This window comes from Psittacula echo, assembly GCF_963264785.1.
Source record: "Psittacula echo genome assembly, chromosome: 1".
Lineage (NCBI taxonomy): Eukaryota > Metazoa > Chordata > Aves > Psittaciformes > Psittacidae > Psittacula > Psittacula echo.
The window spans coordinates 9165526-9281370 of record NC_137735.1 but is presented as its reverse complement, the minus strand read 5'-3'; the positions used below and the strand labels follow the sequence as shown (position 1 = coordinate 9281370).

The 115845-nt window shown below is 38.4% G+C and overlaps 1 protein-coding gene across 1 annotated transcript; it reads left to right on the top strand.

The window, feature by feature from the left end:
• Window positions 1-497: 497 nt before the first annotated feature.
• Window positions 498-93034, top strand: POLN (DNA polymerase nu; the record flags this gene model as incomplete). Its single annotated transcript, XM_080638377.1, has 24 exons — window positions 498-627; window positions 3871-3932; window positions 7157-7642; window positions 8101-8291; window positions 10056-10168; window positions 11028-11185; window positions 14603-14671; window positions 15204-15264; window positions 15478-15542; window positions 16327-16410; window positions 16816-16905; window positions 19025-19081; window positions 19873-19926; window positions 20168-20233; window positions 36153-36210; window positions 37731-37808; window positions 38228-38342; window positions 60311-60393; window positions 64538-64669; window positions 67575-67685; window positions 71569-71647; window positions 81223-81290; window positions 90114-90175; window positions 92966-93034. The coding sequence occupies 24 exons, from the start codon at window positions 498-500 to the stop codon at window positions 93032-93034; spliced, it is 2541 nt and encodes an 846-aa protein (XP_080494503.1).
• Between the last annotated feature and the right edge of the window lie 22811 nt (window positions 93035-115845).

The window sequence follows — 115845 nt, the reverse complement described above, 5'->3', positions numbered from 1 at the left end:
CTGAAACAACTCATCAGTAATGTTTATATATTGTGATAGGAAGACCTGTTTCTTTCATCCTGTATTGGCTCTAGTTTTGGCAGTTACTTGAAAGAGTTTTTTTCTTGATAAAATCTGAGCAGCAATAACAGTAAATGTATTTACACGCTACATAAAACTAGTTTAAAGATGCTGAGAATGGGAGGTGGTTCAGGCATAAATAACAATTGTTTTATTTGTCAGAGTTTTTGTATTAGAAATCAGCTGAACTTAATAGGACTGATTTTATAAATGTATTAAAACTTTCAAAGTAGTGTTTGTAAATCATTGCAGTTTGATCATTTTTATTTACAATACATAACTGATAGGCATGTCGGAGGAGCATGCGTTCTCAATAGAAAGTGACATGTTCAGTGTATTTTGTCTTTAATTTCAAAAGAATTGAAGTGCGGATTGTTCTGTGGCTCTGATATAATCCATTATTTGCATGTGTTTTCTGTTTAGGTTTAATCTTAAAAATGGAACAGTACACATCATACATAGGATGTGAGGTTTCTAAAGTGCCTTTATCTGATACCGCTCAGAGAATTATGGCAGCTTTGCAGTCTATTCCTGTAGAAGTTCAGACTAGCAGAAAAAAGCACCAGAGTGAGTAAATTTCAGCCTATTTAAGCATTTCCATTTTCAGTTGAAAAATTGAAACCCAAACAAATAAACCAGTATCAAATCTCTGGTCCCTATTTAAAAGGAAGAGAAAGGTGAGAGTTTAGATTTCCAGGGTTAGAAAGGGAGCTAAGCTGTAACTGTGACATTTGCTGGGTCTTTTCTGATTGAACAATACTATACAAGTGCAAAGAACTGGGATATTACCAGTATCCTCAACTTCATTGTTCTTTCTTCCTGTCCCTGCTAAGTGGTATAGAATTAGATGAGAATTTCAAACTGTCAGTTAACTAATAGTGTAAATTCAGTGTATACAGTAACTTGACTCTGGACTAGATATTTAAAGATGACTAGAAGTACTGAGAACTTGCCAGAAGGCCTGTAAACTCTCCAGACTCATGTTTGTCCTTTAAACACATGTTCATTAGCAACTCGCTCCTTGCGAAATTCTAGGGAGAAGAGTGAATAGAAGTCCCAGAGGTAGAGTGAATTAGCTAATGTTAGAAATGCCTCAGCAGATCTCTGACTTAACAAATCTTAGTTAGAATGTTGTGGATGCTATGGAGGTTTTGCAAGATGGAATTTTTATTCTCAGTTCTGTGCATTTCACAGAATGTAGCTCTGGAAAGAAGTAGGTAGAGGTTTGCTTAATTTCAGTTGTCTGTTTTCCCCTGAGGACTAGATCTTGGCACATGTAGTCAAGGCGATTTAGATCTAGCACTTGTTGTGTACATGGTGTTTGTTGCAGCCTCTGGTTTATTAAATAACAGACCAGGTGGTTCTTTCAGTGGCAAAGTATTGGATGAGTGGAGCCTGATGGTGTAGCACTGAAAAGGGTAGTTCATTGCTGCGAAAATCGATGACACTTGAAATATAGAATGTGGGTTCATTTTAAAATGGTACATTTGGACCAAACCCCACATTATTTTAGAGAAAATCTGATCCTTCTTCTGCCTCAGTTTAATTACTGTTTCACTTTTTTTGCTACTGTGTCCTTTTCCTTTCCTTAATTTTTGTGTGTGATGTTTTTGTCATAGACTGTAGAACTCTGCTGTGTGATATCTCTTATCATGTGACCTTGGCCTCTCTTGATCCATTCATTCCATGTCAAGCTGTAAAAAGCACCATGAAGGTGTCTGGTATCTTTAGTCAAATGAGCTTGCTGTCTTTGTAGTGCTGTGAAATCCTTATTCCCTAGGGAGTGTAAGAACAGGATAAGCATTTAGTGGCGGCAGATCATGTGACTGGCTTTTCTTGCTCTTGTTTTCCATGTAGTGATTGTGTTTGTTTCTAGTGCTTTAAGAGCAGACTTTATTTGAATTGTTTTAAAGGAATTATTTGTGTGTATATACATATATATATATCTGGATCAACATGAATCTGGAGAGAAGGAAAGGTTTGCTTCCCTTTAAAGTAAAATAAAAATCAAAACCCAGCTAAAACTCTGTCATGTTAATTGGTCTGTTTCAAACTTTGATGAACTCTATTTGATTGATATATCTTTAAAGATTAAATTCTGCTTACTGGAAAATCTCTCTTTGGAAGGTAAATACTGGGTTCAATAGGGACAAATAATTGCAATGTTGAGCTAGTGGGTGAAATTCTCTGGTTACCTTAACAGTAGAGCTTGTAATGTTCCATGTAGTGTCAAGGAGTTAGGAGGCAAGGATGGGTTTCTACTGCCATCTGGTGATACTTTTTCATAAACTAGCAATTTGAGGTTGCATAGCTCTTTAGATAGCTGTCACACTGAATACTGAGTACTGAAAGAGAGAAATGTAGTCATCATCTTCTCTGTAGGATGAATTTGTCAAGAAAAAATGTCTAGCTATGAAACAATGAAAAGTATTGAATGTAAACTCAGTCACTGTCATTCTTTAATTATAATTTTATTGTTGTAGGAAATGTTAAGAAAAACAAACCTAAAATGAAGCTACAATTACAGCCAGATTCATTATTGTAACAGCTCAGGTTAGAAGTCTGAGCTGGAGTTAAGTAACTGATTATACACATAGACCAATATGAACCTGCATTTAATACTATAGTAAGCTTCATTTCTTGTGGAGGCTAAGCTAATTAGTCTTTGAAAATGCTTTTTTGAGTGTTTTAACTACAGGGTCCTGATTTGCCTAGGTATCTTTTTTTTTTTTTTTTTTCTTTTTAAACAGCTTCAGTAAATAGTAAATAGAGATAGATCACCTTATGATCAGTTTGACATTGGTCATCACCACATTAGGTTCAAGTGTCTTACTGCTGGCAATACAAATTTCATAGCTGAAAAGAGTAGTGAAGTATTTGACTTGGACCAGAAGTTAGAAGGAGACACAATGCATATTCTACCCATGAGGTGTCTTTGGGCTGGACAGTAAAAGAATCTGGAGATAAAGGAATCCTAACTAATTGCAAAGTCTGGAGAGACCCCCTAATATTGCTGGCCTGTTGCTCCTTGTTTTATTCCAGTCTTCACTTCTCCTCTTCTTGGGCCTGCTGAGCAGTGTTGACGGCAGAAAAGAGAAGGCATGTCCTGACTCATTTAGCAAGGTGCAGAGACCTGAGGTGCATTTGCAAAGCCGCCTTTATGCTATACCATCTCTGCTTTCGGTGCTGTGTGGTAAATGTCACTGATGGCTTAGTGGTGGGCCAGGCTTGCAGCTGTACTGGGGCACAGTTTGGCAGCTCTGAATTCTTGTTCTTGTCTGGTCCTATGATACCTGTTCACTGCAAGGATGAGGAATGGGAAAAAAAATTATCCTTTACAGATGAAGCATGGTCAGTTCTCTGTAGGGTATGGTATGCTAAAGATGTATAAGCAAATAGTGTTTTGCTGAAGAAAAGTATTGTGCCTGATTCCAAGAAAGCAGGTAAACTGCTTAACAGACCAAGATGGATCTGTTTCTTTAAGGAAGGAAAGATGAGTATTTATGGTATTACCATAATGCCTTTTAATACTGTGGAAAATGTTTGTCTGCTTTATAGCAAATTTGAATTAGTTTTTTCTTAATGGGGGCAGAGCATGCTTTTGCATATGCATATTTAGGAACCTGCAGGGCCCTTTTAAGCACAAATGGTATTAATTTGTGGAAAATGGTTGTCATGGAAAATTTTATTGCAATTAGTTTAGGTTTGGTCACATTGTCAGTAATATAACTTGGGATACACATACAGTGTTACATGTGCTGCTCTCAGATTCACCTGTAATGTAAAATATTTCCCATTCTTTTTTTAAAGGTATAGAGAAGACAAAGGACAATAAACTAGGTGATAAGGATGCACAGCTGAAAAATGAAAAGGCAAGCATTTTATAAGCTTGAAGACCACTAAAAGCAGTCTTTCTATAGCAGGTTCTAAGTTGGTATAGACTGGCACTTCCATAACAAGCTTTATCACAATATAATGTATGCACTCATAACTAACTTTCCCCTGCCTTATTTTGCACTTGACATCTATTTACCTATGAAAGTCTTGTCCCCACTTCTGTTACCTTTTTTATAGCAAGTTATTTTTTGACAGATTGGTTAGAAATAAATGAGGTTGCCATGTTTATGTAGTTCTGGGTTTAAAAACGTTCTCAAACATTTGTCACTGAGCAATCACTAACAAATAATCATAAAGTGAGCTGATTTATATGTAAAGTAAAAGTAATTTTTTACTTTGCATTAGGAAGCTTAGTTTTTGATTTAATCATCTCTGAATTTGGTTTAATATACCTGTGAGTGAGAGTCAGTGTAGGAATGGGAATGGAGGCTCAATTCAGGCTGCAATTTTAAGATCTGTTGAGTTGATCAATGAGTTACAGATACTGTAAGTGTACTACTGCTGTCCCAGATGGTAATTTCACAGCCTTCCTTACTCTGACTGGTGCATGTTGCACATTTCAAGTCCATTCAGGTTGCTCAAGATGCAGAAAACCAGTTTGCTTTGTGGGATTGAGGTGGTTTCCTACAAATTAAATTGGCTTGTAGGTAGACATGCAGCTGTGAATGCACATGGATAGTAATGGAAGCTCTTTTCCTGAGGATGGGGTGCTAATTTTGACTCACTGTATCTAATGAAATTTTCCTAGATCCACATAAATTGTGAAACTACATCCTGGGAGTTGTTTTCTCCATTTCCAGCCATGTCATTATTTCTAGTAGAAGATCAGTTCTTCCTAGAAGCTGCTGCTTCTCTCTGTGGTTAATTGTAGTTCCAACTGTATTATTCTGACTTGATAATTAAATTGCTATGTTCTTATTTTTGAACCTCTAAAAAAGAAACATTTATTCCTGATTCTATAATTACTTGAGCATCCCAATTCTAATTCTACTGTGTTAAATGATACAACTACTTGCAGTTTGACTAGAGAATACAGCTGAGTGAATTAGTTGTCTTTCTACAACTCTTTAGCATTTGGTCTTTCTGTCATACTATTTCTCCACTTACGGTAACTTCTCACAGTGTGCAGTTTTTGATTAACGTCGCCTAAATCCAAGTAATTTGTGTTCAGAACAACCACTATTCATTTTGGTAATAGCAAAAGCCTTATTAGCTCCCCTTTTATATTTACTTGGAACCTGCTAATTGTATTTCTGCTGTAGAGTTAATCCTGTAAAATATGATCTCAAGCAATATAAGTAAGCCTTTTTCATCTTTTGACTCTGTAGTTCTGAGGTTTAGGAATGCAGGAACTGGGTTGAGGAATATTGCAAAACCAGAACACCCCCCCAGCAACTTACTGGCTTTGTCATTCTGGTTTGCTCAGTTGATACAGATGGAGTAGAAATGGACAATACCCTTTGATCAGTGAAGATTGTCATTGTGGGGAATGGATGGGAGCCTTGCACAACAGTAACTTGTGGTTCCTTTGAAGTGAGAAGGCCCTGGTTTTAGGAATGGTAATGGCAGCAGAGGTACTGAAGGAGACTGTGCTCCAAGAGCAAAAAATAGTCATTATTAGAGGCTTCGGTTACTTTTCAGTGGAGTGGGTGAATATTAAGTTTATGCATGATGCTGAGACTAAGAATTAGGAGGCAACTACTTTGTGTAACAGTTGGAGAACTCATGAGAGAAATTGTGTTGTATTTGATTCTGTGTGAAATCAGGTTCAAAATCTTCATGTTCAAAGATACTCTGTCAGGGACTGTAATCTTTCTGAAGATTAAAAGATAAGTCATTATAGGAATGTGTAATTTCAAAAAATGAAGGAGCTTTTAAAAGGAAATAAATGGAATTTCCCCTCCAAAGCCAAAACATTTGTAGGTAGTACAGGGATTTATTCAGAACAGAATACTGGAGACTTAAAACGAATACTAAAATCTGTCCAGGAAAAAGGAAGTATGGCTGAATGACCGCGTGAAGGAGACCACTAAGAACATCATCATGCAAAATGCTGAACTTGGCGGTATTTGTATTCTTTTATAGTTACCTCATTTGAGTAAGTTAAATGTAAATAGTCTAGTCCAAGTAAACTTTGAGAAGCAGCTTGCAAATGCATCCCTAATCATCATCTTTCCAAATGCTCAGGAGTCAAAAGCTTGCCAGCTCCTGTAAGACCTGTTAATGATCAAGGCTTAAGAGGAGTATTGAGGGAAGATACAACTCTATATATCTGTAAATAGTTAAACACAGATTTACCTTGGGGGATCTTGGAAAGGTTGACCGGGTGCCATTCCGGAGTTCCTTGTTTATGAAATGAAGACACAGGATATATCTTAGCTGAAGAGATTGTAAAAGAAACTAATAAAATAAACACTAAGATAATATTAGGACCAGTGGCATAGTGAGGAAATTTCTGAAGGAAATCCAGGATGAAGGAGTAAAATCACAACATTAATATGCAACTTCTTACTTAATGCTCTTTAATAGCATGCTGCTATAAAGGGATCCAGGGACTGTCTGAAGTAGGAAAGCTTTTCTGGGCATAGTGGGTTAAGTGGAATAAAATAAAATAATCATACTCGTGATAATACATCTTCAGTGCAACTTTCATATACATTTTACTTACATCTTAGTCTTGCAAGTTGTTTGAAGAAATTGGTGGAGTATCAGTTGACTCGGTATACTTGAATTTCCAAAGCAGCCATTATGGTCCCTTGCCAAAACGCTTCAGTAAATGAAGCTGTCATGAAAAATGCTCTGAATATTGAGTTAAAGATGGAGATGAATGGTCTTTTCTCTCTTCAAAGGTCACCAGTAACCTATTCACCATGGAGGGCTGGCTCCTGGACTAGATGCGTCTTACTGTTGTTTATATGCCATTTTTAGTGTTGGACTAATATTATATTAAAACCCAAGCAAACAGTGGTGGGTTTGGATATAAGCAATATAAATCAATAAAATAATCTTACTGATAAATATGTGATTTTTGGTTTATGTAATGTGCTTCCCCTAAACTAACTATTTTGTTAGTATCAACATTTTTTTCAAGGAATATCACTTCCTTCAAAGCTCATATAAATGAACTCATGTGAGTTTATTTGTATTTCTCCTAATAAGTTGAATAATTGGTTTACTAAATAAATCCCCATTTTTCCAGGAGCTTCATGAGTCCACAATTGCCGTTTTAAAAACATCTGCCAGCCCTGAAATAAATAACACTGTTCAGATAGTCAGGACATTACACACCAGTGAAATGCTTTGCTGTCAAGATACCAAAAGAGCGAGCTGTTACCAGGATATAAACTTGCCAACATGGGGATATCAAGAAAGAAATCTTGCAGTAAAAGCCAAAAACCAGGAGTGTGAAGAGATTGTAACTGCTCCCGTTAAAAGAAAGCAAGATGTGCCTTTATCTTGTTCAGAGAAAACAAGGAGATTACCTATAAGGACCTACACTTCCTCACATGAAAGAAGATACGACTGTACTTCTGGACAATCAGAGTCTTCTGAAAATTGCCCTTTTGATGTTAGGAATTTAGGATGTGAAGAAAAAAGAAAATTACTGACAACTATAAACCAGGCAGCAGCTTTTGTAACTACTATGATATTTCAAGATGGTTCTTCACAGCTGAACTCGGAGCAGGTTAGTGAGAGATGTGTTTTGTTTAGAGTCAGGTTTGTAGAAACATTTGAACTGTGTGTGTGACTCCCATGTTCATCAGGAGCCTGCAATCTAGACCAGTTCAAATACCAAATATTCAAATGTAAAATGAAGTAAACGTTAATACTTCTGATTACATTTTATTTTTAGTTACCAAGTAAAACCTAAAATAAAAAAGGAAGGAAACTGCTCGGGCTAAACAGGCATTTGTGTACTTGAAGTGAGACTGAATTGGAGTATTTTTTCCTACTTTTTACTGTTTCTGTGACTGGATTTTTATTTCAAGGCTGAAACACTTGCATGCTCTTCTACTGTGTCATTGTTGGATGCAGTAACTCTCATGTACATAAATAGGTTTCATATTGCAAAATTGGGACTTTTTTTTTGCAGGCTCACATAAAATCTGTCAGAGGAAACACTATTGTCATTGCCCTTAACAGGTCTTAACCTCATCAGTAAAAGGATTTGTTGTATTAGTGAAGAAGCAGACTGGTCAGCCTTGCCCTCCCAGTTACTCTTCAACTGACTGTAGTTGGAATGCTGCTAATGAAAATGATAAATTAATTTATTTAAGACTTGAATGGCCATCTCTTTGGGAACAAGCACAGCAGGCTCACGAGAGATTCGCTTGGTGAGAATGTGTAGGAAAAAAGTACTGTTTTGCTTTACATATACTTTTAGCAACAGTTATGTAGGTTACATGGCACAGGCTTCATGAGTGTAAGGAGACGAATTAGCTGAATGAATCCTGTGGCAAGCCTGGGCTAATATAAACCAAACAAGAATAGACTATTCTTTTGGGCTCAGCATATCTCTAACTGCAGCCTGCAGCCCTAGGTTGGGATTCTGGTAGAAGCTGTTTATATTCACCAGGTAATCCTTTATGAACAGCCTCTAGCTATATGGCACCACAAAATATGTTTCATCCAGGTTTCTCTTTCTTGTAGCTAATTTTCCATTTTCTGAACTGCATTTCTTACCTGGTACATTTCTGATGGACATTATTACAATAAATATCCTTTTTGAGCTCTGCTGATATTTTAAGTTTTTTGAACACAATAAGGCCTTTTTACTGGCTTTTGAGATCCCAAATGAAGTTTTCCTAATATTCAGTAGTAATGTTACATCAGAATTGCAAGATAATTTTTTAAAGTAAATGCTTTATGTAGCTATGTAATAAACTTCCAGTTAATATAAGCAAAATCCATTTTTATTCTTACTATTAACTTTGAAATAGCATCCCATAAAGGGAGAAATGAGAACTGAATCCAATTCTTAGATATAATAGCCACATGTTAAAACTTCATTAGAATATATTATGATTTTCAGTAATAACTGCTTTATTGTAAACTGCTGAATTGGGGTTATTAAATTACAAAGCATTCATTTTCAAGATGTTGAACTCAGTTGTTAATTTCATCTCTGCCACTGGCTCCACTGTGACTTGAACCAAATAATTTCCCTATACTTCTTTAGCTGTAATACTGGAGTTATATGACAACGAGTTTAATAACTTGTTAGTTTGAATAGAGGTTGTTCTGAATTGAGAATAACATATCAATAAAGCAGGTACATATGAAGAGTGGAAATTCAATAATAAGTTAATAAGTGTATTAGCATTTAGATGAAACCCATAGGTAATTATTAGTTGTTGGAATAGTGTGGTTGTATAGTAGTGGCTCTACACTGTATACAGTAATATCTTATGAGCTACACAACTTGTGAGTACCAAACACTTGGTACTGTGGTTTCTTACCACCAAAGAAATATGAAAGCTCCATAAAAAATTGCTATTTTTCTATATTGCCCCCAAAGCCTTGTGAAAGTAACAGAAATAATGAGTAAATCTATATACTGATAGATATAATTAGTAAGATTGATTTAAAATAGTGTGGGAACTATCGACATTTTCAAAAGGAATGGAAAAATGTGACATAGATGAAGTATTCTGGATTTAAATAGTATATTAACACTAGGCAATTATGGCAATTTATATTGTCTAATCATGATTTAAAGTAATCTTTAAATCATGATTTTATACCACTAAATTAATTCAGAAGCCTCTGTGATTTTATTTGCATATATTAAAGTATTACAGGGATGCCAGTTGCTGTTTAGGATTAAGATTGCATTTAATGTTGAGTATCAAATAGGATTTGTTTTCTTTATGAATGCATGTTAAGGCATATCTGCTATAGTGTTTGGTTTATTATAGAATGAAGTCTATTAATGAACTGAGAATTTAATATTCAAATACAGTGTACTATTCTTGCAGGAATAAAGAAATATCTTGTGTTAACTGTTTAGTAAGAGGTGCTAATTAAATGTATAAAGTAAATAGATTCACTAAATCTAGTAGTGATATAGTGTGCATTAATAAGCTGCTTCTGTGCAGGCAAGTGTTGTTTCAAATGCTGCATTGCAAAGTTCCAATTATTTGTTTCAATGCAAAAGATTTCCTGAGGACTTTACTTCAAGTTTATGGTAATGAAATTAGCTGGAAACAAGGTAACTACCTAATCTATTATCTAATTCTGTCATCTCTGTGCTTTTGATGTTTCTGTTAAAATCACCAGGTGTAGAAGTAACTAGATTAGTGGTTAAGTAATGTATGGAAAAACAGTTTTAGTACAATGGAAAGGAGAAACCTTCTTGGGGGAGGTTGTGACCAGAGGCTTGGCATGTCAAGATGATGTATTTCTTCTCAGAGTAGGAATCAAATTATTGAATAATTTAGGCATAGCTTCTAGTGGTAACAAAAGCTCTCAACACAGTCCTGACTAGAGCTGAAAAGGTCAAACTGCTTCATATTTCACGTTCCCTAGAAAAACTTTCTCTGCTCAAGAGGAAAGGCTAAAATAAATTCCAGAGGTGTTCATAGTTGTCAGAATTGGGAATTACTTGAAGGGGTACTTGTTTTTTTTGACAGGAACAAATTAAGACTTTCTTGTATGGATTTAAAAGCAACTACACACAGAAGAGATAATGTTTATGTTTGCCTTTTTTTTTTTTTTTTTCCCCTTAGAATCATAAAATCCAATAGGTTGAAAAGACCTTTAAGAACATCAAGTCCAACCTTTACCTCAGGACTGCCAAGTCCACTACTAAACCGTGTCACTAAGGGCCCTATATACATGGTTTGTGAACACTTCTGGACGGTGATTTCACCACTGCCCTGGGCTATTCCTATGTAGTCATGACACTGATTGTTACAGATGCAAATTTGGTGTTTAGCATTTTCATAGTGTAAATGCTTGTCTATTTATGTTGGGTGTCTACAGGAAAGATGGGCAACACTTTAGAGGTATTTCTCAGCATGGGATGTAGCCAAAGTATTTTGATTGACAAAAATAACTTTTTTTTGTAGTTGCTGATAGTGTCGTGTTAGATCCCAGGATTGCAGCATGGCTGATAAACCCCAGCGACACAGTTCCCTCTTTTGAATGTTTAATCCAGAAGTATTTTGAAAAGCCTTGTTCTATGGGAGCAGTAAATACAGATACAGGCACTTTGAGAGATGCATCAGTAAGTAGTTTGTTTTCAGTTGCTTGTGGTTGGGTAAAAAGGGGACGGAAATGATGAAAGAATTGCTTTTTCTTGCAAAATACTGCAGAAAGGAAATCATATAATGCTTTTGTTCTGATGGAAGAAAATTGCTATATTAATACTACTTGTTGGAAATTTAGTTTTAAAGAAAGGGGAGAAGGGAAGGAGGGTTCACTGCATTCTGCCAAAATGGCATCATATTTTCCAGAACAGCTGTAAAATTCTCCTTCAAAACCTGAAAGTTCAGTACCAATGTGAATTAACGTGTAATCTCATCCTTTTACTTTCCACCTCCCTGCAAACTGATTTCCGGCTTTCCTTTCCAAAATGTCTAATGCCTTGTCCTGTAACTCCTGTGAACTTGTAGCCTGTATGTAGTTAATTGTTATTAACAATTTTGCTGAACTTCACAGCTGGTAAAGGCGCCACATCATAGGCTGAGGAACAGTAGGGACTCAAATGTGAACCTTCAAGCATGTGTATGAAAAAACAGTGCATTTTTATTCTCAACAAGAGAGAATGTGCTTTCTGGGAGGTTATTCTCAGCACTGTGAAGATATCTTACTGTCTGTTGAAACTTATTCACTGAATAGTGTAAAATTTTGGTGTTTGTATTTTGTATTTCATATCTACTCTGACCACATTGGCCTAATGATAAAAATAGATGTGCAATGTGTCAGTGGTGGTTTTTGAAACTGGTCACTTCAGAGGCCTTGCTTGTTCAGACTCAGGTATTGTAATGCAATCATAGGGCTTCTAGGTCACAAATCCAGATGTCAAGTGGGCTTACAGCACGCACAGAGGTCAGTTGTATCAGCATATACCTATCAGTACAGATATTTCTGAGAGACCAAAGCTATTTACTTTAAAACAATAGCTTTAAACTGCAGTTGTTTAGAAGTTTATGGGCTAAACTATTAGTGTAGGGAATGGACAGGCAAGCTGGCAGAAGCTATGAACTTGGTTATTTCTGTATGTGATGTCCCCTTCTGAGAGTCAGCATCCTTAAACTTGTCTCTTTCCTTAGTTTGACTCAGTCTCGTGTTCTTCATATATCACATCTATTCTTAGTTAAAATTTCTCAACTTTGTCATGCTGATTCCCAGCTCTGAGTTAAATATTGAATTCTTATTTGCTTCCTGTCCCACTTCAGGTCTAGTTTGTTTCCTTTCCCCAACCATCTCCAGTGCCTTATGCTGACTTGTTCACCCAAGTCCCAGTTAATGCCTCCTTCTAACATCCTGTGATTATTCCCTCCTCTGTCCTTATGCAATTAATTTGTTCCCTGGACTTTGCCACTTTCTGTTTGGCTTCTCTGTTTGCTCAGTGAGTCCCAGTTCTTCCATGAATGCTAGCTCTTTGCCAGATTTTTCTCTTCAGCCTCCTTGCTCTGACTTTAGTGGTAGGTTCCTAACAGTTGCTTGTACTCCAAGAGGGATCTGTGTCAGGTGATGTATCATGTCTTGTGCACCACTCTTTCAATTAAGCTCCCTCTGTATTGTGCTAGTCCTGTTCACCCACATAGTATTTGAAATGGCTGCTATTTTATCCTGTAGCCTACTACTCATCCACACACCTCTGCAGCATAGAATATGTGCTATTTGCTGCTTGTCTTTATATCTGCTGTGGTGCCAAAAAGTCTCAGCTAAAGGGGTCATAGTCCATATACCTTGAAACTTTTGCTGAAACAGGTGCTACACATCATTCGGCTCTTGTCATTACTGCATTTGCTGATAAGGAATCTTGGTGTCAACTGAAGCCTGTCATTGGTCTTACTTCCACCTCCAGAATGGGATCAGGCAAGCTGTCTGTTGCTCAAACCATAATATTTCACAGGCAGCTCTTTTGTTCCAGAACCAGTGGGTATGGGCAAGGTTTCTTGGAGAGAGCTTGATGGCTTTTCACTGCAATGTAGGCCTGCTTATATTAATCTATCTGAAGTGGAGAGAAGTCCTAACTGGTAGGACAGGACTAGACTGTTCTAAAACAAGGATGACCACTGGTGGATGTCGATATTTCATCTTTGGAGAGCTCTGTCTGCATCGTACCTTCAAGTGTCTACTTTTTCTCAGTCTTGCAGTGTTCAAGCCTGCTGTAGGCTGAAGGGAAGCCTGTACCAGTAGGTGTCCATATTGTCTACTCACAAATGACCAACACAACCAGTGCTGAAGTTGTATAGACTAATAGCCCTTGAGCAGATGGGGAACCTGCATGGACTGTCAGGGGAATTCATTACCCCTTTTTAACTCTTTCCTGCTGCTGGGGCTCTGCTGGGACATGCTTCCCACTAACAGACATCTGTTTAGTTTTATCTGCTGTTATCTTGAGTTATATGGTCATTACAAGATAAAATAAACTACGGTCTAGGCTTGAGCGCATTCTGAATGACTGCAACGCTAGTGCCCCTTTGTTATATTGTATGTGGTAGGAAAATGTCTGTAGCAAAGATTGCTTCAAAACTTGAGTAATTCTTGTTTTAGCATGAAATAGAAGTTCTTGTAGCTGGTCGGTGTCTCCCACTCTTCTGTTACAATTGGCACTTCTAAAAATCTGTTGGACCAATATGATAGAGTTCCTGTGATGGCTCTTCCCCAGCTATGCACTGGAATGCATGTCTCTGTTACAGTAATGTGTTATAATTTGCCCTAAAATAAACTAATTTTCAGTCAGTTCGGGTTCTGTTGTGTTTGTGCAGCAACAAGTAATTTGGATTCCTTCTGCATTCTGTTTGGTTCGAATAATGGATGAAGCATTGCTCTTGTCATTCTGCATCTGCTGTAATGCTTTGGTTCCAGACTTTTGTCTTTCTTACAATAATGGGGCAGTTTTGCAAATACTAGGCCAAAATTGTGAGGTTTGTGTATGAGGCAGATTTTCACATGCTGTTTGGAGGATGGATTATGTTTATCTCTTCATGTACAGCTGACTCTTGCACCAGAGGGCATGGGATCAAGTGATTAGATGGACTGGTGTCTCAGTCCATGCTGACTGTCACTCCTTAGGAACACAACCATGAGGTTCTGAGAGTCATCCTGAAGATGACGAGGATTGCAAGAAGAAATTTGCAAAGAAGTTTTCCTCATTTAATAATAAGAAAATTTATTTTCATTTCATAGCAATTGAATTCTGCCTTCAATGTCAAAGGCAAGGTAGTAGCACTATTTCTCCATACACGGTCTGTGCAAAATGTAAATCAAGGAACAGGTAAAATCTTGATTATTCATGTTCTGTTCTACTCTGTTCATAAATTGTGTTTGTCAGAGGTCTAAGAACATTAATAAAATATTAAATATAAGAGGAAACATGCAGAAAAATATATAGTTTAATCACGTTCAAAATAGATAGTGTTCTAGATATTTATGTTAGCATTAAAACTATTGATTTATTTTTTATCAGTATCGAAACTTAGATGTGAACTTGCAGAAGCTTTATAATGTAATGATGGACCTTGCTCGTGACTTACAGGTAAGATATAAAAAGTAGTTATTCAGCTATAACTTCAGAGGCACTGTCATGAAGTAAGGAGAGTTAGTGGTGTGCTTCTCATTCAAATCAGAATGAATGAATTCTACTTACTAGAATTAAGTAGGAGCCTTCAATCCTTATTGGTTTACACTGCTGGTCAACATTAAAAATAAAGTTTCCCATCAAATCTGCCATCTTTTCCAGAAGGAGGAAATGGTTAAGTCTAAAGATTAATCTCAGAAGAAACTTTTCCTCTTATTATTATTTTTTTCTTATTACTATTCCTGTACAAAATGATTACTATTACAAAATGTATTCCCACTAAACTGAAGTGATAATGGGCTACAGTATTTAGACTTTAATTCACACTAAGTAGTATTTAATTGCATAAATAGTTTTGCCATATAAAAAGGGATTATACAGAAAGTGAAATATTGCTTGCTGGAAAATAGACCCACATAATGACACTACTATACGTTTTAAGATTAAAATTGGCTGTTACTGAAGATTATATTTGTATCTTGCTTTACAGGTTCAAGGTTTGTGGCAATTATTTTGCACATTAGAGCTTCCACTTCTCAAAATTCTGGCAGGTATGAAAGTTCAATTCAAAATATGAATCTCCACTATTTTCACACAGCTGCTGACTATGCTCAAGTAGGATGTTATACCTCAGGGTACTAAATGGTATGTCAGCCTCATGGCACCTGTGTGTGTTTCACTTCCCATTTTACAGTCTAAGAAGCATGTAAAATCAAAATTGTCAATTGTAAATGTTCTCAGTATATATATAATTGTATTTACAGTGATGGAAACACACAAAATACATGTGAACAAACATGAACTGAAAAAAACATCAGAGATTCTGGGGGTAAATTTTGCCTTTATTTTTTCATTTGGAAATTTTATAGCATCATCTTGCTGCTTTCACTGAGGATAACTGATTAAAAAGAGGAGGAGTCTGTTTTGTCACATTTTATATAGCAGTTTAGGGTTTCTGGTATTTTTATTATACTCTTATTATTGTAAGTATAACTAATTAGATTTGCACTTTAGGATAATTCCAAGAGATATTTGCTTCATTAGCCTTGCCCCAGAACTGGGATTGCTTTGCAAAATGAACAGTTCCTTTTGGGTTATGTGTTGTAGAGTAAAAATTGTAATGACTTTTTCTGAACCCACAATTTTCAGTAAATATCTTCTTCAGAAGTAATAGATATTTCCATCTTTGTAAATAAAACACTTTTTACAGCTTAGGTGTTCTGAGAGATCTGAGTTTGCCATTTCCCCATTGATTAAGAATAGATACAAGAGAATCCTATTTTGTAGCATAAAATCTGACTAGGTAATCATAGTGGTCTGACAGATTATTAATTTACCAGAATAATTCCCATAGCTCTGTTTCTGAGAGATCACTATAGTCTTTGTTTTCCCACAAGTTTTGGTACTTTTTACTATGATAAATCCCCTTCCCAGATCATGAAGACATACAGATTAAAGAGGGTTTAAGAAATCAAGCCAAATGTTGATAGCCAGCAATGTTTACACATTACCAAGTGCCCTATTTGTAAATAGAAGTCTGATCTACTCAACCTAGGAAGTAGCAGAAGAAAGTAAGAATGGGAACAGAATAATTCTCATGTACTAATTTGTAGTTGCGACTCAAAGAACTTGAACAGGAAGCTCATCAAGTTGCTGGAGAACGATTCCTTGTGACCAGCAGTAGTCAGCTCAGAGAGGTAGTATTTATACTACTTTTATTTTGTAGCTTGTAAATGCAGAAGTGTTCTAAAGCATATAAAATTGTCCTTCCAGTTTCAGAATTCTTTCTTTTATATTATTTATATGATTTTCTGATTTTAATGGATGACATCAGTTTGTCATAAATCTGTCAGTGTTGGATACCCTGTATTTGCATGTATTTGCATCAATTATGTATGTGAATTTTGTAAATACACTGCTTTTTCATAGCTCAAAAATAAACATTTTGGGTTTTTTCAATTCTGTCACAGCTCTCGTTGCTACAGTATGCTTTATTTTCCTCCAAGACTGTTTTCGAGGCTTAAACTCAGTAACCAAATAATTTTCCTGTTTCAGCACTTGAAACACTGAAACATTTCTCTTCTGTGTTTTTCTCACTGTAGGTACTATTTGAGAAGTTAAAACTGCATACACTGTGTGAGAAAGTTCACAGAACTGAAATACAACAACTTGTGTCCACCTCGGAAGTTGTGGTGAGATGGGGAGGGATTTTAAAACCACCTGCATGATTTAGCAAAACTTCTAAGTTCTATTCCAGTGAAATTGTCATTTGTCTGAGATTTTCCTAACAATCTTGATTTATTTTTGTATTGTGCTAATCACACTTCATTTACTCATGCCAGAAATGAAAGCTGCATTCCATGATGGGGAAAACCAAACTAGCTACTGATGTTAAACATTAGTTATAAACTGGAGTTAAAAACCTTAGTACCATCATGACCATCTCCCTCAAAGGAGGGAGACTTTGTGGCTGGCCAGGTTTTGGTAGCTTGGTATAACTGACTGATTGGGTGCAAAGACTACTGGTGAAAGAAAAGAACATTAATGTAAAATCTGCTGGTGAAAGAACTACCAACCCAGACTTTCTCTTTGCTGTCAGAAGATTTGGGCTAAAACTATGTCGTCATCTTTTTATGGAGCCTTATCTCACTTGTTCATGTTAGGTAAAGAGCTCTGTAGGAAATTATTTAATACCTGTGGTTTGAATCCAGAGTTGTCACCTTCTTTGTATGGTCCAGTGTTATTCTTGTTGTCTTCCTCAAGCTTTGTTTTCCTCCATGGAGTTGCTTGTCTTCAGGAAGAATGGTTGCATTTGGAGTCAAATCTGCAGGGCACTGACAGAATCTTGCTCCCTTCAAGCAATAATGGCTAAACAGTTTAGATATTTTGATACGCCTGTACAAGAGATTCAGTGCAATAAATTGCCGACATGAAGCTTTTCCTGTTCTGTTAGTGTTGGAGCAGATAATGGTCAGCAATGCAGATATTCATGTGTGATTCCACCCAAGTGCAGAAACCTGACAAAAACATTTGTCTAAAAATGAAGTCAAGGCCAAACTGCAGACTTCTTGGTAACTTGAGGCAAGTGGAGCCTTTATGCAGCTGTACCTGTTTCTGATTTGGTGCTGCAGTTGTATTGTTCTAGTTTACATGGGAGTCAAATAAAAGTACTCAACTCATTGCTGAGAATTGACACCTCTGGAGAAGGTAGAAAGGTAGTATTTGTTCTTATGTGTGAAAGAGAAAATTCAACTTTTGGGCCAAGTGTCTGAGCTACCATATACGATCTCAGAGGTAATGTCAACAGTGTAACTGTAAAAACCACATGCTACTCAAGGAGAATGAGGTTTCATAGATCAAATATATAATTTTGGAGGGTGACAGAGAGCCTTGGGAGGTGAGGTGGGAGAGATCAATGAAATACAATGCATGTCGTGTTTTTCTGGGGATATAAGATGTGTTGCAGTTATCAAAGCAAGGCTTTTATCAAGTTCAGTACCCTTTCCAACAGCTGCTAAGGCCGGGTTATTCAGATAAAGTTGGGCTGAAACCTTCCAATAGAGAAATACTAGAGAGTTAATATGTTGTCTCTCCCTGGGAGCAAGGAAAAAATATTGCCTTTAGATCTCCATTCTGGTATGGTTCCATTTATTTTTCACCTTGAACTGTTCTAGTTCCAGATATTTTTGTTGTACTTATAAATATCCAGTCTCTATTTTAATAATTTCATTCTTTTCGTTTTCAGAATTTTACAGCATTTTACAATCAAAGTAATGTCAGAAATATGCTTTATCTCATTGCTTTTGGATTTGACAATTTCTGTTTTTCTTCTGGAACTTGTATTAGGGGATGAAAAGAAGTTCTGTTGGATTTTGTGTGCATGTAAATATGTATGTGTCTATATATGTATTATTTTGTATACTTTTATTGTATCCTCTCTTGCATTGATGTTGTCTATCACAAAAAATAAACCAAGGACCATAAGGAACACCCCACCTCACCCCCACCAATGCTCCGGTGTTTTCAAATATGTTGTGGAGAATTCTTTATGTCTGTATGTCTTTTTGTCTTTGTCTGGGACAGGAAGGTAAATGAAACAGGAAGGGGTAAGCTCCAGCCCTCCTACTGAAGGCAGGAAAGAATGGAGGCTTCCTGGGCCTAGACTGAGGTTGCTTGAAGGACATTCTTTAGAATGTATTTATTTCAGCTTGTCAAGAATATTTCTTCCTCCAAAACTTATTTTGTTAAGATTGTTAAATAACATAACTTCATAGAAAAGTATGCTAGTAATTTACATGCTTTATTTTGCAGCTAAAGCAGTTGCAAGATCTTCATCCTTTGCCTAAGATAATCTTAGAATACCGTCAGGTGAGCTGATATTTGTCATATAATTTAGTTGCACTGAAGCAAATTTAGCAAGAAAGAGAACATATTCACATCTAAATACATACAAAAAAATTGCCTCTAATGTAAGTTCAGTCAAATATTCATTTAAATTTTGAATTTGTAGGTATTCTTAACAGTTTTTAAATTTAATGATTATATTTCTGGTTTGCAAGATACTAGATTGTAGCCAGCAAACAACTGTTGCAAAAACAATCACAAAACTTCACTGCTAAATTTGTGTAGTGCTATAAAACACATTCTTAGTGCAAAACATTTACTTTTTGAGTTCTGAGGAAATCCTTCACTGAAAGTGAAGGAGAGAAGTAGTTATGGGGGGAATTTTTGGTAAAAATTTAAAGTAACATCGTTAGTCTGCTCTCACACTTCACGTTTGGCTTTTCAGTGGGTATGTTTCTAAGACGAAAAACCAAAACCAACCCCCAAAAAGGTGTGGGTGGTACTTTTGTGTGTATGTGTGCCCTTTTTTTTGTAGTTTATTGACCTGAGAATAGAAGATGTAAAGTAATAAATTCCAGTAATTCATTTAATATTGCAAAAACCTGGCTTTAAGGTATAACCAAGCACTTACCTAAATTACGCTGATAAGTCAAGCTATCAGTGAGTATACATCCATTATTTACGAAGATAAAACTATCATTTTACGAAAGTCTACTAAACAAGTTAATATGCATTTGGAAATTAAGATCTTAAACTTGAAAAATCTCTCATTTTTATAAATTAGCACTTATCTGAACTTTTGTGTAACAATTTAGGTTCATAAGATGAAATCAACTTATGTGGATGGACTCCGAACGTGCATGAGAAAGGTAGAAACAGAAAAAGTAGCCTGTAAAATACGGTATTTCAAATAAATGGTAAAAGGATGTGAAATGATTGCGGTGGTTACAGTTTAAGAACTTTTAAATACAGAAAATTATGAATATTTCTTTTTGATTTATTTAGTCCTGATTGCAGTAAGTTTTTATTACTGATACTTATGTTAAATACCATTTAAATATATGTCTTCACTCTTTTTTTTTTCGGGATTTTTCCTTTACTTGACTACAGGGATTTATTTCCTCTACATGGAATCAGACAGGAACTGCTACTGGCAGACTTTCAGCCAAACATCCAGTAAGTGAGCCCATTAGAAGACTTACATTTTAATTAGAATTAAAAATTATTTATGTAAAATACGTAATTTTTTTTGCACATGAAATTTTCATTTTCATCTTAGTCTAGCAGTTGCTCTATTGTATGCAAATAGTGGACAGGAAAAGCTTATTAAATAGATGTTTTACTCTAGAACATTTATTCTTACAAGAATTTTCTATTACCTGTGGATCAGAATTTAATACTATTTCTTGAGGTAGATGGGTAGAATTGTGAGCTGTACATGCACCCTCTAGATTTACTCTGAATCCTTCTCTCTAACCTGGTGTTCATGAAGTATTCCTTATAAAGGATCAGTGAGCCTTGGAAGGTGCCCTGGGGACTGCAGAAGTTGGGGAAAGAGGCCATCTGGAATTTGGCTTCAAGTCTCATAGCAGTGAAGGGCTAAACTCTCTATGCTGTTGCTCTGGAAGTCTTGGAAATGCTTATACAGCTGTGACACCTGGGCCTTTTGTGCTTCCTCCCCTGTCATTGGCTGTAATGATCTCCAAGTACATACTTGTGGCTGGAATGTGTTTTATTTGACTGTCTGCACTGCTAGAGGCTTGGGTGAGTTTTTGTTTTCCCAAAATGGCCTTTTTAAGGGCACATTTGAATATATTTTATTATACCATCTTATTTGGATTTAGGAAGCATACCGACCTTTGACTGTAGGGACTGGTGGGGTCTTTTGTGTTCCACTTCTATCGTAGTCATAGCTGCATGGATGAGTGTGCAGGGGCTGAACTGGGAGGAAACAGGGTTGCGGACTGCTTCAGGGGCTCAAGTCAAGGCATTAGGTGGGGGAATAGCAGTAAAAAAACTAGTGTTTGGTTGAATCATGGCCTGTCTTAGCAAAGACCTAACTCTGGCCCTGTGGGAGGAGAGGAATAGATGCAGAAGGGGGACTTGGCTCATGAAGACTGGAAGGAATCCACAAAGCTGTTGTCCTTTTACTTGTGGACAAAAGCATTGTCAGTTCTTAGCCATGCAGGTTTGAGTACTGCTTATCTGTCTCTGCAGGTACTAGCCATAAGCTTAATGGGTACAAATGGCATTAGAATCTTTCTGCAGTATTGGGAGAAAGGCCATAGTCTTCCACAGTTCTATCTGGGAGTAGAGATGTTGGATATAATGCTTATGTTGTGACCATTTTGCATGGGTGGGTTCATGTGGCTCCATGCAAGTCCTGGCCGCTATGGTGATGTTTGATGTTGCGGCAGAAACCCGTCCTGGGAGGTTCTCATTCTCACAATACTGGTGATTTCCTTAGCTCCTTTATCTATCTTTACAGTTCAGATTTCACGTATATCTTCCTACTCTCATAGTACCTATTTCCATACAATTTGTCATCAAAGAGATAGCAAAACATCCAATTTATAGAAAGTGGTATTTTGTGCTTTTTGCTGAGTGAAAACAGTGGCTAGGATTCTGAGTTAACAAGGGAATACTGTTAATGCTGTTCCTGCTTCTCATGTGCCCAGATGGGGGGAAATGATGGGACAGAATGGAAAAGATGATCATGAAGGTCACAGTTTGCTAAATACTCTGACATGATGCAAAGGCATCTAGAAGTCAGAGCTGAACTGACAGCTGTCTTGAGCAGCCACATCCAACACAAGGCGACCTTTGGCTCATCAAGCTAAAAATGACACAAAATCTACTTTTCTTAAAGGTTGTTTTTCTCCAAAATAATGCTGCTAAAGTTAGCATCCAGGGTTGCCTAAGGCTGGTTTTTCCTTATAAGGAAAAACATTGGCATGTATTTTTTTTGTATGAAATGTTTATGGAACTTATACCATCTGTTTCTTGAATCATTTATCGATACAGAAGATATACTGCAGTGCCCAGTCTCTACTGAGTTTTAAAGGATTGGGAAGAGTCTTGCCAGAAATCGTAACTGCAAAAAATATCTACAATATTTACTATGATGCTATGTGAAATTTTAGCTGAATATTTGCTGAAGTATTTATTTTGTGTTTTAAAATGCTTTAAGGAGTGATTAAAGCAACCGATACATGTAAATCAGATGAAGTGAGAATTCAAATGAAAAAAAAATCCCATTTGCTGCACTGGTGGGAGATGGGGTCCCAAACAAAGGTTTCTTTCTTTCATTTATTTTATAAACATAATGGCTCTATCTATCCTCTTGCCTTTAAGAAATGGAGTTCTTTCAAATGGTGTCCATGAGGATTTACTCATAAGTTTAAGGGGAAATGACCAGACATGAGGTACAGAGCAGAATTTCTTTTTCAGATAGGTAAACTCTTTTGTGATCATCTTTTTGACAAATCCACATCTGATGTATGGATGATGCATATTTTTGGCTTTATGTGGGTTTCTCTCATAAGATAAACTTATTCACATGAATTTTTATGACTTCTGTGTTGCAGGAACTTAGAAGGGATTTCTTGGTAGAAATTTACTTCAGTGGCTCTCCATGTATACATCCAATTTAAGTGTGCACTCCATTTCTTCTAATTTGGTTTCTTTTACAATATGTGTGGTGCATAATCAATGCATTTCTCACAAATAAGTGTTGTATACTGGTATAGTACATCATTAAAGAGGGACACATTGAATATTGTAGTCTCCTCCTATAGCAGTGTAGCTCTATTTGCTACTCCATGAGAACCTGCAAATCTGAAACCTAAAAGGAAATATAAACCCTAAAATTCTTCAATCAACTTAATTGGAAATATATCCATAGACTAGTTATGTTTTCCACTATGGATTGCTTATTGCTCTTAGGGGAAGCTTATTAGTTAATTTAAACATGTTATTTTTAATTATTTTTCTATAAATATATTAGTCTTGTCTACAGTAAGAGATGCCTTCATTATGTTGCTCAGAGATAACCTTTACTAAAGAGATTTATGACATTCATAAAGACTTGTTTATGTTCTGCAAATCTACCTTGAAATACTACTTCTCAGCCCCCACTGTTTACAGCAATAATAAATCACGACAGAGGTGGAAAAGGATAAAGCCAATAAAGCCAATTAAGATCAAGCCTTTTTCAGAATGAACACAGAGAAAGCCTCACTCCAGATATAAAGGTTGCGTATAATTGGATGCTATAATTTGGTTTATGATGTAAACTTCAGTGCTAGAATCAGATATTTTGTATTAAGGTTTCTTTCCTCCAGGCTTCTGCAGCAGAGAAAACTGAAATGCTACTAACAAGCTTACTCTTCTATACTTCAGAAGATGTTTTTATCATTAAACTAAAAAGCACAAAGTGGTGGGCTTCAGAGAGAGCTTCCTTCCTTTTAGTAACAACAAATTATTCTGATGATAAATTCAGTTTTTTTACCTTTTCAGACCAAGTGAAAATGGAATAAAAGCATTTCTATTTCTCTCCAGGAAAAATGCTTTTACCAGCTTGCCCTAAAAAAAGCAAAGAAGTAAAATAATTTAACCTGTCAATTGAAGAAGGATGTTAGGCTCTAACTGGGAAAGCAGGAATGTAGTTTGAAAGGGAAACTAATTAGGGGGTGTTAAATGTTAATGTGCTCAAAGAAGAACCATGAAATATTGACAAGAACCTGAAATATTGACAATACCTCAGTCTCTCTAACATCTATAAATAATATTTTCTGATAGTGATGCATATAGAGGATCTCATGCTTGTTCATTAGAAAACGCGTGTTACTAATAGCATTTGGAATATGAATAATGAATTACTCATCTGGTTTTCATTTTAGTGGGAGAGACAATCTCTTGACATAGAGACCCCTCTAAGCAATCAAAACCAGGTCTGTTCTCTTATTTAACTTACCAAACCAGTTTTTTTATTTTATTCACACTGTTTTACTTCTGGGCTGTATTCTGGATTGAATGGACTAATTCTCTCCAAATAAAACTCAAATTTACTTTTGGAATAGTTTGGGAGTCATTTCTGGACAGTGTGGATGAGATGCTGCTTGTTTATCTCCCTTTCATCACACTATCCTGGTAGGTTTTACGTCCTTAGCATTCACACACACCACGCAATGTGGACTGCCAGAATTGTGCTCTCAAAACTATTGTGTCGCTCTTAAATTTCAGGCATTTTGTCCCCTCATTAAGGCTACAGGCTGCTCTGTGATACTACCAATGCTCTTTCTGAAAGTTTATGTTCTATAGTCACAATTGGATTCCTTGTTCTACAAGGTATTTCAGTAGTGGTGAGTTGCTGTACAAATTGGAAGCGTCCTGGTTTTGCCCTGTCCTTTTCCTTCACAGCTTTTAGAAAGCTTTGGCAGAGCTGATGCAGTGTAAGGAGCTAAACAGCAAGTCTGGGTGAAGGGATGTGATCACATCTTTTTGTCAAATGATCCTAAAGCTCATTTAGTTCCAACCCCCTGCCAGGAGCAGGGACACCTTCCACTAGACCAGTTGCTCCAAGCCCCATCCAACCTGGCTTTGAACACTTCCAGGGATGGGGCAACCTGTGCCAATGTCTAAGCACCCTCAGTGAAGAATTTTTTCCTAATATGTAATATAAATCTGCCCCTGCCAGTTTAAAGTTGTTTCCACTTGTCCTGTCCCTACTTGCTCTTTTAAAAGTCCCTCTCCAGTTTTCTAATTGGTCCCATTTAGACACTGGAAGCTGCAGTAAGGTCTACCCAGACATTTCTCTTCTCCAGACTGAGCAACCCCAGTTCTCTCAGCCTGTCTTCATAGAAGAGGTGCTCCAGCCTTTGTGGCTTCCTCTGGACTCATTCCAGCACGTCCAAGTCCTTCTTAGGCTGAGGGCCCCAAAGCTGAAAACAGGATAGACAAGTCAGACATGTTACAAGTTTGTATAAAGCATGATGTCAAAAGTCTTCTATGAGGACCTCTAGGCTTACAAAATAATTTTTACGTAAGTACGCTCTGATGTGGGCTTCACTGAAATAACAGTAGGTTGTCTTAGAGGCTATCTCTGTGTTTTCTTGAACCTTTGCATCAAAGCAATTTCGGGTCACCTTTCCTGGTCAGTACAAACAACTATCACTCAGATGAGCTGATACGCGATTAGAAAGTCAGAGCACGCGTGCTGTTTGTTATGGTTGGTTTGTGTTCCCTGAGTATCTCTTGCTTCAGAATCTATTTTTGTGCCATGTTTCTTCTCAGTGTGTTTATTCCAGTACTCTTGATTCATATGCTGATTGTAACCGCACTAATAGCACTAAAATAGTATCTCATTTTATGAGTATTTAGAGTTTTGGTGATTTTGCAATCTCTTTTGTTGCTGCTTTATTTTTTTAGAAGTATATTTAGAAGGCTTTAGCATTTAAAGAAACCATACTTACAATGTTGGGAGACAGAAGTTATCTATCTCCTCTCTTTCTTTCTCATTCATCACAGTATTTTATGATGGGAAATTTTACTTAAAGATGAGCATTTTGACAAGACTTTAGTTCAATTGCGCTCATGATGAAAGTTTACACATTAACATTACAACAGGATGTTCTTAGTTACTGGTGTGACAGCTACAGTATGAAAAGTCACTGTTAGCCATATGATAACACTCATGTCTGATGCTCCAGACCATCATCATGTTGGCTTAATATCCAAATGCAGAAAAAAGGTTTCTGCATCATAAACCTTTGTTCTCTTAACATCTCAAGTACACATGGTATCCTTTTCTATGATATATGCAAGTCTTTGGCATTCTCTGTAGAAATGCTCCTGAGTTGTATAAATTCATTGATCTCATAGTGAGTGTGCTGTAGCCAATACATGGACTACTTTTTATAGCATAATGTTTTCCATTTGGCTCAGTAAGGCTTGGAGCATCATCTGGGCTGTGATTCTGTAGTAACAAGAGCAGTGCAATCATGTATATAACTGTGTTCTATTTGGGATTATCTTTGTATCTATAATTGTTCTCTGTTATTTAAAGAAAGATGATGTGTAGCCAGTATAAATCTGCTTCGATGCAGCGATCAGCATACAGAATTCTTGCATTTTATTTATGCAAGATGGGAGTCTGCCATTATTTTTTCTACAAACCAAACATAAGCATGTAAATATGGAGAGCAATTAAATGTAACAGCTCAAAAAGGAAAGATTCTATACAACTCAGAATAATACTGGCTAAAGTATTTTTAGCACATTATGAAATATTGACTGTGGAGGCTGAATTCCTCCTTCACTCTCTTTTAGATTCTGGCAAAAAGCTCCTCAGAGAAGATTAGAATTGTAGAAAAGGGAGGAAAAAAACGTTGCTGTAAGATTTTCCTGTGCTGGAGAGATGATGGCACTGCATATTTGCACTTGTTTCATTAAAATTCAAAGATGCTGCATTTCAATACACTATGTATAAATTAAATTGTCAGCACTTGAGTGCCTACTGCTGTTGCGTGGGCTTTGTTAAGGTAGCTGCTTATATGCTGCCTCATTTTATCCTTTGAATGGCCTTTGCCAGTGATATTTTTTGGGAGGTAGAAGCCAAAAGTATGCTGATCATGTTTTAGAAATCCATGCTGGAATAGAACTGCCAGGTTATTTTTCTGTAATATGAATGTGACAGGAGCACGTAGCTGCCGAAACCAAAATTAAGGTCATCTTTGGTCAGAACAGGCAGGTCTTTAGCTATGTGGCTTTCAGTACCTTACAAATTAAAAGGTGTTTTAAAGTGCAGTAATTATAGTAATATCTGTTACTTAGAGTATTCTGTTACAGAAGTTAATCTATACAGTATGTTGTGTCTCCTGGGATTGTGCTAAGTTTGGTTCCATGTGATTTTAGGATAGTCTTAAGAGCAATGTTAGCATGGTTACAAAAGACAAGTAGTGCTGTTCATTTGTAGTTTATCACAGTCTTTGTTCTTCAAGTGTTTATCCAGACAAATTTCAGTTCCTGGCTGAGCACGTTTCTTATACTTGAGATTGACATACTGACATATGCTTGAATCTCCTGAAGTCTCTGTGTGGTCACAGTCATTGTACTTCCTTACAGAGGGATTTCAGAGAGCTCATGTCCTGCTGAGTTAATTTTCTGTCCTCATCCATAAGACAGGTACTCAGATTGAATCTTCAGCAATGTGCAGAAATACATATATGATCTTGTGTGCCTGTTTGTTCTGCAGTTGTCTGTTAGTACCTCTTGTGAGTTGTTGATTCAGATTTTAGAAAGTCTGCTTCAAGGTAGGGTTTTTTTATGATTTTATTCTTCATATGAAGTATTCCAATAGTGAGATTTTTAGATGCACACTTTTAGGAAATACTCAAAGCTCAGAGATTTATGTTCTGAGAGGACAGTTAAAAAAACCTTAGGCACAGAAATTTTCTTACAAACTTTCCAAAGTGAGAAGTGTCACCATGTTCCTCTAATTCCTTTCTGCAAGGCAAGAATGTAGTATAATTCTGATTTCAGTGGTTTTCATTATGTTCTAACATAACAATGCTTTATTCTTATGGCCAACTCTCTAAAGCTGGAAGTCAAATATTTTTGGCTGTACTCTTCCTCTTCCCTTGTAATCACTTTGAAAGCTGCTTAAGCTTGTGGGAAGGTGATGAATTACTTCTGAGATTACTTCTGAGTATCCCACTTGACACCTAAAACTTGAATAATTCTGTGCTGCTGGTTGAGGCAGAGGGGAATACATTACCTTTGAATGATGAAAAACTGCTGAAAAACAGTAACTAGTACCAAAAAAGAAGAAATCCTTTACCCCAAGACTGTATGAATCTCTTTTGACAAGGGAAATGAATGGCTTCAATTTGTAACTAGCCACTAGGTGGCAATTGCAGACAAGTCAAGATGTGCTTAGGAATGCAGGTACACATTCATACCAGGCTGACATTGCTATGGTGACCTTGTGCATTTTCATATTTTCTCTATTTATTGAGCTACATGCCATGACTGAAAAATCAGATCTTCAGACTGTCTTGAAATTGTGTCTCATATAGAAGTCACAGAAAATAACTGTGTATTCCTTTACAATAATACACAAATGCTGCTATGGGCAGTAACTGAATATGGCGTGATTTCTAAAAGATGAAGGTTTATTTTGAGAGTTGGGGGGGGTGCATTTTTATTTTTTCTCTGTGCTGTGTAATTTCTCATGGGTAAGTTGTCACCAGCTTTGGAGGTGCCAGACAAATTGAGTTCATCTGTTGTGAGTGAGTCGTCTTGTTCTGCCTTGCCAGAATACTACTTTGGGCAGTGTGACCATTAAGGAAGTAGCTCACTGAACCTCTGCTTACAATTCTTCTCAAATTAATGACTGGGCCATGAGAGCACAGTTTGTCAATAGGTGCAGGCTCATGTAGTGTTAGGACAGACAACTGAAAAAGAAAAAAAAGGGAGTGAGAAAATTTTGAAGCAGCAGATAAACAGAGGAAAAAATCCACTACAAGAATAAAAAGTAATTGGAGAGAATTTAAAGCTCAAAAGAGTTGTCATCTACCTATCCATTACCATTGTAATGAAGTCTGGGCTTGCAGACCAAAGTATTACTTCTGCTCCAAAAGTAACACAATGCCAGTCTTTAAACAGAAGCCATGAATTTAAAAGCTTACTTTGTGCTGCATTGTGTAAAGCTGAATTCTTGTTCAAAGAGAACAGTGGCAGCCTAATTATTTTCATAAGCTTTCTTGTGAAGAAGATACTAAGAGAAACTTGAGAAACTTTTGGATTAAAATGCTTCAGTTTTTTCTGGAGTGCTCCATTTCATGGGATAAACTGGAATTTTGCTGCTCTGAACTTTATTCAAACAGATGAGAAAAATCTATGTTTTTCTCAAGTATTAGGAAATAATTGATTTTCTGAAGCAACAGCTATTAAGAGTAATGAAATCTAAAAAGATCACATTCCCAGTAAGTGTTCTTGCTCATAACAAATGCAGCTAGCTTTTGCTATTTGCTACCATTAGTAGACACAGTAAAAAAATTATATAATTCCTCTATTTGTCTTTATTTTGCTCTAGTGTTCGGCACTGTGCTTCACTGTAACAGCAAGTGGATTAGTTGCCACATCAAAGGAGATCTACATTATAACTTTACCTGATCTAGCTGCTTCCTTATATCTGTTCAGTCTGAATCCTTGGCTGTCTTTGATCTTCCCTTGTGACACATCCACACTGTACATTTATGAAAGGTTACTCTTATCTCAGTAGTAAGTTTTGTCTCTGTTCTTATTCTTAAGTAAGTCCTTAGATCAGGAATTAATCAGAATCAAATGTCCACAGAATTCTCTGCAGTCCAGACATTCCCATTTATTTCAGTAACTTACTGATGCTGGTTTATTTGGTGTTTCTTTTGCTCCCCTCCCTGCTGTTTGCAGCACCACCAGCTTCTGTGATTAGGTGAAGTATAACTATACTGACTTCAGAGGTAATTTATCCTGTATATGTCTGTATACTGTTATCCTTTGAAAGAACCAGAGTAACTGGTTTTTAACCTAGGAAGGAATCAAAACTCAGTTGCAAATGTAAATGTAGAATTTTGGATACCAAAAATGGAAAGCTCCACAGAAAGTGTAACAGATTGAGCGTGAACTCATCAAACTGGGAACTGTATGGCATTTGCTGGATTTTGATTAGGTTTTATTTTCATTGATAATTCTACTCTTTGCTTATACAGCAGCTTTCCTTATGGATTAGAGCATCCTTTTTGCTAGGCTTAAATGCTTTATGAGAAAGCTGTGTTTGTGAGGCTCCAATAGACATCAAGATTCTGAGTCGTCTTGTAACAGTGAAGTCTGTCATTGTTTCTGAATGGCTCTGTATGCAGCAGCTAACAGCGTAGGCAAGGATCTGCACTCCCTTCACCTGAAACCACAGACAAAAGGAGAACGACTTTTAATAGACATATTTTTCGAACGAACTAAAAAGATTTCTCACTTGTGCTTAAACACCGGAGTAAGGATCATCAGTCAGGATGGATTACAGTGGCAAGAAATCAGATTATGGAGGAAGGAGGAAAGAAATCAGCCATCTGTTTTTCAACACATACAGTTTTAATCTAGTGTTCCGAGTGAGATATTTTTCTTTTTCTGCCATGCCTATGCCCCCTTATTTTCCAGCATGATGTTTTATGAAGAGTTTAACCAAAAACCAGTGATCGAACAACCAGCTAGATGCTGGAAAACGTGTCAAGTAACTGAAATTGTAAAAGAGATGATGAATTGGTGGAGTGCTATATCCCTCTGTGGCAGGTCCACTGCTGAAGAAAGGTATCAGCTTTGGAGATCCAGGAAAAAGACAGCCAGTCTGTGTTTATCATACCTCAACTTAACTTTAGTGCAGATCAGATTTGGTGCTCTTTTAAGTTTGCTGATTATATTATAAAATTTAATCTTTAATGATTTAATGCTTGTAGTTGGAGAAAGAAGACGGTTTCACTGACAACAAAAAAGTGAAAAAGGTGCAGTTCTAGGGATGTGAGGTTTTTAAGCTTTCTAACTGTCACGACCTAAGATTCAGTGAGGCTGAGTACCAGGTCCTGTACTTGCATCACAACAACCCCATGCAATGCTACAGGCTTGGGGAAGAGTGGCTGGAAAGATGCCGGTGGAAAAGGACCTGGGGTTGTTTGATGTGTTGACAACTGGCTGAACATGAGCCAGCTTGGGTCCAGGTGGCCAAGAAGGCCAATAGCATCCTGGCCTGTATCAGCAATAGCATAGCCAGCAGGGCTAGGGCAGTAATAATCCCTCTGTACTGGGCACTGGTGAGGCCACATCTCGAATCCTCTTTTCAGATCTGAGCCCCTCACTGCAAGAAAGACATTTTGGTGCTGGAGCTGGGCCAGAGAAGGGCAATGGAGCTGGTGCAGGGCCTGTAGCACAAGTGTGATGAGGAACGGCTGTGGGACCTGGAGGGATTTAGTCTGGAGAAGAGAAGGCTCAGAGGGGACCTTATTGCTCTCTACAACTGCCTGAATGGAGGTTGTAGTGAGGTGGAGGACGGTCTCTTCTGCCAAGTAACAAGTGATAGGACAAAGGGAAACAGCCTCAAGCTGTGCCAGGGGAGGTTTAGATTGGATATTACAAAAAATTTCTTCACAGAAAGGGTTGTCAAACATTGGAACAAGCTCCCAGGGCAGTGGTGGAATTATCATCCCTGGAGGTATTTAAAAGCTGTGTAGAGGTGGTGTTTAGGGACATGGTTTAGTGATGGACTTCGCAGTGTTAATGGTTAGACTCAGTGATCTAAAAGGTCTTTTCCAACCTAAATGATTCTACGATTCTGTGAAAACCGTAAAAAATAGAGATTTCCATTTATACACTCAAGTAGTTCTTATCAATTTTGTTCCAGGTTTACCAAAATGATTTATGAAGCTTCGTTGTACATTTTTGCATGCATTTCCATAATCAAGATAATACAACTCTTTTTCTAAGAGCTTGCATTTTAAGACAAGATACACCAGCTGACTACCGTTTGTTTCAGCCTTTAGTCTTTGAATTTTAATGTTATGCTACAAGGGTGCTTTATATATATAATATAGAATTTATTTTTTTTTATTTGCTTGGCAATGCAAGCAGAGTCCTGTGGCTTTCCACTGCCTCAAACTATGAAGGCTTCAGTTCTGTCTCAGTCAGAAATCAGGTGAAGTAGAGAGAAGGCAGGTGGTTAGCACTGGGATACATACATTAATCACTTACTGTCATGTTATGAAAACAGAATTATAAAATCACAAGGTTTGGACAGGACCACTAGAGATTGTGTAGTCCAATCACGCTGCTCAAAGCAGCATCCACTACAGCAAGTTTCTCAGAACTGTGTCTAGTTGGGGTTTGACTGTCTCCAAGGATGGAGGCTTCACAACCTCTCTGTGCAATCTGATCCAGTGACTGTCACAGTAGAAAAGTTATTTCTTATGTTTGAATGGAATTTCCTGTAATTCTGACCACTGCCTCTTGCGCTGTCATTGGGCACCAGTGGGAAGAATCTGGCTCCATCTTTATACTTCCCATCGGGCATTCTGAGCAGAGGGGTAGGATCACCTCTTTTGGCACGTTGGAGACACTCTTCCTGATGCAGCCCAGGGTGGTGGTGGCCTTCCTAGGTACAAAGGGTCATTGCTGGTTCATGTTCAAATTGTTTCTCATGAGGATCCACAAGTACTTTTCTGCAAAGCAGACTGTGAACGCTGAGATTCTGATAACCCATTTCTCCATTCTTGAGGTCCCTCTGAATCGCAGAGCAGCGATCTAATGCATCAGCCACTCCTCCAGGTTTTGGATTGTCTGCCATCTTACTGAGGTTGCACCTCAGTCCTGTTATCCAGGTCATTAATGGAGGTGTTGAGCAGTATTGGCCACTGGGGTACTCCGCTAACACCTGGCCTACAGCTGGTCTTTGTGACACTCTTCAAAACCCTCTGGACCTAGCAGTTCAGCCAGTTTTTAGTCCCCCTCACTGTTCACTTATCTAGCTTGTACTTCATCAGTTTGTCTATGAGGCTTTTATGAGAGATTGTTTTGAAAGCCTTGCTAAAGTCAAGGTAAACAACATCTGCTGCTCTCTCTTCTTCCACTGAGCTAGTTACTCCATTGCAGAAGGCTATTGCTGCTTAGGCATGATTTCCCCTTTGTAAATCCATGCTGACTACCACAGATCATCATCTTGACTTTAATATGTTTACAAATGTTTTCCAGGATTATTTGCTCTATCACCTTCCCAGGAATTGAGGAGAGGCTGACTGGCCTGTAATTTTCTGCATCCTCCTCCTTGCCCTCCTGAAAGACAGGAATGACACTTGCTTTCTTCCAGCACTCTAGAACTTCCCCTGATCTTTACAACCTTTCAAACATAGTTGAAACTGGGGCCTTGGCTTCCTCTATCCTTCTGGACCCTCTGGAAATGAATTTTGGATTATAGTGTTGGGTTTTATTTATTTATATATATTTTTTTTAACCAGTGCTAGGGTTTTCTTGTTAATCATCCACTAGAATAGCTTGACCTTTCCCCCCCCCTCAGAAACAATGAAGAGAGTTATTAATGGTTAACTTTCACAACCAGCTTTTCCGTCAACCATTTCAAGTATATTCCTTTCTGTCTGGTGGAGCATAATTGTTCAGAGAGTTCAATTTTTTTTCTCTAACTTCTAACAAGGTGTGGATGCCTCTTCTAACGATAATGGGTAAGAGTCACGTCTCAGATTGGGTCTCTGAAGGTTTTGCAGAAATATACTTGAAATAAATACATAAAAGCAAAAATATAGGCTTTATTATGTAGTCCAGGTGGTAATAGTAATTTACCAAAGTCACATCAATCTTCTACTTGTGATACAGTAAAACTGTCACCTAATTTTCAACTGAAGCAGAGAAACATTTTCCATTTGGAAGATTCTTATGAGTGTCCTTCTTCATCCTTTTAAATATTTAAGGTAAATTTATCTCACCAAATTTGATAATCTAAGGCTTAGAAAACATCATCTCCAGGGAATCTTAGGTCAACTTGTAAGTATGTCTCGTATACAGACAGTTTGAAGTATCCACTGGAGATTCCTATCTTTGTCTACTGACTAGAGCAATTCCAGGCAGCTAGTTTAGACCAACGACCAGCCTAAAGACATCTAAAACTAGATGAGAGGATTTTATTAGGCTGTTGCAATAGCTTAAAGATGAGTATCACCGCTGTCATGTTTCTTGAGTTACTTCTTTTCTGAAAACTTTTCAAATCATGCGTTGTTAACTAATTTACAAGTGACAGTACATTTTGCACTTGCAATTACTTCCTAGTGTTTTTCAGAAGTATTAGTAACACTTCTAAAAGTGCATTGAAAGCAGACTTTCTGCATATGCTGTCAGTGAAAACAAGAAGGCAATATAGTGATTTATTTTTACCATTGTAGATAGGTTTTGAAATGAATTTTTGTGTATTTCACTTTGTCCAGGATTTTGAAGGTAATGAGTTAAGCAATGATAATCAGTGAGAGGAACTATAAACAACTCTTTAACCTGTGCTGGAGGTACATGTCAATACCAGTGTAGAGCCCAGTGAAAAGTCCATGCAATGATCCTTACCATTGCAGTGATTTAAGTCAGAATTAAAATGTTGTGATTTTGGTTTTTTTTTTTAATATATAAAATGAGGCTCCCACATTCATGTCCAGATACATAATAAAGGACTTAATTTTCAAAACTTCTGAGGATCTACTACCTTCCATGGCCACTTAAACTGCATATTATTCATTTGAGCAAGCAGTCATTCTCCCCAACTTGTTATTGATAAAAATCAATAGTTATCAATAAAAATATTAGTTTTGTGTGTGGATTAAATAACTACCAATTTCAAAATAAGGTTAATAGCATTATAATAACCATTCCCACAACTTTTAAAATTATAGAATCATAGAATGGTTAGGGTTGGAAAGGACCTTAAGATCATCAGGTTCCAGCCTTCACACTAGACTGTGTTGCCCAAGGCTCTGTCAAACCTGGCCTTGAACACTGCCAGGGATGGAGCATTTACCACTTCTCTGGGCAACCTGTTCCAGTTCCTCACCACCCTCACAGTAAAGAACTTTTTCCTTTTATCTAATCTGAACTTCCCCTGTTTAAGTTTAAACCCATTACCCCTTGTCCTGTTGCTACAGTCCTTGATGAAGAGTCCTTCTCCAGCATCCTTATAGGTCCGCTTGAGATACTGGAAGCTGCTCTGATGTCTTCACGCAGCCTTCTCTTCTCCAGGCTGAATCAGCCCCAACTTTCTCAGCCTGTCTTCATACGGGAGGTGCTCCAGCCCCTGATCATCTTTATGGCCCTCCTCTAGACTTGCTTCAACAGCTCCATGTCCTTTTTATGTTGTTTCTAGAAACTGAAGAATAAAATATTAAATATAGCAAGTATTTCTTCTGGGTTAAATTTGGTATTGATGGATTGAGAGCAGTGTTTCTAGTTTATGCATGCTGTGAAAATATTATGTATTTTGTGTAATAGTTTCCTGTCTCTGTGTGTGTGGTGCTGTGGTGGGTGTTCAACTTTAATACATTTAAATTATAGATCTTTAAGGGTGATACTAAAGCTAGAAATGAAAACAGTTCTGTTTTGGGGGTTTAGTTCTTTTACTTCTGCTTTAAATTCCAATAGCTTTTGCAGACTGATTACATCCCTCAAGTTTAAAATAACAAATTTGAGTTCAAAATTATGTAGAAAATGATCATTCTGATTTGGAAATTATGTAGCACCATTCACATATCCTGAATTCATAGTATTACATAACAGTAGGAGGTTCACCTGATTCCTGAACCACTTGCAAATTGATTGCATTGAAAATTGAGCTTGATACACATTGTCTCATATCATGTGTTACCTTTCTAGATGATGAGACATAATGACTTAAAATAACAGAAGGAAGCTTGCGTGTCATCTTCAATGCTTTGCTTGAGGTCTATGAATGTAGACCTTTAAAGAGAAATCTCCTGTTATTCCTAGTCCTGCATGGTTGTTGATAAACTTAGTTCTCACTTTTAACCTTGCCTGATATGTCGCAGTTAACAATGAGCTCCTTTATTTTATCATGCATTTCCAAAAAATGGGAATAGATATTAGAAAAATTTCTGGAGGCTGAAGAAGAATCTGTTCCATTAGCTTAAGGCAGGGTTTGCATATATTCTTGTCTGAAAGTAGTGCACCATATCTTAAAAAAAAATACAGGTTCAAATAAGGAGGAAATTATTTTTATTGAGTTTTTAATTATGTTCTGTGATGCATCCAGAGATTAGGATTTGGAAAGGCTGCTGGTGGGAAAATGTTCTTACATTTCCAATTTTCAAGGAAGAGCATCTATTTAAAAGTATCAATAGTTACAGAAGTGTGAAGATTCCTTTGAAAGGCAAAGGGTTAATCTTATTTATTTTACAGGGAAAACTTGTTGGCATTAGTATCACTGATGTTCTTACGCTGCTTATGAACTGTTCATAAACATGTTTTCATAAATTTTAACTTCACTAAGCATTTTTATTCTTCTTACTTGTAGAACATTCAAGGTATCTCTAAACATCCAGTTAGAATCACAAAGAAACAGTACATAAAAGGTAAACTCTGTTTTTACTAACATGAAAAGGCAATTTTATCTAATTATTTTGCTAAGCTATATTTTAAAGCAGAGCGATAGCTCCACCATTAAAGAACAGAATAGATTATTGGTGCTTAGTTGTACATTAGCATTTAAACCAAGTACTTTATGCTGACTGTTCCTGAAAAAAAAAAAAAAAAAAAAAAAGCTGGTTCAGCATTGACCTAATACTCATGAACTTTGAGATATTTTTGTTCCGTTCAACTATCTCACTGTTCTTTTTCCAGATGAAATTACACATCTTGACTCCATTAAATATCCTAGAGATGATTTTATGTGAATTCAGCTTGTAAGGCTTTGCCTGAGGTGGTGTTCAAGCTGGGTCATTTTAATCAACCTCGCAAGTAAACACCAATAGTCAGATGTGTTCTTTGTAATAACAGAAGTGGATTTAAGGCAGGTGATTCAGAGGGAGTCACAGTAAAGTGTTGAAAAGCATGACCCAGGTGATAAAGAGAGAAACGCGCAATAGTAGACTCAAATAAAAGAGAAAGATTTGCCAGCATAAACTCTCCTTGAACACCTACATCCATAGCTGGGAAATGGTGCACATTTGTTGCACTTGGTTCTCAGAGAGGGCACGCTTGCCTTTTCGCTGCTATTCACTCCATGCATTTGAAATGACACATCATAAAACAGAAGTCTGTTGAAGACATTGTAAAATGTTGACAGCAGTTTTATTTTATCTACCTGATTGATTTTTGTAAGTAAATTTTTGAAGTTGTTACCAAAAAATGTGTGAGCAGTGCCTGTGTAAACCTGAGCTGCTGTGAGTAATTATGGCACATAGGCCTTTCTGGAAACAGTCCAATTAATGTAATAGGTGATTCTCACAAATGTATTTTTAAGTCTTTCGTTCCTATATCAAGGCACACTTAGTTTTTCCATTTTCATGCTGATCAGGTTAATTCTGTTGTATTTCTAACCACCATTCCTTTCTACACCAAGACAAGTGGTACTCCCAGGATGCGTTTTTTATAATACCTTGTCAGTGTACATTGTTGCTTTGCAATATTATTGTAGATTTCTATAGTTAGAATTTGGATGCCAATGTCAACTGCAGTCCCCCTACCACCTGTAAATCAGAATTTGGTTATTACCATATCACTGCAGCATATTCAAATATATGAAAATCTGTTTTTTTAGCTCATCTCTAGACCCTTCCTTATCTGAATGCCTCCTTAGGTGATCTGAGGATAATGCTAGTTTTGTAGATATTTGTTAGCTAATGTTTTGGGAAGGGTTTGGTTTTGAAAAAGGAGAAGTAAGCTGTACTGCAAGAATAGCAGAGACAAAGATGTTGTACATGACTGATAGAGTAAAATAATTGTGATGCTGACGGTGCTCTGCTAGGTTGTTTACATTGCTCTTTGTGTAGTTTAAGTTGTGTCCTTGGTATGTTGTTTACATCCTCCTATGGTTTGCGACACAGTATTTTTGAACTGGGGTTTGGGACTCATATGTCTATCTCCTTTCTAGGAAAAGAAGAGGAAATAATAACTTTTTCCCCAAGAACATTGTTTGTGTCAAAAAAAGGATATACATTTTTAGCAGCAGGTAAGATAGTATGTATTATTATTCTCATACATATTAATGTCCACGGTTCTGTCATCTCTTCTTTCCGTCTCCTTTGGATGATATTATATTTTACAAGGCTGTCACATCTCTTACTATTAATGAATATTGTTATATGATGTATACTCCTTAGCATGCTTCAGAAGTAGATGATATGTAAGCTTGTCAGTAGAAACAAAGAGCTAATAAGATTGACACCTGAAGGTAACAAAGTGATCAGACACCTTGTGATCTTTAGCTGAAATTACTTCAGGATGAGCTTTTTACAGGCATCTGTTTTTTCTGAGCGTGAGGAAATGACTGAACAGTCCAGACTTGTGTTTTAATTTGTGATAGTTTGGTTAAAATGCAGGTACAATTTTGTTTTAGAGCAAGAGATTTATTTTAACATTGCTTTCTAGATTTTTCCCATATTGAGTTAAGGATCCTTGCTGACTTATCATCTGAACCAGAACTTTTGAAACTGTTCCAAGTACCTGAAACCACCGATATCTTTTCCACACTGGCTTCTCAGTGGTAAGAGCAAATGTTGCATTATTTTAATAGCAATTAGGCAAAATTGTAAGAATAACCTGAACTGTGGTATTACTGTGTAGTGATAATAAAAGACAGTATTTTACTACAGTATCTATTGTTAACACAGCAGGACTTATCATTCCATGCTTTCTAAGCCTTTTCTTCTCCATGGTGATAATTACCATGTGTTAAAACGGTGCAATCCAACTGACCAGTATAAGCCTTGGAACTAAAGCTGGTACGATAATGTATTTTGAGCAGTGCATGCTGATAACTTTCTCACTATATTATTGTTCACCAATTCTTTTGAAAAATCCAGAGCAGAATTCAAATATAAATAAAAAATTTTCCATCTGGAAAACTGCAGAAAAACTTTTCTCAGTAAAAGTACAAGAATTTTTGAAACCTGCTTGGTTATCCAGTAGAAGTAGTGGAATCAAATTATGTGTGTGCAAGAAATAGAGGGACTAGAGCTCATGGGATTCCTTTGAACTCCTAGGGTTTAGTGCTTCCATCTTCTGATGAATGATGTGATACTTGGAAAAAGTGGCACTTCAGTAATTAAAAGAAAATATTTCTTATCTCCATTCCCAGATTATTATTGACTGATCTCTTCAGCTTGCAGATCAAAGGATTGACTATCAAAAAAGATGGGATATTAGTTGCTTAGTTGTTTGAAGGTATTTCTTATTACTGTTCATATAATGGTGATGTCTAAAAATCTTACTTGAGACTGGGACTCCCCTTGTGCTCAAAAGTACATGAGCATTCAATAAGTGACAGGATAGATGTCAAGAAGCTTACAGTTTGAACAGATAAGTCAGAAAAAGACTGAATAAAATGCTATAGCATATAAGCAGATTGAACTGGATCCTGTCAGGTAAGTGTCATGCAATTTTTGTATTTTCGAATCATAGAATGGTTTGAGTTGGATAGACCTTAAGACCATCTCATTCCAACCCCCTGCTATGGGCAGGGGCACCTTCCACCAAACCATGTCACCCAAGGCCCTGTCCAGCCTGGCCTTGAGCACTGTCAGGGATGGAGCATATACCACTTCTTTAGGGAACCCATTCCAGTGCCTCACCACCCTTACAGTAACGAACTTCTTCCTTATATCCAGTCTGAACTTCCCCTGTTTAAGTTTAAATCCACTACCCCCCTTGTCCTATCACTATGATGAAGATGTCACCCTGATGAAGAGTCCCTCTCCAGCATCCTTATAGACCCCCTTCAGATACTGGAAGGCTGCTCTGTTGTCTCCACGCAGCCTTCTCTTCTCCAGACTGAACAGCCCCAACTTTCTCAGCCTGTCTTCATATGGGAGGTGCTCCAGCCCCCTTACCATCCTTGTGGCGTCCTCTGGACTTGCTCTAACAGTTCCATGTCCTTCCTCTCTCTCTCTTCTAATCTTTTATCTCTGTTTTTTGTTGGAAGACTGTTAGCTGAAAATGAAAGCAAAAATAGACATGATGAATTCATCAGTCCTGATCTAGCTCAGCTCCTATCCTACAGTTTCTAAATTCCTGCATGTGTAGACTTCCCAAGCACAGTATTTCCTACTCACTGCAGTATTTGGTAGTATACTGTGAAGTAGTATAAAGACACAAAATGGAGCTCAAATTATACTTATCCTGCTGCCAACAACTGAATCAGTGCTTAGGGCATGTGCATTCTGGGAAAACACAATTCAAGGTCACAAACCATCCCAATGAATATAGCTATGTAAAGATCACCTTTCTCTTCAGAGCCACTTTGAAGCTTCTATTGGTATTATAATCAAGTCTTGGCTGTAACAGGGTATCACTAGAACCTCGTGATGGAGTTAAATCCTTATTTTAGTTTGGAGGTATATTGCAAATGTATGCATGAAGATGAGTCAAATTTTGTCTCAACTCTTGGCAAGGCTCCAGAAACACCATTCTATTCAGCTACCTCACAGCTCTTGGCAGCCGTCAACCTCTTAGAGTTGCTACACAGTAATTTTAAATTTAATGAAATATTACAGGGAAATATTTTTATCAGACAGAAGTGTCGTGGTGTGTCTACAAAATCATTACATAATGATTCTTCTTTTAAGCTTCAGGAAATCTAATGCTTGGAAGTAGCTTTCTATTAAATCTCTTATATGACTGTTACTAATTTCAGAAACACTTAAGGGAGTGTTTAATCTCATCTAACCCTGAACATCTCTTATATACATGGCGAGATTCATTTGACCTATTGTTGATGTTCCCTGTATAATAAGGTTGATTGCACATTAAAAGTTTTAACTTCTCACTGTTGAGAACAAAGTAGGTCTGGGGTGGCCAGCTCACATGTAGACATCTGTATTTGTTCTGACAAATTTGATTGCTCCTGTTGAATGTATGAACTCACCTTGGGCTTTGGAATTTTGTCCTTCATTTATTTACCACCAAAAAGAAGACATAAAATCACAAGCTTCACAAGTACTTTCCCATTGCAGATACTTCTTCATCTCTCTTAGTTCACTATTGGTAAACAAAATCTTTAGGGCAAACAAATAGTTTGTTGACTTTATTGTAGTTGATTCCACCCTGAGTTATGAGAAGGGAGAGCAAAATAAATAACAAACCTTATTTCTCTGCTTGGTCCTGATTTTCTATGGGTCTTAATCCTTTAAGTGATGGACCAAGTGGCATACCAGATATTTTATTCTGTTTGAAGGAATTGCACAACGTTGCAACATGTCTTTCAACACATTTTGGTCAGTTGGAAAACCTAAACAAAAAAGGTGTTTTCTCTAAGAGAACTATGAAGATAAATTAGTTTCTGAAGCTTCCTCTCAGAAGAAGAAAACTAAGCTTCCCAATGCATGTTAGTTGGTATCTTTTAGGAGGTTTTCTGCGTCTAAAACTCCTTAGACTAATAGATATTAAACCCTAATTAATAAAGAATTGTTATTGGACAAAATTATTATTGAGCAACACCACAGAGTCCAGCCAAGCTCTATTTTAAAGGTTTGGGAAAATCTTTACTGGCTCTTTATAGCATTTGGCAACAAATACAGGTTGTGGCCAGTTTCTCTGAAGAGGTTAGCTGTATGGGTTTTTGATTGAATTAATGTATAAAAGCTTTCCTTTCATAATTTAATTAGGCATGCTCTACCATGACTCAGTCTGTCTCTGGGACCTTAAAGATGCATCTCTCTTGGAAATCTGTTGGATCCGTGTTTCTATTCAACATAATTCATGAGGAATCTTTACACAGGTTAACAGTGCTGTGTAGATATGCATAAGTGTGTGTCCTAGGTTCAGCTGTAGCAGTCATTTTTCTCCTTCCTATCAGCTGGTTCAGTGCTGTGTTTTGTCTTTAGTCTGAGAACAACGCTGATAACACACCAATGTTTTAGTTGTTGCTAAGTAATGTTTACCCTGATCAAGGACTTTTCAGTCTCATGCTCTGCCAGTGAGGAGGGGCACAAGAAGCTGGGAGGAAGCAGAGACAGGACATCTGACCCAAACTAGCCAAAGAGGTATTCCATACCACAGCACGTCATGCCCAGTATAGAAACTAGGGGGGATTTACCTGGAAGAGCCAGATCGCTGCTCAGGTCAGGCTGCGTATCAGTCAGCAGGTAGTGAGCGATTGTATTGTGCATCACTTGTGTTTATTGTTGTTTTTTTTTTCCCTTCACTTTTTAGTTTTATATTCTCTCCCCTTGTCAACCCAAATTATGTCTGTACATTACAGCAAAAGGCTGAATGGAGGTATTGACTTTCATTCTGAAATTCGGTATCATGTGCAACACCATACCCAACCCAATAATTCTAGCTGAAGGGCAATCCTCTCTGCAAGGCAGCTGTAATCAGGTACTCCTGGGGCTAGCTTACAGGGAGAGCTCATTTCAGACGTCACTGGTCTGGCCTTCCCTGTACTATGCTCAACTGTTTGCTGTAAGTGCTGTAGATATCACTTGCTGTAGATAGTTATTAAAGTGTGTACTGTTTGACAGAACTGTCATGAAATTGCTATTCAGATAAAACTCTCAGAAGCTGGTGTTAACTGGTCACTTAATGTGAATTTCTGAGTAATGTCATTCTTGGTCTCGTGTTTTATCTTTAAAGTGCTTTTTTTTTTTCACATGGAAATAAAGATCATTGAATGTGTCTGTTGGCCACTCTGCAATAGATTTGCATTTATCGGCTATCTTCATCAGTGGAAAGTCCAAACTCATCTCTGCCATCTACATCCAATGTATTTTCTGGTCATCTAGCATAGTTACCCTGGCTAAAACTTAAGATGATATAAATACATTTTAATGTTCACTTGTACATGCTTAGTACTAATCTTACTCTTATCCTGTCTGAAATGATCATAAGCCATTACCAACATTATCTTACTGCCAGTACTGTATTATGTTCTATGAAGAGTAAGCCTTAAAAGACAGGTCAACACCTGCTATTACAAGAACACCAGAAGTGCATTACGTTAATGACCTACTTGCCACTGAACACATAGAATTTCAAGGCTTACCTAAACATTTTAAAATTTGTAATAGAATGGATTCCAGCTACCTGCAAGACCACCTTGTGTGATATTTTCTTGATGTCCTATGGCAGTTGTAGTCCTTTGAAAGCTAAATCATCAGCCTGGTGCTGAACTGATGAGAGCTGTCTTGGCCAGCTGTCTGACCTGCCAAGAGACCTAACTGCCATAAGACATCCAAATGACAAGAGATCTTAGATTGAAATTGCTCTCACTTATATAATCTAGCTTTTACACAATAAATGAAAAAGAAGTAGTTAAGTAATTATATTTAAAATGCAGGTGATGGGTGTATCTTAAAAACAGTTCCAAAGACAGAGGCTGCAAAATAAGTCCACAGTGTTTTAGGTAGCTGCAATTTCTTTCTTAATTAGAGGTGCAGTGACAATCTCTTTCAAACTGTTCCTTTGTCACCTTTCTCAATAGGCTGTTGTTCCTCTGTCATAGTATATACTCATATTGACCATGTTGGGTTAAAATCCTGGAAGTGTCTTGATTTAACTAAGCATATATGTACACTATAAATACATGATTCCATCCTACCTGACTGATACTTGCTTTCTTGTGTGAGTTGCGTTCTTGAACTGAGATAGTACTGCTTCAGAGTTCCTATGACTCAAGCATTAGACTCTACTTAAAATTTTTGGATTGTGTCCTTTCTTCTGCTTCTTTAGAAATCTGCCTTTGAGAACTAGAGATCCTTCATAGTGGTAAATTAACTGTATCCAGGAGAACATAGTGATACCTTCCATCAGGGGTGCTGAGGGTAGCCTAGCCATACAAATACAGTTGTATTATGTATGAGTCTGGAACTAGCTTAACCATTTTAATCCTGAAGATGTTATCAGCATGTTCCAATGTAATATAAACATCTATAATATCTGCAAATTATGTTTATTCCCTATATTTTAGGTTCCTAAACCTAAAATAGAATACAAACCCCAATGCTGGGTTGCCAAACTCCATGTACAATGCCAAAGTATGTATCTCAGAGGGTGAAAAAGGCTATATCCTGACCACAGAACCATCTAAGAGAAGTTGATGAGCAATTCTAATGACAGAAGTTTGCATTTGAACTCCTCTTGGAAAGCTGTTATAAAACGACAATGACAGCTAGTGGTCCAGAGTCCATACCTGAAGATATCTGCTGGAGAAGTAGTGTTCTTTGAAATAAGTGAGCAGGATTCACTCTTTTCAAGGGGCTGTGGTGCACAACTTTTATGTAAGAGCTATGTGATCGGGGACCTCCCTTCAACTTTTTAGATCTTAGAGTATTCAACTCAACATCTCTCTCCTCCCAGGAAAATAGAAAGAAAGGTTAGACTTTGGATGTTGCATCTGAGATTCTGTTCAGCAAATATTGTAAAGTTGAAATAATTGGATTTGTTAAGAGGTGATTTAGTAAAAACATAACAAAAGTCTACAAATAATAAAAGGTTATTGCAAAGAATTGGATAGAGTGTGAACTAAGAATAATGAGTGGACTTACCCTGTTGTAAGAGATGTTTCAATTAAAGAAATCTTTTGAATACTAAAGGTAGATAAATATGGAGATTACCTATGAAGGCTGAAGAATTTCCATCACTGGAAGGAATGGGACAATTAGACAAATATTTCCAAGGATAGCTGAGGGTATTTCTCAGACTCTCTCATAACTGTATTTTTATGACACTGTGATTGTATTGCAGATGTGTTCAGTTGGAAAGGGATTTCTCTATTTCAGCCCCATCTGGGGATTTATTTGTTTTTTACTTAGTGATTCTTTAATTCTGGTTGTTAGTAGTAGCTACAGGGACGAAAGTCAAAGATTTATGACTCTCACCTGAGTACTCTAAATAAAATAGTGAGTACTTTCATGTTTGCTTTCCTTCTGAACTCATGAATTATGCTTTTTGATGTTTTGGGGTGGCCTGTGTTTTGTGTTTGGTTGGTTGTGGTTTTTTTGCACAATAGTCTCATTTCTGTGTGATCTTGGAGGACACTAAGCGTAACTGTGGCCTTGCAATTACAGCATGCTTTAATTAAATGTCACTGGGAGGCAGAGTTGTGGATATGAATCCTATCAGGTGAAGAGACAACTGAGTTGCTGTCCCTCAGTAGCTGGGCAACTGTTCCAGGGTGGTACCTCTTCCATCTTATACTAAGAAAAAGCCAAAAACTCCAAACCTGGTAGCCAAAAATTGTTAATGTGAATAATGATATAATCAGTTCACATTTCCTAGATTGGGTCCTACAGGAATCACAGAGGAGCTCAGGGAGCCTCAGAGTGGGTCTGCAATGAGCATGTGCATAAATGGGAGCCTGTTGAACTGTCAGGAGGAGGGAAGAGTTCTCTGAGGTATCTAGAGGCTTCAAGGACATCCAGGATTAAGGGACCATGTTTCTCTGTGAGATTAAATCAATGCAATCTTAATCTAGAAACATTCGTGTCGTGGTTTAAGCCCAGCCGGCAACCCAGAACCACACAGCCGCTTGCTTACTCCCCCCTCTTTCTCCCCCCACTCCTGGCGGGATGGGGAGGGGAATCGAAAGAATGTAACTCCCACAGGTTGAGATAAGAGCAGTCCAGTAACCAAGGTATAACACAAACCACTACTGCTACCACCTATAATAATAATGATAAGGGAAATAACAAGGGAAGAGGAGGCTCACCATCCGCCAACCGATACCCAGCCCAACCCGAACAGTGATCTAGCCCTTCCGAGTAACTGCCCCCAGTTTGTATACTGGGCATGATGTGCTGTGATATGGAATACCTGTTTGGCTAGTTTGGGTCAGGTGTCCTGTTTCTGCTTCCTCCCAGCTTCCCCTCCTCCCTGGCAAAGCATGAGGCTCACAAAGTCCTTGCTCAGAGCAAGCATTATTAGCAACAACTAAAAACATTGGTGTTATCAGTGTTGTTCTCAGGCTGAGAGTCAAAAACACAGCACTGCACCAGCTACTAAGAAGAAGAAAAATGACTGCTACTGCTGAACCCAGGACAACTTGTTAAATTATGTGTTTTCAAGGTAAAAATACCTGTTCTATAGATGATATTTACTGTTTGAGAGGGGAAAAATTCTGAAGGGTCTTTACTTTAGAGTGTGATCTAATTGTGAGCATAAATCTATCACTACTCTAAACCATGTATCTTCATTTTTGTGAGAGCAGAAAGGTAATTGTTCCTGTGCACAAACTTTTTCATGCAGTGATAAATTACTTGGGCATTTTCTGTCGTGTATTATGTGTTATAGGTTGTCTGTTGAGCCAGTGTAGATCCAGTGTCATGAAATCCATGTTGGTCTGTGCCTCAGAAAAATCCCTTTATAGATACGACAGTTGGACAGTTGTGACTTAATATTTTAGTTTTTATACTCTGTAACTCTTTTCAGTTTGGAAATCATAGCATATGAATCAGAGAACACACAAGAAGTTTACCTTTATGCAGTTTTCCTTATATTCTGCAGCTAAAGAATGAGTAGAGAAATTTTAATAATCTCTATTAAAAATACTTACATAGTATTACATAGTGGAGGAATACCTCTAATACTGATAGTAGTACTGTGTAGTAGAGGAATATCTATAATGCTGCTTGATATGCAGTATTAAAAGATAATTACCTGAATAATCTAGTAACTGCCACCATTGTCATATGAAAACAGTCATTCTGTTTAAACTATTAATTCCTACCTAAAAACTATAATTTAACCTGTACACATTAACTGCTGATGGTGAATTAGGGTAACAAAGTAATTAGTGGGTACTCTTTAAGGGTGATACTTACTCTGATTATACCAATGAAAAGATGATTTGTGACAGTTGTGTACAATGCTTGCACTCAAGGCTGTGGTTGAAAGAAGGCTGGGGAATTTCATAGTGGTCTAGCTGCTCCTGTTTCACTTTGAGGTCTGAGTTTGGTAAAATCTGAACCGCAAAATATTCCCTTCCCTCTCATCTCCTTCCTTATATTCATGCTTTTAGTGCTTTCTTTTGTCTGATAATGGAAAACAGGATAAATACATGATCTTTCAGGTACTGAATTTGCTTTCTAGTAGGTACTGAGTCTGTGTGGCTTTCAGAGAGTTTAAACAAATGGCTGCAGAGTAAGAGGGCAATCTTTGTAGCAATGTCTGTTACTATCTAAAATAAAGAAGTTTGTAGCTATAATGGGATTTGTAAATACTTTAACACTAATCCTTTTGAAAACCATTCCTTTCCATGTTTATAGTATGGGCTTGGTAGGCTGACACTTTAGGACATGAAAGGGTCTTCAGCTTACAGTATCCTTGCCAGAATCAGAGTAACTTGAACACTTAATTTCCAGTAATTTTCAGAATTAATTTGCAGGCTGTTTATAAAATGTACTGAACACAGAAGTCCATCTCTCCTCAGCTAGGATCATGGTAATACTTGTTGTGAACCATTTTGGTAAGAGACAGACATGCTAATTTTGGAAATTGAGAAAAGGCCTAGAGAGAAACAAAGCGCAAAGCCTGGAACTACCTGGGATTGCCATAACAGAAGTACAAAAGTTTGGTGGGGTTTTTTTTTGAGTATGAAAATAAATAATAAGTTAAATGAAAAGTTCACAGTGCAGAAAGGTTTGGTTTGTTCTTCGCAAATGGTCTTCCTCCAGGAAGTGGGGATATCTTATTTCTTCAGCGCTTGCCAAAGGAACTGATTATAGCTAATAATGGCAAGGTGAGCTGAACTGTTGTACACTAGCGGTTGATACAGCAAATAGTTGATACTATTAGTATAATATAGGAGTCTCAGTAAGGGTTAACATAACATTCCTTTAATTTTCATTGTGTTACCTGCTTTTGTAATACTGTTTTCATTTTTAATTTTTTTCAAGGCTTCTGCTTATTCTTCTTTTATGAAACAGATTCTGAAGAAACAATTTTTGCAGTATTTTTAGCAGAATAGTTATTAGTCCTTATCCATCACCTCATTGTTTATGTATCATTTCTATTCTGTTCAATATCTAAAATACCTCTCATTGTTTATCTTGTATCTTTATTTTTTTTTATTTGGAGTATTACTGATAAAAAGTGAGAATTTGTTTCCTATCTGCAGTTTAGAGAGAGACACAATTTCAATTAGAATGGGAAAGAAGCTCTTTCAAATCAAGTCACATTTTGGGGCAGAAGGCCTAATTATGGAGATACTTCTCATTATGAATCTGATGTTTAATAATAATTGATTTGATAAAATATCTGTCAGTGAGGCTGAACCACTTGCTGCTCCTGCAGCATTGTAGATTTCTTAGGACTGTTAAGGTACTATGGTATAAACTTGTATTCCTTTGAGAATAAATGTGGTCTCTTGTGACAGGAAAAGATGCAGTGACAGCAGTTGTTAAGAAACAGAGAAACATTCAAAAGAGACGCTCTAAGAAAAAGTAAGACAGAATATCTCACACTGCTGGTTAGTGCTTTATGCGTGGTAAGAGTATGCGTGATCTTACACAGGAATGTAAGACTAGAAGGACCTTTTTGGTCATGAAATTGTTGCAGGTGACAATGTCATAAACTCTGTTTTATAGATTGGCAGGGTCTTAACTTAGAACTGATTTTAACCTACATAATGTCATTGAAGAGCTGTTGAATTCCCCATTCCTCTTCTTGCTAGAAACCTCCTCTTGCTTTCTATTTTATATTTATTCCTACAGTTTATATACCCAAATTATTCTTGCCAATATTGCCCTTTAACTTTATTAGCTCTCCTTGCCCCACCCAATGTTTGCTCAGAAAGGCAATGAACTGTGTTCTCAGCCCTCATTCTTTAAGGAAACAAGACAAGCTCTCTTAGGATATTTGTCATCAAAATACCTTAATGGACTAGTATCAGGGTCAGCTAGTTATGATGACATGGAACTCCACGTATGTTCATCTGTGTTTCTTCTTGGTAAGAGAATGAGCCTCTGTGGCACTGAATGACTGTTTGACTAAGCTGGTTCAGTTATCAAAGCCAGCTTTTTAGCTAGCTCTGAAATCTCTGCACCAGAGCAGTCTCAGGAATACTTGTATCATGGTCCAGAAACATAATTTTGGAACAGCCACAAAACTGGGCTAGCAGAATGATGGGTGAAGCAAATAAATAAACTACTTGAGAGGCTAACTTTATTATAATAATCTTAGTGCCAGGCATGTTCCTGGTTGCTGGCACTCAAAATCTGGGTTAGTAAATTGGTCCCTGTCATGGCCATGGCTCTGGACCAAACAATTTCTGGACACAGCTCCAGAATTAGGATGGGCCAGGGATTATTTCCATCAGGCTCCTGGATGCAGCACCATGTTTGGATGGTAAGAGAGTTTTAAAGTATAGATATGCGGTGTTATTTTCTGGTTAGCCTCAGTGCTTCAGAATGTTGATGGGCAGTTTAATTTCTTACTATTGACATACTTGGTGGCTCTTTTCACATGGGTGATTTCCTTCCCACCCTATTCAATATTCTCGTAGCCTACCACCACCAAATTCATGTTTCTTGAGCATGGTAACCAAACCAGATAAAATACCTTGTTAACTACCCCAGGCAAAATCTCACCAGTATATTGTACAGCTGTACTAATATTGTCCTGTCATTGCAAATAGCTTACTTGACATGTCCTGAAATTGCATTTGTTTTTTTCACAACCAAACCATGCTGCTTCCTACTTGTTTACATGATCAATTATTACAACTTTTCTGTTTTTCTAATTCCCGATCCTTTACTTCATCCAAAAATTCCATACTTTAAAACTTCTTGCTTGCAGATAAAATAGCTTGCAGAAAAGCTATCATCTGTTCTCTAGACTCTGTGAAAGGGTTTATTTCTCAAGCTCTGCAGCATGTAGGGGTAGGTTCGCAATTACTACAGTCTGCAGGGGGGAAATGGTGTGAGGGTATTATCTAATTTTGTTCCTCTCTGTTCTGTTGGAGAAGAGGTTGTGAAAGAGCTTGGAAGACAAGCTTCAGGATCCATGAATATTGTATTTCTCTTTTCTGTCCTATTATTATACTCACTTTGGGATTAGGCAGTGTCTTATATCTGCTTGAAAACATTATGAAATCAGCTGTTATTGTATCTTTGAATTATGTCTTCAGTTTTGGCCTGGGAGTATTTGGCCTGGTGTGTCATTAATGGTAAAGTTCATTACTTTTACTTAAATTTCTGTAAGGCTGACAGATTAAATCTTTGTTCTGCAGAAGCGTCATTATTTAAATCAGACTTTTTTGCATTAGGCAAAAAGCACTAATTCTAGAGAGATTTTCATCCCTCTCTCAATAAACATCACTTGTGAAATATGTCTGTTTCTTAATGAATGATTGCACTGTTACGTTTTTGCATAATAAGGGAATTGTACTAAAGCATACTCCTCAAAAGGTTCTGACAGGAAACACTGGGAAATGATGGCATTTGGAAATATAATGTGCATGATAGCTGTAATAATTTTTGTCTTGCCTTTGGAATACCTATGTTAGGTAGCTCTGCTTCCACAAATGAGGGTTTAAGTGTATATATATATATATATATATATATATTTGAACATTTCTGTTGAGATATAGGAGAGAAATCTAGGGGTTGGCTTGTGATGGTCAATTACTGCAATATGTTTTTTCAAGGAGCATTCATGTAGTGGTTTAATTAAGTTACTTCTCTCTCCATGTACTCCCTTCTACTCCCTTGTCCTGTCCCCCTACCCCAAATAACCGTAAATGCTCTTGGACTGTAAACGCTGAAATGTCATGAAAGGGAGGATGTTCAGTTTGCCTTCTCAGAATCAGAGTCTTCAAACATTTTAAGCTGAGTTCAACACCTCATGGGTGTTGGTGGGGGATATTTTAACGGTTTGACTTCTGTTGCAAAGCAATTTCTATCTGTTTTGAAAGCTCACTTGCAGTAGTTGATATTTATCAAACTTAACACTTGTCTTGTTTTGCACTCTGACAGACTTTCTATATGTCAGCTTATGGAAATTCCACCTTATAGTTTACAGTCCCTTGGAGAAGTGCAGCTGTGGCGTTTGTTTAGACTAGCAGATAATAAGGCAGAGGGAATAAAGCCTTCAAGAAGCATAATGGCTTTTGTTTTTAGAAGAGCTAAACAATAGCTTTAAATAAACCAGGTTGTTAACTACAAGTTTAAACAGACAAATGCCACATTGGAAGCTTATTATTATTGCACATTAAATGCTTTCTTGGCATTCTAAGATAAATGAAAAATCAAGTTTTAGGATTGTCACCACCACAGTTAGTGCACAAGGTGGTGAAAAAGCAAGCTCTGAGGAGGCTGGGCAATCCTCCCTTGTTTTGTGGTGTCTGGTAACATTTGCTTTTGCTAATTCCATGGGGAGGCTTTTTTGTGTATGAAAAGCTATCTCCAAGTAGTCATCTCCTTCTAGCATGACTTTGATAAAATGCTACATTTTATGAGCACACTCCAGAGCTTAATAATATGTTTCCATTTATTTCATTTAACTCAATTAACTTTAGTGTCAAGCTAGATCTTGATGAAATCAAGAATGCAAAGGCAATTCAGTCTTCACTCTTAAGCTGCCTTTAATTCTGTGTGATTACAAGCATAATAGAAATTTAAGCCGCAAGAGGTGTTTTTAGTGAAGATTGAAGAGATGAGATACAAAGTATCTCATCCCTGTCTGAAGAACTCATTTATTCAAGACCCTCATATATAGCATGACTGATTTCTTCCTCTTTTGATTGCCTTGGAAAGATATTTAAAAGTCTGCTGCTTATTTTTTTCTGAACTCTGTAGATGCAGTTTGATGTAATGTGACATCTTCGCCCTTCTTCCCCTGCTTTTTTTTTTCTCCTGAGTGATCTGTACATTGTTGTAACAACATTATAGCTCCATATTTTGTTCCATGTAGTATCCGAGATGGCAGTTACATCATCTTTTGAATATGTATTAAGAAGTCTGTCTCCTTCTGATTCACTTTTCTGGTAAAGGGTGGTCTATCTATCTGTTTATAAAGTTATGAGACTTCTAACAGGCCCAAGATGAGTAATTATTTGATACTTTGCTACAGCTACTTGTATTATGTCCCAAAATGGCTTCTGTTCCTTCTTAACTGTTTGTAGCCTCCTACAGAGAAGCTTGAAAAGTATATATAATAAGTGAAGAAAGAACCCTTAGAACATTGATTTTCATTTGATCCCAGACATTGTCTTATACAAATGGCCTCTGATAAATTTGTGCAGACCCCTTAATCTGTTTACTTTTATTCTTTCAGTGATGGGGCTCATCACTGCTAATGTTCACATTGGCATCTGAAGCTGGGAGTTAGTTACCCTGACTTCCTTTTATCCTGTGCTTGTAGACCCAAAGACCCTAAAATAAGAATGCCCTCTATTTAATTAATTCCTTCACAATCACATGACTCAGAATAAATATCACTTGTCCATGTAATTCATTATGTAAGAGAGGCTGCAGATGTGAGAAGAAAGCCCTTCTTTTTTGCTCCTACAGGACTGAAGGAGAGAAAAGGTGAAGGTTGCAGGGTAGGATGTGCTCTTTCAAGCACTTCCATCGATGTTGAGGACTTTCTGTTCTAACTGGCAGATGTCCAGAATTGTGCATTTTTAAAGAAAAACCTCTAAGTGACCTTTTTTGTCAAGAACACTAAAATAAGTGTGATCTAATTTACCTCTTTAGTATCCATTTGCTGGGATTTCAATATGCAGGTAAATATCTTAATAAACATAATGGATCACTTTACTCTCAAATGAATCCTTCAACAAATTGATACTGATGACAGCAGTAATTTATGACATGACCTTGTTACAATTTCTTTATCTGTTCCCCTGCTACTTTAAAATAGAGCAACAGGAGACTTCTGGCCCACAGAGCAATCAGCAAAGACATATCTTTATCTTCTGTAAAATACATGATAGCTACATATCATGCTCTTTAAAAGAAGGCTGAGGAGTAATGAAATAAATCTTCATGCAATGGGCTGTGGAGGCAACCCAGACAAAATAAATTATTTTATGATTAACTGCTGGCAGGACTTTTAAAATCCTAAAGTGCTTTTGGAGTCTTGCAAAAGAGTTTCATAGGGGTTATGAAGCTTTATGTGGTGCTAAATAGATATAAAACAGATTAAAATGCAGTTTGGTAGAGTGGCATATGAAGAGGGAAAAGAGATACAATGACGAAAACTCTAGCTGTGGTATAGGAAGGATGACATCAAACTGACAGTGCCATAGTCTTTCATTCAAGGAAGGTAAGCACAACTAAAAGCTTTTATAAAAACCTCTAAATAAATAAAACACTAATTTAAACTCCCTGAGTGAAAGGTTGTGACCCTCTACCCTTTTTGCTTAAGTACTTGAAAACCCTATATTTACATGGGAGATCCATGCTAGATGTTCTCGAACATGCACAGTAGTCACTGGAAGACATTTCTGCCTATCCTGGTGCCAGAGTGGAAATAAACACCATATGAAATGGGGACTCCAAAAGAGGAGATGTGAGGAATCTGTTGTACTACTTAAGGTATCTCAATGCCCTGGTTTGTTGACTTATTTATTGGTATCTATCCTTGGGTAAGGAGCGCCTTCGTGTTATTCTGTAACCTTATATCTCACTTATACAAACCAGGTTACAATAAAAATGTGAATACAACCATTTGACATAACATCTGAATCAGACATGAGAAGTATTTAGAAGTTACATAAAGAAATAAAAGAAGAAACAGCTTAATATATAATTAGGTTACATCAGAAAGGTCTGTCTCCAATAGCTATTTACCTGCTGTTTCCCTTCTGACAAGATATTAGTCTGCATTTCAGTCTTGTAGATGCTTCTTTCTTTTTGCTTTATTTCCACTCCTCTGGGCAGTCTAGACAAATCTCATTTTTCATCCTGATGTCTCTAAGCTCTTATTAGGAAGACAATGTAGCTACTTTTTGTTCAGAACATAGTTTTGTAAATACCTCATATTTATAGAAGACATATATATATGGTTATATATGTGGTTTTCACATTCTTATTCAAACTGTATATTAAAACTGCATATTATAAAAACATCTACATGGTCTAATTGTATGTACTTTATGCCTGGCTGTTGTTTGACATGCGAGGCAGAGTAGTGACAGTGGCTTCAGGGAAACTGTTAACCAGCCTCTTCCTTTTCTGTATTTTATAGCAGATCAGCCAGGCAAAAGTTGTTCCAAGATTGCTTTCTCATATTACCTAAAAATATCAGAAACAACTTATGCCTGAGCCTTGTCAGCATTTTCCATTTGTCATGGAGTAGCAGCTGTCAAAAAAATTGCTTATTCTTACGCATTGCATTAACAGTGAACAGACTATGTTATGTGTAGCTAATCTTTTCCATCTGTTTCGGATGCTCACATACACTCTGATATATATGCTGCTTGCTTTAGTTATAGTAAGGCCAATATAAGTAAAAAAGTAAGCTTTCAGAATTCACCTCCTACGTGATCTATCCAATGGTGATACCACTGTAAACTGAGGTTTGCTAAAGCTTGCAGTTGTCACTTATTACATCAATTGTCAGTTTCGTATGCCAACACAAAGTTCCAGACACAAAGTTAGAAAATATATAACCCTCATCTGCTCTTAAATAGCAACAAGTGATTAAAAGTGAGAGATTTATATAGTTCACTGATGAAATTAAAAAAAGCTGTAAAAGCAATCGGGTGAACAAATGTGTATTCACTCATATATCCACTCATTTACTGGACATTAATGACCATGTTTAAAGTGAGTTTAATGGCAGTCCGTCTCATTTCCCACAGCAACAATTTGCAGCTAGGACCTGGATTAATTTGCAATATGCAGGAGAGCAGCCAAGAGCTTTGTGGCTATTATGACTGAGCTTAGCTTGGCTGAGATGTAGTGCAGATCAAGGCAATGCAAGACTGCCAGATATTGTGTTTGAGAAGTTTGTTCTGCCTCTTCCTGTACATAAACAGAGGACTTCCGTCACCACACAACGTTTCCCAGAAATCCTGAAATGTCTTATCGCATTCTTTCAAGACTGATTTCCTTCCATTTCTACCTGTTCTCAAAGCTTTATTTTGGCATTGCTCAAACCTCATGCGGCTCTTGCAGCCTTTTTGATTTTTTTTAATAGTTTTTGTACTTTATGCTGCGTGTGCTCATTTCTGTGTCCTACAATTTGTGTTATTTCTTTCTTTTTTATATTCAAATATATTATATATATATTAGAATATATTTTTATATTCTATATATTATATATATTTATATATTTGTTAAAAACAAATCCATCAAGAACTCTGTATTAAATGCGTTATTCCAGTTGATAATAAGCTTTTCAATTACAGATATGATGGCTGTATTTCTTGGGTGTAAAGAGTTTTGGTATTCATATATTTTAAAGACTTAAGACTTCAACAGAAACATCTCTGAGATGTCCATTAGACCTCATTAATATATGAAAATGTATAGTTTATTTTGGAGAAATTGTGGAAAAAAATCAAGATATCATCTCTGAAAAAGTAATAAATTCCATATGTTTGTTCTTAAGTCTCATACTGCACTGTATGGTTTTACTAAGAATTTCAACTTATCTTTCGTCACTGTTTTGCTACAAATGTTTTCTCCCTTTTTTTCACTCTAAGAATTAGGCAGCTATTCCCTTTCAGGCGTCCAGACCAGTTCTTGGTAGAACCACCTTCTTAAAGATTTTATATATCTCTGCTCTCACTGTCTTTGTCAGATTCTCTGCAGTTTTTGGCTCTAAGTTGTTTGCTGTCCTCGCAGACCTTTCCAGATCGTTTAGCTCTGCTAATTCCTTCCAGGAGTAATGAGATTTCTTAACTTGAACATGTCTTCCAGCGCTGAAGTACATTCTTTATTCCACCTAATAGACATGTATCGAGTAAAGTGTTATAAAGCAGAGTACCTGCAAAGCAGTACTAAATGAAGAAAGATAAAGGGAAAACAAATCAGAGATGTGAAAGTAGACTGAGACAAGTGGGCAGGCAAGGGCAAGAATGTAGGAGGTGAAATATTGCACATTTAGAGATGGCAAGTCAGGAGGGATTTAAGGATGATGATTATATTGATTACAAACTTGAACAGTGTATTTGAGAGACTAATGAGAAGGATATCATAAAATGGAAAAATACTTTTCGTGTTAGAACTAATAACTGCATATGTATTTCCTGCAAGACTTCAGAAATTATGCTATTTCCGCGACAGAACCACAGCAAATTATTTCATCCCTTGAACCCTTTTTTTGCATCAATTTCTATTACACTGTATAAGCTTTCATCCAGTTCCACCAGATGTACATACAGTATTGGGTGAGATGGAAGTTTGCTGATGACACTAAGCTGGGAGGAGTGGCTGACACACCAGAAGGCTGTGCTGCCATCCAGCGGGACCTGGACAGGCTGGAGAGTTGGGCAGGGAGAAACTTGATGAAATATAACAAGGGAAAGTGTAGAGTCCTGCATCTGGGCAGGAACAACCCCAGGTTCCAGTATAGGTTGGGGAACGACCTGTTAGAGAGTAGTGTAGGGGAGAGGGACCTGGGGGTCCTAGTGGACAGCAGGATGACCATGAGCCAACACTGTGCCCTTGTGGCCAGGAAGGCCAATGGCATCCTGGGGTGTATTAGAAGGGGGGTGGTCAGTAGGTCGAGAGAGGTCCTCCTTCCCCTCTACTCGGCCCTGGTGAGACCGCATCTGGAATATTGTGTCCAGTTCTGGGCCCCTCAGTTCAAGAAGGACAGGGACCTGCTGGAGAGAGTCCAGCGCAGGGCGACTAAGATGATTAAGGGAGTGGAGCATCTCCCTTATGAGGAAAGGCTGAGGGAGCTGGGTCTCTATAGTTTGGAGAAGAGGAGACTGCGGGGGGACCTTATTAGTGTATATAAATATATAAAGGGGGAGTGTCATGAGGATGGAGCCAGGCTCTTCTCAATGGCAAACTATGATAAGACAAGGGGTAATGGGTATAAACTGGAACACAAGAGGTTCCACTTAAACTTGAGAAGAAACTTCTTCTCAGTGAGGGTGACAGAACACTGGAACAGGCTGCCCAGGGAGGTTGTGGAGTCTCCTTCTTTGGAGACATTCAAAACCCGCCTGGACACATTCCTGTGTAACCTTATCTAGGTGTTCCTGCTCTGGCAGGGGGATTGGACTAGATGATCTCTTGAGGTCCCTTCCAATCTCTAACATACTGTGATACTGTGATACTGTGAATCTGCCTAGGTGTCACTGTCTGGGCCCAGCAACTAAGGCTTTTTTATGCCCATTCCTTTTTCAGATTCAAGCTTATTTGAAAACAGTGCATCTCCACTATAGATCTATTTTACACCATACCAGAATTCAACACTAAGTATTTTCATGCCTTTGATAGCTCATTTACTGATTGTAGCTCAAAAATTTTCTTACACAAGTAGGCAGATAACAGCGTCTCCTTTTCAGTATCATGGTATTCCATGATGAGTCCAAAGCCAGACTAAAGGTTTTAATTTTAAATAGGTTCTTATGGTACACATTAAAACAAATTCATTATCACAAATACAACTTTGCTTTAGAGAAAACAGGCTGAAGAAGAAGCCTCACTGAGGGTTTCTAAAATGGCTGCTGCATTTCTGGGAAATTGCTCCCCCTCCCCACTTCCCCTATTTTGTTATTCAAAGGAATAAGTAGTCTTCATCTCAGACTGCAGGGATGCCACTCTGTATTACAGAAGGCATCGAGCTTCCTAGGTAGAAAACAATCATTGTCAATAGAAACTGAAAAGTCATTTTCATCATTGGAAAAAAAAGGAATAGTTTTGATTAATGACTTCTGTTTGCTCAAGCACTTGTGATTTATATGGCAATTTCATACCTTATTATTCCGGATTCTTGAATGTGGTACATAAATTTACCAATATAGAGTGCTAGATGTAATGCCTTTCTGCCAAGTGCTCGTATTTCCCACTCTGACACGCTAGGAGGTGTTGACTGACCATTTTGTTTTAAGTGTTATATTAGAAGAATTATTTGACATAAAGATCTGAACTTTTAATTGGTAGTCATGAAATACATGAGAAGCAAAGGTCAGGAAATGCTGAGTGACTGATGTGATTGTTGTGATCTCATGATGTGTGTGCATCTGCACTGATAACTGTGTTAGTCGGAGTTTTCTTGTGATTGCTTCCTATGGAAACACAAGATCCTCTCCTGACACTGCCTATCATGATTGCAGCAAGAAGTCTATTTCTGTTTGTCCAAGTCAGCCCTGTCAAGTGGAAGCTTGGATAATGCAAATTCATCCTTAATATCCTAGCAGTGAGTCTCGCTGTACACATAATCAAGTTCTAGTGTCCTCTTTCACTGTTAAAGCTTCTCTAGAACCACCAGTCCCTCCCAGCAAGACTCTCATCTTGTGTCTTCCTCAGTAACATGACCTGGTAAGAATGTATATTCCTCTGAAGATCTATGTGACTTCTTACCCACTATGTTCTTTCCATTATAGCTCTTCTTTTTCAGAGAAATGAACAACTCGTCCCCCTGCTGATCCCCTGGCTCTCAGTTGTCTCTAGCCTCACAGTTTGAGGCTTACTTCACTGAATCTGCTAGTAAACTATTGTTGTCCTGCTACCTCGTGCCTTCTCCAGGCCTCTAGTTCAAATTATGCAGTATTAGGAAAGCAGTATTACATTTTGTACCGTTTCCCTAGTTTCAGCATTCTTTGGTCTTGGTTATTAATCTCAGAGAGGTTCTCAGGTAAGATCTGCTCTCTTACTAGAGTCTGTTTCCCTCCTGGTTCTGGATAGATGCTTTCTCAAGTGTGTGGGTAGCTTAATGCCTGGTTCTTCAGGAAACTCCTGTGGACTTTCTGCCAGAGGTTGCTTCAGGAAATCCTTAATGATGTCTAGTTTCCTAATTCTGCACTTATTAGCTCCAATTGCCACTTTGTCCTCTTATTCAGGTGCATTTGGGAATCTCAACCTACTTTATTCAAAAGAGCCATGAATTTTTGACCTACCATAACTAAGAAGGCAAATTATAAGAGTCTGCAACTACCAGGATGATTGAGTTAAGTGTGAATAGTCTTCATTACAGGTAGAAAACACTATATATTAGATTATCCAGTTCTTCATGTTTCTCAGCCTAAAATGAGCAATGTAAAGTCCATTTTATCTTTAGCCAAAGACCTTTTGCCCGATGAAGGTTTGAAATAATATTAAATTTTATTTTTTCCCTTAAAAAGATCTGTTCTGCAATAAAGGCTTGCTCAGATCTGATTGCACTCAAGGTCTACCTGTTTATAATTCAGAGTGCCTAATTATATCGGCACTGTGCATAGGTTTGGCTAAAACTCCTGTATGGGCCAGGCAAGCAAAAATTTATGGCTCTTGATACTCTAGGTCCTTGAATAGCATAGTAATGGTGCAAAGCTCTTCTTCAAGAAGATAGACAGAAATAGCCATTTTCTCAAAGCTTGTCAGCCAAACTCTCACGACAAAACATCTTTCATGGCCAAAAACTCTCATAACAAAGTATAGCAAACTTTGTTTTTAAAAATGCAGCCAAATAATCATGAAGAGACTTATTCACAAATTGTGTGTGCGTGTATCCTCAAGTATCTCTTATAGCAATTCATCTCTAAGTTCTAAATACAATTTATGTAGGTAGTTATTTTCAGAGTATGAGTAGATGATTGAGATTTCCCCCAGTGCACTTCCATTTAAACCAAATGTGTTTGAATTGTCAATAATGTTGGCATTCTTTCCGAAGCTATGTTTGGATAAGGTAAAGCATCGATGGCACATACTTGATGGTTTCAGAGTCCTAGCTTTTTGTTTGCAAATTACAAAATCCATCAACCATTTTGTAGGACTGTTTACATCTGTTAGTTGTGAATGGGAACCAGGAAGGTTAATGCTTTGGTGGGAGTAAACTAGCTACACTCTTTAGTTAAGAAGCAGCCAGTGTTGCTGTTTTGTGAAGCATCCTTGTTGTGGAGCTCTGTAAGGTATCTGGGGAGATTCAGTGCATGCTCTTGTCAATCATTATTCTTGATAAAAGGTTGGATATTCCTGTTAGTGAAACATTTGTTTAAATAAGCTTTGGGTCAGGCATACACTTTGAGTCTCTATATACATCATGTCTTGAAGAAATGCTGTTGCTGGAAAGATTCAATTTTTCTCATGGGTCTATAGTGAATCCTTTTTATCCTAAAGAACTAATAGTATAGCAGTAGGATTTTCCCAGCCAAGAATTTGATTTAAAAGAAAAGAAGATGAAGATTAGAATAGCTTCATTTACTATGGACTATCATCACCAAAATTTGTGAAGAAATTGTGCATTCCTGGCTGAAGAAAAAAGTCCTTAAGTGCTTCTGATCATATCTTACAAGTCTGTAGTTATTAAGTGGTTATTGACTTTAAACATATTTTCTGTGGGGATAACAAATTAGTTTTAACTGAAAATGTATAGGGTTGGTTTGTTTGTTCGTTCATTTGTTTGTTTGTTTAGGAAGGGGATTCCAAGTGACCAAGTGCAACACGCCGATAGAGAGCAAGCAAAGCGTGTAGTTTACTCAGTGGTGTATGGAGCAGGTAAGCTGCTACAGTAGATTTGTACTTCATACATAATTTATATAAGTAGACTGAATTTCTAAAGGTGAATAGAAGTTTGACAAGTATTAGATTTTTATGTTTACTAAGGATTAAATAATTGATAAAAATAATTAATCAATTAAATGATCTAGCCACTATCAAAATTATCAAATTAATACAGCCACATTGCCGTATACAAAGGTTACTCTGATGTTGTATTGATTTGCTGCTGATGTAACTGAAGCATTTGTCTTTCTCAAAGATGAGTTTGAGTGGACTTTGCTTTCTATCAGTGTATAGACAGAGATGAGAATGACTGCTATGAAATTAGAAGAACTCTAATATTGTCTCAGAACACATCTGTAGAATCACAGAATGGCTGAGGTTGGAAGGGATCACTGGAGGTCATCAAATCTAGCCCCCTGCTCAAGCAGGGACATCTAGAGCCCAGCACCATATACTGATAGCTTTTGAACTGTCTTCAAGTATGGAGACTCGACAACCTCCCTGGGCAACCTGTGAGAGTGCTCTATGACTCTCACAATATGGAAGTGTTTTCTCACTTTAGATCTGAATGTTTGCTGCCATTTCTTCACAACTGCAAAAAAGCTGCAAAAATCCACAGCTACCCATTGCGCCTAAGTGCTGCCCAGGTCCTAGATAAGTCAGGACATTCTGCGTACTTTCCAAAACTACCTGCCATTTCTTAAATGATGCCCAACTCTCCTTATGCTTCATACCTTTTCTGGGAACACAGATGTATGTGTCTCATCAGCCTACAAGCACTTGTGAAGTTGTTCTACTGAAGAGCTAACTAAACTTTTATGTAGGTCTTCTGGAGAAATCCAAAAGCTCTAAAGAAGATGAGTATTTGGAAAACTCATTTAGGAAATGAGAGCCCTAGGATGCAGGCTTATTTAACTTGGAAGCACTTAAAACTACATTTGGGTTCCTGAGTGAGAATGCTTTCTAAACTGTCTTTTTGCAGTGAGTCATCAATAGTGCTTGAACCAAAAGCAAAGCTGGCCAAGGGCATTCAATTTATTGTTTAGGACATTCAGCTGGAACAGGGAGAAAAACAATTTCAGCTCTCCAGAATATCTGTTTTATGTGAAATGGGTGTGTAGATTATATACCTGCATATAAGAATAAAAATATATGTACACACACTTCCATTTTTGCATTAAACTGTATGGCATTTTAAACATCTGTGTTTAACATCTATGCTTAAAAATCCCAGCACTGGCTTCCTGCAATGTAAATTCAGACTTTCCCATGCTGAGACTGGAGTCAAGTCTCCCATTCCCAGCCTGAATTTTTTAATCACTAAAGTACTTCACAAAATGCAGGCAGTAGCACCCCTGTCTGTTGGTCCATGTAGATGCTACACATTTCCTGCCTGTTCCTTTCACTGTGGTTGGAACAGACAGATGCCTGACTTTGTCAGACTGAATCTCCACCAGTTGGATTTTCAGTGGAGAAAAGACAATGCCTCAGTTACTGGGTCTAGAGCCCCCTTCAATAGAGCCTGTGTCTTGTTACTCATACTATGGAGAACATAAATGATTAGATTAAGCAGAGTATTGACATTCCCTCACATGCTCTGCACCAGGCACTAAACATTTCAGTGCAGCAGTGCTTCATTTAAGTATCTATTTACTTGTTTGTGCTTTGTCTCCCTCTCAAGTGAGGGCACATAAAGCACCTGAATGCTTCAGCTCATTAGCAGTTTGATTTCATCCTAGTTAAATCATTATTGTTAGATACCTAAAACTGATGGGCTGAATTCCACCCACAGTTTGTCTCCTTTCAAAGATGGCTAACTTTTCATTAGGGAGACATTTTGATGGAACTGAAGAATGTGAATAGTATTTATTTCACTTCTTTTGGGGTTGCAAAATGCAGACACATTCTTTGAGCAGCTTGCCTGTATATATGTGTTATGCTTACAGGAGTTAATGAAAACCTTGCATGTAGTAAATAGGGATCTTTTTTTTTTTTGATTTTTCTTTTCTTAGCTTTAGGTTATACTTGGTTCATATGTTCAAGGTCTTTTCTATAATCCTGGGGGATAGAAAGTAGTATAATAAAGAAAGAAGAGTCTCATTATGTCTAGGAATTGGTACTTTAATAAAGCACCAACTTTTGAGAGGGATGACAGTATTACTGTCTTTTGCTGGGTTTGAAGTGATTCAGTTTGCCTGCTCCTGCCACAGTCATCACGTAGAACTAAAGCACAGAGCACTTAAACACCTGTAAAATAAGGAATTAATTCAATTCAATGGCAGTGCCCTAAATCGACACGGAGGGATGTCATGGTGTTTAAATGGAAAGCTAATGGTATTTTCAGTTTTGAAAGATGATGTTACAGAATGGAGAACACTAAAACTCATAAGCAGCTGCTAACAATTCCCCTGGCACAGACTCAAGGAGAGTGCCGAGGGAAGCTGCAGTCCTCTCCTGAGCATTGCTTCGTATGGCCTGTGCTCCTGCATTGTGAAACAGGATCTGACACAGTTACGTCTCCTTTTTTTCTTCCCAGCATCTGCATTTCCTTGGAATAGTTCAGACTTCCTTACTGATATTGTGGCTTAATTTTCCTACTATATTATGCAATACCTTGTTCTGTATATCGATAGTTCTTTAAATGGATAACATGGACAAACTTAGATGTTACAGTTCCCTAAGGAAACCGCAGCAGTCTCCTCACTGTTAACATGTGCTTTAGCAGGTAGATTTGTCCTCTGCTGGCCCAGGAACAAAACACAAATTGATTAGATGTCAAATAAAATTACAGACCTGTAATAACTCAGCAAGAGTCATTGTGGATGTGTAATGAATTTCTTCTTCTAGCACCTTGTCCAGACTGGTGTTCCTGCAGCTTAGCGCAGATCCTGGCATGACTGAGAACAAAATGCTACAGAATTGTTCCAAAATGCACATCAGACTGACAGTGATGGCATTTAGGTGGCTGAAATCTTCTCTCTAAAAAATGCTAGATAATTTTTCTTGACAGTATTACTGTGACAATAGCTATTCTGTGCCTTTGGTGCCGTGAGACATTGCTTCTCCACTTAGGTTACTTGCTTTGCTGTACAGCTGACATGAATGTATCTTTCAGCCATCATCTGACTAATGTTGATGTATGATTTCTTTTTACTGGAACTGTTTGGTTTATAAATGTATTTGAACTGTAGCTCTCAGTTTATATTTTCACATTCTGGAAAACTGTCTTCAGCTTTTTTCCACCATATCTTATAAATGCTCTTAGAGCCAACGTAATATATATTTTGCTCTTATATCATGTCTAAAAGTTATTATTCCTTTCTCTTTCTGTTGAAATGCTTTTTCTGTTTTGTTTTAGTTTTGTTTTTTAATTTTCTTTTTCCAACCCTTTTATTTCACAACTTGGACCCAGATTTTTACAGACATTGAGGAGCTCATGACTATTTGAAATCCGTGGGATTCAGACTTCTAACAGCCTTTCTAGTATCAGGCTACTTCTTCTAGTTGCTTCAGCAGTTAAGTTTCCCTGTGGCTTTTACAACAAATTCAAAGGTTCTAGCTAAACTGAACCAGCCACATCTCCATTCTTTTTTAGATCTTCATTCACATTTGTGTTTAAGATGGTTTTCAAATTCTTTGTTTTACTCCTCAAAGTTTGCAGATTTCAGCACTGAACTAATAAAATGATACTTAAAGCAACAAAGTTATTCTATGAAAAAAAGATATTTCAACTACATTGTAGGTATAAATTATATATATAAATATTAATTATATATATTATATATTTATATATTATATTTATATATTATATATATTATTATATATAAATATTATAAATTATATATAACTAGGAATTTCTTAATTACATACTTCTTATATACTTCTTATGGGGTATATTCTTAATCCAGTAACTTCAGTCAAACATTCAAGCTCCAAGTTTCATTTATTTATTTATTTGTTGAAATCTGTCCCCTTTTACAGAGGTAAATATAGTTAACTAATTCCAGTAATTGTGAATGTAGTAGTGCTACATTATATTTAATAATATAATATATTAACATAATACAATATATTACATATATTTAGTGTATTTCCATTCTGCTTTATTGCATAATAAAGATCATTTCTTTACCACCAGGTAAAGAATGTCTTGCTGACTGCCTGGGAATTACTCCTCTTCAAGCCAGTCAATTTATAGAGAGTTTTATGCAAAAATACAAGAAAGTACATGAATTTACGAAGAGAACCATTGAACAATGCCGAAATAAAGGTAACCCAAAACCTGTAAACATATTTTTGTTTACAGATCAGTACTGTCTGACAGCAGTGAAAATATTCAGCTCGACCCAAATTAGACACTCACAGGAAAAGAAAAGAGATGAAATGTCAGTTCTTGGTGAATAAAAGAACTGATTAAACCTGTCTGCCTTTTCTCAGAAAGATGCTAACAAAATAAGACATCTGTTCTCAGAATGAACTCTCCTTAATGTCAAGTTGCGCTGCATCATTTTGACACATAGTGTGCTCCAACACAAAAAAGCCCAAAGAATCTTTTACTTAATAAATTCTGTACATGGCTGCTGGACCATGGAAGTTCAGCCATTTAGTCAAAGAACCAATTTACAAATCCTTTTTTCTTTTTTTCACATATTTTTTATTTCCACCATTCAGAATTTATGTTGTTGAAGTTCAGGTGGTATCCATGATGACAGATGTGTGCAGAGTGCTGCTTGGAGCTAGCAGCTGCAAACTCTTCTGGCATCCTATTTGTTGTTAGTCTACACATTCATTTATATTTAGTGAATCCTAAGAGTGTGGTAATTTGAGGTGAGAAAAATAGAGATGCTTGAAATATTGTCCTTTAAAAGCTACTTACCAGAACTGTCAAAATGTATTGCTTTTGTTTCTTAATAAGGTATGCAGTACTAAGATATTTTGTAGAAATAAATACTAAATTTGCATTATAATATTGCATCATTGTATGGGTGAATGTCATGGTAGAAGCACAACTAGCTTCTATCCATGAAAATGGATAATGTTCTCTTTTTTTTTGTATTTTGTAGGACTTAAAAATGTACTGGAAGCATGAACTGTCATAGTGTCACATAGTTGCATTCTTTCGTTCATTAATATTACTAAAGAAAAGTGAAGTTACTGAAAATCTATTTTAGCTATAATTAAGCCCAACATAACATATATAGTAAAATATGCATTTATTGTATATTCTGATCTAGTTAAAATAACAGAGCATTATTTTCTTAAAGGTGAATGAATTTCAGTAACCATACTTCTGTGATAAAGGATCTGGTTTATGAGCTTAGAAGATAAGAGTGTCGTAACGAATGTCCTTGACTGACATCAAACCAGAATTGTGTAATTAGTCCTTACTGCTCCTCTTGTCCTCATCTATCAACCATTTTTTTACCTATGAATGTAAAAGAACAAACTGGTTTGGTTGTACAAGCTCAAAAGGTCTGCAGGAGGTTGACATTATTTAGTATTTTTCTTGTTAATTCACCTCAGATTCCAACTTCCCAACAAAAACATTCCAACCTAGTAAGCTCATTGTAGGGTAACATATTTACTTATTTGCAGTTCAAAGGTGAACAGCACCCAGTTGACTGGTATTATTTAGATGTTATGAATGTTCGATGCTCTGTGTAGACATGATAAGCATATGAATAATATTAATATTTGTGATTAAGGTATTTTTGTTGGTGTATATAGAATTCATATTTACTATAGTGTTGTTTTTTATGAAATTATCAACATATTAAAAAAAAGGCCACATTAAGACCTCATTGAAATATGTATTTGCAGATTAATCTTTGACCACAGGCCCATACTCTGCCACTGTTATATGAAAGATGGTATTTGGGGATGCTCATCAGCAATGAGTATTGCGAGGGTGATCCTGTCGTGCAGACACACCACACAGGAATAAGGATATCACAGTAGATCTGTTTTTTACTGAGAATCCAATGTTTCAAGAGTTCCGTCTTTAGATACTCTTCTTCATGGGGAATCTTAGTTGAATTGGGAAAACTGATTTGCCAAAGAGTGTCCTAACCTCCAGATAATTCAGCTCTTTATTCCAAAAGTGGTACTTTTGGTATCAGTGCTCCTGGAAGTACGGTAATTCGCAGAAAGCTGTATTAATTCAGCAGAACCATCTTCATCCTCTGCACATAAGTCTGGGTATGTTTTGTCCCTACCCAGACAACACATAGTATTGTCTCCAAACAGTTACGGAGAAGTTTGGAGTGGTATTCTTACCATATGTTCTTCATACCTGGGTTGCCAAAGAGGAGATGGTGGCAGTCTGAACTTCAATGGTATCTACTCACAATTCATGGACAGTCAAGGTGACCAGTAGTATAACAAAAGATCTTGTTTTTAACGTGGATGTTTTTTTTCATTTTTCTTAGAATAATAAATTTAGTTTTGAAGATAAGCTGAGATAAGGTTGTGTGTGTGTGATTTTGACATGAGGATCTTCCCATCTCTTTTCTTCTCTGAACTCCCTTCACTTGCCCTCCAAAATACTTTTTTTGGCAAAATAGGTCATTAGGCCTAACATGAAGCTTTGACTGTGTTTTCATGTATTTCTTTTAAACTAAAAACCCCAGAACACTAAAGTTGAGGAAGTTTGGCTGTGAAAGGGATGTGAAAACACCACATAAAGAAAATGTTGTAACTTTTTTTTTTCCCCAAAAAACCTATTTGATAATTTTGGGAAATATTCATTAATGATTTAATTATTCTACAAATTGATTTTTCTTTGCTATTCCCAAGTAAAATATTCATTGTATAGAAAGCTCTAATTATGGCTGCTAATAGATAGCTAATTCTGCTAGGTATTTATAGTTTCTTCTCCCACAGAGAGAGTTTGCTGGTGTATCAGTAGATGTTCCTAATGAAAACAGAACTTTAATGAACAGAAGTTTTCCATGTATAACATGGACTAATTCTCTGAATGAAGTAATTCTTAGGCCAAAAGTACAATAAGCATTTAAGGTTTAAATAAGAGAAGTTCTGCTTATTTTCAGAGGGCAAAATATGAAATTGACTCAGGCAGCACATAATTACAAAAATGGATATTATCTGTAAAATGAATTTATGAAATTTAATTTTAATCACTCTAAGAATAGTAATTTCTATTTAAATCCTACAAGGTTATGTGGTTTCCATCATGGGACGTAAAAGACCACTGGCTAATATCAATGCACAGGATTACAAGCTACGCACACAAGCCGAGAGGCAGGCGGTCAATTTTGTCGTTCAAGGTAAAATCCTGCTCACCTACCTCCCTCTTTGTCTGTGCTTGGCTTTAGTGGACAACTCCTCTGATCATCTCAAAAGAATGAATATTTTCTAGTCTATGAGACTCAACTATTGAGGCATGAGCTTTATTAGGAAAGAGAAGTTTAAATGATATATTCTATGTACCTTGGAATTTGCCAGTAAACGGTGTCATAATATTAATAACAGTATCAGTGTTCTAATACACTACAGTGCTCTGTGATAGGTAAATACAGGTTTACATACATACTATGTCTAGAGAGAATATCTGGAATTCAGTGTTTCAGATATATTGCTGTCTTAACACCTTTTCCTTTCTCGTTTTGATTGTTACTCCAAAAGGGTTTCTGTGATTATGCTGTCTACAGGTTCTAACTTCTACTGTGCCAGATAGTTTTAGTTTAAGAAATAATCAGCATTACAAAAATTGTACATTGTTATTATTAGTTTTGAAACCCAACTCATTCTTTCTAAGGACCATTCAAACTAAGTTGTGTAGAGAGCAAGAAAAAAAGGTGGGTTTTTTTTTCAAAGAAAACATTGCAAATTTGCCATATAGGTTGGAAATGTGAAAGTGAGCAGAAAGTGCTCAACTGTTAGTTAATGTAATGCATTAACACACTCTTTAAATCGCTTGGACCACACACCTGTACAGCATTTACCCACCTCAAGAAAAATACAGAAACTGAGCTGGCAGACTTAGATCCTTACTAAGCCACTGCTTAGAAGAATTACTTTTGCAATTGGATGATGTTGACAGGGTTTTCATTAAGTTATATTGGAAGCGCACAATTTACAGGCAAGTAAAAAGTAATTTCTAGACATGATAGTGGTGTGTTTTCTAAAAAGTAATTTGAATTTTCTTTTTGAGAGGATCATGTGGGTTTTTTCTTTTTGTTTTTTTCCTCTCCCAATACTATTCATTTTAATGTTTCATTTAAAAAATGACTTAAGTATTTGTCATGTTCGATCTCTTTATAATTAGTAACTGAATTTAAGTACTGACTGTGCAAGGATATGTACAGATCTAGAATTCTAGTAGATACCCTGTTGCTTGAATAATCACTGTGCTCAAGTGATGGCTGCCTTGCTGTAGTAGCCACTCAACTGTCAAATTTTACAATGACCTCATAAAATCTGCAGCAGAGCTTACATGTTTGTAACACTGGGCATGCCTGTCCCACCTTCTCCAGAGACTTGTGTTCCATGTACCTGGGTTTCCATCCAACTGGCCAGCAGCCCTCTCCAGTTAGAGGCACAATGCTGGAGCTAATACAGCGAGTCCTGCTGAGCGTACAGTGTAGCATTAATAAAGCTGCACGGCCTCTGAGCAGCACTTGCTTATGTCCATCTGTCCAAAGAGCTTGAGCTCAGGCAAAGCTGTCACAGGGCTGTCTACGAAACACAAGTACCTACAATAATAAGATTATCATATTTCAGTGTTGGTTCCGGTAATACTGGAGGACAAATCTGATGAAAAGCACTGTAACTGTTATTCAAAACATGTAATGTTAGAAGGTGGGATGAAGGAAAGAATAAAAACTATTCAGTATTCCCGAATTTTATTAAAAATTTAATTCAAGACTACAATCTTTTTAATTTCAGGATTTCAGCTATGAGATAATACTTTAAGACTGTAAAAACTTTCTTAATTATGTTAAAACATTTTATCACAGTGACTAAACTGCATTTATCACATGTGGGTTATAATTATATTAAATAGTATAATTATTTTAAGCAGTTTGCATGTCAGTTATGGTAGCAGCAACTGATAGCAGAAAACTTCTTCTGGTACATGACAATATTGACAGGAATGTATTTTAACTTACTACAGCTGGGTTTCCCACAGTTCTGTCATAGGTTTTTTATGGTTTTTAATATTTCCCAGTTCAATAGTTTTTACCAATACACAGCATAATATTCTTCATTTATAATTCAGCTCTACCTAACTGCATATTTGAACAGGAAAACAAAAGAAGTATTTGAAGCTTAATGTGGCCATCTCAATGATCAGGTGTGGATCTGCACTTGATATAGTTAATGAATAAAACAATCTCAGTATGGGATTCAGAGGAGGCAGTTTGTCATAGAAAACCATGAAGAAGAGGTGTTAAGTCTATCTATCTCCTTAATCTCTTATGAACTCTACCTTAGACAGAAGGGCAGCTGTGTCCTGAGGTACATCAAGTACAGCATAGGCGGTCAGGGGAGGTAATTTCCCCACCCGATACTGCACTGGTGCAGGCCCCCCTTAAGTTTTGTGTGCAGTTTGAGGCACCTCAGCATAAGAAGGACATCAAACTATTGGTGCCCAGAGGAGACCCACCAAGATGTGGGAAGTTCTTGAGAGCAATACTTAAGTGGAGTGGCTGAGCTCACTTGGTTTGATCAGCTTGGAGGAGAATTGAGGGGTCCCCTCATGGTAGTCTACAGCTTCCTATAAGGGGGCCTATAAGGATGCCAGGGAGGGACTCTTCATTGGGGACTGTAGTGATAGGACATGGGGTAATGGGTTAAAACTTAAACAGGGGAAGTTTAGATTGGATATAAGGAGAAAGTTCTTTACTGTAAGGATCGTGAGGCACTGAAATGGGTTCCCCAAGGAAGCTGTGAATGCTCCATCCCTGGCGGTGTTCAAGGCCAGATTGGACAAAGCCTTGGGTGACATGGTTTAGTGTGAGGTGTCCCTGCCCATGGCAGGGAGGTTGGAACTGCATGATCTTAAGGTCCTTTCCAACCCTAAGTATTCTATGATTCCTCAAGGGGGGCAGGAGAGGAGGAGGTGCTGATGTCCTCTGTCTGGTGGCCAGTAGTAGGACATGAGGAAATGTCATGAAGCTACATCAGGGGAAGTTCAGATTGGACATTAGGAAAAGGTTCTTCACTGAGAGGGTGGTCGGTCAATGGAAGAGGTTTCCCAGGAACATGGCCACAGCACCAAACCTGTCAGAGTTCAAGGAGTACCTTGATAACGCTCTTAGTCAGCAGGGAGTTGGAGTGGGTGATCTTCATGGGGCCCTTCCAACTTGAGATATTCTGTTATTCTATGATTATCTCCCAGTAGAGTGGCCTTATAATCTGCCCACATGGCTGTTCTTTATCCCTACTCTGGAAGTTGAACCATTTAGAAGAAAGAATACAAAATTCATCGGGTGAAAAAGATGTCTATAGTCTAGTACATTTAGGATATCTGATAGGACAAGGAGAATTATGGCTTCCAATCCTTACTTAAAGGATTGTTTCTGTATTTTATCTGATAAATCTTTATGTAAAATGTATTGGATCCCTGTTGCGTGGTTCAGAACAGGAGCCTTCACCAAACTGCAGGCCTGGAGAGTCATTCTGCCTCTTGATCACCAGAAATATGTAATCTGTTATATAACATGACACTGTTTTATGCACCACTGCTCTTAACACTGTAACGTAATGAATATACATTACATACACATGAAAATATGAAAAAGCATAAAATTAACTTTCCAAATGGAAATGTGGTGTTGAATCAATGTTCTAACCTTTTATGACATTAAATTTCAATTGATTTATAGGTAAAACTTTCATTGCAATTTACAGTTAGATAATTTCAGACATTTCTTATAAAAAGCAATTTTTCAACTCCTGGCCATCACTGACAAAGTCACCTTTAATTAACACATAATTTCATATTATTGTTTTCTGGTTTTAATTAACATGTAATTAATTTATTACTCTTATGATATTTCACATATTACACGAATTGAGTCTGCTAGTTTTGCAGTTCTTATAATTCAGAATCTTCAGATGTTTTTCATTTTTGTGCCATAGTTCCAAAAAGAACATTTTCCCTTATCATGCTTTAAATTAAGAACAGATCACTTTCTTTCTTAGGATCTGCAGCTGATCTTTGTAAAATGGCTATGGTGGAGATTTTTACCTCCGTTGTTATTTCTCCAACTTTAACTGCCAGGTTAGTAATGAATGACTGCAAAACTATTTGATTTTAAAACAAAATTAGTTGAAATGATGTGTTTCTGGCATTTTAAGAAGCTGTAGAAATATCATGTGTGCCTCTGAATCTTTTAACAAGCAAGGACTTGTGGGATGGTATCATACATTCAGAGATATCTTTGTGCTTAAATGATTGGATCTGTAAATCCATCCCAAGATGATGAAGTGCCCTGGGGCCATTTAAACTCAGTCAGATCTAGTTCAGTGGTAGTTCTACATCTTTGAAATCGAGCCCACTGATCATATCTTTCCTGTATTTTGAGTGCATTGTGCAATGGGAATTGAACATTCAATGGGCTGGGAAAAAAAACAGGAATCAGGAAGCCAGTGCTCAAGCAAAATAAATGAACATGTTTTATTCTTCTGTAGATGGTTTTCCTTTGCTAAAGAAAAGCTAGGTCATCATCATTCCCTTCTGTTGTGACTGCACATAGTTGGAGATCACAGAATGTCCTCAAGATTTTTATATCACTAGCAGAAATAATGAAGTCTACTTTTCCTCTTACAAAAGGATGGAGGGGATGGTGCACAGAGTCAGTGGGCACTATTATTTGCTGCAATAGAAAGAAACTTTGAAGTTAAACATGCATAAAAACACCCCGAACAAATGGTTTCTCATCTTTTGTAATGCTGCAGTAAACAATCCAGCAGAACATGATTTTTTGCAGTACAAGTTCAGATAAAAGCAGAGATAGCAGGTAGTGCAGAGCATCAGTGTTTCTGTTGTCACCCAGAAGGGGAAATCATAAACTTAGCTGTAGCAATCATGTATGAAAGACTTCAGTGGGAGTTTATTTCAGTAAAAAGTAACAGGTTTTGGCCTTCCAAACATACTCTGCAATTATGTATAATATGTAACCCTGTAAACACTCTGTGTGTGTTTGTGTGTGTATCGTTTACACACAACAGCATTGTCTTATTTGATCAATGTTTCAAGATGGAATTTCTAATTACGAATATAAAATGCATGTGTTGAATTCAAAGGTAAGAAAGAAATATGTAGCCCACTGGTATAAATCTGATCTGGGAAATGGTTCTTTGCTGGAGATACTGCATATATATATCAGACAATGATACATTTATATATTTGATTTTGGATGATGTACTATAGTATATTGCACTGTACCTTTTGGGGAAGATTCTGTGCACTGATTATAATTCTTTATGGTGCCTGAGTTGAATGAAGAGACCAGAATCTGGCAGCTGTGGCCTGTTGTAACTTTGAGGTAGATTAGCCATAGAGTAGCTGCCTTCTGGGACAAGCAACCAAGTCTTTAATGGAAGAGGCTAGGTGAGGTGATGAGATGGCAAAAAGCATATTCCCTTCTGTAGTTCCTACCTTGCACCAAGATCTTTAGGTTCAAGAACTAGCCGTTCGTTGTAATTCTGAGAAAGCCAAAGTTTTTTGTGACTACTGCTGCATCTGATAAAGCCTTCCAATGTTTTCTACTCTCAACAGAAAATTTTACTTGGGTTTTTCTTTCTCAAAGCTATTTCTTTTAAAGATACAGTATCACCAAATGGCTAAGGAGGCACTGACATGGGGAAGTATTGAAGATTTACATGATGAATTTTCTTGTGTTGTGAAAGCATAGGGGACTGGCTACACCAGGCATCAGAAAAGTATCACTGCCTACCCTTCTTACTCCTATTATGAATGTCACACCTGGGAAAGACCAAGACTGCAAGGGCATCTAAAAGAGACAGACTGTTTTAATCTGGAATTTTGAACTCCTGCCAGCCATTAACAACTGGATAGCTCTGCTAAAGGACAGCCTTTTAATAGTCACTAATGGCTCCTTGCTGTAATATTTAGTAGGTACTTACAAGCCAGGCTTGACAGAAAAGCACAGTCAGTGCCTTTATAAATTCTGCAACACTCACCTGGTTGGACAGTGGCATTTGAAAGCACCACTGTGGTCTTGCCAAAAGACTGAAACTTGAAAATTTGTGTTTCCAGTTGTGTGCCCGGTCACATTCAGTCAGTTATTTTTCCAGTGTTCTGTTTCTTGATTTTCTTTTCAGTCAAGCCAGGGTAATGATCCTATCATCCTTTGTAAAGTGCTTTGAAAAATATTGCTAAAAGGAAGTGAATGCATAATTGCTGCCGTTGTTGCAACTGTAGGAATGCACGGTAGCTCTTCCAAAACGAGAAATGTAATCAATCTCATATTATCATCAGATCGTATTAATTCCAGAGATAACACATTACTATCTTTTCTGCTGTCTTCGCCCCCTTGTAGGGTTTTTTTTTCCCCATTTAAAGTTCTAATTTTGGAAACAGGGTTTTCACTTTGAACAGCATATCAAAGAGAAATACTTTTTATATATGCTTCAGAAGTTATTATGAACCATATACTGAGAGACAGTATCCTATTAGGTGTGGCTAAGCAGTGGCTAACACTTAGCATTCTGTCTTCCTTACCTTGGAATTAAATGAAAATAATAAAGTAAATTCTACATAAGGCCTTACACTTTATAGTATTAGCTTGCAGGTATGTTTGCAGTCTTCTCCACTGACAGCACAGCATTCAGTTTTCATTCATTGTAAGCTGTTCAGCTGTGAGCAAGCTCTGAGCCAACAGTATGAAGCTTTGTTTTTGTACGAGTAGTCATCAGTAGATTGTTCAGGTATGGTTTGTGCATATGATATTGTATTTGGAAGTCAGGGGAAGGAAATTAAGTCGCATTTTCATGATATTTGATCACAGAGGCCCTCTTGACAAAGCAGCATGTTCTACTGTGACTGATCAATGGCTAGTAGTCTCATTTTTCTCTTCGTGTTTCTTCATCTTTTAGTTCAAATGCCAGCCTAGCAACTTATGCTGTTGACAATGAAAAGTCAATCAGTTACTTGGAAATGATTTGCATTGAGCAATACATATAATAAGGAACTGATATTAGTGTGGGCTATCTATTGGCATCAGTGTTAACATCTCTGCATTTTGTGCAGCACTGATGAGTAATCAAAATGATTTCTTCAGACATCTTCCACTTTACTTAGGTCTTTTCATTAATATGTTGTTCTGCTGCTGATGGCCAGGTTGCTTACTGAAAATGTGCTGCTGGCATAAATTATTCAAGTGCCAGGTTTTACCTGCTTGATACAACTCTCAGAACCTCCACATTGTGTTTCCTGCAGGCAGATGATAGCAAAGAAACTTTTGAAGTAAGATCAAGGCATACAGTAGCAACTGAAAGAAAGATTTATGGAATTGACAAGAGCGGAAAGGTACTTGGTGAACTCAGGTGGACAGTTGTAGTTATTTTCAGTGTTTAAAACATCATTGCAGTGACAGATGCATAGAAACTTGGTAAGAGATAAGGATGCTTGCAAATCGTGAAAGAATTGCTGCCTGAGGAAATTTCTGTAAAAAATACCACTTTGTAAGCTGAAGATGCACTGATGTTACCCAAAGTCTACCTGGTGCTACACAGGCTTCTCAAAAAGTCATTGAAGATGTTAATATCCCAATAACATGCAAATTAAATTTAACAAGTCTGCAGAGCTATTGAGTAATTTGGTGTGAATCCAGCAATTCTGCTTTCTCACCAATTTATTGTTCCTTCAGCACTGGACCTGTGCCACAAGCACACAGCTATACTTCCCAGCATGTCCGGAGCCTAGTTAAAGAGACAGGTTCAGCAACAGGGCAGATATAAATCCCCCCCTGAAAAGAGGGAGCCACCAGCAAATAAAAGGAAAAGGCAGGATCTTATTTTCTTGGTCCCAGCTGCTTTTCAATAGCAGTGGATATTGGAAGTTTTGTATGTCTTCCTTAGGGAACAAACACATTAATCAACCCAATGATTTTCTGAGTTAGTGAACTGTAAATACAGTTCGCTTGTACAGATAGCTAAATTAGAAACAGCCCTGATCATCCCAGGAACAAGCATTGTGTTATGTGACCTGGAATTGTTCACATACAATTCATGGGATAAATCACAAATGATTCATTTGTTGGAAGTGGCTTCAGTTTTTGACACTAGAACTTAGAGACATTTTTGTAAGGTGTGTAGGGATTCAAGCATTAGTACTTCATTGCTTATCATCTCTCAGATTCATATAAAAGGACATACTAATAAAACCAACTTCTTAATTAAGTCGTAGCTTCAACCAAACACAATCAGTAATGCTTAGTGCTGCTACTGTATGATGATTTTCTTTAATTCTGGGCATAAATCTTATGTCTCTTGTTTCTTCAAGAATTAAATAATTGGTTTTACTTACGTTTCCTGTATAGCAGTTATCCAGGATTTTCAAGTAAATGCTTATTGCTCTGGAACGTACCCGCAATTCCCAATATATGGTTGCAGATAGTCTCTAAAGGATTAACTCTTGTAAACTTTTCTCCTTAGCCTAATACTGGAGAAATAGAATCACAAGGAAAAGATAAAAACTTTGGATTCTACTTGAGAGATGAATAAAATTTTTGTTTCAAAGACATATGCTTTTATTTCAGTAGCAGAAGGAAATATCCTGGATCATATTGGTATGTCAGATATGAGTATGAGCTCTCCATAGCTGCTGTCTCATTCCAGTATGTGGCTATCTGCTTCCCAAAGTGACCAGATAACATTGCATTTCTAGGTGTGCTGTGACTTAGCAAAATCATTATTTTCCTTGAGCATTCAAGCAGTATTTTGCATGTATCCGCAAGATGGTGAGCTGTTACCTGAACACATTGTGCACAGTGAGCCAGAACAAGTCAGAATGATTAATTCTTTATAGAAAGAGCTAAATATATTTAATATGCTTAAATATCACAGCTAAATGGACATGCATGATGTAGCAGGTTTTGCAGTGTTCCTTTATATGGGTCATTCAACACAAATAAATGTATATTATTTAGAAAAGCCTTTTGTGGATCACCTTTTAGACTGGTATGTTTCAAGACACTTTGGGTGCATGCAGAAATTCTGTTCTCTTTTGTTAACCATCTGTTCAGATTCCTGCTCTTCATGATGCAGCTGCTGAGAAAGCAGATTTCACAAGTTAGCTGAATTTTTATTGTTAACATGTTAAAATGTCAAAATAAGTGGGTGTTTATTATGGAAACACTGAAAGATGTAGCTTCAAGTTAATGCAGGTAACATCTATGCAAGCATGTTATATCATATGCCATAGCTTTCATACCACTGCATTAGAAATCCTTATAGATGCAGCTTCAAAAGGACCCTGAAAATCTACAAAGTTACTACAGAATTATTGTAACCTTGTTCCTTAGTTACATAACAACTTAATAGTCATTCTTTCCACTGGAATCTATGGGCTTCTGTGGGGAAACTAACACAATTAATTAACAGGTAGTATTAGTAACATCAGAAAAAAATTAATACAGTTTTAGTGTAGGGAACATGGAGATTTCTAAGAAGAGTCAGATCCAACATCCATCTGCTCCATTACTGCTGAGTGTGGCCAGTAGCAGATGCTTCAGGAGGAAGGTGTAAGATTTTATAGTAGGAGAGTCTGTCTGTCTCTCTGCAGCTTTTCATCTTGCTCTGGTTGTGGGGAAGAGTCTAAGTTCTGAAACAAGATTTTTTTGTGTCACAGAAATGTACAGAGAGCTATTCTCTGTCTACCTGCACGTATCCAATGTAGGAGGTGGTACCCCAGCAATGTCAATGCAGAGAGCTGGGGCTTTCCAGATTAGCAATTCAGAACATCTAAGTCAGAGCCTGCCTTGGTCCCTTGACTATAGAAGGAGCATGAATTTAATTAGTTTGAGCATCTCTTGGCACATTTTAATGGCCTGAAACACTGCACATGGCTGTTAAAAAACAGCTTCCGAGAAACACTACAATGACAGTCTTGGTTTTGTTTTTCTTTTTCCTCCCATCTTTCACTGTCCTCTTCTATTCCCCTGTTGTAGGGATATTCCTACAATAGAGTCTGCATCATGTCATGCCACAGCATTCTCGTTTGCAGTTTAAACAAAATGTTTCCTTTAATGGTAAAGAAATGCAGTTGCTCACCAATAAGGTAATAGCTGTTTTATGGAAGTCAGTTCAATAGAGTACTTATTAGTTCAATGGAGTACTTATTTCTCAGCAATGCATTTGAAGTAGTCATGGGAAAACTTGTAATTCTGTACATTAGAATAGAGAGGTCCAGATCTGGAATATATTGTTTTACAATAGCAAACAAAATCTTCATTTGTTCCTATATTAGACAAACTGGCCTGGTGCTAGGAAATAATATACATAAGGAGGCAATATGGCCTCATAAGTACAATACTTTGAGAAAAAATATCTTGATGATAGTTTAGTTTGTTTTGGCATATATAAGTCAGTAATATATAACTGGATGGATCCGTTGAAGGCCTGAGAAGTTTTAGCCTTTGCGTTGATTCACATGAAACTGGAAGAATGATGAATGCAGTGTGGAAGAGAATAAAAAATTCTTTAGAATTCTTTGGTGCAGCACAATGGTTTAAGAAGGATATTGTGTGCTGGACACACTGAACTGTTGTCCAAAGCCGTGTTCAGGGTGGCAATCACAGAATCATTTGAAGGTGCTGGTTGTAGCAGTATCTCCATTCCACACCGCGACCATACTCAGGCACAGGTCATGTTTCTCAGTAAAAGAAATCATGTGTGTACTCATCAAAAATGATGCCTAAATTGCAGGCAATCAAAAAATAGTTAATAAAATATTAGCTTGTAAATCAAAGGCATTTTTATTATCTGTACAACAAAAAAGATACTAGTTTCTGCCTGGTTTGCAATTTCTAATCTAGTTTACCATACGTTTTAGCAAGAGATAATGAGAGGAGCTTGCTATTTCAATATTCCTTCAAAGTGAAGCTGATTCAATTAAGTGTTAAGTGAAAGTACAGGGGTTTTTTTTGAAGTTCTTTCACTCAAGGTGTGCAGTGGGTGGGTGGGTGCATGCACTGGAATGGTGAAAGCTATGAAATTTGAATGTATAAATTGCTTTGATTCTTTCTTTTATCTGCCTTGATATCAGATTGAATGCTTATGGCAGCGTAATGCATACAAGAATTATTACTTTAATAACCCTGAAAAAATACAGCTGGCCTTGTACTGTAAATCTGCAGGAGTAGAATGGATTAAGTTGATGTGAGATGAATAAGAAAAAGAGATAAGAGATAAAAAAGAAATCTAACTTGTCTGATGAACATTAAGGAGGAAATAGTCTCTGCTATTTCACTTCTTGGCATCAAGCTAGGAAGTCATGTTTAGCACTAATTAAAACTTATGTAATATCTTTCCAAAACAGAAGTGTATTAGAAATACTTATCTCTTAGATCTCTCTTCTTAGTTCTCTGAGATAAATCTTATCCCTATTTTCCAATTGAATATACATTGCTTAGCAGATCCACACAGAGAACCAGCAATGCTAACTTCTAGTTCTGTATTTTAGCAGACAGAATGTTGTTCTGAACTTCAAATTAATCACTAGATGTTTAAGATGGGGTAGCTGTAATTCTGCAGCTCTGTGCAGTTCTTCGATTAACTGGCAAAACACCCGAGCTGCTAGGCTGTGCTATTCAGGGTGACAAGCACTGAGAAACAGGGTCCTTTAGCCCAGACAGAGAACCAAGCTAAAAGAGCTGTGCTGCTTTCAGTAGATGAACTGGAGCATGTAGAGTTGTGTCACGTCTATTGTGCTGTCCAGACAGAATTCTGAGTTCAGTTCACATTGCTTCTGCTTACATAATATAGCACCAATCTCTGGTCCAGCCCTGCTCCTCCTGAACTCAGTTTTACTTTTAGCATGGAGATGAGGTGATCAGATGATCCAGTGCTGAGTGGTTTTGAAAATCCAGTTCTTTTTTCTCCATTCCTAAATCCTGATGAATTTATAATAAAATGTTTAATGTATATTGTAAGTTCTTCTTACCAAGTGTTCCAAATATATGGTGCTCTAATCCTGACTGAAGGCATGAGACACTACTCTGGTAAAAATAATAACCAGTCACATTTCTATTGCACTGGTTTAATCAATGTAATTATTTTCACTTATTCAATTGATTCACAGTATATTAATATTTAATGTTCACAGTTATTTCTGATTTATATCTTTTTACATGTCACTTGAATGATTATAAGAAATCTCTTACTTTAATTAATTTACTTGCATGGGAAATTATATCTTGTCATGTAACTGTATTCTCTTGCTAAAGATGATCATGGTCTTTTAATCTATTTCTTTTTGTATCCTGTGTCCCAATTTCCTATTAAAAATATGTTAATCTGTTTCACTCTGCTTCTGACTGTGTTGTAAGTGACTAATAATTTAAGATCTATTATTAGAGCTCACCACACTGTTAGTCAATGTCACATTGTAATTTAAGGCAGTGTGAAACTATCTTAGGATATTTTCCTGAAAGCTGTGAAAAGTTATAAGTAATAACCATATTGATGTTTCAGCCATTTGTAAAGCATTATTTACTTGAATCACTACTGGGTAATAAGAAAAGTCTACAAAGGGCATTTAATTTAAATGTTCTATACAAATTGCAAAGCAATTTGGAAATAGGTGGTACAGTTTCATGACTTAGATTCCCAACAGTAATTAAAGATGTACTAAAATATACCTAGTAGGAATACAGTCTAATCATATATGCAGTACTTTTCCTTCCTGAGTGAGAACTTAGGGATTATATGTGCTAGATGGTATCTATTCTGCTGTGGACTTGATTCAATCAAATATATTTAGTATTTCTATTGTGAAAGTACTTTTGCACCCAAACCAACAATTTAGGGTGCTCCTCCTGTAAGCGCTGAACAGTTAAGTCAGAGTCCATAAGCAAGAGACCTATGATACAGATCTAATATAGACAAAGTGAAAAACAAATAAGCAGTATAAATTCATTACAAAACAGCCCTAGCTGAAGAGCTCAGGTCCATGTAGTTGCATGGCTGTCAAGATGTTAATGCTTTCAGCTATACACTCTGCCCTTATGAAGGCAACTCTCCTGACAGCAAAGGCAGCAGATCATGTTGTGTATGTGTGCTTACATTTTCACTCTTCAACCCACTTGTTTGTCAGCGTGAGGGCACCTACTTTGCACTTCAGTGAAAAGTTAATTTCCTGAAAAAGATTCAAATCACTGGCCAACTAGGAGTTAATATTGGCATACCAGTGAGCCAAGTACTCTTACTATTGACCTAATTTGCACTAGTAAAACCACCCATTTCCAACTGCATTTATTCCAGCTCAACTTGAAAAAACAAGCTATATTAACAAAACATAGCCTATCTCTATAATAGCTCACATTTTTCTGCAAATTATGTTGGTTTTAAGTAATAACTTATCACATCATAGAATCTCTGAATGACATTTATAAACTAGCAAGCAGAGTTTGGGGTTATGACCTTTATGTTTTCAGAATGTGTGGAGTGGCAATCCTTCTAAATTCATTAATGAATTTTTCATTTCCTTAGGACATTTATTCTCACTTTAACATATCAGTTGTGCATATGGCAATTAGTTGATGATATGGATAGGAAACACTGTTAGAAATTTCTTGCCTACGTTAATCTGAAGTCTCTGAAATATTTCAGGTTAATTGCCCAGATTCATGACGAGTTGTTGTTTGAAGTAGAAGATTCTCAAATCCAGGAATTTTCAGGTAAATACAATCTCTCTCTCCCCCACCTTTTTTTCTCCCTATAACCTGTGATTTCTCAGAGGATTAAAGAATTAATATAATAAGAAGCAGCACGTTGATTCTTATGATTAAGGAAATGTATACTGAGCTGATTTTTCTGGATGTCTTCCACCACTGGCTCTTATGTAGATAAAACGTGATACAATCCTCATCTGGAGTTCATCAACATGCTTACTTGTATTTACTTTTCTTATCAAGACTCCGTCATCCAATGTGTGAATCCCATACAGCTAAATAATAATGCTCTAACCAGAGTTTAAAAGGGGTTTAAAGAAATAAACCAGCTCAAAAAGAATGGCTTGGAAAGTATATGAATACTTATGATTGGGGCCCATTACATAAAAAAATGTGAAATTCTTAATGTAGGAATATAATGTTCTGTGATTTCTAAGTTTACTGGTTTTTTTATATTTAGAGAACTTTATGATAGATTTTTCTTCAAGGTTAAGGGTTAGTAAAAGTTCCTGCCTACATTTTTATCCTCTCATCTGGCTTACTTCCAGACATTATTTCCTAAGCCAGAGGGTGTCTCATCATCTGGTACAAATTTAGTTAGAAAACAGGGGCACACAGGAGGCTGTTGAGTCTCTTCTCCAGTAAGTAGTGGATTTATTCCTGTAGGCACCAAACATTTATTCACAAGCTTTGGTCTAGTTTGAAGCTCAAGAATACCTTTGGCTAAAACAATTATCATAATGTCACAAATATTCTAAATGATTCAATACAAGAAATATCTTCCATTATAACCTAAGCATCTAAGAAAAAAATTAATTTCACCTTCTTATGTTGTGTTCATTTAAACAGTACAGTTTGCCATATTAGTCTAATTTCATCGCTGATCCCTCTTGTGAGTATTAGTTCATAATGAGAATTCCACCTAATCAAAACTAAGAACCTGGGAAATATTCAAGTTCAATGTATGAGGGGCATTGTAATGAATCAGGTTAGTATCTTAACATTTGACCTCTAAATACAGGAGCTCAAATCTGCTTTAAATTACAAGAACACCGTACAATTTATGAGAGATTGCAGTATCTACCCAGAAAGAGACGATGTCTTAAGGTGCCATAGTTTCAGAGTTAGAAAGCATAGTGTGCGGAATGAGATCTGTGACGTCATAGACGTATTTTTAATATCTTATTTTACATCAATTTGCATTAAGTATAGAGCTAATATTATACCCAAAAGATAAGAATTATTCATGGTTGCTTATACATATAAAAAAATCACAGATTCTGCCCTCAGTGGGTCAAATTCTGATCTCCATTGCTAGTATAATTTTTAATAAATTCAGCAAAATTAATACTTTTCCAACATAATGGAAAAAACCTCTAGCTGTCATACGAATAGTAGTAATAAATAATCCCACTGTAGAAACATGATGACTAGAGGCTTTTTTCTGGAAACATGAAAAGAGTCCAGTTCAAATACTCGAGATGTGTCTGATCTACACACTACAGTGTACCTAGTTTGCATATCTCCACATCTACCTGCAATGTGCTGAACAAATGTACCTGGAAATTCCTTGTTCTGCTTCAAAGCTGTCACCATGTAATTGAAGTTGTTAAGGTGACCTTTGGGAAATGGACTTGGGCAGTCTAGAGTTCTGGGGTACCTTGGAAATTATCATTTCACTTAATACAGGCTGCCAAGCTTGAGTGTTCATGGCGTAAATTTGTTTCATTCTGCTGTTTGAAGATTGATTTTTAGGTTTGTCTCTACTTTGCCCTAAGAGGCAAATCAAAAAAGAAAATTCTGCATTACATTAGCTTTCATGTATACTCACTCACCTCAGAACAGAAGAGTGATAAAATGTCTTTCCCTTAGCAATAAAGACCAACCCTAAGACATTATTTTCCTTTTTCATTTCTTCAGTCATTCATTTTCTGCCACTTTATTCATCACTGGTGAGGCCACACCTAGAGTACTGCATCCAGTTCTGGCCTCCCCAGTAGGACAGAGACATGGGCTGGAGAAAGTCCAGTGAAGGGCCACAAAGATGATGAAGGGACTGAGCATTTCTCCTATGAAGAAAGGCTGAGAGAGCTGTGACTGTTCAGCCTGCAGAAGAGAAGGCTCAGAGGGATCTTATTAATGTATATATATACCTGAAGGGAGGGGACATAGAGGATGGAGCCAGGCTGTTCCCAATGGTGCCCAGTGACAGGACCAGAAGCAATGGATGCAAATTGAAATACAGGAGGTTCCCTCTGAACAGCAAGAAATGCTTTTTTACAATGAGTGTGATTGAGCAGTGTACAGGATGCCCAGAGAGGCTGTGGAGTCTCTATCCTTGGAGATAATCAAAAGCCATCCAGACACAGTCCTGGGCAACTGCTTGAGCAGTGGGGGTTGGACCAGATGAAGGCTGGAACCTTTCAGAGGTCCCTTCCAGCCTCTACCATTCTGTGATTGTGTTTTGCAAATAGATCTGCTACTAGTGAAAGAACTAATCCAAGTTGTTGTCTTTAAAGTGACTGAAGCTGGCTCTTCCTTCAGTGTCATTAATGAGATGTCTGCTTGATCTGAATAGGTAGAGAAAGGGTGTATCTGCACCAGCATGTAACTTCCAGTCAGAAGTATGACGATGAAGCAGATCTTCCTATTGTCCCCAGTCCTTGGTGTGAACAGTTTTGGTTCACATCACAGAGCAGTTTGAGAGCAGTTGACCTAGATTCCTTTCAGATGAAACTAAATAGGAAGACTCTTTTCTCCTAATCTTTTCCAATTCAGGAGCTGCTAACTGAGGTAACAAATCAGATATGTGAGTTTCAAACCAAAGAAGGAGTGTCAGTAGGATGTGTCCTTCTAATTCACTTCGGGGCTTTGAAAGTTCAAATATAGTTTTCATCCCTTTACCCAAAGTTCTTTATTCCTTTTTTTTTCAAGGAAGAAAACTCTTCTTATGTTTATTTGCTGATATTTTTTAGCTGTCAGCTTTGTCTTTACAAATCTAATGAGCTTTTGTCCATTCAGAAACTTGAAATTACAGAATCTGCTGACTTGCAGTTTCCAGCCTGCAGCTTAATGATCCAGAGAGAAATCTCAGTTGTACAGTCACAAAGCTCAGTAAAGGGAAAGACGTGGATTTGAAGCTAAAGAGTAGTGTTTGATGGCTTTAATGGACTACTGTTCAGTGCTGTGTTAGTCTTCTGCATTTACCGTGATCCAAGAAGCACTGGCCTACTATTCAGCATGTTTGCATTCTAATTCCAGTCATGCTTCTGATCTACTTTTTCAGGAAAGCAACAATGAATGCATGTGTCTCAGTTTTCTGATTTGCAGAATTGATATGAAAGCTTAAAATAAATCTTAAGATTTATAAATGAAGAGCATAAAGGCAAACTGCATTATTTCAATTAGATTGTAGCACAGAACATAAGCCTTCGCAGCAGCATTTCCTGTATGGAAATGTCTCTTTTGTATAGTTTTACAACATTAAAATGTCTGCTTCTAAGACTCTCCTGAGAGGAGGCTGAGCATTGCCACAAGGCAGTCAGAATGCTGATGCTTTCTCTAATCCTGTTTAGGACTTCATAGTCCACAAAAAGAATTTTCAGTACTTTTCAGTATACAGAATCCCAATTTGTAGTTCATCTAATAATCTATGCCCAACGAATGATTTTGAATCTTTTGAATTTCATAAACAAGGGGCAAGCAATAGATGTTCTTTTTTCCTAATACCTACTTTTGCACAGAATACTGCATGTTACTTAAGTTAGGTGTTACCTGTATTTTGGAAGAGTACCTTCTTCAAACAGAAGCCATCACCCACAGTTTTATAGTATGCATACGGTTCATTCTGAGTGGACAAAGCAAAACATCATTTATTTGTAACAAGGCTTTGAGTGTCCAAGCTTTGACATAGTTTGAAATACAATAAAGCACGTGCTACTCTGAATTGTGTAATTTTCAACAAAGATATGGCATATTATTTCCCTCAATTCTCTGTTTAGGGCAAGAACAAGACAGCAAAAAAGCTTTTTAAAAATCGTCCTTTTCTATTAGAAAGCGCTTGGAAAGATCAAATCAAAACATTTGGCAGAAATTGGTTTGGTTTTGGCAGAAGACTGTCAGCTTTACCATCAATAATCTGCCTGGTTTCTAGCCAGCTTGCCTGCCTGGCTTCCTCACATCCTGAGCAATCCAGCAGCCCAGGAAGCAGAAAGACAGATGATATTTTGGGAATGCCAAAACCTGAGCTCTTGAATCTGAGAGAGCTCAGCATCTCTGAGTTCTGAAGTGTGTGTAATCAGGTAGGCAGACTGTCCCCATATCAAACCGAGAGTCTCTCTATGGACTCTGGAAGGCTATTCAGGAATTACAGAACCCAGTTTTTCATTTTATGGAGACTATTTCTGAGATTACCTCTCCATGCTGTTTGAAATGCCTCTTTGCCCTTGAATTATTCTGAATACATTACTGCTAAAAGGGGGAATGTACTTTGGGGTGAAGAAATGCAGAGTAATTAAATTTTTTTGCCATAGAGGGGTACTCATAGTTAATAACTGTAAAATCTGGCTTCTGATGCGTGCTCCGTATGTACCTGGTGGACTTGAAAGGTGAACTTTGCCAGTAGTGTTTACTATGGATGGTTCCTTGTCACTATGCTTGCTTAATTGCATCCATTAGTGAGAAGACTAATTAAAGACACTCGGTACTTGCAATAACGTATTTTTGTAGAAATATGTGTATTCCAGTACTGTAAGTTCAATATCACAGTGCATTAGGGCAGTTTTTGAAGGTTTATTTTTTTAGAACTCATTTATAATAATGCATTATTAATAGAATTAAAGAAGTTCACTTCTGCATCTGTTCTTATATTTGGTACACGTAAAATAATGCAGTTTTAAATATTTTGCTTGATATTTTACCTGGTATAAAATATTTCAGCTGTAATACCTACTTTAAATGTAAGAACATCAAAAGGACCAGCTGAAGAAAAACATCAGAATAAACTAAGGCTATTTATTTTGAGATTTAGGTCAGTTAGATTGTTACTATCTAAAGAACGTGTCTTAGATTATTTTTTTAAGTCTTCCAGTACTGATTTTTGACTCATGTTCAAATTCCATGAAATTTCATTTTATTCTGCTACGATTTCCGACTCAATGGATACCAAGGCATCTGCATAGAAAAGCGGACATGAGAAGGGAACTCAAGTAACAGAAGAACATAAGAATGAACTAGTCATCACAAGTTAGTGACATTTTCTGTCCGCTGAGCTGCCTTTTTCTAACTTGAAAAACACTGGTGCATAAACTAAAGATGCCTCCAGATAGCTTTCAATTTGCAAAAAGCCCTATTCCATAGATCATGTGTCTGGCCAGCTTTGACATGTTTCTGGAATCATAATTTCATAGGTGAATGAACTTGAAAAATGTCTTCAGTTTGATAAGGACAAATAAGCTTTTGTTCCACAGTAGGCATGCGTGTCTTTTCTTTGTTCCTATTCACAACACTTTCAATAAGCATGTTTATTCTGGTCAGTATCAAGAAAATCTAATATATGTTAAAATTTCAGTTCCTCTATGACCTCTTTGCTTTGCTGTCACCAATTTTTGTTTATACATAATCTTTTAGCATGGCACTCTTAACACTTACAAAGCATTCCAGGATGAGTATAATCAACAAATCTCATAATTGCTGACTGAGGGTTTTGAGAGCTAAGTTGCAAAGGTTGGGAGAACAGCATTTTACAGATGCCATTGCAGCATATGGCTGGCTGCAAAGGAACATTTTAAAATGAATAATTTATGTGCCCTAGATATACTAGGTTCTTGACTGAACAAAAATAATTATTATACCAAAAGCTTCCATCTAAATCTTAGAAAAGAAAAACTAACAGTGATAGGGACAGATGTATGTAAACATTGCGGTCACTTTTGTTTGTGACCACGCTCTGTGATGTATATGAGATAAAGAAGATACAGTTGTGTATGTCTGGGTTGTTTATTTTGAGCCTTGAAAAGCAGGAGAGTTTTCAAGGAGATATGAGAGAGTAGCAGGAAAATCAGATACATAGGACTAAAGGGGACCTCTCTTGCAATTACATACCATTTATAAATGATTGTCTCCACTGGGGGACTGTTCCGGAATTTCATCTCTCCAAAATCTAGGACTTTAAATTTCCAGCCTAAATGTATTCAGCTAGTTTACCTATTTATTTCTGTGCAAAGACTGTCATTTAGTTTAAATGCTTCCTTCCTCACTGTTTACTGTATTAGCAGACTACTAAGCGGGAATGGTAATCCAGCCACTATTTCTGTTCCTATGTATTTATTATTTCATTGAAATGCTGTTGTAAAGTAGGTGCAGGCAAATGTTTTGGATACTTGCAAAGGCATGATTTCAAAAGGCTGAAACGCCGGCAAAAAACATTCTGATTGCTCGAAATGAATGGTTTTACTATGGCACCCACTGAACTCTGGGAATAGATGGAGAAGTCAGTGTGACATGAGAAAGAGAATGGGGAGCCAAACTGACACTTTAAAAACCAAGAAAGAAAGCAGAACAAACCCATAAAGAGGTCATGATGGGAAGTCAAAGAGAATGAGGAACCATTAGGTTTGTTCACTGATGTGGCCACTTTGTGCTTTTTGAAATTAAGAGCAGTTAAGAATGTCGCAGAATTCTGATCATGCCAGTTGCCTTCAAGCAAAAACTGTGTGAACAAACAGAGCAATCATCGCTGACACCATGAGCCCTCTTCTGGGGCTTACAGTTATACAGGAGAGAACTAGTCAAAGTCAGAGGGCTAAAGAACTAGAGGAAAACTGGTTTCATTCAGTGCATATCCAGCCAGCACCACTCATATCTTTCAACCCATGAATTGATGCCACTGACTTGTGCTCCATCTTTTGTTGTCCATTGGAGCTCTTTGTGTCAAAAAGACCTATTCTCCCATTGCCTGATGCTCTATTGCTGTTTCGCTGTCTATCAGCTCAAATAACATTGTTGCACAGTTAAGTGTGCCCTTCATAAGTGCTTTGGTGGAACCTACAGAGCTGAGTAATTCTGTATGAAAGGCAGAGAATCCAGATGTTATGTTCTCATAAAAGCCTTGCACAGCCATAGCCTGGAAAAAATGCTTGCGGAGGGACTGACTGGCAATCCCTTTGCCTTCTGAAGGCATGATGCCTGGTTGGAATGCCCCAGTGTTGGCTGTATTGCTGACCTCCTGGAGCTGGCAGCTTGTTTAAGTTCAGAGTGAGCTTCTCAAGATGGAGGCAGTCCAACACTCCTCTATTAACAGCCATGTTGACTTGGACTTCATTTTAAATGGATAATTATTTAGGCCAGCGCTTCCCCTTTCACAATCTGGTTGCGATATTTGCTTCCGCTGTCCAAAAACAATGCTATGTCTTATACAGGACCATAAACTACCTCAGATCTAACATGAAGCAAATATAAAGGTGTAGATGTTGTGTCAACAAATGTTTCTGTTTCCTCAGCTTTGGCATTTCAGGCATTGATCTTTTGAGTTACTGCATAATTTGGACTTCATGGAAAATCTTGTGACAGCTCATTAGCACGCAAGTCTGAGTGAGCCAGCAGTCTGAGCACTCCACTTCTGTTCAGGCAGAACCTCATCATTGTTATCAAGCCAGCCACAGTGTCACAGATGTGACATAGAACATTCCATACTGTTCTTTATTAGAAGAGATTTCTAATGGCATCACTAGAAAAGATTTCAGTGGCAGCCAGAGCAACAACCATAGGCAACTTCTTAGAGTTCTTGTTGCTCCTTTGCATCTACCCTCAGCTGCAAAAGCAATGTGATGCGCATCAAGGGATAACTTCCAAAAAGGCTTCTAAGTACTCATGTGGGTTTCAGTCTAACAGTATTGCATATCATCACGTATTGCCTACTCTGATACTTCTCAATTCCGTGAGGCACATGGTGACATCCTGTCAGAGCAATGGAGGTTGCTCAATAACTTTTGTTCTGGGGCTCCCTGGTATTCCTATTTCACTTTCAGTAGCTGAAAGTTATTCCTTTTTTAAAAGCTCTTTATCCGTTGAATCTCTCATTGATTTATGTTAGAACAATATTGTGTTGCAGCAGCAAACATTGTCATGCAAAACCCTAATTGGCATGACCAAGGATGACAAATCTGATCCCAGCTGATAGATTTGGAACAATTATAGATGCATTTGCACAGTGATAGTGAGCATAGTGTTACGACGCGATGAGTTGTTAAGTTGCATAAATCATACTGAAGTTTAATTGTTTAGATTCTTGATCACTCTGCTACCCCACAGCGAAGACCTGTCTTAAATTTAGCTCTGAGCTTTTACTTTGATGAATAAGATATTTCCAACAGTTCAGACTTCTAGTATTTTTTTTCCTTGCTTGGTTTTTTCAGATTGAGTTTTACGTCTGTGTAAGAAGATCAAAATGTATAAAATATCACCAAACACACAGTTGAGAGTAGTGAACTTGAAAGCTGAGAAATACAGCACTCGTACATGCTGTACCTCTATATAAAATATAGTAGTGCTGGAGTTCCATGTTTATGGGTTATATAAGCTAAATAACTGCCAAAATTTCACCCTAAAATTCTATTTAAAATAAGGAATTGAACCTCCAAGAGAGATAAAATAGAACTTAAAAAAACCCCACCCAACCCCCTGAAAAAATTGTAAATGGTTAATGATTTTTTTTAATGTAGAAATACAGATATTATATAACAGAATATAAACCACGTGGTTTATTTGTTTTTCTGTGTAACAATTCTATCACGGAAAATAAAGCTGTAGGTTTTCAAATTTACCTTACAGCACTGGTAAAAAGAACAATGGAATCCCTGCAGCAAACCACAGCCTTGGAAGTGCCACTAAAGGTAGGAACAATTTTGAATTCCCCTTACCATCTGAGGCAAACTTAGCTCTGTATGTTGTCATCATCCTACTGAGAATCTAGAGACAACGATTTTGCCTTTCACTTCAATAGTTTCATTTTCGTATTTGAAAGCAATTGCATTTTTAAATGGTTATAAAAATTCTGAGAGAAAATAACTGAAAGAAACTCAAGCTCCGTTTTGGAAAGTGTGATTGTCATCTACTCTTGTCTTAGCAATGCAGTATGGTAATTTCAAAATCTATTTCCTTCGCCATGAGATTTCTGCTGGGTGTGGTAGAGTGAGAAGTATGTGCCTTTAATAGGCTTTCTAAATGTGCCAAGCATTCATTACTGCTGAAAAACTATTGCAAAAGATCTTTCTTCAGTAATTTTCACTTAGAAAATTGGTCTTTTTATCATTTCCATGTGTATGCCTAAAATACAAAACAGACAAAGTCACTGGTCAGTGTTTTAAGTATAGGACATCTACCAGAACAACATCTGTAAAAACTGAGTAGCTAGCTACACAACTACTACGTCTATCTATGTATTGAACCTAATTGTACTTATTTTGTAAAAGAATTCTATTTTTCTCTCACAAGACTGTACACTTCACCCTAGCTTACCTCTCAGTTCTTGTTGCTTAATAAAGGATTATAGTTCCTGGGGATCCCTATACTTATTAAGTGACCAACAGTCCAAGGGTTTCCAGTTTCCTGAGAAACAGAGTTCTTGGTGTTGACAGCTCACTCATTCAGCATTATTACTGAACAGGATTTGGGGACAGAAAAAAGTTTATTTATTTCAGAAATGATTGCAATGTACAGACTTGCACTAATGGAAATGGATGAAAAATAAAACTACTTGTTGAGTTCTAGCTCCTATTTCTGCCTCCAGATCTTCTGTATCTTCTGTGATGCTTTCTGTGGAGGTCTTGCAGTTACATTTTCTGGGTTCTTATGGAGCCCATCTTTCCCACAGTAGCTGCGAGAGAATCACGAGGAGGATCTCTCATGATCAGGGAGATCTAAACTACTCGTCCCGTGCTGGAATCCCCTTCTCATTGTTCCATTAAGCCTTGTGAGAACTTGTACTCCTGTTCACCAGATTTGGTCAAGTGAGACCTTTCGGCCATTCTAGCATTATACATTGCTTGCACTGACACTCTCAAGCTTTATAAATTGCATTTCTGTAGGTTGCTTACATTGTATACCTGTGCTTATACTGTGCTTACCTAACTTCTTTAGTTACAAATTCCTTGAGAAACAAAACAAGACTGTATTTCAAGGTGTACATCTGGATATTTTTAATGACAGTATTAGTAATGTGACACGCATGCTGCTATAAGGTTCATTAAGATAATCAAATATGGTATTGCTGACAGTATGCAAAGTGAACAGCAACACTACAGCTCTTCCTTGATTGCCATGAAATAAAGTATGAACAATTTAATGGGTTTCTAAGAAAGATGAACACTTTACATGGTTAATGAGAGTGTTCATAGTTACATGGGCAGGATATAATTTTAGTATTATATATTTCAGATAAGCCATTAATGGCAGGAGATTTTAATGTCCTATGGACAAAATGGGACACACCATGTTAGAACACAATCTCTTTCACCTCTAAGGTGTTTACTATCACACACTGACAAGTTCATCTTGAAAATGAATAGTAAATGTATTCAGTATGTCATTCTCTGTTAAGCAACAACTACATTTTACTAGGTGAACAGAAACACGTTCTTGGACAATAGGCTCTTCAAAGATAAGGACTTTTTGATAGGCAGTAGAAGTATTTGGAGATACATGTTTTATTACCCGTGTTTTGGTCTCCTTTTCCTGAGCAAATTACTGTGCGAATCATAACGTACTTTTGCTCCTACTGCACCTAAGACTAAATGCATCATGAAGATACTTCCATCTTCCTCTGAAGCATCATGAATGTATCAATGGCAGAAGCCAGATAGAAATCATAAAGCACCAACAGCTTGACCTCAAATTAAAAATTGAGAGTGATCTTAAAAAAAATATGTATTTTTATTCATGTTGTTTACCCTTCTATACAGTAAGGATGTCTTTTAAGATTAGAGATATTGGAGATGAAAAGATTTTCATGAAATGCTCCTGCTCTCCTTCAGTACACTTGCTTTAACTAAATATGTATTATATGCTCTGTTAATATGAATATTACTTATTAATACACAGGGAAAATGTCACTAAAGTAGAGCACACACATAGTCTTAATGGGGAAAGATTTCTTTTTCTTCTTTGAGGAAAAGGATGCTTTATCTTTGAAGTAGTTTCTTTACCAAAATATAGTCCTTGCTAATGAGGCGGCTTTCATGTCAGAAAATCTACTGTGTAACAGAGCACCAGTAACTGCAAAACAAACTGAAATAAAACCAAAGCAACAACAAAAATACCCCAGAATTGGGAAAGCAGATGTTAAAAAAACCCTAGTATGTTTATGCATTGCTGACAAAGCTCTGATTATAAACACTCTGCTTCTGTAGCTCTTTTGAGAAATGTAAAAAGATGAATTTTGCTTTAACATATTCCTTGCGATTCAGTAACATGTATCTGCAACTTCAAAATGGAAATTTAGTCTGAATTGTTAAGGTATTTTAATCAAAATTGTAGTGATAATTAAGTATTAATAGGTATGAAGGACATATTGATAGGCATGTAATCTAGAGCAGTATCAACATCCAAAGGGAAAAGCAAAAATAGTAATCTCACTATATGTGATGTGTGTGTTTGTTTAAATTTTTATGTTTTTTCTCTGACAGGTTCCCTTGAAAGTGATTCTTACCACTGGGAAATCATGGGGGTGTATGACAGAATTGCAGGAGATGTAAAGCAGTCATCGGGGATGTTATTCAGGACCCGTACACCTCATTGGCCTATGCTGATTCCTTGTTGAATCACTAGGCAACAGCGCTGCTGGATCTTTCATAAGCACCTAATACTCTGCATGTGAATTTTTTTACTTCATTTTGTCTGTAGCCCTAGGCAACAGCAGTGAGATAAAACTGGTTTTTACCAGTTCATTGTGTTTCCTTTAGCCAAGGTAACCAGCAGGGAGCTGCTTTTGTTCAGAGCTAAATTACTTACATGTAAGAAATGAAGCAAGACAATATTAACCCTTTGGGAATGTGACAAATACGTTCAAGTTAGAGGTTTAGACTTAAATATTTTGTGAAGTGCTTGTGTAAAAATACTTGTAATCTGGCACTGTTTGAACAGTATCAGCAAATTCTTAATGTTGTGTTCAGCTTACTTTATATTTTGTGAGTAGAAGGCAGCTGCTTGGTTTGCATCACATATTAAATGCCATGTTCCACAGACTTAGAAGAAGAGTTCTTTGGAAATTAAGAGTCTCCAGCTTAATTTATATTTAGGATTTTGGAGCAAACCAGGTAAACAAATCTGGATGCCTAAACACAATAAAAGCAACCAGGCTGTTGTCACTTCACTTAATTTCAAACTCTATTTGTACACTATAACCTTAGAATATTTTTAAAGAAGTGAGTTTTGCCTAATCTGTTATTTTTATTACTGATGCAATGCTAAATATGGTTCAGATAAATTTTAGGGTTCAGCCTTATATATTTTTAAGGCTCAGGCTTCTATTTTAATGTTTCGATTTGCTAATGACATTTTGGGTTTCTGTAGAGTTTACTTTTTAAATGAGTTTGTTTCATAACATTGCTGTTTGCCAAGTTCTGCCTCTGTGCTTGTAGAATATGAAACTGTCCTCAAAGTCTCCTAATTACTTAGAAGTTGAAGTCAAGCACAGAACTTTAAAGAGGTGTCCAGTACCTTTCAGCATTAGATCTCAAATGATCAAAGTAATATAATTTAAATTTTTAAAATATATAGTTACAGAGATCTTACAGCAGTTTTAATTTGTATCGTTAAACAGTTTTGCATTGTGCTTAAAGGCATTAAACTATTAAACATGTTTTTCTGATGTTGCTTATTAATCATACATAACCTGTCAGCTGAAATGAGTCAGTCATTTGTAAAATTGATTATTATAAAATTAGGAGTGGCCATGTAAGCAAAGTCAGAACCTTCTGTGTATTAACTGGGGTCAGCTCTTTGGTTGGGGGAGAGTCCAGCCTGAATGGCTGTGACACTGCACCAGGTTGTGCGGGCAGAGGGTCTGATTCCACCTTTTCATCAGACAAGAGCTTGCACTAATTTTCTTCTGCTTTTTGCCATTTTGGAGCCTTTTGTGCTTGCAGTGGCATTGAATAATGTGAGATGTTCCACTGCTTCATCTGTTTCACTCCTGTTGAAGACACACTGTGTTCAGGAGGCCTGTACTAATTAAGCTTTTCTTCTGTAAGGCTGCATTGCTAACCTTGCCACTGTATTAAAGTCAGCATTTTTGTATGTTTCCCAGCTGATTCCACCTTGTGTACACTTCTTAGGATGCATACTTTTAAACTAGATAGGGAATTTTTTAAGTCCTGATCAATACTTAGGCATACCCTTCAGCCTAACAAAAAACAAATACACGCTTAGGAACATAAAGAACCTTGATCCTGTCCTGTGAATTGACATCTGTTCAAGTATGAAGCTACAGAAATGCAGAGGTCACCATCCAGAACAAATTTTCAAACACAGCCCTTCATAAAAGACTGTCAGTCACAGTTCCCCAGGCACATGCACTTTGTGTAGCTTGTCATACAGCAGGCAAGGTTAATATTTTGTTCTTGTGTTGCAGAGGGAGACTGAGAGCTCCCCTGGGCACCAGGTTTGCCTCTTCTGCTTTTACAACTTCTCTTCCTGTTTTTCGATTCGTAAAGAATCAGCTGACAAAAGGAAGAGAACCAAGCAATAAGGGCACTGCTTTATCACATACATTCAAGGGCTCATTCTGCATATGCTGGTGGGAGGGCAAAAGGCAAACTAACATAATTTTGGAGGATTGTTGGTGACCAAAACCTCAAGGCTTGCATCCTTGCAACTTGCAGGATGCATACCATGAACTCAGGGTATCTTTCCAGTACTCCAGATTCTCTGATAAATAACGTGATTTCTTCTAATTGTAGCCTGTGAGTTGTCATCTATAGATTTATGACATAGCGACATGACCAGAGCTCTTTGATGTACATGTTACCAGTGTCTGCTGTGCTATGAATTACAAATGCTAGGATGTCTTCTCAGTCTTCTGGTTCTGTTCTTGGATACCCAGGTGAGTATCTCGTCTTTACTATCTGCTCTGTGCTGCTGTGTTTAGGTATAGATTTTGTGGATTATTAGATTTATCAGACCTCACTGAAGTGCTTTGGCTTCAAAGTTCCTCAGTTTATAACTAACTCGTAAGATCCCAGACACTGAGAACAGTGCTGAACCTCTGGGATAATTTCTTTTACTGTGCAATCCATTCCCACTTGCCTTCTATCCTGTATGGCAATATAGGGTTTGGAAACAGCTGTATTTTTCAAATTGTTAAATTTCAGTAGTATCTGTCTCTTTAGCATGGCAATAACTTCCTTGAACAAGCTCTTTGAGATAAGGTAGTGTTTGCAATTCATTTCCCAACAAGGTCCTGTGGGCAAGGCATCAGTTTTACCACACTTGTGTGCTGATCTATGTGTAATTATAAAATAAAGGCAGTGCAGTATTTCCAAACCCTAGGCAAGCTACCCTGCAGCATGCCTGAATCTAAAGAGCCATTATAGGGAAGCAAGACCAGACCTGACCACAGATTTCCTCCCAAATAAATACAGGTGAAAATATTCTGTATTTGATGACTGCCAGGAATTCCTTTGGGGTGGCACAATAATTTCACACCAGAGAACTCAAGACCCTTATTCTAATCAATGACCACCTTTTCAGGTTATTTTAGTTCTATATGAAAGGGACTGTAAAACATGGGTATGCTGGAGCAGAAGCAATCATAAGAGCCCTTTTCAATCCTTAAAACTCTCAATTTGATCTCTAAAATGATGTTCTTTTTATCACAACCTATGAAGAGGTACTGAGAAAGCAAGAAACAGAACTTCTGTCTGAAGTGCAGAACCCAACAAAAATGATCAATGAGTGTGGGAGATCACAGAATAGATGGGGAGAGGGGAATAAGTGGCTCTGCTTATCTTCAGCTATCTTTTGTGGGAAGAAATTGCATTAATTAATTCTCTGAAAGCAGTAATAACCCCTTTTGAACTGACTTGTGTCTTTGGGTTTAATTTCAGTTGTGTCTTTGGTGGCCTGAATCTTCCCTTAGATCATCTGTGAATCTTTTCATTATTTGCCATGTGCAGTAGTGGGGAAGGAATGCTATCTGAAAACACTTTGACTTGGTACCTGTGAGACATGCAACCTCACAGCTATTTCCTGGCATTTGCATGGGTATGGCATGATCAGTACATATCTACTCAGGACTTGACTCTTATAATGTCCACATACTACTGTGGAATGGTGGGACTCTGATCTTGAACACTGGTCCAACCTGATAATAACTGTAGTTCAAACACTGCTCTCAGATTCTATGTGAGCAAGACATTTTAAGTGTGAGGGGAAAAAAAACTCTCAACTTTCGAAAACTGAGGGTAGATTGGGAGAATGAATCTGCTGAAGCATCCAGGACATCATTTATTCTTGGTAATGATTAAGAAAAGCCCTTAAAAGTAAACTCATTTGGTGAGTTGACAGAAACTGTTTGTCTCATTTTCTTGTTTAACCTGTTTTGAAAAGGAGGCCAAAGAACCGGATGAAGATTGCATGATGCATCCTGATAGAGTTCCTCAGTGGCCTAAAACATATCTTCTCACTTCACCATTAGAAGACATGGATAAATCCCTGAGTAACCTGGTCTTGACCACATAGCTCACCTCCCAAGGTCCCAGCCATCCTGAATTTCCCTATGATCCTGTGTCATTCTTTAGTTGGGCAACAGCTGAAATTCCTTTTGAATATTCTGCTGCACTGCATCAAAGTATACAGTGCCGTACTAGAAGCCGCCCCAGGAATGTTTTGGGATTTCATTCCTCCTTCCCACCTGTGTTGCCTCATTCTGTGCCAGGATTTACTCTATTCTCTGGCTCACTGGCTCACTTGTGGTTGGCATACTTCCTTTTGATATTAACAGGTTGTCAGAAACATTTGGCTACAGGCTCTTCAGAAAGGATAGGCAAGGAAAATGAGGTGGTGGGGTTGCGTTGTATATCAGGGAGTGCATCGACTGCCTGCAACTCAATGTTGTGAGTGAGAAGGCTGAATGTTTGTGGGTGAAGATCAGGGGGAAGGCCAACCAAGCTGATATCCTGGTAGAGTCTGTTACAGATCACCCAGCCAGGATGAAGCTATGGATGAACTGTTCTTCATACAAGTGAGAAAGTTTCATGATCACTTGCCCTTGTTCTCGTGGGGGACTTCAACCTACCAGATGTCTGCTGGAAGTGCAACACAGCAGAGAAGAAACGACCCAGGAGGCTCTTGGAGGGTGTGGAAGATAACTTCCTAACCCAGCTGGTTAGTGAGCCAGCTAGGGGAGATGCCTGGCTAGCTTTGCTGTTCACAGCAGAGGACTGGTGAATAATGTGACGGTTGAAGGCTGTCTTGTACAAAGCAATCATGAAATGGTTGAATTTTCAATCCTTGGAGAAGTCAGGCAGGAGGTCAGCAAAACCTACACCTTAGACTTCTGGAGGGCTGACTTTGGCCTGTTTAGGATGCTGATTGGCAGAATTCCTTGGGAAACATCATTGAAGGACAAAGGGGTCCAGGAAGGCTGGATACCCTTCAAGGGATTTGAGCAGGCTGGATCAATGGTCTGTGGCCAGTAATATGAGGTTGAACAAGGTAAAATGCTAGGTCCTGCATTTGGGCCACAGCAACCCCATGGAACACTACAGGCTTGGGGAAGAGTGGCTGAAAAACTGCTCAGCAGAAAAGGACCTGGGAGTGCTGATTGATGCTGCTGAACATAAGCCAGCTTGTGCCCAGGTGCCCAAGAAGGCCAACAGCATCCTGGCCTGTATCAGCAATGGTGTGGCCAGCAGGGCAGGGCAGTGATCATCTCCCTGTACTGGGCACTGGTAAGGCCACACCTGAGCCCTTCACTACAAGAGAAACATTGAGGTGCTGGAGCGGGTCCAGAGAAGGGCAATGGAGCTGGTGCAGGGCCTGGAGCACAACTGTGATGGGGAACAGCTGAGGGACAGCTCAAGAAGGCTCAGTGGGACCTTATCGCTCTCTACAACTGCCTGAATGGAGATTGTAGTGAGGTAGGATCGGTCTCTTCTCACAAGTAACAAGCGATAGGACAAGAGGAGATGGCCCCAAGCTGCACCAGGGGAGGTTTAGATTGGAGATGAGGAACAATTCCTTCCCCAAAGGGTGCTCAGGCATTGAACAGGCTGCCCAGGGCAGTGGTGGAATCACCATCACTGGAAGTGTTCAAAAACCATGTAGATGAGGCCCTCAGTGCATGGGTTAGTGGTGGTCTTGGCAGTGCTGGGGTAATGGTTGGACTTGATGATGTTAAAGGTCTTTTCCAACCTAAATGATTTTATGATTCGATGATTCAGGGAGTGGAAGGAAATCAGCTCTTATTTCTGCCATTCTGCAACAGTTGTAGTAGGCAGGGTGTCTCTGGGATTTAACATAAATTTCAGTCATATCCTGGTTTTGCTTTCCTGGGAAACTTCCCCAACCTGATTGGTACAGCTCTACTGAAAACAGCAGCATCCCATCAGCTGGGTCTTTTGAGACATCTTTGAAGTGCACTTCTACAACCCATTTTTGTAAGACCTTTTCATGTTATCTAGTGTGCCTTTATCATCCACTGTAAATCCAGGCAATTTTTGATCCTCTCTGCTTGGTTTTTGAACTCTGAAGGTCCAGCCCCCAGATGATGTTTACATTTTGTGGTGTGTTTTGCCACATCACCTCCTCCATTAAGGCTAATTAGTTTGATAATCTTTAGATTCTTTCTTCCTCAGCTTTTCCTGTCTACACTGATAATCTTATCCAGTGCTAACCATTCCCTGCACTTCATAGATACTGCTACTATTGGTAGTAAACCTCTCCTTAGTAACTGTTCACAAGTTAAAAGAAAGGTTGCTTATCTTTCTGCCTCTAACCTCTGTGCCCTCATCTTGCTTCCCTCTACAATTTGGCATGGCATTGCTGCATTTATGGCATTTTGGAGACAATTTGCTGGATAACTGTATTTTTCCTGTAGTTGTTCATTTCATGATCCATTTTATCCATGGTATCAAAAACTGACTGAAAAAACTCTCTCTTCCCCCCCTTTCATTTTTTGGCAGATTCATCTGCTGTGCACACTGAATTTCTCACTTCTAATTATTCAAAAGTGTCATGCATCCTATTACAATCCCATTTTCCAATTTGTGTGTTAAGCACAGAACTATACTTACAGACTCCTGAGAATCAGCCTCCATCCTCCCCACGAGTTGCTGCTGCCTTTACCCTGCCTTTCAGTATGGAATTGGCTGCAGCAAAATTAAATCTCTTCCTGGATTGCCTTGGCCTCTTCGCACTGATCCATTAGCCCACATCCAGCTGAGTCCAGAGATTAGTTAATTGCTGATTTATTCCAAATGTCCTGTTGGGATCTGGGTAGGTGAAGACACATCTCCTCAGGATTTCTGTCAGAGTATTTTTCCCTTCTCTTTCTCACTCTAAGCTGTGCCCCAAAGCCAGCTTAGGCTGGTGATTGACTCCAATCTGTATGTGAAGGACACTTATAAGAACTTTGAAAGCTGGGCCACTCTTTTCGCCTGCCAGCAATCCCCACCTCTGTTTATCTTCCCATCCATTCACTTGAACTGTGATGTTAAATGAAATAAGCTTCCCAGGGAGGTTTTCCTTCAAATATAATGAGCTTCTGTAACACATGAGCTGGGAGAAGTCAACATCTTCCCTTGGGGCCTTTGTGGGTCACAGATGAGGTTAAAAAAGCGTTGTGAATGTTGGATTTTAGTCAAGTTCTATGGCCATGTTGTGCTGCCGCTGATACTATGGCTTGTGATATGGTTGATTTTTAATTTTGGAACTGAAATGTTTTAGTCCTTTAACTTCTCACCTTCACCTTCTCCTGGCATTCTCCATATCCCTTAATGCCTTCCATTCCCTGGTGACCAGGTTGATGGTCATCTCTTTAATTCATCTTACCCCTCCAGTCTGGGCCATTCAGTGCTCAGACATTCATAATTGCACAGTAAACCAAGTATTTTTCTGATAATGAATCATCCTTCTCTAGAAAACTCTTTAGTTTTGTTTATATTGCTTTTGTAGAATTTAGATCTCACTTTAAATCACTCTGTCCATCAGGTTTATAATTCAAAAGGCTTTTATCTGGGGAATGATAGTACAAAATGAACAAAAAGAAGTGATTCAGTGGGGATGAGTGCAAAGCTTCACCTATAAGCAAAAATGGTTAGATAGCCAAAAGTAGGCACCGTCTTTCCCAACAGTAGGGATCAGCTAGTTAGGTATCAATACCAGGAAAAGACATGGGGATTTGTAGGTGTTTGCACAGTGATCAAGAATGGCATAATCAACCCCCCATCCTCTTCCCCCCCACACTTCAACCCCAAGTATATTTGGTGATATTTGGTATCACCCCAAGGTGATACATATTTGTCTATTGAGTTCAGTTGAATGCTTTGCCTAATCTTCAGAGCTGCATTTCAAAAAAGATGTGGAGCAACAAGAATCCATAGGAAAGCAGCAGGAATGACCAGAGTTACAGACAATATGCTGTGGGGTGAAAGAATTTAAGTCCTTTAACCTTGAGAAGACTGAGGAGAGAACTAAAAGCAGTCATCCAGTATGAAATGGGCTGTCATAAAGATGGTAATAAACTGCTCTATAGGTCCCCTGGAGATAGAATGAGATGATAGGGGCTTAAATTTCAGCAAGGTATAACTAGGGAAGTTGTTAAGCAAGCCTTGTGAAAGAATGCTAGGGATAATTCAGCATTTGAATGGACTTGAGCAGAGCTTTTGGATCTTAATTACTATATATTTCTAGAACAGGATAGACAAATTCATATCACAATATACTTATACTTAGTTGACCTCCTGCAGGACTGGGGCAGTGGCTGAGGAGCCCATTGGGATCCTTTCCAACTCTAGTTCTAGCTTCTGGGATTAAGGCCTTGAGAACAGTACACACAGCATCGGAAAAGGCACCACTGGATCTTCAATGACACCAGCAAATTGGATCCACAGTTTACACCTCTAATGCTAAATGATGTTTCCAATACATTGTGTCACTAGTTATAAAGAGGCTCTGTACAAAGTAAAAAGAAATACACCTCCATGCCTTAATCATCTTTGAAGCTGGCCATGCTTTGAGCTGGGGATTAGAGTAGATGGCTATCAGGGATCCTTACAACCTCAATAACTCTGAGTCCAAGTAGCCATCAGTAGCAAACCTGGAGCACTCTGATTTCCTGCTAAGTTATTCCCAGCTAGAATCCCACCCAGTCCAGCTCTGCATTCTACCAGGATGACAGTGTCAGGTTCTAATTTGCAATCAGGGAAAGAGTCCAAATCACTGGGGTTTTACTGGGATGGAGAAACTGGAGTTTTCTGATGGAGTCTGTCTCAACTAATGCAGAGAGATTTTTCTTCATACTGAACAAAACCATAGCTGAGGGTTTTCTTCTCATCCACAGTTGATCTTTAGAGGATCTTGGTCTTGGGTCGAGCAAAAAGTAGTTTCAAGCTCTCCAGGCCTCTCTTTGTGGTTTCCCTTTCTCCCTGCACATATCCCTACTTGTCAGTGACTGTTCATTGTTAATTCCTTATGCATAATGTGTTACAGAAATGACCACAGCAATGTGTTACTGAGTAAGTGTTATTGGGACCTTGGATATGGAGCATGTCTTGATGAAAAAGCTCTTGAACTTGCTCAGGATGGGAGCATGGAAATAGCAAAACTACACAAAAGCCTGTGACTTACCCAAAGGTGAGCATGAGGATGGATCGTTTGAAAGCCGTCAGAACCTTACAGGCACAATGTGAAATGTATTAGCTTTGGCTTCCTCTGTGTGCAATACAGCGCATCTTACACTTCTAGTTGGTCATAAACTCTGTTTGTTGCACCCCACCTCAGAGCCAGACCCAGCACTCCATTTCCTGCTCGTGCATTTGGTGTGTCCATCCCTGCCATGCAGGGAGCTATTCCAATTTGTAAACGACCTACTGAGCTGGACAATTTATCTTTGCCTATCCAGAAGCCCATCATGGATCAAATGAACTACTGGCCCCTTTTTTTATCGGGTGTTAATATCAGGAATACTGAGCATTACTCAGCCTGGCAGGAGCAGCAGGAGCTGGCAAACTGTTGGCGTCACGTAGCATTTGTAGACTCAGATATTGACTTAGCACTCCATAAAATGCCTGAGACATATCCTGTGGTTGCCAGCCCTCTGAATACGTAAGTGTGATTGATTCTGCCCCTCTGGGATTTAAGTGCTGCCTTCTGGGATTCACCTCCTTACGACTGATATTCATGGCTTTTTGTTCTACCACTGGAGAGGCAGCTCCTTCATTCAAAAGGCAGCCAGAGCAATGGATGTTGGTGCTGCTGCTGTCCTTTTATCTACAAAGTGTAGGAAACCTTTCTCCCTGAAAGGCTTTCAACATCCATCATCCACCGGAGTGTGCGAACCACCAGATTACAGGATGTTCTGCGGAGGAGCTTTCTGTGCTCCCTCTTGGGGCTGGCCACTGTATATGAACTGATCAATATTCACTTTGCCAGAGAGGGCAGGAATAAAAAGAAAAGAGCACAAATGCCCAGCCTTCAGGTTACCACATCCCATAGCAGAGCCTTGACTCTCCTGTCTCCAGTCTGCAATCTGGAGTTTTAAACACGTCATTGTATATAGATCAGAAAAAAAGCAGAACTGACTCTGTTGTGTAATTGCCCATAGGAACAACCCAGGGAAACGCATATCCTTTGCCCTTCACCTGGAAGGGCTTTTCCTTTTAACATCACTCCTGCATTATGCATCCTCCATGTCCTTCATGCTCCACATTATGGTACAGAGACAGGGGTGCACTTCCTTGTCCCTGCTTCCCCTCCATCAACTTCTGACTCACAAGTGAGCTTTTAAGCTATTTTTGTGTGGTTTTGTGGCCTTAAAACTAATTTCGAGTTTCCTGTATTTCAGTTGTTTCAATAAATTACCTTAGCAGTAGGTGTTGCTCACTCCCTGTCCCACTCCACCTCCTGCTCTTTTTCACTTATTGGTACTCTGTGCCAACATCTGCCAATGACATGTTTTATTTCTTAGCCCAAGGACATTCCTTCCCCAGCAGCAGCAAAGTCTCTTTATTCTTGTTTCTTTCTTTCCAAATCTGCCAGCTTAAATTATTGTCCTGTTTGTGATGCAGTTAAACACATTGGTAATAGTGAGGAAACTGTGGAATTGAAATGCTTTTACTGCCTACATGAGTAGCCTCACGTTGTAGACTAAGTAAGTCAGTGTTTAATCTCCTGAAATTTCCTTTCACTGACTTGGAGAAATAGGGAAAAAAACCGTCATATCCCCTGGTCCATGAAGTTGTGAGACTAAAAGCCACTTTTAAAAATCCTTCTTGATATGCAATTGAAAAATGTATATTCCCTTCCCTAAAGACTGGCGATGTGAGAGAATCCAGCTGGTAAAATGCAGGCTAAATGAAACCTGCATGGAAAAGGCTCAATTCAGAAAGCATGAGGATGCTATAAAGAAACCTTCCAGTTAAGCAACAAGAAGATTTTGAACTCTTTGGTACTGATAACTTTAAACCTGAACATCAGTGCAGGGATCTAAGGTCTCAAGCCTGCTTTGTAGCTTTAGAGCAACCTCTATGTACAATTTACAGCAGCCTCCCAGTGTGTATCTTGAAGTGCATCAAATTTCTTGCCTGAGGTTGGTTGACATTTCATCTGAGCCATGAGGTCTCTCTACCACTACTCTTCCAGACACTTTATTGCTTACAGGGCGAGATGTTCCTCCTCACGGTGTACATTGGGATAGACTTTTGCTCACAGGGAATTGAGGTTTTCAGATCACTTCCTTGTGGAACAATCAAGTGGTCCTCTCCTTCCACTGGGGTATGGCACAGGTCTGTGAAAGAGCAGCGTCTGTCAATGATGGTAGTCAAGACACAAGCATGGAGCTAATAGCTTGTAGGCTGTACAGGCAGGCTGTATCAGATTTTATGGCATACGCTATCTGTATTTCTTGTTTTCATTAGACTCTGTCATGCCTTGTCTCTAGAGACTGTTTTGAAGTCATCTGCACTGAGCATGACCTTTGAGAGCCCACCCTAAAGGACTCCAGTGCCAGAACCAGATTCTTCCTCTGTTCGTAAACTAGGTGAGGGCTGGAAATGGAACTGACCCATTTGAAGACTAGGACTTGTGATAATTGGGGTGGTTTGTAGATAGAAGTCATAAATGGATTTTATTAGACTGAGCAGGATAGACAAAGTGCTTGGTATTTACAAGTTCAATGTCTAACCCTGGTAAAACTCACAGAACTAATAATTAAGTAGGAATCAAATGGCTTTCTTTAATTAAACCATTTTACAGGCAAAATAACAGTAATAAGTATCTCACTTCCAAGAACTTCATGTCCTAGTGAGCTAATCAAAAAGTTACTATACAGATTTTCAGCAAGTGCGCCATGTTACTTCCCTGCTCTAACACCTTCTTCCAACTCATAGACCCAGACAAATCCCTTTAAAGCCTTGCTCATTGAGTATTCGTGAAGGAAAGGAGGGGAAAAAGGCAAAGATACCCTGGTCGTGCTCTTAAAATGCATGCAATGGACAGAGTTATCCTCACCATAGATGCTAATCACACTCTGAAGACTCCATTGCAGCCATAACCACACAGGTTTAGAGCATCTTGGTCAGAGCTAGATGCACTAGAATGAAAGCAGCTTGAACTTGTCTTCATCAGCTCTACAACATGTAATTCACCCAACCTTTATTAAACTCATTAGTGGCAAAGTGAAAGTCAGCAGATGTGTGTAATGTTCTCTAATTTAGTGGAAGGGGAACAAAGAAACAATCTTGAACGTTGTTCCTTACCTTGACCTCATTCTTCACCTAATAAATTGTATATAGTAATATTCAACAGCGTGGGCAACAGCTCTGTGGCCTCTGGCCAGTCACCTGAACACTTACAGAATGAACTTTACAGCGTGCAGTTAAACATGCAGTTGTTCACATGCAAGGAGAATTAGGCTATTGCACATTGATGAAGAATATGTCTTCAGTTTCATCATACAACTTTTAAAAACAGTTTCCTAAGAATGAGTTTTTGAGTACAAGAAGGGAAATAAGACAGACTTGGATATATTATACTATATGAGCATGTTCAATGTAGATTAAATTCAGGGCTTTTACACATCTGACATGGCCTTTCTTAGGGCCTGAGCTTCTGTGCTGTTTTCCCTTAAGACTTCTTTATATATGCAAAAACTACTGAAAATCTGTGCGGAAGCTCTTGTGACAAATCCTTTGACACTGACATGATGGGGGAACAAACCAGCTCAAAGAATAATTTTGCTGTTTATTAGCATATTGAAGTGTTTTGATTAATTCTGCTGAAGTGAATGACAAAGAAACTGCTTTATCACGTACCCTGCTCATTTTGCTAGTATTTGTCCTATTGAAATCTATCTTTATGTTTACTTATGCAGAGAAGGGGCACATTCCTAGGACCAGAGGTGTCGTGACTGGTATGAATTAGAAGACTACTGTAGAAATAATAGATAATCATGTGACTGAGTTGTGCTCCTCAGACGTTACAAGTCTGTGAAGACAAACAGTCCCTTGGGGGGAAAGGATATTTATTCTTAGTCTGCATAACTTGCAAGTGCTCAGGCTATCTGTGTGACTTGATCACATTTGCTATGCAAACATAACATATTATAAACCTAAATGACTCAGCATGGGAGTAAGGGAGAAGACAACAATATTGTTTGCCTCTCCAGCTTATTAGCTCTCCCAAAGCGATGCACACAGTCTGGTTGGGCTCACTTCAAGTCGTCTAAACATGAGGTGTCTCAAATGACGCTGGATCCATATGTTTAGCCAGCTGAATCATGTCCTTTGTATTTCTAGAGAGCATTACTATTCATATCAAAATCCATTGTGTTTCTGCTAGAATGAGAGTGAAAAAGCAGAATCTGCCTCCACTAAACACAGGATTTCTGCAAGTCACAGTGAGGGAACCTTGCCAGGATGCCCAAAATCTTAAATGCTGGCTTTAAACACTGCATAGACCTGAAGCATGAAGGGGAATTGCAGTCCTCCTCCCCACAGACAGACTGAAGGAATTTGTGAGTGATAATCGTAGGTATGATCTGACATTTAGGAGACCAATATTGCCACTATAAAACATTCAAATCCAGCACATCAATGCTGCAGCTTAATGTGCCCGAGTGCAAGTTTTTGCTGCCTGGGAACCAAAGCAGCACAACAGCTACTGGAAGTTTTCACACTATTGCATTTGTAGAAATGAGTTTTCAGTGTGATTTGTTTTTTTCTCTTTTTTCCCCCCAAGGCTTTTCATTTTTCACTTGTTCACTCTTTCTTCAGCCCCCCTCCCAAGATGCTGATGTCTCACTTAACATTATCTGAAATAGAATCTGATGCACAGAGCTGATTTTCTTCCTCCTGTGTATAATACCTACAGAACTTAATGGGAATGGAGGTAGTGGTAGGTCAGTATAATTTCCCATGTCATTTGAACTCCACAATGCAAAGGGAGTATCTCCAGTTGGATTCTTTCTTACACTAGGCTCAATGGGAGAGGTGGATGTATAATGTACATCTGTACATTCATAAGAGAAAAAATGCTGCATTATAGAAATACACATATTCTTATGAGTTGTTAGATGAATTGACACACATACACAGGCTAATAATAACAAAAAGCCTTTTTTAGGCCTCATTCTTGCATTAGAGAACATTTTGAACAGAAATTGCGCTGTGAAGCAGAATCACATAAAACGTAATGTGGGTTTTTCCTTCCCTGTGGTTAACCTCAAAGTTATTTTAGGTGATGTTTTGCAGGATAAAATGCACTAAAATGAAAGAACTGCTTCTCTTCATGCATTTTTCTCTATGTGTTCCTGATGGGATTTATCTCTAGTGCTAGCTGGACAGCATTTGCCTTAGGGCATCCGCAGTGCAGGCATAACCCTGCTCCCCTAGCATATGCTATGCATTCAGCTGCAAGAGGCTTGGTTTTGGTTCCTCTCACCCACCTTCTGAGCTGCAGCAAAGATGTAGCTGTTTGTGCAGCTTTTATACGTAGCATGAGGTTATTTTTCAAGGCAGGGGGCTTTTGTCAGGCCAAAGGGGTCCAAAAAGGACTAAACCCCCTGCAAGCACCTCTTGGATCGCTCAGCTGCTCTGTACCCGGGGAGGAGAAGGGAGAATAAAATCCACATCTGAGAACATCTGAGAATCTGGGAAGCCTGCGACAGGGGAAGGGTTCCTGAGGTCCAGTCTCATGTAGAGCATGAGGCATGTGCCTGGGAGCACAGGGAATGGGAGCAAAGTCCTTGTCCCCATGAACTCTCATGTTTTATCTAAAGCAATTCACTGTGAAGGGGAAGAAAAGGAGACCAGGACAAGGATGTGTGGCCTTAGTGGAGAGTTAGAGCCCAATCAGCAGCTAATTGAGGTGCTTTAAGGCACAGCACACCCACAATACAGCTTCTAAAACTTTCATAGCTTTTGTTGCCAAGTCCCTGTTACTTTACTAAAGGGTGAAGGGTTTTTAGTAGCTTTGGTGCAAAACAAAAGGTTTTGCATGTGCATGAGCTTACAGCTGTTTGCCTCTCAAACTCCTCCCAAATTCCCAAATCCCACAGCACTGCACTGTCAGTCCCAGAGGTGCATTATGTACCCCTCTGCTGAGTGATACTGGTATGGGGTGTCTGCACATCTGGATAAGGCAGACACGTGATGGGGGCAGGATCCACACAAGGCAAAGGCATCAACCCTTCACACCACTGCCTGCCTGCTCCTCAGATAACCCTGCACTTCCCAAGGCCTCAGCCCGCATCAGGAAGGTGATAGCACCCATTGCCCTTGCTGGGGGGTGCTGCCTGGGTCATCTTCAGAGCCAGTTTGCTGCTTTTCAGGAATAAGCACCCCAGAGGCCATTTCAGCAGTGATCAGTTTATTCCAACTGTATCTAATTGGGCTGAAGGCTGGAGCCCCATTTCCATCCCCAAACTGGGACTAACACTTCCCTGCCTCACAGAGATGCTGAAGAGTTGGTCAGAAATAGCCTCTTTGTGCAGGTCTAATGCACAAAGAGTGGGAACAACCCATTTGTGCTGGTTTTAACTAAAGGAAACGCACAGGGAAGAGACAACGGCTTGTGTGGCTTGGGAGCACCCCATGCCACACATGGTAGCATCTCTACCATAAAAGCATCCTCAGCAATAAAGCCCACTCTATCACTTCATGTCCTTGGCAGCAGAAGGAAAGACACTGTGTGGTTTTATTTTGTCCTCTCTGCTCCAACGGGACATTTCCTGGGACTACCTCTGAGCTCAGGTGGGATTTTGGGTGGGAATGTTCAATCGGCAAATGAAGGCAATGTGGCCTCAGGTTAGGCAGAGCCCCCTCACAGGGCAGAACCAGCACTGCAGCTCCAAGAACATTCACACCTCTGAACATGTTGGCATTAGTCAGTGTGGAAATACAGTCTTAAGGACACACATGACCCACCCATACATCCCCATTTATCAATGGATATAGGAATGAGTGGTGTTTGCCCTTGCTGGAGCTGGAAAAGATGCAGACAGCGCCTACACCGTGGTGTCAGTAACTTGACAGCAATACAGTTTAGGAAAGAACTGACATAAGTTTTAGATTTTATTCATTCATACATTATTTACAGCAGTTGCTCTCATATTACAATTCTCTTTCATCTTTTCAGTTTTCACTTATAAAAAATTAACCAAATAAACCTTATATAACCAAATTTATCACAGCAGGTCTGGTTAATTTTCACAGTTACAGCGGCCATCAGGAACAGAACTTAAGTACCTACAAGTCATCCATCTGGAGCACCTCGCCTGCTCTGCCCAAGGACACCCTCTGTCCCTCAGGAGCTGGCTGGCTCCTGGGGCTCTGCCAATGGAAGATGGAGAGACCACGCTGCATCAGGATAACGCTTTGTAGGCTGGAACTCAAGTGCCTAAAGCACACCAAGGGCTAACTTGCTACAGGAACTGGGTTGTACCAATACGTACGCAAACAGCTTTGCACCAGAGCTGACTCTGCTTCCCTCTCTAAGCAAAGTGTATTCATTTATTCTATTTTCCGCTACTGTGGAGCCCCACCAGTGCAGCAGCACAGCCCACTGGGGCACGAGACTGTGGCAATGAGCATCTGCCTTCCTCTGTGCGGCTCTGACAGCTCTTCCCTGTGTCTGTCTCTCCCACCAGGAATGCGATTGCAGTAACTCACCCTTTAGAGCTGTGGTGAAACACCTGCGCTGGGTAAGGACTTACACCACCAAGGAACGATTCAGGCAGAGGGATCCTACATGGGCACGCTCTCTACCAAGGTGAAGTCAAAGACTGATGGCCTTTCCTAGTACTTAACCCTGCTCCCCAGGTGCAATAGCAGCACTGATGCCAGTGTTGTTCCTAATGGTATAACCTTCGTTAGCTGTCTCCCTGCGCTCTTCCCCACATGCTCATTTGCTTTACAGTGGTAATTATTGCTGTTTTAAATATGTTAGTTTATCTTTGAGGACTTGTAGCCACTTCCCATTACAAAGTACAGTACATACTATGCTGAACATAGAAAACACAAGACTAATTTCACATTGGTCTTGTACAATGGTGAGGAGATGCAGAGTAAGAGGCTGCTCGGGGGAAATCCGAGTTTCTATTCAGGCATGAGTTTAGCCTGTGACCCATGATCTAAACAGCCACTGCCTTGAACACGAGCAGTTCTGGTAAGCAATTTAGCTCCAGTTTGGGTTTTATTTCAACCAATATTGGACATGTCCCAAATTCACACCACACATCTCCTGACCACCACCAAAAAATAGCTTCCTTTTTCCTTCACCGCATTTGTCTCAAGAAGACTTTTGCTTTAATCAAATAACACAAGCACACGAATTGCTTAAAGCTAAGGGCCCAGCACAATCATAAGTACAATTCACAAAGCAACGAGTGCCCTGTGAAACCTAATTACATGTTTATAAAAGCAAATATACAGATTACAGGTCAGAAGGACTAAGCTCTGGAGGAAAAGAAATGGAAAACAACATTAGCTGTATGCTCATTATGCTTACATAGCAGTAGCTGCTTCTGCATTCAAACATGTTACTTGATATAAGTTTACAGTTGCATTAAGTATTTGTATGCTCTTGGTCTCAATAAGTCCACCTGCTACTATTTAGATGTTAAAAGCATATTCTCTCCTGCAGCTGACCATCGTGTGATACAAAGACAGCACTGAACAGTGATTTAAACAGTGATCAACCCCCAAACGCTGACTTAGAGCTCACTGTTCTAAATATCACTGTGTTTTAACTAAACTCTGTTGTTCAAATTATTCTCTTCTTTGATTTCCAAGGAGAGGTGCTCCAAAGGTCCACTCAGGCAGCAGATTTTTGGTGGGAGATAAACATAATCTCTGTGCATAGTCTCTTATCACTGAGGGATGTCAGAGCACACCTCTTTTATTTGTGTGTTTGCTGTGTGGATCTATTTCAAGGGAGAAAAAGAAAATATAAAATGATCCTTTTGCATTTTAAAGCTTATTTAACAGTTTGCATCTCTTAGTTTTAGCTTTCTTTACATGATGTGGTATATTCCACCACAAGACTCCAGTTAGCATGGAATTAAAACACCTTTATTAAGCTTTAAATAGAGTGCATACCAACAGCACCACACCAGTGCTAACGAAACAGGCTCTCAGCACTCTGAAAACGAGATTGTTAATTCAGAGGTAACAGAGCCGATTCCTGCCTTTGTGTGTTTGGCAATTCGGAAATCCCTGCGGTCAGTCCCTATCCATTTGCACCTCAGCCAGCAAATCTGGCAAATTAAAAGGCAGCAGACCTGCATCACGGATGGGTTCAGCGAGCAACGGGCAGCAGCAAGGATCATGATGAAGCTCTGCAAATCCCTGGTTCCCTTGGGAATTGTGACCTCAGGATTTTGTTCTCGCAGTTGGCTGTAGCAAGAAAGGGGCCTGATCCCCACCAGGCACCCAGCACTTTCTGCTCCCGCAGCACTGGGACCCCAACATGCACATCCAAACCCCAACAGCCACTTGCTGACCCTTAGTCCTGCTGCTCCTACATAAGGATTACTGAATTCACACGTCATGACCTCAAGTATCACCCTTTTTTCCCATGGGTTGAATGCAGGGGGAAATGACAGTCCAGGTCCCAGCCCTGGGGACAGACATCCCCAGTGTCATTTACTCCTGCCTTCACCAATGGGTGATGCTGAAACGAGTCAAGATGCAGAGCTGGCCCTTTGCATTGTAAGAATTTAGCTGCATTTTGCACATAGCAGAATGACTTGTCCCTATGAGCTGTGACACTTGGTTTGGGGTCCAACTACCTCTGCAGCATCGGGTCCTGCTTCTGTGCCCCACAGCACCTCTCCTGCACACTGCCAACCAGCTCAACCCTGCTGCACTACTGCACCTCAGACCCAGAGGACATCAAGCATCCTTGCAGCCTCTTTATAACACCACTAAACTGATCCTGCTTCCAACAGACATCTTTTAAAACCAAGCCTGCTTCTCTCTGGCAAGGCTGACTGTGCTGCCAGTTATCTCCTTCCATGATGGCCAGCTTGGAAAGCCCCATAGCCATGGCCATGCATCTCTCTCTTCGGCCTCCCTGACTGCTCCTTGAGCTGTGTGTGCTGCAGATGGGAGCAGATGGACCATGCAGGGGAGAGCCCAATTCCTGATGCTCGGTCCTGTGTGGGTACAGCCGGCAGCACACTCAGAGAGGTAAAGGCTTGTTCAGAAATAGTCCCACAGACAGCACAGGAACAGCAAGGTGAGGGCAAAGAACAGCTTTTGGCTGACGGCAATGCTCCAAACTCTTCTCCTTCTCCCGGGAGAGATGATTTACAACCGCAATTTCTAAGCATCTTGCAAGTGCTGTCTGCTTCATGGAGGGAAAACATAGTCTGAATTTACAACAAACACCAGTTCAAGGTTTTCAAGTACGACTGGAAATTACTTTCTCTGTTGGTTTGACTGCTCAGCATCGTTGGCCTGGATCTGTTCAGGGGCCCAGCTTCCCACAGAGCTTATTGCTGAATATTGTATGTGCTTGAGATGCCAGTTTGCTCAGGATCTGATAACCCATGGGCACAGCAAGGTGAAAACAGGCACTGGGCACAGCTGGGGAAGTTTCTTCATATCTCCAGCACATCCTCTGCCTAAGTCTGAAGCAGTCTCACTAGCCATCATATACCAACCAAGGCTAAAGCAGAAGACATGCTCTGCTCTTCCCCGTGCTCCAGCAAGAAGTATCCTTGTAAGAAGAAACAGTCAAAACAAATCCCACCTCACGCTGAGGAGTCTCTGTTGGAATTAAGACTCAACAACTGGCAATAGGATCTCAAGGAATTTCTGGCAGAAGGCTCAGATCACAAGCTCAGGACCCACAACCGTCTTGTGCTGCTCTGTACCCAAGCACTTGCTGAACTGGGATGGGAAGAATCAGGAGGTGATGCTCATGCCTGGAGGAAGGGCAATGGGACATCCTAAAAGAGGCAGTTCAACCTCAACCCATCACCTTGTGAGCTGCACCACGGTCCAGGCAGCAGGGCAAGGCAGGCTGGACCCTGGGTGGCAGCAGGTGAGCCTGGCATGGTCCAGAGCCCAGGGGCCATGCAGAGCATTGGCATCCTTGCTCCAGAGCGGAGCCCAAGCTATCACATTCAGGGAAGCTTCCCATGAATGCAAATTAAACAACAGTATCACTTGATGCATTTAAGCCCAACCTTGTCTAATTCTATTCAGAGCATTCTATTCTATAGAAAAGCAGCAACAACACCAGAGGTCCTGTACCCTCCTTCCACTGCTGCATCTCTGGCAGCTACATGGGCTTCCCAATAAAACCCAGGGCTGGATCAATGGTGTTCACCTGTCTGGGCTGGTGAAACATCTTCTAAGGAGAGCAAAGCCCATCCGATTTGGCAGCGATCCCCTTCCTGCAGGACTGAGCTGTCCTGGCTGGAGAGCTGGGAGCAACCAGCTGGGTTTTTTCCAGGCAGCCTGGTCACAAAGCAACCAGCAGAAGCTTTAAGGGAATAAATTTGCTCGGCAGCTACCGGCCAAGTGGCAACGACTCACTCTGTATTGGTGCATCTCCGGCATCCGGTGTGCTCAGGGAGGAATGCAGACAGCATCCCGAAAGCTGCACCCTTCCACAGCACCGCCTGCCCAGGCAACTCAACAGGGCATTACGATCAGGTACTGCAATATCAGTTAAGGTTTACAAGCATTAAAAGGAAATACTGGTAACCTGATGGTAGTTCTGCATCTGTGGGATCTGGTGGGATTTATTCCAGGTTTGGCTTTTCTGACAGGATGTGGAGTGTTATTACAAAGGCACAGGTATCAAATAAAACCAGCAACATTCTTTTTAATTAAATACCCCAATAAAAAAACCAACACTTGATTTCGGCTTCACGTATTCCTCCCTTATTAAGAGACATGGTTTTGTTTTTTTTCCCCTCTGGAAAGGTTTTAGTGCAGTGATTCTATAGCAACAGAAAAATAAACTAAAAAAAGGCACAAACTGTTTTGTGGTTTGGTTTTTTTTTTTTTTTTTTTTTGTCTTTTTTTTTTTTCTTTCAACTTTTAACACTTTATATTTGTCTATTTGAACCTCGGGTAATAAATCACTGAACGCAGCAAGAAAATAGTCTGCCCATTTCTGTACACTATACAAAATCCCTACCAACAGTACATTATTTCAGCTTCAGGAGAAATGTACAACATAGAAAGACCCTTAAAAATATAGTGCCCCATACAGAAATTTTGTTAATTAATTAAACTCATGGTCTCTTGCTACAGTGCCCTTCACCATCCTCATTTCCCCCTTTATTGCTGGGACACACACTGGGACTCTGCCCCTCTGGCTCCTTACAGGCTGGACTCAGCCGGAACCCAGCACTGAGTGCGCTACCGGGGTTGTGCCCCTGCATCAGTGCCTGGTCCATGGCCCCAGCAGGGATGGGGTGAGCCCCGTCCCTGCTGCTCCCATTGAGCATCACCGGCCACGTCTCAGTGCTGGGAGAGCTTTTGGCTGGAGAGGAAAGGACAGCTCTTGGGAGTGGGGCACAGGCAGCATCCCACACGTGGGTCCATGCTGTCTGCCCCCCATCCACTCCACAGCTCCTCTCCTTTCACCCCACGCCACCTCCCTTCTCTGGGGCTCTCCCACTGATGCTTCCATTGTGTTTGCAAGCGCAAGTGTGGTTAACACATGCTGACCCTTTTGTCAAGTTTATCATGACAGGTGGTGGGGTTCCCCCCCGCACATAATACTTCATAAAATAGTAACTTTTTTTTGCCCCAGGAACTAAATTAAAAGGGTTTTCCCTTTAAATGCATTAACAGACCATTAACCACCCACCCCAAATTAAGTGCAGCCAGAAATGGTTTTCTGCATACTTCTGATACCACGCTTTAAAAGTTAAAACCTACCGACCTTCTTTTTCCCCCAAGATGTAATTCATGCAAAGTTACTATTTGTTTAAATAAGTTATAAAAGTTGATATCTCAGGCTAGAAGAAGCTGTAGTCTTGGTTATTCTTGAGTTGGCAGGCACTGTACATACATACCGGGTACAGACACATGCCGAATCTGCTTTGCATTGCTTTTTGCATTGTACAATTCACAAATCTGACATCATTAAAGCAGTTGATTACCTTTGATGGAAGGCTGCAGTGAGGCCATCTACATTTATCAAACAAGCAGCTGGTTAAGATAGTAAGTATGCTCCCCCCCCAACCCCCCAGCGTCCCCCAAAACGCTATTATCTGTCACACGTTGCTTCTCTGAAGTGGTTAGATTTGGTGCGCACATTAATGTGCAAATGTGTTGCCATAGGAACTGCAGCCTCCATTACGCCTCAATGACACCATTCAGCAAAAGCCAAAACTAAAAATAATAACAACAACTAAAAAAAAAAAAACAAGGAAAAAAAGACCCCAACAACCCTTAAAAATGAAACAAAAACAAACAGAAAACAACCCCCAAAAGGCAGCAAAGTCAACGTCCAACGCACATGCGGAGCCTGGCCCAGGACTGCAGGTTACGCGTGGCTACGGAACAGCGCGGGAGATACTTAGGTTTGATCTTAACTTCACGCTATGGTACAATGGGGCTCAGAGTTCAGCCGGTCCCAGTCTGTGCTGGCTTAGGAAGGAAAAGGGGAGCGGGGGAATGGAGCGGAGTCGTGGTTACCGGATGCACCCAGGGTCTCTCGGGAATTTGGCAGAATGAGGCACATCCCAATAAAAGTGCAACACCAGTGCCGTGGTGGCAGTGCGATGTGTGAGTGCGTGCACGCGCTTTCCTCTTCATGCATTGGAGCAAGCGGGTTAGGGTAGAGGGGGGGAAATCTGTCCCTCCCCCAACCTTGTTTC